The 144,179-nt window shown below is 42.9% G+C and overlaps 1 protein-coding gene across 1 annotated transcript; it reads right to left on the reverse strand.

Annotated features, from left to right (window-relative positions):
- Positions 1 to 32,233: 32,233 nt before the first annotated feature.
- Positions 32,234 to 82,151, reverse strand: LOC148035247 (serine/threonine-protein phosphatase PP-X isozyme 2). Its single transcript, XM_087680212.1, has 8 exons — positions 81,975 to 82,151; positions 77,590 to 77,742; positions 60,167 to 60,229; positions 59,943 to 60,028; positions 59,714 to 59,789; positions 59,363 to 59,628; positions 59,186 to 59,264; positions 32,234 to 32,996 (listed from the first exon to the last, which is right to left on the reverse strand). The coding sequence occupies exons 1-8, from the start codon at positions 82,113 to 82,115 to the stop codon at positions 32,946 to 32,948; spliced, it is 915 nt and encodes a 304-aa protein (XP_087536338.1). The 5' UTR covers positions 82,116 to 82,151; the 3' UTR covers positions 32,234 to 32,945.
- Positions 82,152 to 144,179: the final 62,028 nt, after the last annotated feature.

The raw sequence follows: 144,179 nt of genomic DNA on the forward strand, positions 1-144,179 counted from the left end.
ATAACAACAATAAATAAGAAAAGAAGAAATTAAACAACAACAACTACTACTACTACTACTACTACTACTACTACTACTACTACTACTACTACTACTACTACTACTACTACTACTACTACTACTACTACTACTACTACTACTACTACTACTACTACTACTACCACCACCACCACAACAATAACAAACAAGAAAAAAAGAAAAGAAGAAATAAAACAATAACAACTACTACAACTACAACTACAACTACAACTATAACAACAACAACAACAACAACTACCACTACCAGTACCACAACAAACAAGAAAAAAAGAAAAGAAGAAATAAAACAATAACAACAATAACAACTACTACTACTAAAAACAAGAAAAGAATAAATTAAAGAACTACTACTACTACTACAAACAAGAAAAGAAGAAATTAAAGAACTACTACTACTACTACTACTACTACAAACAAGAAATTAAGAAATTAAAGAACATGATCTTACCCTCTCTTTGTTTTTTGTTCATTCATTCTCCTCTCTCCCTCCCTCCCTCTCTCTTTCTCTCTTTCTCTATTATGTTTAATTTTTTTCCCTCTCTCTCTCATTCCTTCTTTCTTTTCTCTCTTCCTCTCCCTCTCTTATTTCCTCTCTTTCTCTCTCAATACACATGATTTTTAACAAAAACAAGAAAAAGAAAAGGAGAAAAAACGAAAACAAAGCAAGAGGGAACAATGCACTCATCGCAAAGGCCCAAGGATGGATTCGGTGGCTCCTCTTTGCGACGGTGGCTCCTCTTCGCCCTCCATACACTTCCTCCTCTTCTTCCCAAACGGCAGTGGCAGCAGTGAGAAGCTCTCATTCTCCCTCTTTCTCTCTTTCTCTCCCTCTCCCTCTCAAATGCAAGATGTAGTTTGCTCTCTCTTTCATTCCCTCTTTCGTTCGTTCGTGTAAAATGATGCGCTCGGGTTTCGGCCCACTTTTTTTTGCATGAGTACCATTGATATTTGCGTCGCATTTGCAACGCAAATAGTGACACTGCTAATTTTCACCAGAAATGGCCGTCGCTATACTCTTGTATCCTTGTAGTGCTACTAATGGTGCTTGGTCTTGGTTGAATGCAATACTAACTTACAAAAGGTTGGAAGAGATAGTTGCTTCAAATCATGTGCCCATTTTGACAACATTTAGGATCATTCTCCCTTCTGAAGCTTAGAAGAAATGGACCACCCACTTTCCAATTTAATGTCTCTTTTTTAGAGGATAGCTCCTTTTTCCACATGCTAGCTAGGCTACAGATCCTATTTGAATGCCAAAATGCAATCACTACGGTGATTAAGGAGTATAGGAAATGCAAAGCATCCTATAGAAAGAGAGCCTAGGAGCTAGTATATATAGCAAGATCAAATGTTCTTGCTACTTTATATCTCCAATCACATGATGGCATACTCTAGATGTGTCTAAAAGATATTGAGGAGTTCATTAGGATGCAAGAGGATGAGGCGGTCAAAGGCTACCAAAGTTTAGTTGAGAGGCAAATGGAAAGTGCTTAGTGATGGGCCCAACAAATTTGATCTTTGAAGCCTAAAAGAGAAGTAAAGAAAGGAAACCATAGTATGCATTGAAGATAAGGAGGGACATGTGGTCTATGACTATCCTTCCATAATCAAAGTATTCAAGGATCACTAATCCTCCATTGTTGGCACTAATCCCCTATATATTCCCAATTACGGAGCAAAACTCCAAGAGTTTATTTATGATGCTCTTCACCCATACTTATGAATCAAGCACTTCTATTGGATAGACCCTTTGATCTAATAGGGGTTAAGGAGGCAATGTTTAGTTTTAAGGCTGAGAAGTCCCTAGGTAGTGATGGCCTTCCAGCCAATGTTTTTCAAAAACTTTGGGGGAACTTATGGACAAGAATTGGTTGTTCTCCTCAATTGGATGATACCATTGAGTACTATGTCCCCTATCATGAATCACAATATCATCATCATCAAACTGATCTCTAAGTCCCATGATCATAGTAGCAAAGTGTCTGATTGGCGTCCTTTGACTCTTCTTAACTTCTCTTACAAGGTGTTTGCCAAAGGCCTTGCCTTGAGAGTGAAGTAGTTGTTTGCTAAGACAATCCATCCAAAATAATATAGCTTTGTACATGGAAAATGTAACCGTGAGGTTGTCTTAGACTTGATCTTTTCCATGGATTGTGTGATGAGAAATCGTGCTTGATAAATATTCAAGGAGGCTATTGCTTCCATTAACATAAATAGAGTTTTCTATTAAGAATAGGGCTGAGAGGTGAAACTAGAGAGTGTAGAAGAGAAAGAAAAGAGAAGAGAGAATGAGTGATGAGGAGAGATAAAGAGTAGAAAGATAAAAGAGAGGTGAGAGAACCCATCAAAAGCTATGAACAATAAGGTAAGATAAAGAGACTATAATTGTACTAATGAAGTGAAAAAAAATACAAGTCTTGATATTTTATATACATATGCCAGTGTGAAAAAGTGAAAATGTATTATTAATAAACCATCTACAAATAATGTATATTCCCAGCTTCTTACAATCCATCCCTTCCCAAAGGTTCTCGCCCACAAAAACAAATAAACTCATCTAAAACAGAATCAAGCCCCTAAGAAGCTTTCTCAATTGGCAAAGCTCTCCATTTAATTAGATACTTAATGATAGATTTGGAGCAAATCTTCTTCTCATCCTATCCTATGATCTCCTCAGGGATATATTATGAGACATTCTTGGTCAGTGGGAGACAACTCATCTATTATATCCACTTGGGTGCCATAAAATGGTTTGAGTTTATTGACATGAAACACATTATGAATTTTAGTGGAAGAGGGTAGTTCAAGTCTATATGTCAAGTCACCTATACACTTCAATATGTTGTATGGTCCATAAAACCTATGGGCAAATATGTTGTTGGAATCATCTTTTACTTTCAACAAAACCAACTCTCCTTGTTAGAACAGGGCATCTCTTCTTATAAGCATACATATTCAATTGTTCTTCGACATTTGTAAGATTCTCTTTGCACTACTAAAGAAGGGTTTGCATCATCTCTAATTCCTCTTTCCCATGAGGATTTATCTTCTCATTGAAAAGAACTATAGGAAGGGGCACTTTATAGCTATACAAGGCCTCAAAGGGAGAAACTCTGATACTAGTACGGGTGAGAGTTGTTGTAAAAAAACTCAACCAAGCACAACCAAGAGTCCCACGATTGTTGCACATCATTACAAGAATGACGAAGGTAGGTCTCTAACCACTTATAACCCTTTCTATTTGGCCATCATTTTGTGAATGATAGGCTATAGAAGGAGCCAACTTAGTACCCATGGAGTTAAATACCACCTACCAAAATTTACTCATGAACTTTGTATCCCTCTCATGCACAATTACCTATAGTGATCTATGTAATTTGAATACATGCTTTATGAAGTGACTAGCCACTTATGATGCAGTGAATTGCATCTTTGTGGAAATATAGTGGCCTACCTTTATGAGTCTATGCACCACATAGATGTTGTTCTATCCCTTTTAAGTTGTAGGTAAGCCAATAATAAAATCCATGGTTATAAGCATCTACTTTCCTTCAGGAATGGGCAATGGTTACAACAAATGACCTGGCTTATGAGACTGATGTCCTTATTTTGTTGGCATGGAATGCACTTCATGGCATAGTCCTTCACATCTCTCCACAATTCCTTTCAGTGAAAACTTTTACTGATTTTATCGTAGATCTTGAATACACTAAAATCTCTAGCTATTGGTAAAGAATGCATCTCGTCTATAATTTTCAACTTGAATTGAGAAGTGGAGAGAACAAAAATCCTTAGCCAAATGAGGCCATTATTAAGTTGAAAATGTGAGTTTTACTTTGTCAATCCTTACTATAGTTTCTAAAATGTATGGCTCAAATTTTCATCCAAAAGATAGGCTTTATATAGCTTTTCAACCCAGACACTATGTAGTCATGGTTGAAACGTTACATGCCCACATCCTAGAAAGAGAATGAGCCATTGCATTATCCTTTTCATGAGTGTGTGTGATGTCAAAATCATAATTTTATTTGCATTGCTTTAGGAGTAAGATTTGATTAGGGAATGAAGTACTGAAGGACACTCTTGATCCTAAACTGGTTGCCATACAAGTAATGGTACCACTTCTTAATCGCATGGAGTATAGCCAACATCTCTTGATCATACATATTCATAGCCATCTCTTTATCCATGAGCTTACGGATCTTAAAGGCAATTATACCATGCTCTTATAATAATATAGCCCATATGCCTCCACCTCCATTGGCATCACACTGTATAGTAAACTCCTTAAAGAAGTCTATGCATACTAAAATAGGAGCAGAATTGAGGAGTTCTATTTAATAGCTACTTTAGTCACATAATGCTTTATAAACCTAAAGTAAAATTATAATAGACCAAGAAATCCTCTAAGAGAAGTAGTTGTGGTAGTTGTTGGCCAATCTCTGACAAATTGCCCCTTCTTATTAGGATCAGCCTAGATCCCTTTCTCATTGACAATTTGGCTAGATCATGATCAAATATTAAAGAGCTTAATCCATTAATCTACGTACCACACATCCAAAACATGCTCATGTAAGTTTTTCAATTTATTACCTATTGATGAATATATATCCATTACTATTATTCTTTAGTGAGAGCTGAGCTCACTATACTTGCAAAATGAATGAGAAGGTTGTGGGAAATCTCTATTTACTTTTATATAAACCATGTCCACAAAAGACAAAGTGCATGTAAAATGAAGAAGGACCAATCCATAAGAGTTGTGAAAAATAGTTGAGGGTGCTCACCTTAAGTAAGGACCCTAGAACAAATTAAAACATAGATCCTTCTAGTGTGGGAACTTTGGAGCTTCCACTTTTCTTACTATCTATCCTCTTGTGCATGATTATTTGAGAGTGAGGGAGAGAGTGTGGTAGTGAGAGCTTGACTACAGTACTTGGAGAGCAAAACACATATTCTCTTCTTGCTTTTCTTCTCTTCTTTCCTTATGGCTTCCATGGCTTGGAGGATGAGAAGTAGAGTGAGAGAGAGAGAGAGAGAGAGAGAGAGAGAGAGAGAGAGAGAGAGAGAGAGAGAGAGAGAGAGAGAGAGAGAGAGAGAGATGTGTGTGTGTGTGTGTGTGTGTGTGTGCGTGCGTGTTTGTGTGCACGAAAGACCAGTTTCAGAATCTCTTCTCCATACCTTTCTTCTTCTTCTTCTTCTTCTCCTCTATCCTTTCCTCTCAATTGTTGGAGACATTATGGATTGAATTGGATATGAAGAAGTAGAGGAAAGGAATCAAGGAGCACTACATGGATTGTGAGACCACCATCAAACATTCTAAAGCATCCAAACTACAATGTAGCAAAGGCAAGTAAGTAAATCTACTACGACTCTCCAGTTATTTGGTTTTCTTACTTACATTAGTGTGAGAAGTGTGAGAAGAGAACTAGATGGCTTGGAGTTTGGAGTATGAGCCAATTAGGTGAGAGATAATTCATTTGAAAGTGTTAACCCCAGTGCAAAGAAAGAAAAAAGATAATTAAAAAGATGCAGGGCAAAGAGGAAAAAGGCAGCCCCGAGACTGAAGAAATAGGAGGAAAAAATGCCAAAAGTGCAAGGGCAGCCTTAAAAGTTCAAGGCAAGTGCAAAAGAGGAAAGGCACAATTTAAATATAAAATCGCACTCTAAATCTTTGTAAAAGAGCGCCAGGCTCCCTCCTATGCAATTTGTAAATGTAGATGGGCATGGGTGAATGAACAATGTAAATAGGAAGGGAATATGGAAAGATGACCTAGGCTAAAATGGCTAGTCATGTAAAAAAGGGATAGGAGCCCAAAAGGGATTAGGGCTTGTATGAAAGGCAAGAAGTGAATGAAGGAGCTTATTCTTGTGTGTGGCCAAAAGTAGCTCTCCTCTTATTATTATTATTATTAGCTTGCTTGAGAGAGGGAGTGTGAGGGAGTGAGGGAATGAGTGTGTGAGGGTGAGGGACTGTGGTGGTGGAGAAATTCTCCACCTTCTCCTCTCTTCTTCTTCTCTTCTCTTCTCTTCTCTTACATGTGGCTATGGATCTTGGAGCTTAGAGCTTGAGGATCGAGCTTGCTTGAGGTTGCACCTTGGATCATGGAGCTACTCGAGAGCTTGTGGGAGGAGGTAGCTTGATTGAGCATGAAGGTAAGCTCACTAAACTTGTAGGTGTGACAGCGTGTAGCACGGCTATGTGAGAGGTAGCCATTGCACTTGGCTTGAAAATGCTTGAAGTAATAAGTAGTCCGTGGGTCTTAGCAGTTGAATGAGAGCTCCCACATTTTGGTTTTGCTGTCGGGACCAACGAATTCAAGCTTTGAGTGCTTGCATGCTCCGAATCAAGCATTGAAGAAGGGTTTGCCCCAAATCGATGCTTGAGATAAGTAGGAAGCGAGGGAGTGAAGAGGTATTTAATCTCCTTTGCAAGTCAATTTTTCTAGTTTTTTGGATTTAGGTAAGTAGATTGGATTAGTGTAAGTGGTTGCTTATGATTTGGATGCTTTTAGGTGAGGCAAAAATAGGGAAAGCAAAGAAACACAAAGTAAGGTTTTTGTTGTAGTAGCAGGCCCAAAACACAGAAAAAACAAGGAAAAGAGAGCTTCAGGGCATTAAGACAACAGAGAGAAAGAAGGGGGAAGTAACAGGGCAAGAGTGAAGGGGTTTAAGAGGCCATGAAGAGGGGAAAAGATCTCATGTATGTGCATTCAGTCAAGAGAGAGCTTGAGAGAGAGAAAGAGAGAGAGAGAGAGAGAGAGAGAGAGAGAGAGAGAGAGAGAGAGAGAGAGCTATAGGGATGGAAGTCATTTTGTGCTTGGCGATTTTCACCACCACTCCTTCGAGCCCCACAAGTAAGTTTTGATTATGCCCTCGTGTTGGATGATTGCTTCCAAGATCATCGATAGAAGATTAATTAAGACATATATGAGATTTAGTAAGATTTTGATAATCCCGAAACTCGTCTTGCCATGCTCAAACAGATCCATAGTCATCCAATCATGTCATAGCTTGGATAGTTGGAGTCACTAGTTAGCTTGGACAAACCATACCAATCCGAGTCCTAGACTCAAACTCAGACAATGTTATTCGGCCTCAAACAATCACCTAGCCACTTTGGACACCCCAAAATCATATGCTTGAACACTTGCATATTTGGCCTCAGACACCTGAGCATGCATTCATTCAGACTGCTCGAAGGATGATCCAAGTCAGGCACTCGGACATTGTCCCTCAGTGAGACTACATAAAAGACAAATTCTGGCAAATTGGACCCACCTCAAGGTAGGAAAGGCTAAGCCCAATCTAGACGACACCCCCATAGGCATCCAAACACATGGAACAACTCATAGGGCCACCAGACTCATGAATCACGATCTAACAATCTAGAAAACAACCACGGCCATTAATCCTCAACCGCGTGTGTTCTGATAGAGAATTGAACTAATTGACCAAAACTGCTACCCTTGAGACCACACATTTAGGACGTCATAGAGACCATAATGAACCAAGTAGAGTGGCTTTTAAATGCATGAAAGGATCAAAAAAAGTATATGTTGCACTATGTTGTTTTCATTGAATTCACGCACTACATCAATTGAACATTTGATGTGCATCAGAAAAGCTCAGAGCTTGATTTTGCACATCGCACTTTGAGGAGCACACCACTAGAATTTGAGTGCTCGTAGCATTGAGGATTGTTTTAAATAACAAGGAATTCATGCAAAATAAGATAAGCTGAATGAACCCACTAGTAGGAGGAGACCCCAGACATTGAATAGTGGGCAAGGGCCCCAATCACCGAATACTCAAAAACTTGAATTGGCAAGTTGCCAGGGTGCAATAGTGACATGCACGATTAGGGACATAGCTCTACCTAACTTGATTGATCTAATTGATACCTTAATTTCCCAAGAAACTAACAACATGTAAGGAACCATTGCTAACCCGTAAAATGAGAGCTTGACTTGGGAGAATTCCCATTCGACATCTAGCAAATGATAACCTGGTATGACTTGCAAACTAAAATGAAGCATTACGATAGACCAACTAAAGACATTGTAATTGATCTTGAGGAAGAGCGAAAGTTGGCAAGAAGAGCACTGCAAGACATAGCTACTTACAATCAATAGCAACAAGCTCAAAAGATGAGGCAAGACATACAAATGGGCAAGGTCCAATGTGTCTTAGCACTTGCCAAAACTGAAATAGGATAGGACCAAATGCTAAGAGGGAGAGAGCACTAGAAGCCGACCTTACACTAAGCAAGCTTCTTACAAAGTGACTCTTAGACAACACGGGTGTAGAGTAGAGCAAAGCAGCCCTAGCAACTTCATTGCTAGCAAGACTAGGAATCGCCCCAAATTCTAGGAGCCAGCATACCAAGATACCTATGGTTGCTAAGGAACTCGACAAGTATCAGCCTAACAATGACCCATATAGCTTTGTGGAGCAGTTTAAGCAAGTATGCAAGGCTAACAACCTCATGGACCTTGCTTAACACACATAAGCTTTCGAACTTTGCCTAGGAGACAAAGGACAAACATGGTATGCAATGACTTCAATAACCTCAAGAATCTCTTTATCAAGAGATTCTCTAAGGCGAGATATTCTGACAACCTCATTGCTAAGTTGATGAACATCAATCAAAAGGACAGGGAGGATATCTGAGACTACATCACCCATGTGGTGTGGAGTCTCTTTAAGATTATCCTAGCCACCACAGAGCAACCTAGTGAATAAGCGGACTCCACTATGTTCATAAGTGGAATCTAAAGCAAAGAGCTTTACAAGGCCTTAGTGAGAAACTCAACCCTACAAAGGGATGTGCTAGCTAGGGTCTTTGAAGAAGCCATACGAGTGGATGTCCTACTCAAGGAGAGGATCTCAAGACCCACAACCTTAGACAACACTGCCTCTGGAACCTCAAAAAGAGCTATGACCGTTAGTGAAAGATCTAAACAGAGCACCCAAGATAAGGAAAAGAGTGTCAACTAGAGCTAGCAGGAGTTGGCGGACATGAAGCTAGAGTTGACTAGGCTAAAAGAGATGATGAGAAGGTCCACACAACCTCATGTGCAATGCATGCATTGACGAGCAAATCACCTTCTGATCGAGTGTATGGATCCTAGATCTAGACCCTGTGCCAATTGCGGTAGGTTTGGCCATGAGGCAATGCATTGCCGATTATCAAAGCGATTGCCATATTCACAGCCATACAATTAGCCTTATTACCTAGGGAATAGATCCCAACCCTTCGAAAGGGGAGCTCCACTAGCTCTCCCAGCACCCAATGATTCAAAGCCAGTTGTCCCTAAGATGGATATCAACCCCATAGGGATACCTAGACCACTTTGGACCCATCGTGACCCATCCATCGAGCAACGCTCCAATACATTACGTAGAGGAGCCGAACAAGGATGAAGCATACGTGAACCCTTACATCTCATATGACGAAGAGGGTAATCCCATCTTGATAGATGTCAAACTAGTATCGATGATGGCATTGGGCAGGGAAAGAGGCAAAGGACTAGGAGGATAGAACCAAGAACCCATTTCATGCTGGGTGGACTTGCGGTCACCCAGGACATATCTCATCTTGATGCTCCGAAAGGGAGCAAGCCAATCGAGATAAGGCCGGCCTGAGATGCCCTAAGTGTGGGATCATACACTTGTATGCCAAGTGCCCTAGGCGAAAACCTTCCACTAGTTCGGCTATTGTTCGGGGACTATTCAGAGTTGAAATACTTGATGGAGAAGCCATACTAATTCCACTAAACGTCATGACCCGAGCATATGTAAAGCAATCTAGTATTTCATTACCAAGATCTAGCAACCTCGACGCTTCAAATAGGAAAGAAAAGTTGTAGAAGAAGGAAAAAGAGGGTTGAGATGAAGATTACACTTAAGACGAACAGTGCCATCATGTTACCAAAGGGGAAGCAAGTCATGGACGTAGAAGCAAAGACGTCTACTCCTAAAATAGCAGAAAAGAAAAGTGCCAAGATTGGAGAATATCCCGATCCGAGGTGCCAATTAGAAGTGGTTGATGAGGTCAAGGAGTGGATGAGAGAAGCCCGAATGCACCTAAAGAATGTGAAACCCGTTATCAAAGATGAGATCGATGAGCTCTCTAGTGTGAGCACACTAGTCTTGCCTACTTAATTCAAATCAAGAAACACATCCACACCCCACGTAGCACCCCACGTAGCACATCCACACCCCACGTAGCACATCAAATCAAGAAACACATCCACACCCCACGTAGCACCACAGAGATCGAGCCTAGACACTGTAGGCAAGCAGATTGGCTACGATCTCATGTTCTTGGGCAATAAAGAGGAGGTTATAAGTGTCAAGATGGATACTTGAAAAACCATGCTAGTCAACCTAGACGTCATCTCCACTATCTTGAAAGGAGATTCACTGGTTAGAAACTCTTATGGGCCACTAATGAAGTATATCCCTTGCCCTAAGGACGAGTGGGATTGGATGCATGTGCTAGCCACCATCGACCTCCCATTCTTAGATGACAAAGAGGATTATAAGCAGGTTGCAAGGATAATAAGTGAGTCCCATAAAGAAGAAGAAAATAAAGCAGAACAACTCCCATCTTTTGAAGAGGAGTTATCTACCCTTCTTGAAAGGGCTAACCCTAAGGGCTCCAATGTTTGTTGCTTTTTACCTGGTGATATTAACAAAAGATCTGATATGGTATTTTTGGACTTTGATTGTGTTCAAATTCTCAAGAATAAAGTAATATAAGTAAATGACTCTATTCTTCTTGCTGGGATGAGGTATAGTATAGAAAAAATTGTTTTTACTCACTATATTTTTCTAGCAATAGACTTTCATGTTGATGCTTACTATCTTCGTTCTTTTGCCAAGTGTGTAATGCATGAGCTTCCCTTTGATATACAACAAAAGATTGAGGTTCTTGATCCATCTATCTCATACTATATGAGGAGTGAGCTTGATGCAAGTGCATTTGACCATTGGTTCAATTCAATTGACTTTGAAACTTTGGAGCTTCTTCTAATTCCATACAATGACAAGTAAGAAATTTGATATTTTGTTAAATTTTATGAGATATTTTTTTGCTAGATTATTGAAATATTTTTATTTTTTGTTCTCATTGGAGCCTAATTGGAATAGATGTGTGGAGAGACAATGTTTCCTTATCAATTCTATAAAAGGAAGCCATGGAAATGACAAGTTGTAAGTTATATAATCTAGGGTCTCCTTGATATTTTGATATTTTTTTTGCATGTACTCTAAATATTTTGATCTTTCTTTTGTAATAACTCTAAATTTTATTACATTTTTAGTACAAAGATGTAAAAAGATTGATTGAAGTGCTAGAGAAAAGGCCTCGCATGCCTTTTGACTTACTTGCAACAATGCAATATAGACAAGTTGTGGTAAGGTCTTGATTAATATGGTTGGGACATACTAAGAAAATTTATTCTAAAAACTACCATAAACAAGTTTCATAGTTTTACTTTATATTGTTGATTGCAGTGTCCTCATCAGGATGGTAGTTACTCTTTTGACTGGAGAGTAATTGTAAATGCCAGAAGATTGGTTCAGTTTATTTATCTCAATGATGATAAACTTATAAAGGTAATGTGAAATATACTAAACTTTAAGATAGAGGTTTATTGCAAAATAGTCCATTGATGATAATAATATAGTCCATTATAAAAAATAACAATGAACTAAAAATCTTTTCTTACAAATGTATGTCAGTTTACAAGGGATTGCTATACAAGTGAGCATGTTTGGTATAGAAGAGCAAAGCTCATGAAGTACATAATCTTGTATTTCTAAATATCTCACATAACAAACATGTTAAATTTGTCAAAATACAAAAGCAGTGCCTTGTATGTTTTGATTAAATTTTTTTAGCAATCTTTCTATAGTCTTCTAGATATGAGCAAATGTGGATTTGTATATTCTGCCCCTTATTTTAATTTTTTGTTTTCTAGATTTGGTTTTGTGAGTAATCAGGATGACTAAAATGAAGTTTTCTTTAGAGGAAATGGAGGAGGAGAATCTGGAAGATATGTGTGATGAAAATTTGTTTGATTTTCTTCATACAACTAGAAATTTATCTAGATTTATTTACATCAGAGATATGCTCAATGTTCCCTTTGTTTTGCAAGAGATCTTGAAGAATCTTGAAGATAAACTGAAGGATTTTAGGGAGTTTTATGATAGACATGTGGAAGACCTAGAGATTGAGGATTTGTCCATTATAGCGATGTAATGGAAGCTACCAATGCTGCTAAAACAACTTTGCAAACAAGGTTTAGCCTTATTGATGAGGAATTCAAGAAGCGGAAAGCAGATTGCCATTTTCATCAGAATTAACATCAATGTCCTCTTGTATAGAAGGATGTTGGATTTCTTGTATATCTTCAATATATGGATAGTTGTCCTACAGATACAATACAAGAGAAGAAGATAGAGGATATTGTATGCAAAGACAAAGAAGTTGAAGAGAAGAGGGAAATGTTTTAGGAGGATATTGAGAACCGGTTAGTGCAGGGATTTGATGTTGCTTTGTTTAAAAATGAGAACATTACAAAAGTGAAAGAAAAGGAGATAGAGTTGAGTGCAGAGATTGAAACAAGTCCTCTTGAATGTGTCCCAACATTTCCCACTTATCTCATCAACAAAAAGAGATATGTATTACTAAATGATATTTAATAACTTTTTTATCTTAGAGAAGATTACTACTTGGAAATCCTTGCAGCATGGGATCAAAATGATCAGAATTTTATAGGTTATGAAGAGGAATTGCTAGCAACTCTTAATGTTGAGGGAGAGAATTTTCAAGATTGCTCCGTAGCCTTGCATTCTGGAATATGAAAAGAGGGGGATACCTACAAAGGAAGAGTACTTACGAATTCAACAGAGACGTGGTATTGATAACATGGGGTATGAAGAGAAATTGAAGTCTCCATTAGAGGATAAACCAAAAAGTTCAATAAATCTACATGATGATAGATTTATATGAAGAGAAACTGAAATCTCCATTAGAGGATAAACCAAAAAGTTCAATAAATCTATATGATGATAGTCTTCTTAAAGAAGATGAAAACCCTAAGGTATGAAAGATAATTCTAAGATATCCATTGTGATTTATATTAGAGTATGTTATGCATTATAGGCAAATATTATTGGATATTTATCTATTGACATCTTATACTATTGTGATTTATTGTGCATATAGAAATTGAAGATGTAGACAACTTTCTTGGAAGAGCCAAGGTCTCAAGGCCATTGAAGCTTAGCAAAAGTCAAGGCCTTGGTCATTATATTGGAAGCTTAAATAATAATAATAATTACAATTTATCATAGTAGGTTGACAAGCTCTCCAAGCTTACCAATAATGGATTTGAAAGCTATCTCCAAGATGATTAGATCCCAAGCTTTCAATAGAGATTCAGACAATATAATTTTGGTGGAGAAGGAAGAAGCTGTAAGAGTTTTTGGCTTCAAGCTTGGATATAGTGGATCTAGGGCAGGATACTTTGGAGTACTTGGCTCTTATTTTCTCTCCCATATAGGAGATGCCAAGAATTTGAAGCTCCTTCTAGGATATAGGAAACAAGAGTTCCCGAAATGTAGAGGTCTCATCGAGTGGGATGAAACAAAAGATTCATTTAGAGGACCTAGAGAATTCCTTGAAACTAAAGACTCTTTTGCAAAATACAGTCAAACTAAAAGATGTTAAGAGTTTCTTGAAACCCATCTTTTTCCATCTCTTTGTTCAATTTGTAACCATTCTGAATATCTTTGCTTTGCACAAGAGTTTAAATATCCCTCTTTTCTTTTTTGGGTAATAGTGGATATAGTCCTTGCCAAAGATGATGTATTACATGATGTGGTTGTATCTTTGAGCTTGAATTTATACCAAATTTGTATGTAGAACCATTAAAAAACCTTTAATAAAATGTTTGCTTTGTATCTTCCACCTACATGTCTTGTGTGTCTAAAGTATTTTGTTCTTGCTTGATAATGTGATTTTTTTCATACCCACTACAAGATATAGACCTTATACCGACGTTTAAAGCGACGAAAATACAAACAACAAAATTTGCCCCCGCCGTCGCGAAAAACGTCTTTATTAACGACGTCATAGAAACGTCGCTATTGGTGTCGCTAATAGCGATGCCAATAACGACGCAACTAGTAAGTTTGCGACGCGCATAGCGACGGCAATAGTGATGCGAGTAGTAAATTTGCGACGCTAATAGCGACGGTAACAGGGATTTAAAAAATTTTGTGGCAGGGCAGTAAGCTGTCGTGCCACATATAGCACTGTGTGCTGTATGAGAGCCATACAAAATAGTTTCTGCACTACTGTATACAAAGCACTTGCAAAAAAAAAGAATGTATACTGAAATCATAAAACTGATACATGAAATAAATACATGATCGCATAAAAAGCGATTGGTACAATCATGACAGGATATCACTAATACATAGAAAATGTCTACATAGATCAGGCGACTATAAAATAAAGGTGTATGAGCTCCAAGGATCCAAGGGCGAGCTACAAATCCTCATCCCCCAAAAGCTTGTCCCGCCGCAAAGGAGCATCGAACGGACTCTGCAGAAAAAGAAACAACACATCAATCCACCATACAATAATGCATTTAAATATCTCATGGTAACTACGGACAAGAAAGATGAGTGACTTACAGGGCCGCCGCGTCTATATAATCGGTCGATCAATGCATTGAGACCGTGCCTCTCTGCATATCGAGTCTCAAGGCCTTGCGGATCGCGATTTGTAATGGAGTGCTGCAAAGAAAACAAAATGCTAACTGTTAGAAACATGATTGTCAGTACAAAGAATATTTCAAAAAAACAAACAAGCAAAACAAAAGAAAAACTTACAAAGTCCTCCAAATATGTCATGTGGCCGCCGCCACTCCCAAGATGATGGACCACTCCGGCCTTAAGTCGTGCCCTCGCCGCCTCGCGTTGCTGACTCCAATGTCCTGGAGAATCTGTAGCCTCCTCCCTAAGTCGGCGCCAGTCGTCTGCATCTAACCACTCGGGCTTTGCAGCCCCACTCTTGATTGCCTTGCGTGCGTCGGATCGTCTATGTGATATGTATGCACGCATGCAATCCATCATCCAGCCCGTAGAGAATCTATCTACTGCAGCTGGCACTGGAAACTCCTCGTGCAAGGATGCTACTATGCAGTCCTTGCTCCCCTCCGGTATGTTCTTCCAATGACCCAGGACGTTGTGCCGAAAAACTTATTGGCACAACTCTCTCATGCGAGCCATCACCCTCCTCCCCTCATCATTCATGATGATGGCTCCTGACCTACTATCGACCAGATATCCATAACCCCTAGGAGTCTGCCTAAGATGGGTACTCTCCCATCTGTGTCCATGCTCCTGGGCACATCCAGGAGACCCCTCTACATCCGGTGTACCGACGGGGGTAACCTCTCTCGGAGTGGCACCCAAAGGGGTGCCACCTCTGTTGACGGCTGCGCAAAAGCCAAAGTAACTAGAGTAGACGTCCCCATAGGTGTGACAAATCCTGGAGGTGACGCAGCTCCAGCTGAACGACGAGACGAAGACACCACATCCGTGTCTCCACAGCAGTATCCCCCTGATCCGGATGAAGTCCCTCCCTCTGGCCCAAGTCGTGAGCGTCGAGATTGTTTGCTCGAAGCCGAAGCATCCGATCGCACTGAAGCAGATCTAGCAGAGCGCCCTGATGAAGATCGAGACAGCTCCTGGTCTGCCATCTCTCTGAATCTCGCGAGCTGGTCTGGAGACATGCGTGCGAAGATGTCCTGCAACTCCTCATCGCTTATCCCTCGACTCATCCTGAAAATGTCACCTGCACAAATAAAAAATGGTGTTAGAATAATCAATTTAAATTATACAAAGCACAATAATATAAATCATTTTAAAAAAATCTCTCTTAAAATGCATATCTTATGTACCTTTATAAGAGATTGGTCAACGAATTGAGTAAGTGGATGCTCCAAGTATGAAGTATCCTATGGTCCCATGTTAATCTCCTTACATAACTCCGCATACACTGGAAGGTCGATAGACATGTCACCACAAAAGAATGAGTCCGCCTCATTCTCAAAAAATTCTTCGACTCCTGTATTTCCATCATTGTTAGCCGATGCTGACTCCAAGCTTTCGACCGCCTCCACCCCTTGTAATATGGACCCCTCTATTTGCATATTATCTTCATCTATGCTCGGAACATCGCTTTGATCATATACTCTCGTACTTCGCTGAGTTGAAGGTATAACATACCACCATCGAGGTTGTCGGGGGTTTGGATAGAAGATTACATGTTCACAAACACGTACAAAGCGAGTTCAAACCATTGTGACATAAATCATGTCGTATTACAATTAGCAAAGAAATGACTCCATGCACCTGTTCACAATGGGCCGGCAACACAAAGGTGTCGCGCAAATCCGTCCATTTTTTTTCGGAATCTATTTCGAGAAATCCCGATGGACCTCATCGAACTGTTGCTCCATCTCTGGTGCGCAGATCGGTCATTGTATGCTCGCGTAGCGAATCCCGGAAGGTCCCCAAGAACAATGAACTCTAGTTTTTGCACAAGTTACAATGTAAAAAGCATGAACGACATCCCTAAGAAGACCATAGGCTAGTGTGAGAAGAAGCTTTTCTCCCAATCTATCACTAAGTACTTGATCACTAGAGGAAACTTCTTAGAGGCTTGATTTTATTTTTGATGAGTTTCCATACTTAGGGGATGTATTAGTGGTTGATCTAGATGATGCAGTTATGGTGCAGATAAGACCTAGACAATGGTCTATTCTAGAATGGTTTTTACTTCACCTAATTTTTAGAAAAATGCTACCTAAATAGCTCTACATAAGCTCAAATTACTCTTTGATAGCTATGTTTTGACATGTGACATGCCCCATTTGGATTATTCTATCAAGCATTATGGTAGTTTTCGTATAAAAGGGGCTATTCTTCTAGCAAGTTGTCTATTCACAACATGGACTTTTTCTTGAAGATCTAAACACTCAAATCCTCTTATGAAGATATTCAAATTATGTATTTAGTAGATGCTTCTCTTTGTGTCTTCATTTCAGTCAAAAGATTTCATTTCTTCATTCATTTCCCATCATTTGTATAGCTAAAAACAAAGTAGTTTTCTGTTTTATCCATCCTTTCGAGCCATTGTAATTTTGTTTTTGTGGGAAAAAATATTTGAGAAGGGTTGGGAAGACATATTATTTGAGAGGGGTTTTATTAATAATACATTCTCACACTAGCACATGTATAAAAGGAGTTGATACATGTAATTTTTATCACTTTTGCAAATATAGCTATTGTCTCCATCTACCTTCTTATTCACACCTTTCATGGCTTCTCTCTCTTCTTTCCTATCTTTTTAGTCTTTCTCTCTCCCTGTAACTCGTTCTCTCTTCTTTATCTCTCTTTTATACTCTCCTCTCACCTCTCAGTCCTCTTCTTGACACTTATATTGTTACTTTTGACTCAAAAGTGTTTTCAAATGCTCAAGGATAAAACAAGAGAAATAAATGATTATGTTCTTCTTCCTATGTTAAGGTATAATATGCTTAGGTTTTGTAATTCTTGATAGCAATGTTCTTTTGGTAATAAATTCATTTTCATATGCTAACTATCATTTCCTTTCATAGTTACCTAATGCATGAGTTCCCTTTCCATATGGACTTGATCATTGATTGATTGCAATTGACTTTGAGACTTTCAAGCTTCTTGTGGTTTCATACCATGAGGAGTGAGTACTTTGCTATTCTATCTCATTCTATAAGTAATTTAAGAAAACTAAAGTATTAGCATACACCTACTTTTAGTTCTCATTTGTTAATTAGTTTGAAGACATGAATACTTGAAGAAAAGAGAAGAGCATGAAAACCTCAAATTTTTTGAAAATATTGTGTCCTAAGAGAAGAAATCATTGTTTAAATGAGAGCAGTGCTCCCTTCCATGCAAGTTGTAATTATATTTGTTAGCACACAGCATAGGAATGTGGATTTGAGTACATGTAAGGGGAGAAAAAAAGATATTTGGCGCCCAAAGGATGGGCAAGATGCCCAAGGGCATAGGGGAAACCTTAACCCTAGAATTTGTGTATAAAAAGGTTGAAAAATGATTTAAAATGTTATTCTTGTGTGTATCAACTTTGCATTCTTGCCTTCTTGCTTTTGTAAAGAGAGAGAGAGAGGTGACTTGAGAGCAAGTGAGTGAGAGTGAGGATGAGGGACCAAGAGGGGGAAGCCTCCATCTTTTCTTGTAACTTCTCACATCTTACCATGCTCCCCTCTAGCATGACAAAGGTTATAAAGGGTTCGAGAATCTAGGAGGTGCATCTTGGATTGTGGAGTGTGCATCAAGCATCCTTCGTCATTGAAGATATGCTTTATGCATTCAGCTACAACTAGATCTTGTGACCATGTGCAAGTGGCTAATGAGAGGTAATCCATTGATTAAGTGGTCAAGGCTCTTGAAATAATAGGAGTGTGTCCAAATCCCAAATACATTGAGTGCGTGTTGCCTAACATTTTGGTTTCGTTGCCGGGGTAAGCACATTGACCATGAAGTTGCTTGTGTGTCTTGCATAGCAGAATAGGAAATGTGTATAAGTACTAACTCACATACGCAAGTGAGGTAGAATTATCAGTTGTGGGATTTGTAACAAGATCAATGTGTGAATCTTTTGTGCGTTAAAAAAACATTGATTTATATGTTATTTATAGAAAAACCATTCTCCATAATATTTTGCATGAACCAAAACCATTGCCATGCTTAGGCACTCTTCTGAGACCTTCTCTACCTTAATATAAGTATGGAAGATTGATTGAAGCATGATATGAAACCAATCTCTAAGATGAGTGGGATTCAAGGAATAGGATAGATACATGGGTTGTCATAGGGCAGAGATATTAGCAACCTTCACCACAATCACCAATCTGGGACAGTATCTTCAAAAGGAAGCATGCTGACATTATCAAGTTTCTTGGGGGCAAGGCAAAGCCATAGAAGCCATAATCATGGACAACCTTGCAAAATCATTGACATCGAGTGCTGATTGCTGGTCATTTAGAATGTTTGCCATAATCGTCATCATCAAGACGATCAAGGACTATGAATTTCCATCGTGGTGGACACTCCATGCCTCATCATGGTTGTTGCGTCCTCTTCTCTCCTAGTGCTGGTCATCGTGGTTGCAAGGTATCTCTACTCTAATGAAGAGGTTGGTGCACCATCACGAGCATCAAGATTGCCATGCAACATGTCAAGAAGCCACGCACTATTGGTCACTTATCTAATTGGGGTATCTCTGCTACAACATAGGGCATCAAACTTGGCACCGATTGTGCACAAATTTATGGTTGCTTTGTTGTGTCTAAAAGCTTTCCTCTTCATCATCTCCTTTATGATCAACAATAGCCTGAGCATCCCCCCCCCCCCCCCCCCCACCAAAGAGGCTATCAAGAAATCAAGAAAACCTATATTGGCACCTATTTTAGGATAGCCAACACCTTGTTTGCAGCAAGCACTTTTCCCCCTTGCTAGGAACCTCCTATACTTAGCACAAAATCCAAGAGTAGTCACGTTTGCTTTTCTCGTGGATATTTCTATGAGATACAGTACTAATGATTAAATACGATGGGTTTTACATGAAGGATACTTTATTATCTATACTATAGAGAGTAAATGTAAAATTAACAACAATATCTAGTATTAAAAATTTTCATTGGATCCTATAGTTGACGTTGAAGATTAGTGAATTGGATTGAACAAAAATTCTAGTTGGAAATCTGAGCAAATGGTTGCCATGGGAATGTGATAATATTTTCACTACCAAAGTTTCTTTATGTAAAAATTGGCATGGGGTTTAGGGGCTATAATGTAGGGGGGACGTGAGGATTTTGATGTGGAGAAAGTTCAACCAATGAAGGGTGTGCTTGGATGCACATACTGTGATACACACACTTTTAAGTTTGGGAGATGCAAGTTTTCTAACTTCTTTTTGCTTCTACTTGTTCCTAAAAAATAATGCATTAAATTCAAATCTTCTATTTATGACAAGCTAAGCTTTTGTTATAAGATGCAAACTTGTAACATTGTGATTATGTGGATTTATATAAGCTCAAAGTGTTTGCAATAGAAATATTTAATCAACAATGTATTTATGCTTCTCCTTCACCTCCACTCCCAACCCTAAGCCCCCCGACTCTTGGCATTTCTTTAAGAGTTCAATGAAGTTGAACTAGAAATGCATAACTAACTCACATTGTCAACTACCCCAAATCACCACTATACAATGGGAGTGCCATCCTTGGTGTGGTTCTTAGTTTAGACCTCAATTTTTTGCACTCGATTCACCCCTTGCTCTTGTTGTGAAATTAAATATTTGATAGTCAACGGTGAAATATTCTATGATTATGGATTCAACACAACCAAGTTTCATCATCTTCATGCCTATCTTATTTTAATCTTAATCAAGTCAAATGTTAGTATTACACCATCAAGTACAATGTTAGATTTTTCTTTAATAGAAGTTTGTTAAATGATGTGGACCTTACTATGATCAATTGGCTAAGTGGTCATTAATAATTTACAATGGTCTTCCAAATAAGATCACATGGCCAATTCAATCACATGTGCTCTCCATGCCTCAAATCATAATGCAAGGGAAAACCTTGTCTTTAGGTGCATCCCTCTACTTTTGTTGTGTTATTTGGACTTTTCGAAAAACTATTTAATAATAAAATTGTAAAATTTGTATTATGAGTTTGATATAAGTAGGTTTGAATATATCCATCCCTCTCTAGTTTTCAATTGAGTAAAACTTGAGTACTTACACAATGGAATACATCACTACAATCTAAGCTTGCAAAGAATCTCACATGGTGAATTTGATAGTTATAGTGCTCATCTACTCCCATCTCTCCCTTGTGTTGCTAGCTATGTTGCATGGTTTTCTTTGTCAAATGAGTTATCATCTTTCAACTCATTTTCCAATTGATAGATTGTCTTTGCAAGAGGCCCTATTGTCATCACACTAAGTTGCTATCTTTGTATACCACCATAGAAGTAACTACTTCATAAGGTCTATGGCATTGACTCCACTACCTTGACACATCACCCTTTCGTAGTAGCCACATGCTACAAATGAGAATTCTCCGTACCTTCAGCAAATTGGATTATGACACTCACTTCATTTGCCAAGTTAGGATCTATGAACTTCAAAACTCTATTACAACAATGTATGAATATCATAAGACAAACTATTGTTATGCTTGAATATTGTTATAGATTTTTTATCTTCTAATCCTACATCCACCATGAAATGTGTGATGCTACTCAATCCCCTAGCTATATTTCTTCACTTGTGAAAAGCATGTATAGCTTACTTCAACTTAGTGTCTCAGTTTGAATGTTATTTTTGTCTGATCATAGCAAGTTTGTCCAATGCAACCCAAAATTGGATTTTGAAATTAAAATCCTACCTCCATTCTTGATATCTAAGACATCCATTGCAATATCTTCCAAGCCCCATATGTTTCTAGTTACTAAACCAAAACAATGCTTTATTCATTGTTGGAGCGGAGAGACATTTCTTCACCTTGAATCCTCTAAAGAATGGTTTGCATGGTACATTATAACTTTTCCCAAATGTCTTCTCATCCCATTTGATTTTTCTTGTTGTTGCTTGCATATCCTTATGCTAAATAATACATCCTCAACTTTGTTGCACATTGCGTAAGCTTCATGGTTGCAAGAAGACATACTTGAAAATCCCTTACATGGGCATGCAAGGTGCATATATGTACCCTCATCAAAGGTACGTGAAGAATAGGACTCCAAGAGGGATCTACTCATACTATGCTCCTCCAAACTAGTCTTAGATTGGTGCACAAGATCTCTTCATGTTCCAACCTTTACACCATCCTAAAGAAGTATTCTTATAATATAGAAAAAGAAACATTTGATTTGTATGGTCGGATGTGCCAAATGTACACTTTAGAGCCCTCATGTCACCTATAAGACACCGTCAACAATATAATTTCCAAAGCCTTCCATGTATGGCATTCCCCAAGGTTTTTCTACATATACTAGGAGTGAAATGTTAGTATGTTGAAGAAGGCCTTCAAGATGTCGCAATTTTCCAACTAGGGACCTCAAATGCATCCAATTACCACATTTCATTTTCACTCAAAACATCAGAATAATCTAGATATATAAGACATATGGATGTGCCCAAGGCTCTCACAAGCTTCTATTTATTTTAAAAAAGTTGTTTCATGATTTTTCTCTTCCTTATTCATTGTTGGGCCTCTAATATTGTTGTTCTTCATCTTCCTTATTCATTGATGGGTCTCCGATATTGTTATTGTTCTATGCCTTCATCTTCTCTAATTTCTTTTATAGCTTTTTTGTTCTCAATTTCTACTCCTTAGAACTTCCTCAAAAGCTTTACGTTTTAGAACTTTGTTGAGTACTGTGAAAAAGTGTAAAAAATATTTGCATCCATTCTCATGTACAAGCAGTATATGTTGATTTCCTAGGGTTTATGTGTAGCCAAATAATTCTACATTTACCTCACACTCATACTTGATGAGTAGGGTTAGTTATCAAGGTGAAAGCTAAATTGTGATACTTTCATAACTTGTTTGAACAACTTCTCAATGTGTGTTGCTTTATGCATCTTTGTCTCTAGGTGTTTGTGTTATTAGTCATCAACACCAAACAAATATGCATCTTGTTCTTGTTTCCTTTAATATACACAATGGAAAGAAGAGAACCATTTTCAAACATCATTAGGAGAAATGCAATAGCAACTCTACATATTATAACTAACAAGTTGCAACCATTCAAACTTATGATTTATATTGCATTTGTTTATCTAAAATCAGGTGGAACACTTTTACTTCTTAGTCAAGTGCTTACACATATTTATATATTCGTATATCTACATGCATTGCATGTAGGTATGTATCTGCATGTGCTATAAAGATATACATATGAACACATAGATATGTAAGTAAGTATGGATGTATGCATGTAAGACTTTTGGATCTAAGAGGATGTTTAGGTATATGAACAAAGAAAATTCTAAGCGCCTAACAAAGAAGTGCAAATACAAGGACATATAGGTATACAAAAAAGTGCATCTTTGACTAGTTGCTTTAAATAGCGTGCACGGTTGTTTGCAATAGTGATTTAACATTAATCAATGCTACAACCAATCTCAAGTTAAAAAATTTGCAAGCACGTTTATTATTGTCCTATTATGGATAGAACCTCTCTAGTAGGATTGCATGCTTGGTTAGGGCATAGAGGAACCATGGAGTGAGTGTCGCTTGCAAGAAAATTAATCTTGTATGTACACGACCCAAAGATGAGATGAAGATGAAAAAAGGCCTATTTACCATACATTGCATGCAAAACATAATTGAAATGTGGCAAAAAGAGCGTTCAGCATTGCATTGCACTACATGTAGGGAATGCATGCAACATAATGATAACAATTTGATTACAGTCTATTCTATATTATTGAGAGCTTTGCCAAGAGTTGGTGGGGATTATATTTATTTTCTAGCATTTCCCCTACCTAATAGAACACACACACACACACACACAAAAGAGATATATATATATATATATATATATATATATATATATATATATATATATATATATATATATATATATATATATATATATGAATTTCTTTTTTAATTAGACATATGACACAATATGATATTTTAATAGTTGGACATGCTCCAAAAACATCCACAAATGCACATACACTATAAAAAAAGAGACTGAGCTCCCTTTTTTATTCAACATTGTGGAATGGGATAATAATTTTAATGGTTAAACATGTTCATGCAATGCATACATACTCTAAAACCACACACAAATACACATAGACTATAAAAAGACATGAACAATATATGCACACATACATGTAAGCATGCACACACATACATATATGCATATATACACACATGTATGCATATATTTGAACATGCTCATACACATGTAAATATATATCAGTGAGAAAAAATGGAGAGAGAGAGAGAGAATGGACAGACACTTACACATATGGATACACACATATATGTAGACACACAAAATTTATATATTAACATATATGTGCAATGCATATAAACATATGCACACACATATATACATGTGTACATTTGCGCACATATGAGGTGAGTAAGATGAGATATAGTAGCAAGAAAAAGAAAGGAGAAAATAAAAATGATGAGAGGAAGAGAGGGGACACACATTTATGAGACCACACAAATAGACACACATGTATTAAACACACATTCAAAGAATAGGAAAAATAAGAAGTGGCAAAAAGAGTGTGTGTGTGTGTGTGTGTGTGTGTGTGTGTGTGTGTGTGTGTGTGTGTGTGTGTGTGTGTGTGTGTGTGTGTGTGTGTGTGTGTGTGTGTGTGTGTGTGTGTGTGTGTGTGTGTGTGTGTGTGTGTGTGTGTGTGTGTGTGTGTGTGTGTGTGTGTGTGTGATATTAATTATTAATTGAGAGAGAGAGAGAGAGAGAGAGAGAAGAAGAATAAGAAATTCTCAATATAGTTTATGGGCTATTAAATTTATGTGATGTTATTGGCTCAGTGTGTGAGGATATTATGCATGCCATGATAGGGTCGATATAAATAGAAATCGCAACTTAATGTGTTTGCCTTTGAGAAACTTTGAGAAATGGTCATAAGATTTCATTGGAGATATAGCTTATTGATCCCATTCATGTTGGTCTTTCACTCCATATACATTAATGAGTGCCACATCTCCATATATTGCATTTTTGTGCATTGAACATTATATTAGCCTAAGTTTTCAAAGCTTTCTAAGTTCAAATTCCATTTCTTATATCAAGCTCCCACAAACCCTCTCGCCATAGGAAATGTGCTTTCAAACCTTGACTCAAAGCACTAGCAAAACAATAGTGTGAAGCATCATGAGAATCTAGGCACAGAGCACCTAATTTCAATTATGACTCATGAAGTTTAACTTTTACATGACTATATTGAGTACTCCTAGATAGATAAAGTAATATTAAAATATATTGAGTATTTCTAAATGGATAAAATATCTCAACAACAAACAAACTATTATGGAGGTATGTTTGCATACTATGCACCATTATCTTTAGTAGAAAGAATGTCAATATCCTACGTTATTACTCTTCTTGATTTGGCAAAAGAGGGGAGCCATAAGCATTCAATTTAGAGTCAAATTTCCTCTTATAAAATCAAAATGTTGTGTATCTCTACATTCTCATGTAACAAGTAAAATCTCACTGGGCCACTTGAGATCCTCTATTTCTAACTTCATCTTGGTCAAAATCACCTCTAAGAAATACCCCTTAACTTAGTAATATGCCTTTCAACTACAATTATACAAATGGATGCTTGCCATCCTTGGCCCACTCTATTATTGCATGAAAGATAAATATTTTTCCCAAATAACTAGCTTGAGTATTCTTGCCATGGCCTTCTACGCCATGTTCATCAAGGTGATTGTGCACAATTTTCTAATATCATGCGAGTTGAAAACATAAGGACATCGAGATGCACATTGAAAACCGTCTAATGTAGGAAGATCATGTGAGCAACATTGATGTAAACTCAAATAATACAGTCACAATTGTAAAATGCAATGTCATTGAAGCAAAAAATACCATTGATATGCACCTACACCATGACCAACTCAAATGTTGAGATGGCTTAGGAACCCTAGCTTTAAACACTTGCATATTGTTCCAGCATCAAGATTGGCATAAATGTGGAGATGCCTTAAAACTCTAATGAACCAAACTTTTACTTGCCAAATCCAAAATGTAATTAGGATCCAAGATTCATTATTCTCTCAAAGAATAAGAAGCCAACACCAACACCAAAAACCGCTATTGTGGAATTGTCACATCTAGTGAAAGTTAAGTACGTATAAGCATATATCCACACAAAAAAACACAAACACACACCCCTATGTGCATGCACATATGCTCGCGCACGCATTCACATACGCGCGCACGCATGCACACACACACAATATTGATATACATGTATGACTATATTTATGTCATTCTATAGGTGCATCTCTATATTCATTTATATATCAAATAACTATACACGTGTTTATGACACTACCTACCATGATGTATTTAGTTTTATGTATGTATAACCAGGTGTCTAAAATGTGCATCCAAATATAGTATTATCAATATACATCAACACATCAACTAATCTTGCAAAGTTAAGCTTTATTAGGGTTCTCGACATTCCAAAGTTAGCATTATTTAAAGGAACAATACCATAGCAAGGATAGGGACAAGGTGTAAAAGAACTTATTTGATCTTTCATGAATTCACAAGTGCTTTTGATATTAATGTTTCTTGCTTCAGTTTCTTGTGGATTGCATTGCTATGGACAAAAAATTTTGAACTTTTATATCCCTTACCAAATTCATTTGAGCGAGAGAATAAGTCTCTATGTGTAGTGTGTAAAGCTAGATGAGTCTTGTATAGTAGTATGGTGAAGAGTTGGTAGTACCCTCTCCAAAAATGTTCAAAGACGAGGATTATGCCATCCCCTATTAACCAAAGTGCAAACCATTCTAACAAGCATCTTGCAAAATCTAAGTATTTTCCCAATCTCAGTTATGGGATGTCACATGTTTCTCTACCATCTTGTATAGGCCCTTCCTCAGCTCTTCTTGCTTTGAACATGCATGTCCTTGTGGTGTTGATGCACAGTTTTGATGCACAGTGTCTAAAAGTTGCACAAGTGCCATACAATATGTATGTTGGATGTTTGACACAATTCTTCCTAAAATCTATGAGAATGGGGACGTAATTGTAATGTATAGTATTGCATGGTTAGTCTTTGGTAAGGTCATACAATTAAATAGGCAAACCACTAAGTTGAACCATACAATTGCAATGATAATTGAAATGTATGGAAGAACTTACTTGAGCCTTGTTGGAGTGATGGGAAAGTTGCAATGCCATTATTTCTTGCTTGATGTTATTGTGAATAAACTTGTCAAAATTAATATGAAATCATGTGTGTGAAAAATAATTGATGTGTATACACATGCAATTTGTAAACCTACATCAATGGGAACTCCCAAATTGCAGTATCTAGTTATTAATGAAAGCCAAGGACAAACTTTTATATTAATTGCTTCACCTTAATTTTGTGAAGTTGACATTTGGAAAAAAAAATAGAAAAATCAATTTCACAAGGCAAAAGAGTCGTAATGGTGCACATTTCTTAATCCAACATTCTTCCCTAAGAATGACTCTATAGAATATTCAACATAAGAGCTTATACTTTACTTTTGAACTCTAAACTCCACTACACTAGGAAAGTGATATCCAATGCCTCAACTTAGCAATAAGTATGAAATCAACATGTTCTCTTGTTGGTTTCTTATATAACTTCAAAAGGTAATAGCAAACAATAGAGAACTTTATCGTTCATGTGCACGAGATCTAGCTTGCTAGTGTTGAATGCCATTGCTACCTCATTGGACACCTTCCCCTAAATGTCCAACCCAATCAAGCCTACACGTCCTTGAAATCTAGGTCCAATCAAGCCCACCCCTCCACTATTGGGCATTACCTCTATCCTTTGAACATCAACACAAAAGCTTATACTCTGCTTTTGAACTCCAGACTCCACTACACTATGGAGTTGATATCCAATGCCTCGTATCAACGATAAGTTTGAGATCAACATGTTCTCTTGTTTGTTTCTACTATAACTTCTAAAGGGAATCGCAAGCCGTGGAGAACTTTAGCTTTCATGTGCATGGTAACTAGCTTGCTAGTGTGCAATGCTATTTCCACCCCATTCAACACCTTCTCCTTAATGTCTTGCCTCATCAAGCCTACACCTCCTCCTTGATATCATGCCAAATCAAGCATGTCATGCATCCACTATGGTCACTAACTCTATCCTTTGAACATCACCTCATTTGCTACAGTTCCAAGTTGTTAAGGTGTTGAGTTGTAGCTTGGTCTAGACACAACACCTTCATAGCATCCCATATATAATGTCACCTCACTTACTATTGACACCCCACCTTCATGCAACCTCATAACTCCAAATTTGTTGGGGTGCCACCTACCACTACCATTGTTTGTGGGCCCTTTTTTTTTTGCTTATAATGTTTTTTGTCAAGCAAAACATTTCTTTTGAATTCTAGGTTTTTTTTTTTGTTTTCTATCGATACACATGGCATCACTAGGCTTCAAGCTTTTTAAATTTGCTACTATGCTAATCATGATCACCAAGCTCCAAGTTTCTTAAACTTACTAGTAGGCCAACCATGTAAAGGATTGTTTTGCAAGGGGTAGGAGATGTGCATGCGTGCATGCATGCATGTGCCCCTAGGTTAAGGTGGGGCTAAGAGAATTCTAAAGAGTAAATGATACAAGGGAGATAAAAATGTGGTAGGTGTCTTGCCACAAATGACAACAAGGCTAACATGTAATTTGAGCAATGAATATGGCAACTTCTACTTGTAGAGAGAGAGAGAGAGAGAGAGAGAGAGAGAGAGAGAGAGAGAGAGAGAGAGAGAGAGAGAGAGAGTTGTAGATGGTAACAAGGACAACAACAATGGTGCAAGAGATGTTATGTGGACAAATACTACACATTATTTATATGCTAATGTTTATCTTCTTAAATTTTATAATTTTCACCTTTTTAAATTCTTAGTGCAAGGTAAGAAGAACCATTAAGGCTATGCGTAGCATAAACAAAAAATTAAGTTATATTTGGTGTAGACAATAAAAGAGAGTGGTCAATTGTGGAGCAAAAAAAAGTAGTAATGATCACCACTATCATTACCATGTCATTTGTGAAGTTATCATTATATCAATGGAGCATATCTCATAATATCATGATGGCTCTCTCTCTCTCTCTCTCTCTCTCTCTCTCTCTCTCTCTCTCTCTCTCTCTCTCTCTCTCTCTCTCTCTCTCTCTCTCTCTCTCTCTCTCTCTCTCTCTCTCTCTCTCTCTCTCTCTCTCTCTCTCTCTCTCTCTCTCTCTCTCTCTCTCTCTCTCTCTCTCTCTCTCTCTCTCTCTCTCTCTCTCTCTTTGCGATTAAGAGAAAATTTTACTTTTATGAATGGGATTTCATGGATAGTACTTATGGAGTTTTGAATGATCAATGGAATCAAATGAATGAAATTCTCATCAAGTCCTCTTTTTAACCTCTTTTGGTCAGTGCATGGGTTGATTTCCATGATCCACTTCATAAATCTATTGAGTAAGCAGTGAAATATCTACATCTTTGAGAAAGGAACCCCTAGTATAAGGATATCCAAGTGTTTCATCCACTTATAAGTATCTTTGCATTATTTTTTGATATGCAATGGGTTCAATTCCTTTTCAAGATAGCACCTTGTCGATGTTCACACATGCTTCATCACCTGGAAAAAAAGTTGGGAAAATTCAAAGGAGGATTATGAAGTTGAATATTGAAGAGAGAGAGAATTGTTGCATTATTTACAAAAATTTCAATCGTAGAGAGGAGCAAAAAAGATTAGGCCACAAGGGAGAAAATCCTATCATCAGTTGAAGCTGTAGATGGCAAAAAGAGAACATGTGGAGCTAAACCACAATAATTGAGGCCATCATTGCCTAAAACCATTACATTGGGTGGCATAGTCGAGTTGGAACATTTGAGAAACATGCCACTATGTGGTGCTAGAGTAGCAAGTTGTTTGCATGTGGCAATTCATGGTAGCAATAGCATCATTGAATATATATTTACATCATCAAAAGCATGACTTTACAATACTTTCTCAAATTTGTGTACTAGTTTATAAACTAGAACCCTTGTATTAGGAAAAACACCCACTTTAATAATGAGGCAAGGTATGACCTTTATGTCCATAAATTTCATAGAGAAAAGTGTCAACACTCCACCACATGTTTGTACGAGACTCACATAGTTCAATACATGAAATATACACCACACTGCAATTAGTGATGATGGTGATAGTTTGTGGTCTAAACAACGAGCCTATGAAAGAAACCAAGCAATGACTAATGAAGCTTCCAATAATAAGTAGCCTAACTTACAAAGGTTACTTTCAAATATTTAGTACATTCTTAAGCAAATATCCTTTGAACTATCTATAAAATGGCCTTAATTTACTTAATGAGACTTACAAAGGTTATACTCTAGCATTTAGGATTTTCTCAAGATATATCCATTGAACCACCCATTGCTTACTATTCACATGCCTAGATTATAATAGTTAATCAACCACATTTCTAATAAGATTGTTACACAAAAAAACACATTTCTAATTAGATTGTGCCATCAAAAACCATCCACTTACTAATTAAAATAACACCCCTTAGTTGTGAGCATATATGATGTAAAATAGAAATTGCAAGGACAAGCATATCATAGTCGTATACATATGAAGAAGCATATCATAGTTGTAAAAAAAAATTGATTCAAAAATATCATAATCGTATACATATGAAGAGCACTAAAGCCTTTGCAAGATGTAAAGATTCTTCAAGCATTTGTAATTCAAGTATTAAATGCATTGACTATGATTGTGTATTAACACATTATATACTAGATGTCAAATTTTGACACTTTGGATGCTCCCTAAAAAGGAACACCAAATAATCAATTTTTCCTAATACTAGAGTTGCAAATGTCATGCATAATGGGATCTTTAAGTACAAATAAGACGAACAAAATAATGGTAATAAAACTTGAAAGGCTTTTTTGAACAAATAGTATTCCTATACACATTTTTTACAAGCATATTTTTTATGTCCCTTATAGAGTTAATAAGCAATGACTTTTGTGAAGGATGATCACTTCAAGTGGCATAGATATTTTTTGGAGAATGCATGCTTCAATATGGCTTAGATATTTCAAAAAATAATCACTTTAATGTGACTTAGATTTCAAGCCTATAAACCGTTTCTCCTTGCATGGCAAATATATGAAGACTAGCAAAATTCCTAATGCTTTCCCAAGATTGTATAGCTTATAAATTGGCAACTACTCTTACTTATGTAATCCTTGCATTATTTCTTCAAAATTTCATTCATTAGATCAAACATGAAAAGTCCCTTTTGAAAACATATTGTGACCACAGATAATCTACCTAATCATCCTCACACTAATGAAACTCAATCACTTCTAAACATTACCATATCTTTCTCTGGTGCAACTTGCATAAATTTACTTTACCCACCTAGATAGTCTTAATGGCCTACATTACTCATTTTTGAAAGAGAGTTACATTAGGCTACTTTCTAATGAACATGAAAAATAATATAGCATGAAGCTTTACAATAGAGTACAAGTCAAATTCATGTTTGGACACTAGTTAGAATGAATGGAGTGTGTTACAATACCCAAAATACCAAGAAGGCCTGTCTTGATCCTCTGGAGGGAGAGTGAGAAAACTGAGACAAGCCTCTTTGTATCAATAATACAATCAACAAAGAGTCTACAACTAGCTTTGTTTCCATAACAGCAATACCTCCACACTCCTGTTCTTATTCTTATTTTGATGTGGTGACAAAAGATGTCCACATTCGCGATGCCAACCAACACATGTTTTGATGTCCTCATGAAAAAAAAAAAAAGCTAAGATTGGTGTAAACAATCATCTCATCAACGAGCATCACAAATGTCCAACCAATACCACAAATAGGCCACATTGTGTCGCATAATGACACACTAGCCCTACAATTTGCCATACAAGTGGCTACTAGTCTTGTAATTTTCCATACAAGTAGCAACTAACTAGAAATAATTTTACAATCCAAGTCACTACCTACAAAAATGTGGATTTTCAAATGTGCATGAAAATGCACCAAACGCATATTCATCTACAGCTATCGAAAATTAGACAAGTTTGATTTCAATTTGGATTTTGAAATGTGTATGAAAACGTGCCGAAATCATATTTGGATTTTCAAATGTGCATGAAAACGTGTCGAAAATCAGACAAGTTCAATTAAATTGAAATTGCCGTCATGAGAATGGTTAGTGCGTGCATAGGAGTATTTTGTGTAAAGGATTCAATCTGATTTATTTATTTTTAAAAAAATTGGAGATGGTCATAATTATAACTTGAATTTTTCAATTTTCCAAAAAAAGTGGCAACGAGGGTCGTTTCTAGTTTGATTATCCCTTGTAAATTATTTCCCATCTACTTGTTTCTTCTTGACCTCACTAAGCACAAGTGTGAAAACATTTGGTATTATGCACTTCTGTAAAAGCGAACGACTGCCATTGGCATGTGCACTCGCACTCGTTTAGAAGCAGACACATCGCAAGGGATAACGAGCAAGCCATGCTCTCGAATTCACATCGTGTGTGTGTGTGTGTGTGAGAGAGAGAGCACCCAACACGTCTGAACCTTTCCGGGGGTCGACGAAGCGCATTCTCATCCACATCCTCTGGGAACAACACCGCCTATGATGCTCTGCTACAAACCTTAAAAATTACAATTGCATGTAATGTTTGCAAAAACTCAGCACTCGCTGTACTTGGGACCCCTACTTCATCGAACAGCCTGTCATGAGACGATAACACTGCCAGATATGCTACTCCAGAGCCGTGGCCACAAAGCACATTATCACTGCCAAAGCTTCTGATCATTTCACTCCAGGCATCTAGCACAAAAGGCCTCTAAAATATGCTTGCTTTGATGTGCTTTCTGAAGGTTACAGATAGGATTGGCTCGACACATCAGTTGAGCCTGTTAAAGTATGCCTATCCCTCTTAATCTCACATAGCGGACAAGTGCAAGAGCTCATTACACAATCAACAGTATCACAAAAAGTAATCTGGAGCAGGCTTCTTGGATGGAACACCTCTTGCTTCCTGCAAAAGAATATATTAATTATCAGGGCACAGGGAAAACATAACTGACTAAACAAATACCATTTATCTCATGTGTATGCTGGGCAGTTAAGTAAACGGGGTTCAATGCAATGGAAACTTTGATAGCACAGCCATTGTCACCTTAATGCTTGCAGATGATGTCTAGACATTAATTTTTCACATCCATCTGTGTACTACGACAACAGCATTTGCTTTCTATTAAAACAGGAAGGCAGGGGAAAGACTATTGGACACCATAAAACCGAAGGGATGAGCTAAGAGCCTACGGCTAACTGCACTAATCAGAAGGTATGCAGAGTGCACGCGCACATCTTTACATGAAAATGTATCCAGTACTCTGTGAACAATACAAACAATGGCCATAGAGATACTAGTGCTGCTACTTCATTTGGTTGTATGAATAACTTTGCCATTCACTCACACAAAACTTTCTTGCAGTAGCAGAAGAGGACAGAAACAAAGCTGCAACATGTAAGAAACGAGAATTAACAACCACAAATGAAACTATCGACAATGCTGAGACACAAAAACAACAAGACATGAATGCTACAATGGATATCTGCAGTCAGGCCAGCCAAATGCAAACAGAGGTCAATGGTTCAACAAATTCATGTTGTAACTGGGCGACTGTTGGGGCCCCTGTATGACCAAGTCCCGAACCCATACAACTGCCATTTGGCACAATCATGCAGCCCAGAGACCATAAGCTTCATATAGTCTCACCTGGTCCTGGCCAGCACAAACCACCATCTTTGCACATAGCTGTTGCATCTGTATGCTGATGAACTTGGAGAGTATCTCTGCAAGCACAAAGCATGTCTCCAGACTAATATGCATGTCCTCACCAAGTGTCCTACATCAGGAATTGGATAACCACATCCCAAAAAAATGAGACTCGTGGCACTAGAAAGACGGGGGTAGAGTCATCTTTCTTGATAAGTCACAAGCACCAGCTCATCTTGCTTCAGAACAAACAATGGACAAGGCTATGATAAGACTAGGCCGCAGTGCGCACTGTTAACAGGGAAAAGCAGTCATGACTGCATTTAATTCTAAAATGTGCACCGCACTGATCAACTTTGACACGTGCAAATTTCTGTGGTGCTTACAACTGCAATTACGACTCCTACAAGCTGCTATGACTTTAACTTTGATGTTGTATCTGCATTCAATGTAGTAAATTGTTACGTGTGACCCCTGGACACCAGTAAACAGCAAAGTAAAGCATTTCAGCAATAAGAAACAACCCTGGCTCCTCTCCAAAAGAGCAGCAGCAACAAGCTGATTCAGCAATGAACCTCTGTTGAATTAAAGTTCGTGAGATCAGTTTGAGTCAATTCAACCAGGTGAAGAGCCTAACAACATGCTGAAATATTATCAGCAGCAACAAACAAACTGGGAAGTGTTAATTTGTGCATTTGGTAGTAGCCTGTGAGTACAGTTAGCTTCTTCTTTTAATTCCTATGTGTCGTGCAAATTTAAAAAGAAAGAAAACATTGAAGAACAAAATATGGAAAGAAAGGAAGGGCAAACACCAACTACAATGGATTACTCCATGGGTGATCAAAAAATTGAATCAAAAGAGGTTGAGCTTAATTGGAAAGACCATGTTGCTAACATGAGCAACATGATTTGCAAGTGGCCTGGGTAGACAGCAAGGAGTGCAATTGGGAGTGTTCATGGAAATCTTGGACACTGTATAGTCACATTAACCACATTTGAAACAACCCATAACCTACACATGAGACAACCATGGGTGTACTCACAGCAAAGAACATAAAGAGAATGGACATCAAACTCACCTCTCAACCATTGTGTGCGGACGTGTCAACCTACAGCCCAAGATTCTAAGAATGGTGTGTCAGAGTGCAGCGGTGCAGAAGCGTAGGACTGAGAGAGAGAGAACGCAGAGAGAGGAGAGAGAAAGAGACAGTGGAAGATGAAGATCTGCTGTGTAAAGTGTGCTGAATACAAAGATATGCAGATATATACACGGGCGCAGTGCGCTGGACTGCGTGTCTCCACCTCAACGATGCAACCTGCTGTTCACCTCGAAGTCCGCTGCAGTCTGCACTGTCTCCTGTCTGAAATCTGCGAACAAAGACGGAATATGCGCGTGCCACGGGTCTGTAATCTGCGAGCAGAGAAGTGTAGGAGACTGCTGAAAACTCAGCTATTTATAGCCAGAAAAACAGGGCGTCAGAAAGAGCCTGTCGGCTACCGACTGTCTGAACAGGTTGGACTGCCACGTGGCAGTCCGACTGTGCAGTCTGACTGCACAAGCTGCACCTGGACAGGCTGTGATCTCTAACACCCCCTCTCAGAGCTTGGGCGGGGCAGAAGCCTGAGGGATCTGGAATGCCGCCGAAGTAGAGCTTGGGGAAGTGCCTTCGTAAACAAATCTGCAAGATTGTCCTCTGTCTTGCAGTACTCCACAGTGATGGTCTCATCCAGAAGCTTTTCTCTGATGAAGTGGTACTGGATCTCTATGTGCTTCGTCCGGGCATGAAAAACAGGGTTCCGTGCCAAGGCAATGCAACTCTCACTGTCACATTGCAGCAAAGTAGGACGAGTTTGGGGGCACCCAAGCTCCTCCAATAATCTCCGAAGCCACACAGCCTCACATGTGGTGGAAGACGCGGCCCGATACTCCACCTCAGTAGACGAAAGGGCTACCGTGGGCAGCTTCTTGCTACTCCATGAGATAACACCTGCACCCAAGGTAAAACAGTAACCTGTAGTAGACCGCCTGTGGTCCACATCACCGGCCCAATCCGAGTCGCTCCAACCTGCAAGTACAAGATCTGAACCATCTGTCCCTGCGGGATAATGAATCCCTAAATCAGACGTCCCCCACAAATACCGAAGTATCGTCTGAGCAGCCTGCCAATGCACCGTCTTAGATTCACTCATAAACCCTGCCAAGAGCCCAACAGCAAAACAAAGATCAACACGAGTGTTGAGAAGCCAAATCAGGGATCCAATCAACTGACAATAGCGGGAAGCATCCGCCAGAGGAGAAGCTGAATGGGAAGTGGCCTTCCAGTTCGGATCCATAGGAGTAGAAAGGGTCCGACAATCCTCCATCGCAAAAGACACCAAGAGCTCCTGAACATATCTCTGCTGAGAGATGAAGATCCCCCTCTGAGACTGATAAATCTCATGGCCCAAAAAGAAATGGAGTAGACCCAAGTCCGTCATCTCGAACGTCCGATGTAAAGCTGACTTCGTCTCTTGGACCTGCTGTGCATGATCACCTGTGACAATCAAATCATCAACATACAACACAAAAACCACACAACCATCCTCGGAAGTGTGAACATAAAGCTGCGGATCGGCCTTAGAACGCCGATATCCCAACTGAGACTAAAGAAATGAATCAATCTTCTCGTTCCATGCACGCGGAGCCTGCTTGAGGCCATACAGTGCCTTCTTCAACCTGTAGACTTTCCCATCTGAAGATCCAAAGCCAGGAGGCTGCTCAACATAGATCTCCTCCTTCAAATCACCATTGAGGAAGGTCGACTTCACATCCAACTGGTAAACAGGCCAGCCAAGGCAAGAACAGCTCTAATGGTCACCATACGAGCTGTGGTGGCAAAAGTATCATGACAATCAATCCCTGGGCGCTGTGCAAAACCTTTAGCAACAAGGCGAGCCTTGTGCTTATCCAAAGTACCATCGCTAAGGTATTTGGTCTTGAAGACCCACTTGACGCCAATCACCTTCTTATTCGGGGGGCGGGGCACGAGTGACCAAGTGCCATTCCTCTCAATAGCCTCCAACTCGGCTTCCATAGCTTTCTTCCATGGTGCGGACTGTAAAGCCTCCTTCGCGGAGGTGGGCTCTCGATCCTGCATAACACGGGTCATCAAACAATAGTTAGAGCAAACAAGCTCCGTAGAATGTGCCTGGTGCCGCCGTGACCGCCGCGGACCATCCTGCGGTCCCCGCTCCTCAGGAACCCCCTCGATCCCTGAATCACGGAGTGTGTCACGGGCCAATCGAGGAGGAGGCCGAACCTCCCCTCGTCGCTCTCCATTAGCTGAAGACTCTGGAATATCCACTGGTGGTAACTCCTCAGGGGTGACCGGTGGAACAGTAGACTCTGTGTCAGAAACAGAATCATAATTAAAAGGCACGGGCTCCAATGGAACTGTAGCAGGAGCCCAACTCTCCCCTGGATCTCCAAGAACGGGATGCTCCTCACCCGTTGGTATGGCCAGAACCTCCACAAACCGCACATCGCGACTAGTGTACACATCCCGCTTGACGGGATCATACAATCGATAGCCTTGGAACTGGGAGCTGTAGCCAACAAATACCTGTCTTCGAAAAGCTGCTTCAAATTTATCACGGTGAGCCTTGGGAATGTGAACATAGGCATCACACCCAAAGACCCTAAAGTAAGAAACATCAGGCTTAGTCCCAAAGTAAGCCTCAAAAGGGGTTATCCCATCAACGGCCGAAGTAGGGGATCGATTAAGAATGTGGACTGCAGTAGCCACAGCCTCGGCCCACAGAACCTAAGGGGTCTGTCGATGCTCCATCATGGTGTGCGCCATCTCGATCACACTGCGGTTTTTCCGTTCAAGAATGCCATTTTCTTGAGGAGTGTTGGTATTAGCAAACTCCTGGTGAATACCTTTATCAGCACAAAACCGAGCAAACTCATTAGAAACAAATTCACCGCCCTTGTCAGATCGCAGGGTCTTCAACTTCCGCCCTGATCGGTTCTCCTCAAAGAGAAGCCAATCCTTGAAGTGGGAGAAAGCTTCTGACTTCAATGCTAAGAAATAGGCCCATGTCATCCTGCTATAGTCATCTACGATCAACATGAAGTACGAGCTCCCACGCAAGGACTCGTTCCTCATAGGGCCACATAGATCCATAGATACAAGCTCCATCGGTGAAGTAGACCACCGCGAAGCTGTGTGGGGAATGGCATCCCTATGCTGCTTCCCACGAATGCAGGAGACACATGGCTGCTAGCTCACCACTATATCCGGCAACCCTCGAACAAGCTGTCCACGTGACGCTCTCCGAAGATAATCATAGTTGAGATGACCAAACCGAGCATGCCATAACTCTGACTGTGTCTGAGAGGTAAGAAAAAGAGTAGAGAGGGCGGTGGAAGACTTCAATTTATAGATGGCGTTCTCCTCATATCCGGATGATAGAACCTTCCTTGATCCACGATCAAGGACTTGCACCGAATTACTGTCAAACTCCACCAAAAGTCCAAGGGAGCAAATCTTATGAACTGACAGGAGATGATACCCTAATCCTGGTACATGCAAGACCTCTGAGGTATGGGTACTACCACGTCCATCTGGAATAAGCTGCATCTTACCCCATCCTGCAATAGACACAAAAGAGCTATCTCCAATGAGAATCTGCCCACGCGAGGGTCGCAACTAGACAACACCATCTGATGAAGGAGTCATGTGCCGGGAGACACCACTATCAACGATCCACTCTCGAGCCTGGGGAGCCGTCATCGCAACATCACAAGCATTCGGTGAAGAGTCCTCAATGACAGCTAGATGAAGAAATGCAGCTGATGAGGGTGCAACCACCGCTCCAGAATCCTTTGTGTCCTTGTTGGTGTCCTTGTCTTTGTCAGGGCAATCCTTCTTCCAATGGCCAGTCTTTCCACAAATATGACATGTGGATTCTTTGTCATTGTCCTTGTCCTTGTCCTTCTTTGACTTGTTATCCCCCTTCTTCTTCTTTTGGTCCTTCCCCTTCTTCTTCTTTTGGTCCTTCCCCTTCTTCTGAGAGGCTTGACCTGTCAACGCCTCCGACTTGGAAAAATTCTGTCCCTTTAGCTGTTCCTCTTGGTCCAAGACCATAGGAACCAACTCTTTCCAACGAAGAGTAGACTCTCGCCCCGAAGCAATAAGGGCAGAGTAGAATGTACCGAATCGTGGCGGCAACTGGGACAAGAGTGTGATCGCCATGTCTTTGGAGAAAATCGGCTTCTACGCATTCTAAACCTGCATCTGAAGCTGTCTTAGCTTGTTGATGTGCTCCCGCAGCGAAGAAGACTTGTTTACGGACAAGGTCTGCATCTGAACCTCCAAAGAAACCCGCTTCATAAGGGTCATCCGGTTGTATATCTGATCGAGCTCCAACCATATCTCCCGAGCCACCGTCAAGTGCTCGATGTGAGCTATCACAGCTGTAATACAAGATAGAAAAAAAAAAGGAACGAATCCTGGCATTCAGTTTGTCCCAGTGAGACTGAGCCTTGGCCAACTCCGCACGAGCATCGGAAGAGAGTTTGGACTCATCTCTTACCGAGAGCCAGTCGATCTCCTCCTGTACAAGCTCCGCCAAATCATAGGACTCAAGGATGGCCAACATCATGACGCGCCAAATGCGGTAGTTATCACCATCGAGCTTCTGATCTGCGGGAAGAGCCGGTAAGACAAGCACCTTCCGGTCCATAATCGTCTAGAACTCCAAGTCAATCTCTGTAGACATCTTCACCTGTAATGCCTTCACAAACGCAAAAGCAGCCCCCTCTGACTGTGAAAACTCAGCCTGCTAAGGCTCTTCCGCGTCCTGAAACTTCTTCACCCGCCGGAGGCGATGAAAAAGCAAAACCTGCACTTGAAAGCTGAAAACTCAAACTTCCTCCGCGTCAAACAGCAGCAAATCCACCACCTGGACTCCTTTCCTGCGCGCCCACGCTCGCTTCAGCCTTGTTCCGAGGCGTAGCCCTCCTGCCTGCCCTCAAACGCTGAAAACGCAAATTTGTGTCGCAATAGAAACTCCTCTTCAGGTTGGTTCTGCGCTCAGTCAGCCCTTTAACACTGCTCTGATACCATGTCAGAGTGCAGCGGTGCGGAAGAGTAGGACCGAGAGAGAGAGAACGCAGAGAGAGAAGAGAGAGAAAGAGACAGTGGAAGATGAAGATCTACTGTATAAAGTGTGCTGAATACAAAGATCTGCGGATATATAGACGGGCGCAGTGCGCTGGACTGCGTGTCTCCACCTCGACGATGCAACCTGCTGTTCACCTCGAAGTCCGCTGCAGTCTGCACTATCTCCTGTCTGAAATCTGCGAACACGGAATCTGCGCGTGCCACCGGTCTGTAATCTGCGAGCAAAGAAGTGTAGGAGACTGCTGAAAACCTCGGCTATTTATAGCCAGAAAAACAGGGCGCCAGAAAGAGCTTGTCGGCTGCATCCGACTGTCTGAACAGGTCAGACTGCCACGTGGCAGTCCGACTGCACAAGCTGCACCTGGACAGGCTGTGATCTCTAACATGGTGACCATATTAAGCTTAAAAAGGTGCATTACACATCAGACCTTCACAATCTCATTAAACAGCCCCAAAACTCAAATGCGCTCAGTTCTTCTTTCTTGCATTTTGCATTTCTATGTTAGTGCTTGAGTTCTCTATGTTTCAGTCATAGTCGTACATTGTTCACATGATACAAGGCCAATTCCTTCCTAATCATTTCAAAGGAGATATAAAAATGCAATGGGATTGGCTCTAGCAAGAAAAGATGAATCGCTTGATGACTACACAAAGAGGTTTTGGGAGCTACTTTTGAAGGTCCAACATTTCGAGAAAATCAGCAACTCTAAAAAGCTTAGGAAGTTCCAATGAGATTTACATTTTAAACTTCGTACTGCTCTTAATCATTATCATTGTTTAAGTTGTAAGGATCTCATTGACCATGCTAAGACATGGAAAATAGAGTATAATGGCAACAAATCATTTCAAAAGAATGATAAGAAGAGACTGATCATGAGGAGGAGGACAAAAACAACAGCAAAAGCATCCATCAAATCAAAAGAAGATAAAGCCCGACGCACCTCCAAATGCTCCTCCAATTCCACTCCAATCTATACCCACAAGCCAAACAACTTTCTAAAGAAGAAAAGCAACTCCTCATGAAAGAAGGGAAGTGTTTTAAATGTAGACAAACATGCCACATAGCAAAGCAATGTCCAAACAAAGGACAAAGCAAAAGCTTTTCATAACAAGTCCAAGTCGCCAATGACAATCAATGTTGTTATTGGATGCGCAAACTATTAAAAGGTTAGGGAAGTTGCAAGGTAAGCAAGCACTATTGGAGCGAATGAAAACTTCATTTCCTTGGAGTTGACTAAATAGCTTGCGTTAAAGAATGAAGAGATGGAAACTACAACTAAAGTTTGTCAGGCTCTAAATGCCAATGAAGGTGACACAACGAAGACCGTAATACCCTACATTGACAAGCTCAAATTTCAAATCCAAGGCTACAACAATGAATATATCTTCTATATTGCAAATCTTGATGGTTGTGATGTGATTCTTGATATACCTTGGAATCACAGAGTAAACTCAGCTATCTTCTCTCAAATGAAGAAGATACAGCTCATTAACAAAGGCAAGAAGTATGAGATCTATGTTGAAGTATCTAGAGACACCATCTTATGGTAAGCCATATACAAGTCTCTAGAGCAATTAAGAATTGTGCTCAATCTTGTTTACTTTATAACCATGATATGAAAGATAACATGAATGATGAGAACCAAGAGCAACTTAAAACTCAAGGGAAAGTATAAATATTATTTTTAAAAGATCTTCCTTATCAACTTCTCCCAAAAAATACTAGAAAACCACCATATTAATATTATTCCGAGCAGTTCTCCTCCTAATATAACACCGTACCATGTGAGCCTACCTCAATAAGAAGAAATCAAAAAGCAAGTTGAAGTCCTACTCAATCATGGGCTAATCAAGCCAAGTAGCTCACCATTTTTTTCGCTATTTCTTCTTGTACAAAAGGATAGCATATTTAGGATGTGCATTGAGTATTGAGCGCTCAACAAAATCATTGTGAAAATTTGATTTTCTATTCCCACGTTTGACAATATTTTGAATCATCTACGAGACTCCAAGGTTTTCAAACACATTGATCTAAAGAGTGGTTATCACCAAATCAAGGTGATACCACAAGATGTACACAAAACGACTTTCCACACTTCATTTCGTATTTATGAGTACTTGATGGTTCCTTTTGGATTAACTAATGTACCAACCATCTTCAACTGAATGATGAAGTGTATTTTTATAGATCATTGACAATATCTTGATACTTTCTTTAATGATATTCTTGTTTTTAGCAAAAATTAAAAAAAGCATTGTCAAATTGTTCTACAATTGCTTCGACAAAATAAACTATTGATAAATAATAAGAATAAATTTACATGCATAAATAAATTCTGTTGGGTATATCATCTCTCGTAAAAGGATTCAAATGGAGCTTAAAAAGATCAAGATAATTTAAAAGTAATCTGAGCTTCATGATATATATGAGATGCGATCTTAACTTGGCTTATACTTCTATTACTGCCGCTTTATCAAGCATTTTGCACATATGACTTCTCTTATTCAAGACCTTACAAAAAAAGAGCTCTTTCCAATGGAGAGAGAAAGAGAAGACAATCTTCATAAAGCTAAAAACAGCCCTTACTTTTGAACTTATTCTTATCACTCCAATTTTGATAAAACCATTTGTGGTGAATCAAATGCTTGTAATAATTGCATTGGTGCAAAGTTAAATCAAAAAGACCCTTCTATAGCCTTTGAAAGCCACCATCTAAATGATGTGGTGAAAAAATATCACATTTATGAAAATGAGCTCTTAGCTATGATTCGTGCTTCGAAAATATAAAAGCATTATCTTTTTAAAAATTAATTTCTTATTAAAAAATGATCATCAGAGCTTGAAGTATTTCAAGACTCAAAAAGCATTTGTGTAAGAAAAACATTTAGGATGAAAAAAAAAATTATCTATATTTCATTTTCAAATTATATATACTACGGAAAAATGTAATGTACTTGATACACTTTCTAGAGTGCCTCGCATTGTGACTATTACAATGGCTCATCATGAAAATTTCCAAGTGATTAAGAATATTTATGATCAAGATGTTGATTTTGAGTAATTTTGGCAAATTTACAATAAATAAATTCTCATCTAACTTATTCCATCAAAGATAGTTACCATTATAAAAATATGCTAGGGTTTGCACAGAGAAATTTTCAAAATGTACAAACATAATTAAAACATAATAACTCAATCAATAATTCAATAAACGCAAATCCTAAATGCAAAACACAAAAAACACAAGCACAAATAAAGAAGAGAGAGAGCTCTGAAATAAATGAATGAATGTTATAGATGAATGAAAGAATATACAAGATGCTCAAGGATAGAGCTATCTAACAATCGATGACTCTCATGGGAGTGAACTAAGGAAGGTGTTGATGTGTATCATCTACTAAAGACATATCCCAAGTGTTGTAACTGTCAGAGTGCAGCGATGCGGAAGCGTAGGACTGAGAGAGAGAGAACGCAGAGAGAGAAGGGAGAGAAAGAGACAGTGTACACTGAAGATCTGCTGTATAAAGAATGCTGAATACAAAGATATACACGGGCGCAGTGCGCTGGACTGCGTGTCTCCACCTCGACGATGCGACCTGCTGTCCACCTCGAAGTCTGCTGCAGTCTGCACTGTCTGCTGTCAGAAATCTGCGAACAGAGACAGAGATCTGCACGGCACCGGTCTGTAATCTGCGACAGAGAATGAATACCAGACTGCTGAAAACGTCAGCAATAAATAGGCGAAAATCTGCCTAGGATGGGGCGCCAAAATAGGGCGCAGCCTGATAAAAATCAGCTGCAGGCAGTCGGACTGCCACGTGGCAGTCCGACTGCACAGTCCGACTGTGCAGCTGGACTGTGCAGCTGCTGCCTGCTGCTGCCTGCCTGAAAACAGGCTATGATCTCTGACACCCCCTCTCAGAGCCTGGACAGGGCAGAAGCCTGAGGGATCTGGAATGTTGCCGAAGCAGAGCCTGAGGAAGCGCCTTCGTAAACAAATCCGCAAGATTATCCTCCGTCTTGCAATACTCCACAGTGATGGTCTCATCCAAAAGCTTTTCTCGGATGAAGTGGTACTGGATCTCAATGTGCTTCGTCCGGGCATGAAAAACAGGATTCCTCGCCAAGGCAATGCAACTCTCATTGTCACATCGCAGCAATGTAGGACGAGTCTGGGGGCACCCAAGCTCCTCCAACAGTCTCCGAAGCCACACAACCTCGCATGTGGTGGAAGACGCGGCCCGATACTCCGCCTCAGTAGACGAAAGGGCTACCGTGGGCTGCTTCTTGCTACTCCATGAAATAACACCTGCACCCAAAGTAAAGCAGTAACCTGTTGTAGACCGCCTGTGGTCCACGTCACCGGCCCAATCCGAGTCGCTCCAACCTGCAAGTACAAGATCTGACCCATCTGTCCCTGCGGGGTAATGAATCCCCAAATCAGACGTCCCCCTCAGATACCGAAGTATCCTCTGAGCAGCCTGCCAATGCACCATCTTAGGTTCACTCATGAACCCTGCCAAGAGCCCAACAGCAAAACATAGATCAACCCTGGTGTTGAGAAGCCAAATCAAAGACCCTATCAACTGTCGATAGCGGGAAGCATCCGCCAAAGGAGAAGCTGAGTGGGAAGTGGCCTTCCAGTTCGGATCCATAGGAGTAGAGAGGGCCCGACAATCTTCCATCTCAAAAGACACCAAGAGCTCCTGAACATATCTCTGTTGGGAGAGAAAGATCCCCCTCTGAGACTGAAAAATCTCATGTCCTAAAAAGAAATGGAGTAGCCCCAAATCCGTCATCTCGAACGTCCGATGTAAAGCTGACTTTGTCTCCTGGACCTGCTGTGCATCATCACCTGTGACAATCAAATCATCAACATATAATACAAACAGCACACAACCATCCTCGGAAGTGTGAACATACAGCTGCGGATCGGCCTTGGACCGCCGATATCCCAACTGAGTCTGAAGAAACGAATCAATCTTCTCGTTCCAAGCTCGCGGGGCCTGCTTGAGACCATACAGGGCCTTCTTCAACCTGTAGACTTTCCCATCTGAAGAACCAAAGCCAGGAGGCTGCTCAACGTAGATCTCCTCCTTCAAATCACCATTCAGGAAGGCCGACTTCACATCCAGCTGATAAACAGGCCATCTCCTATGGCCAGCCAAAGCAAGAACAGCTCTAATGGTTGCCATACGAGCTGTAGGGGCAAAGGTGTCATGACAGTCAATACCTGGGCGCTGGGCAAAACCCTTAGCAACAAGGCGAGCCTTGTGCTTATCCAAAGTACCATCACTGAGATATTTGGTCTTGAAGACCCACTTGACTCCAATCACCTTCTTCTTCGGGGGGCGTGGCACAAGTGACCAAGTGCCATTCCTCTCAATAGCCTCCAACTCAGCTTCCATAGCTTTCTTCCATGGGGCGGACTGTAAAGTCTCCTTCACGGAGGTGGGCTCTCGATCCTGCATAACGCGGGACATCAAACAATAATTGAAGCACACAAGCTCCGAAGAATGCGCCTGGTGCCTCCGTGACCGCCGCGGACCATCCTGCGGTCCCCACTCCTCAGGAACCCCCTCGATCCCTGAATCACGGAGTGTGTCACGGGCCCAGCGAGGAGGAGGCCGAACCTCCCCTCGTCGTTCTCCATCAGTAGAAGACTCTGGAATGTCCACCAGTGGTAACTCCTCAGAAGGATCCGGTGGAACAGTAGACTCTGTGTCAGAAACAGAATCATAATCAAACGGCACAGGCTCCAGTGGAACTGTAGAAGGAGCCAAACTCTCCCCTGGATCTCCAAGAACGGGATGCTCCTCACCCGTTGAAGAAGCCGGAACCTCCACAAACCGCACATCACGGCTAGTATATACATCCCGCTTGACGGAATCATAGAGTCGGTAGCCTTGGGACTGGGAGCTGTAGCCAACAAATACCTGTTTGCGGGAAGCCGCTTCGAATTTGTCACGGTGAGCTTTGGGAATGTGAACATAGGCATCACACCCAAAGACCCGAAAGTAAGAAACATCTGGCTTCGATCCAAAATACGCCTCAAATGGAGTCATCCCTTCCACGGCCAAGGTAGGAGATCGGTTAAGGATGTGGACTGCAGTAGCCACAGCCTCGGCCCACAGAACCTGAGGGGTCTGTCGGTGCTCCATCATGGTGCGCGCCATCTCGATCACACTGCGGTTCTTCCGTTCGAGAATACCATTTTCTTGTGGAGTATTCGTATTGGCAAACTCCTGGTGAATTCCTCTATCTGCACAAAACCGAGCAAATTCATTAGAGACAAATTCACCTCCCTTGTCGGATCGCAAGGTCTTCAACGTCCGGCCTGATCGGTTCTCCTCAAAGAGAAGCCAATCCTTGAAGTGCGAGAAAGCTTCTGATTTTAGTGCCAAAAAGTAGGCCCATATCATCCTGCTATAGTCATCCACGATCAGCATGAAGTACGAGCTCCCACGCAGGGACTCATTCCTCATAGGGCCACATAGATCCGTAGATACTAACTCCATCGGTGAAGTAGACCGCCGCGAAGCGGTATGGGGAATGGCATCTCTATGCTGCTTCCCCCGTATGCAGGAGACACATGGCTGTTGGCTCACCACTATATCCGGCAACCCTCGAACAAGCTGTCCCCGTGACACCTTCCGAAGATAGTCATAGTTTAGGTGACCAAACCTAGCATGCCATAATTCAGACTGTGACTGTGAGGTAAGAAGAAGAGTAGAGAGGGCAGTGGAAGACTTCAGTTTGTAAATGCCGTTCTCCTCATATCCAGATGATAGAACCTTCCTCGATTCACGATCAAGGACTCGCACTGTAGAACTGTCAAACTCCACCAGAAGACCAAGGGAGCAAATCTTATGGACTGAAAGGAGATGGTACCCCAATCCTGGTACATGCAAAACCTCTGAGGTATGGGTGCCACCTCGTCCATCCGGAATAAGCTGCATCTTACCCCGACCTGCAATAGAAACTGAAGAGCTGTCTCCAATGAGAACCTGCCCACGCGAAGGTCGCAGCTGGGCAACACCATCCGATGAAGGAGTCATGTGCCGTGAGGCACCACTATCAATAATCCACTCTCGAGATTGGGAAGCCGCCATCGCAGCATCAGAAGCATTCGGTGAAGCGTCCTCAATGACAACTAGATGTAGAAATGCAGCTGATGAGGGTGCAGCCACCGCTCCAGAATCCTTGGTTTCCTTCTTCTTGGTGTCCTTCGAGTCTTTGTCAGGGCAATCCTTCTTCCAATGGCCAGTCTTTCCACAAATATGGCATGTGGAGTCTTTGTCCTTGTCCTTCTCCTTGTCCTTCTTGGACTTGTTATCCCCCTTCTTCTTATTTTGGTCCTTCCCCTTCTTCTGAGAGGCTTGACCTGTCAACGCCTCCGTCTTGGAAGCATTCTGTCCCTTTAACTGTTCCTCTTGGTCCAAGACCATAGGAACCAACTCCTCCCACCGAAGAGTAGACTCTCGCCCTGAAGCAATAAGGGCAGAGTAAAATGTACCGAATCGTGGCGGCAACTGGGACAAGAGTGTAATCGCCATGTCTTCGGAGGAGATCGGCTTCCCCGCATTCTGAACCTGCATCTGTAGCTGCCTTAGCTTGTTAATGTGTTCCCTTAGCGAAGAAGACTTATTGACGGACAAGGTCCGCATCTGTACCTCCAAAGAAACCCTCTTCATCAGGGTCATCCGATTGTACATTTGATCAAGCTCCAGCCATATCTCACGAGCCACCGTCAAGTGCTCGATGTGAGCGATCACAGCTGTAGTGCATGATAGAAAGAGAAAGGATCGAATCCTGGCATTCAGTTTGTCCCAATGAGACTGGGCCCTGGCCAACTCCGCACGAGCATCGGAAGAGAGTTTGGACTCATCTCTTACCGAGGGCCGGTCAATATCTTCCTGTACCAACTCCGCCAAATCATAGGACTCCAGAATGGCCAACATCATAACGCGCCAAATGCGGTAGTTGTCGCCGTCGAGCTTCTGATCTGTAGGAAGAGCCGGTAGGACAGGCACTTTCCGGTCCATAATCGCCTGGAACTCCAAGTCCATCTCTGTAGACATCTTCACCTGCAATGCCTTCTCAAACGCAAAAGCAGCCCCCTCTAACTGAGTAGACTCAGCCTGCTAAGGCTCTTCAGTGTCCCGAAGCTCCTTCACCCGCCGGAGGCGATGAAAAAGCAAAACCTGCACTTTTAGGTTGAAAACTCAAACTTTCTCCGCGACAAACAGCAGTAAACAGCAGCAAATCCACCACCTGTACTCCTTTCCTGTGCGCCCACACTCGTTTCAGCCTTGTTCCAAGGCGCAGCCCTCCTGTCTGCCCTTAAACGCAAAAAACGCAAATTTGTGTCGCGATGGAAACTCCTCTTCAGGTTGATTCTGCGCTCAGTCAGCCCTCAAACACTGCTCTGATACCATGTCAGAGTGCAGCGATGCGGAAGCGTAGGACTGAGAGAGAGAGAACGCAGAGAGAGAAGGGAGAGAAAGAGACAGTGTACACTGAAGATCTGCTGTATAAAGAATGCTGAATACAAAGATATACACGGGCGCAGTGCGCTGGACTGCGTGTCTCCACCTCGACGATGCGACCTGCTGTCCACCTCGAAGTCTGCTGCAGTCTGCACTGTCTGCTGTCAGAAATCTGCGAACAGAGACAGAGATCTGCACGGCACCGGTCTGTAATCTGCGACAGAGAATGAATACCAGACTGCTGAAAACGTCAGCAATAAATAGGCGAAAATCTGCCTAGGATGGGGCGCCAAAATAGGGCGCAGCCTGATAAAAATCAGCTGCAGGCAGTCGGACTGCCACGTGGCAGTCCGACTGCACAGTCCGACTGTGCAGCTGGACTGTGCAGCTGCTGCCTGCTGCTGCCTGCCTGAAAACAGGCTATGATCTCTGACAGTAACTACCAATCGAATCAAAGGTCAATAAAGTAAAGTTTTGAAAACACAAAAACGACCTACTATAGATACAAATGCAAATTAGGTCAATGTGAAAATGGACAGGCAATAGACTGAAAACCAAAACACAACAATCTCTAGGACTGCAACTGGTAAATACAGCAATGTAACTGCCTAAAGATGATGACAACTGATCATCAATAGCAATGGGAGACTAAGCAACAGTTGTAGACCACGTAGTAGCAGTCGCTAGGAGTTACACAGCTATTGGAGAAGAATTAATAATTGAAACCTAGAAGACAAGGATGAAGCTGAATGATGAGCAACCTATCTATTTATAGATACAAAAGGATCCTTCCAAATTAGAGTTTTGCATGTGAAACACAAAAACTCTCTAGAAGTTTTAGCTCGACAACCTCCTCATAAATAATCACATTCATATTACTCTTTCTATTCGACAAAAAGTGTTTAAAGAAAGTCATGAGCCTCCTGTGTATAAGACATAAGAGGAAGGGCAACCACTTTAAGTGCAATTCAACGTTTCTTTTATTAGCCAACATTACAAAGAGATATAAATAACTTTACTGAGGTTTATTTAGCATATCGAAAATCCAAGTATAACAAGAAAAAGACTGCAAGATTATTGCAATATTTTCTAGTGTTTGATGCTCCATGGGGTTCTATCACAATGGATTTTATCTTAGCTATTCTAAGAACACCTCAAGGTTATTATATGATTTGGGTCATAATTGATAGATTCAACAAGCAATCGCAATTTATTTTATGTCATAAAATATTAAAATCCTCAAAAGTTACAAAACTTTTTATTCAACATAGTTTCAAATTACATGGTATGCTTTTCAAAAATATCTCAAACAAAGATTTCAAATACACAAGTAACATTTTGTATGCTTTATTTGAGAACTTGAAAACCACTTTAAAGTTCTTTTCATCTTTTCATCCTCAAACTAATAGCCAAACAAGTAATAAATCTCACTCTTTCGGATATATTGAAAGCTTATGTTAGTGAACATAAGTCCTAACGAAAGAAATACCTTCCATTATCGAAGTTTACTTAAAACAAGACAATGCACTCATCCATAAGGAAAGCTTCAAAATGAGATAATATAAAATAAAGTCAATTCTTTATCCAATCATTCGAACTAAAAATAAGATTTTTATTGTTGATAAGGATCAAGTTAAAACCATCATTAAAGCTACCCAAGAGTGATAGAAGAAACAAGCAAATAAACAAAGAAGGCTTTTTTTTTTTAAATCAATATGTACTAAATTTTGATAAAAGTATGGTAAAACAAGGTTCTAGTCAAATTTCATATTTTCCAAAGCTCTTCAGTAGATATTTTGGACCCTTCAAAGTAATCGACAAAATAAATATAGTTTCTTATCGACTTCAACTTACTACTAATTGAAAGATATACAATGTTTTCCATATAAGTCTGTTAAAACCTTATACAATACCAAAACACAAGGAACCCATTATTGAAGATATCCAAAAAGTCAAAGAAGCAAAAAATTTGAGTATGTATAAGTCGAATAATCCACAAATTTTAGCTATTGTTTACTTCTTTGTTTCACAAGGAGAACCACAAGAAGTTTCCTTGTGAAACCAAAATTCTTGCTAAAATTCAAAAATTTATCCACAACATATGTGTTGTGAATAGATGAAATTTTTATGAAGGATTATCCACACATTTTTCAATCATATGAATAAGCTTTTCAACTGAGAATAGCTTAATAAAAGTCTGAGAATTATCATAACACAATAGAAAAAGAATTTGTATTATTTTTATTATTTTGTACATTTAATTGTTTATTGAATTTGTTTTCTTTGCACTTACTACATATAAAGAAAAGTACATTAGAGCTAGCTATTCATGAATTGTCACAATTTATATGGACCTACGCAATGGATTAAAGAAAAGATATCTACATGACCCGATTGGATGTCTATGACCGAACTCAAGCATATCAGGGTCAGACTCGCACACAGAAAGGATTAATGCCTTGAAGTATGGGCTAGATTAGCTACTTGGATTGTGGATAGTGAAACCACACATCACATGATCCCCATTCAAGACATTTTTCTCACCCATGTCCTTACAACCAAGAATATCTAATGTAGAAATAACCCCTTTAAATTTGATACTAACACCAGCCCTATCTCACTATATTGGGGAATATCTATTATATTTCCCAACTTGGGACGAATCTTTATTCGTTCAACAACTTAACTAATTGGGATATGTAGTCTTTTTTTACTGAAACCACAATGAAGATACTTAATGCTCAGCCTAGTTTAGTGATTGCTCACAGTGAGATACAACCTAGAGGCCTCTATATAATGACCCATTTCTTCTTCCAACCGACCACCCAGAACTCTTAAGTTCCATCAATTTCATGCCCTAGCTTTTGCTTGGGAACCACGAATGAAAAGCGTCTCTGGCATTATCACTCAGAACACATTGGATATGACTCTCTTTACGAGTATTTATATCGTTAGATGATGAATGGCCTTTCACACTTGAAACTATCCATCAATTTCATTAGTTTTATTCCCTCGCTTTTGCTTGGGAATTGACAAATGAAGAGCATCTCTAGTATTATCACTTAGAACATCTTAGATATAACTCTCTTTACAAGTACTCATACCATCAAATGATGAACGATCGGTCTTCCATGCCTGAAACTATCCAAGTATTCCTATAAAGTTTGCCAACTTGGAAAACAGAACCACTCTCCATTTCCTCACAACAAACCACTCATAGAGCTAAGAGGCCTCTTAGGTTGAATCACATTGACCTTTGTGGGCCAACATCCACTACCATCATTTATGGCATATTGTTTTTTTTTTTTAGTAGATGGCTTTTCAAGATACATGTGGGTATACTTCTTAAAGCACAAATCAAATACCTTCACATATTTCTCCACATTGATACGTTTAGAGCAAAATCAAGATATAGGTACTATGAGGAATAACAATGATGGTGAGTTTATCTCCCATGAGTTCTCTGAGTTCTTACGCAAGCATTGTATCTCTTGCCAACTTACTTATACCGACTCCCCCTCTTAGAATGGATTCATAGAGTATAGAATTCAAACAGTGATAAACATGACACACACTATTATTCATAGTTGAGCTTCCTAAGCTCCTATGAACTAAGGTTGCTAACCCTTCAATGTACATCCTCAACCGATGTCTGTGGACAATCTCTCAGAAGACCCCCTTCAAGGCATTATTTAGCACTTGGCCTCTCATTTCTCACCTTAGAGAGTCTTTGGGAGTCGTGTTTACATACACTCATAATGATAAAATAGAAAAGGTCAAGCCTCAAGTTGATCTATTGATCTTCGTAAATTACTCCTCCAAGGCCAAAGCATACCGCTTCTTTGATCCCATGACAAACAAAGTCATTCCCCGAAGAGATGTAGTTTTTAATGAGAGGGATATCCTACAACCCAATGCACAAGCCTTCAAGCCGATTACTCAACCCACATTGCATGAGATAGTGTCATCCTCACCGGGTCTACTACCGACTCCTAACCCATCTATAAAGACATCAATGGTCAACCCACCAAGCCCCCCTCCCACAAACCCATTACCTCGCTCGTGTTAAGCCAAAAATGCATTAGCCTGACTTAAACTGTTAGAGTTCATAGCCTGTTTTTTAGGCAGCAGCACAGCTGGTCCAGCAGTCGGACCAGCTGCACAGTCGGACTGTGCAGTCGGACTGCCACGTGGCAGTCCGACTGCCTGCAGCCATTTTTATCAGGCTGCGCCCCATTTTTGAGCCCCGTTCTAGGTGATTTTTCGCCTATTTATTGCTGACGTTTTCAGCAGTCTGGCCACTATTCTCTGTCGCAGATTACAGACCGGTGCCGTGCAAATTTCTGTCTCTGTTCACAGATTTCAGACAGCAGACAGTGCAGACTGCAGCAGACTTCGAGGTGGACAGCAGGTCGCATCGTCGAGGTGGAGACACGCAGTCCAGCGCACTGTGCCCGTGTATATCTTTGTATTCAGCATTCTTAATACAGCAGATCTTCATTGTACACTGTCTCTTTCTCTCCCTTTTCTCTCTGCGTTCTCTCTCTCTCAGTCCTACGCTTCTGCACCGCTGCACTCTGACATGGTATCAGAGCAGTGTTTGAGGGCTGACTGAGCGCAGAATCAACCTGAAGAGGAGTTTCCATCGCGACACAAATTTGCGTTTTTTGCGTTTAAGGGCAGACAGGAGGGCTGCGCCTTGGAACAAGGCTGAAACGAGTGTGGGCGCACAGGAAAGGAGAACAGGTGGTGGATTTGCTGCTGTTTACTGCTGTTTGACGCGGAGAAAGTTTGAGTTTTCAACCTAAAAGTGCAGGTTTTGCTTTTTTCATCGCCTCCGGCGGGTGAAGAAGCTTCGGGACGCGGAAGAGCCTTAGCAGGCTGAGTTTACCCAGTCAGAGGGGGCTACTTTTGCGTTTGAGAAGGCATTGCAGGTGAAGATGTCTACAAAGATGGACTTGGAGTTCCAGGCGATTATGGACCGGAAGGTGCCTGTCTTACCGGCTCTTCCTACAGATCAGAAGCTCGACGGCGACAACTACCGCATTTGGCGCGTTATGATGTTGGCCATCCTTGAGTCCTATGATTTGGCGGAGTTGGTCCAGGAAGATATTGACCGGCCTTCGGTAAGAGATGAGTCCAAACTCTCTTCCGATGCTCGTGCGGAGTTGGCCAGGGCCCAGTCTCATTGGGACAAACTGAATGCCAGGATTCGATCCTTTCTCTTTCTATCATGCACTACAGCCGTGATCGCTCACATCGAGCACTTGACGGTGGCTCGTGAGATATGGCTGGAGCTTGATCAAATGTACAATCGGATGACCCTGATGAAGAGGGTTTCTTTGGAGGTACAGATGCGGACCTTGTCCGTCAATAAGTCTTCTTCGCTAAGGGAACACATTAACAAGCTAAGGCAGCTACAGATGCAGGTTCAGAATGCGGGGAAGCCGATCTCCTCCGAAGACATGGCGATTACACTCTTGTCCCAGTTGCCGCCACGATTCGGTACATTTTACTCTGCCCTTATTGCTTCAGGGCGAGAGTCTACTCTTCGGTGGGAGGAGTTGGTTCCTATGGTCTTGGACCAAGAGGAACAGTTAAAGGGACAGAATGCTTCCAAGACGGAGGCGTTGACAGGTCAAGCCTCTCAGAAGAAGGGGAAGGACCAAAAGAAGAAGAAGGGGGATAACAAGTCCAAGAAGGACAAGGAGAAGGACAAGGACAAAGACTCCACATGCCATATTTGTGGAAAGACTGGCCATTGGAAGAAGGATTGCCCTGACAAAGACTCGAAGGACACCAAGAAGAAGGAAACCAAGGATTCTGGAGCGGTGGCTGCACCCTCATCAGCTGCATTTCTACATCTAGTTGTCATTGAGGACGCTTCACCGAATGCTTCTGATGCTGCGATGGCGGCTTCCCAATCTCGAGAGTGGATTATTGATAGTGGTGCCTCACGGCACATGACTCCTTCATCGGATGGTGTTGCCCAGCTGCGACCTTCGCGTGGGCAGGTTCTCATTGGAGACAGCTCTTCAGTTTCTATTGCAGGTCGGGGTAAGATGCAGCTTATTCCGGATGGACGAGGTGGCACCCATACCTCAGAGGTTTTGCATGTACCAGGATTGGGGTACCATCTCCTTTCAGTCCATAAGATTTGCTCCCTTGGTCTTCTGGTGGAGTTTGACAGTTCTACAGTGCGAGTCCTTGATCGTGAATCGAGGAAGGTTCTATCATCTGGATATGAGGAGAACGGCATTTACAAACTGAAGTCTTCCACTGCCCTCTCTTCTCTTCTTCTTACCTCAGAGTCACAGTCTGAATTATGGCATGCTCGGTTTGGTCACCTGAACTATGACTATCTTCGGAAGGCGTCACATGGACAGCTTGTTCGAGGGTTGCCGGATATAGTGGTGAGCCAGCAGCCATGTGTCTCCTGCATACGGGGGAAGCAGCATAGCGATGCCATTCCCCACACCGCTTCGCGGCGGTCTACTTCACCGATGGAGTTAGTATCTACGGATCTATGTGGCCCTATGAGGAATGAGTCCCTGCGTGGGAGCTTGTACTTCATGCTGATCGTGGATGACTATAGCAGGATGACTTGGGCCTACTTTTTGGCACTAAAGTCAGAAGCTCTCTCGCACTTCAAGGATTGGCTTCTCTTTGAGGAGAACCGATCAGGCCGGAAGTTGAAGACCTTGCGATCCGACAAGGGAGGTGAATTTGTGTCTAATGAATTTGCTCGGTTTTGTGCAGATAGAGGAATTCACCAGGAGTTTGCCAATACGAATACTCCACAAGAAAATTGTATTCTCGAACGGAAGAACCACAGTGTGATCGAGATGGCGCGCACCATGATGGAGCACCGACAGACCCCCCAGGTTCTGTGGGCCGAGGCTGTGGCTACTGCAGTCCACATCCTTAATCGATCCCCTACTTCGGCCGTGGAAGGGATGACTCCATTTGAGGCTTATTTTGGGACGAAGCCAGATGTTTCTTACTTTCGGATCTTTGGGTGTGATGCCTATGTTCACATTCCCAAGGCTCACCGTGACAAATTTGAAGCGGCTTCCCGAAAACAGGTATTTATTGGCTACAGCTCCCAGTCCCAAGGCTACCGACTGTATGATCCCGTCAAGCGGGATGTATATACTAGCCGTGATGTGCGGTTTGTGGAGGTTCCGGCTTCTTCAACGGGTGAGGAGCATCCCGTTCTTGGAGATCCCGGGGAGAGTTTGGCTCCTTCTACAGTTCCACTGGAGCCTGTGCCGTTTGATTATGATTCTGTTTCTGACACAGAGTCTACTGTTCCACCGGATCCTTCTGAGGAGTTACCACCGGTGGACATTCCAGAGTCTTCTACTGATGGAGAACGACGAGGGGAGGTTCGGCCTCCTCCTCGCTGGGCCCGTGACACACTCCGTGATTCAGGGATCCAGGGGGTTCCTGAGGAGTGGGGACCGCAGGATGGTCCGCGGCGGTCACGGAGGCACCAGGCGCATTCTTCGGCGCTTGTTTGCTCCAATTATTGTTTGATGTCCCGAGTTATGCAGGATCAAGAGCCCACCTCCGTGAAGGAGGCTTTACAGTCCGCCCCATGAAAGAAAGCTATGGAAGCTGAGTTGGAGGCTATTGAGAGGAATGGCACTTGGTCACTTGTGCCACGCCCCCCGAAGAAGAAGGTGATTGGAGTCAAGTGGGTCTTCAAGACCAAATATCTCAGTGATGGTACTTTGGATAAGCACAAGGCTCGCCTTGTTGCTAAGGGTTTTGCCCAGCGCCCAGGGATTGACTGTCATGACACCTTTGCCCCTACAGCTCGTATGGCAACCATTAGAGCTGTTCTTGCTTTGGCTGGCCATAGGAGATGGCCTGTTTATCAGCTGGATGTGAAGTCGGCCTTCCTGAATGGTGATTTGAAGGAGGAGATCTACGTTGAGCAGCCTCCTGGCTTTGGTTCTTCAGATGGGAAAGTCTACAGGTTGAAGAAGGCCCTGTATGGTCTCAAGCAGGCCCCGCGAGCTTGGAACGAGAAGATTGATTCGTTCCTCCAGACTCAGTTGGGATATCGGCGGTCCAAGGCCGATCCGCAGCTGTATGTTCACACTTCCGGGGAAGGTTGTGTGCTGTTTGTATTATATCTTGATGATTTGATTGTCACAGGTGATGATGCACAGCAGGTCCAGGAGACAAAGTCAGCTTTACATCGGACGTTCGAGATGACGGATTTGGGGCTACTCCATTTCTTTTTAGGACATGAGATTTTTCAGTCTCAGAGGGGGATCTTTCTCTCCCAATAGAGATATGTACAGGAGCTCTTGGTGTCTTTTGAGATGGAAGATTGTCGGGCCCTCTCTACTCCTATGGATCCGAACTGGAAGGCCACTTCCCACTCAGCTTCTCCTTTGGCGGATGCTTCCCGCTATCGACAGTTGATAGGGTCTTTGATTTGGCTTCTCAACACCAGGGTTGATCTATGTTTTGCTGTTGGGCTCTTGGCAGGGTTCATGAGTGAACCTAAGACGGTGCATTGGCAGGCTGCTCAGAGGATACTTCGGTATCTGAGGGGGACGTCTGATTTGGGAATTCATTACCCCGCAGGGACAGATGGGTCAGATCTTGTACTTGCAGGTTGGAGCGACTCGGATTGGGCCGGTGACGTGGACCACAGGCGGTCTACAACAGGTTACTGCTTTACTTTGGGTGCAGGTGTTATTTCATGGAGTAGCAAGAAGCAGCCCACGGTAGCCCTTTCGTCTACTGAGGCGGAATATCGGGCCGCATCTTCCACCACATGCGAGGTTGTGTGGCTTCGGAGATTGTTGGAGGAGCTTGGGTGCCCCCAGACTCGTCCTACATTGCTGCGATGTGACAATGAGAGTTGCATTGCCTTGGCAAGGAATCCTGTTTTTCATGCCCGGACGAAGCACATTGAGATCCAGTACCACTTCATCCGAGAAAAGCTTCTGGATGAGACCATCACTGTGGAGTATTGCAAGACGGAGGATAATCTTGCGGATTTGTTTACGAAGGCGCTTCCTCAGGCTCTACTTCGGCAACATTCCAGATCCCTCAGGCTTCTGCCCTGTCCAGGCTCTGAGAGGGGGTGTTAGAGTTCATAGCCTGTTTTTTAGGCAGCAGCACAGCTGGTCCAGCAGTCGGACCAGCTGCACAGTCGGACTGTGCAGTCGGACTGCCACGTGGCAGTCCGACTGCCTGCAGCCATTTTTATCAGGCTGCGCCCCATTTTTGAGCCCCGTTCTAGGTGATTTTTCGCCTATTTATTGCTGACGTTTTCAGCAGTCTGGCCACTATTCTCTGTCGCAGATTACAGACCGGTGCCGTGCAGATTTCTGTCTCTGTTCACAGATTTCAGACAGCAGACAGTGCAGACTGCAGCAGACTTCGAGGTGGACAGCAGGTCGCATCGTCGAGGTGGAGACACGCAGTCCAGCGCACTGCGCCCGTGTATATCTTTGTATTCAGCATTCTTAATACAGCAGATCTTCATTGTACACTGTCTCTTTCTCTCCCTTTTCTCTCTGCGTTCTCTCTCTCTCAATCCTACGCTTCCGCACCGCTGCACTCTGACATAAACAACTCCAAAACATGCTTAACCAACGAAGAAACCTTCTTATTTTAAAATGAAACACAATCCTAGAGAGTTATTGTGTTCCATATGTAAAAACCTACTTTGGATGCCTCAAACTTTCTATAAATAGGCATGCAGCCCACCACTCTGCCTTAATCTCATTTTTGCAAATTTCACAAATCGTATATTTGCTGCCCACACCCCATTCGCGGAGGACATCGCGGTCAGAGCTTCCCCCAGCCATCTACTGTCTACAGCTGTTGATTGTATGTCACCAAATCATTTTGTTTGGAATTGTTAGCAGATGTATTAGGGTTCTAGGCCTTGATCATTTCATCCACTGCCACTTTCCACCTGTTCAGACAGCACAAAGTCCCACAAAGTCCAATTCATGCAGAGACTTTCAGATTTTAGGCACATGCCAGCCTCGTCAGCATTGCTCATCAATGGGCAGCCAATTTTCTGTAGGAACCAACTTTTGGCAGAATCAGGTCAGCATGTTTCATGTCCTCATGCCATCCACTCACGTGCCCCACTATGTACATTCATCCAGCCATCATTCTCTCACATCTCCTTCAGACAGATTCTCATTTTCAGCCATGAGTCCAATGCCTCAATGACATGTCATCCACACTTGTATTGCATTCATCGGAGTGTTTTCCTTCGTTTCTTTTGTGTTTTATCTATTCTTGCTGCTGTGCTTTTTTTGACATCCTAGTTGTACTCCCGGTTAATCATCTTGAGGAAAGAAAGGTGGATTTTCTGACTTCTGCCTGCATGAACCACTATCCAAATATGGCTTGATAGATAGTGGGTGACCATAACAGATGAAGTCTAGATTATTTGATTGTATCATGGTGGTGGCCACCCATCATGCTGTACTACTTTAAATTAAAAAAGTTCCCTTCACGAACATTGCTCACATTAAAAATATAGCCACTGCATGTGGCATATCAAGATGTGTACCACAGATTGTTTATCCCCAAGGTAGAGATCAGGGAAGAACCGTGTATGACTGACCATTAACAGAAACCCTATGTTACAAAAAGAAACACAAAGGAGGGCAGCTAGTCTGAAGAGGAAGGCAGGATCAAATTTACCTCTCTATATTTGAGATGGTAACAGACTTGTGAAAACAGTACCAACAAATTATAAACAATCACGATTCAAGAATGCTCTAAGAAGGTTACCTGTGGTGCAGCATCGAAAACTCTAAATCTCTTGTTCAAGTGTTCATCCAGCTCCAAGATCGCAGCAACATTACCACATCTGCAGAAAGATTAATGGTCAAAAAATCACGTTACAAAACGGCAGCAAGTCGTGTTAAACCAGAAAAGTATTAGCAGCACCGAAGTTGATAAACAGACCTGTAGCAATAATTTGGAGCTGACCACACAGTCACAATCTGACTATTAAACATCAATTTATATCCTTCCATAACCAACTGATGTGCACGGCATATCAACTCTATATTGTTTGTATGATTGAACTGCTTTACTATGGTTGCACCAAACAAATATCCAGCCCCTCGTGGACTGAGACCCCAGCCATCAATGGCTTCTGGGTCCGACCAAAGGAGATCACACATAGCACCATCATGCGGTACTTCCTGTTTCCTATCAATGGTCCTTATCTGCCCGTTTAAACAGTATTTCATTAGCAACTGTAGTTTGTGTAGTTTTACCTAGATCCAACAGAAATCATGTTATCAATCTAACCTGATCCAAAGTACTTATTGCAGGTGACAGACCACCATGAACATTAAAAATACGGTTTTCGATCAATGCTGAGAGACTGCAAGAGAGAAGGATTTAAAGTTAGCATATGTAACAAAGAGGAGGCCTGTAATAATCCGTAGTATAAAACACTGCTTTACAGCATGAAACAACATGGTTGTATGATATCAATTCAAACCACTTAAACAATACTTCAAAACATATAGAATACCTCAAATAATCAAATATATCAGTGCAATACCGCCAAACATTGACTGAGCCATATTTGCGAAGACATTCATCATAGAATCCATAAACCTACAAGTAATGAGCCTCCCTTAAGGAATGTGATACTGAGCAAAGGGATCTAGAATAGGTGTACAAAGAAATCATAATAACTTTAAACTCAGTGTATCTAGCTTTTTGAAATTTACCTGATTGATCAGGTAAACTCACCTGTGTAATCTGCCTGCTTTCATGATTACCCCTTATGAGTGTGATTCGGTCAGGATATCTCACCTGTGAAACACACAGAGAAAAGCACAAGTTGCAGCCATTTTCATGATCTTAGAGGGGGGAAAGGGAGCAGATGTGATGCAGAGAACACAAAAGCTACTTCAAAATGTCATTTCAGTTGCAAATACAAAATGAAATTTAAGAGTGCCAGAAACAAATTAAGAAACTCAAAATTGCAGCCTTGCCAGTTACTTAAAAGACCCACATATTAGAATGAATATGTCATTTAAAATAGGATAGCAAGATGCGTTGATTGGATAAAATTTTGCACTAATCCCTTTCTTTTCTTGAAATTTTATATCGGCTAAAACTAGCAGAAGGCAGAAAACTCACCTAAAAGAGGTAGAAAAGACAAGAAAATGCTGAGATGTTATCAGTCAATGCACCAAATGCCAAAGCCAAGACACTGAGTGCATCCAAGGCTGGGAGAAAAGTATGAAATACTCCAACTAATAAAAACGCATAAATGCTGTCAGAGTGAGTTCCACACTACCAACTGGTCAAACTGCCCTGTCAAATTGGCAAACTGCTATGTCGTCGTCCAAGGTGCCCACTGCCTTCAATCTGGTGGAAAGGAGGGCTATCCTGGTCATACTCTCACACACTAAAGCTGCATTTTCCCTTCAGGATTCAGGGTCCATCTCCCACAGAAATCATAATGAATCCGCATTACAGGCTGGAGTCTCAAATTCCTGAATAAACGCTAACATTCAATCAATCCTGAATTTTGGATCTGCAGCCCACAATGATGTGTTCATCCGAACTGGCACCTGAAGTTGTTGTAATGGTTGGGGTAGTGGGCAAGAGGGTAGGTGGGGTCGGGTAGAGTGCACCTTTTCCCTTTCCTTCAGGGACGGGTGGAGGTAAGTCTTCTGCCACTTGGGCATTGGTTCTCGAGAGGTGATACCTAGGTGGGCTCATTGTTGCTAGTTCCTCCTACTTGCACTGTTGTTCAATGGACATGTGTATAGCTTGTGCCAAGTCCTCCTCCTCTTTTCTTCTCAACTCCTCTTCTTGTTCTGCAGCTCTTTTTGACTCGGCCTTAGCTTTGAGCAGGTCTGCTTCTTCTTTTTTCTTTATCTCTTCCTCTTTCTTCTTCTTTGTTGCCTTCTTTTTAGGCGTCTCTGTCTTCCGTTTGCTGGATTGAGCTTCTTGCTCTCCCTCTTCTTCACTAATCATCCTCTCACTTGATGGTTCTTTGTCGTGACAAGGAGGTGACTTCTCAGGCATTTCATCAAATCCCTCAGAAGTTCAAACTCTAGAATCAAACACACTGGACATGGGAACTCTAAACACTGGATAAAAATGCTGTCACTTTACTAAGAATCTAGAGCTGGACACTGCTGTGCAAAGATACCCCATGGTATGTGGGGTTTTGAAAATTCACAGAGCTGTAAACTAGCTAATCAGTCATAAAAGGCGTCGTTATAATGATTATGAATCTTACAAGCTACACTAGATCATAATCATCACAGATATCTTTGAAGTTTGTCATAAGAACATGAAGAATACTAGCAATCCTCAAACGCTGCCCCCCAAGAAAGGGTTCGTTCACACAAGCCAAGAGTATCACCTAAAGGGCCAATAGCAGCAGTAAACGTCCAAAGTCAAATTTGCAAGAAAAATCCTAGCAATCCATTAACACCATCCTCCAAGAACGAGAAAGAATCCAGTCACCACCTTGCTACAAAACTGATCTAACACCAGGTCATATAGAGAGGCATCATTAAATAGAAAGGGTAGCCCAACTCTTACAAGCCTTTTGTGCCTTCATTCTCTTGGATAATTCTCTTTTAATGAGTCCTCTACTTATTGCCCCTCCACTAGAATTGGAAGAATCTTTACATTCAGTATTGTTCTCATCCTCCTCTATGTCTTTGGCAATGGTTTTGTCTTGGTCCAATGGAGCATTTTGTTGTTTGGCACCCTCTGCATCTATGGCCAAACCCTCACAGCCAACAAATTTTGCATACAAAACATATGCACTTCTTGTTGTCAGGTTTAGTATGGATTGTAAAGAAAAATACCCTAACACAGAAACATAAACAGAAACCGTACGACAAAGCACAGACTGATAAAAAGAACACAGTTAGGGTTAGGGTTAGAGTAACTCAGAGACAATGAACACAGTGAATAAATGAAATGATATGACTACTAATAATACGATGCTCATGCAGCAAACACACTATGCAGTGAATGAATACTAAACCTCGAACTCCTGCATCTCTAGGATCAGGGCAAGGATAATGAGCTGGAGAGTGTGTCGTACTCTAAATGGATCCCGAATCACAACAAGGCAGCCTCCAGATGTCGAACACTAGCAAACGCAACAGTGAGAAGCTGGATCTGATGCAGACAGCAATGAGGAGAGAGAAAGACTAAAAACGTAGGCATGACAGCTTGCAGGAGAGAGAAAGACTAAAAACAGAGCCTGCAAGAGAGAGAGACTGAAAACGCAGGCAGGACAGCCTGCAAGAGAGAAAGACTGCAACGACTGCAGACAGGAGAGAGAACTGTCAGGGCGGCAGCTGGAACCTGCAAACGCAGCAGTTTGCTGGCGTGGCAGGCTGTACGACAGCAATCCAGATGAACAGCAGTAAATCGCCAAGCAGAAACAGCAGCAATTAGCGTGTGGAGGGCTGAAAACAGGCACCAGACTGTAGGGAACAGTGATGGACAGCAAGGGCTGAGATGTCCTCCGTTACCGGGGTGTGGGCAACAAGCTGGTAACACTTGAAACCTGCAAAAACGAGATTGTGAAAGAGTGGAGGGTTGGCTGCCAATTTATAGAAAATTAGGGTTCTAGATCCTCTCCCACTTAACTTTCTCGATCCACTCCCCGTTTTAGGGTTTTGGCTAAAATAAGCCTAAAATAAGCATGTTTTGGGGCTGTTTAAGTAACTAAGTGCATTTCTTAGCACAATACCCCCTCTCAGGCCCAAAATAGGGCGAGAAAAGTAGGCCAGCCTAAATTTTGATTTACCCCAAGGCGTCCCACCCCAAAGCAGCCAGGGCATCGGACAAAAGGTGCACGTCGGCTGCCCAGTGGCCTACCAAGACTACAGAGACGATGGATATCTCACCAAGGGAGCCCAAGTGATCACCCCAAAGAGGTCAGGGCATCGGACCAAGGGTGCTCGTCGGCTACCCAAGGGCCTACCAAGGCCTATAAGGGCGGATGGAATCACCGATGAACTTTTTGTTTTCTTTTCTTTTTTTTCTTTTTTTCTTTTTGAAAAGTGTTTTGAAAATACATAAGTAATATAGGGGCAGCGGCCGATTAAGTGACAGATAGAAAAAGATAAATAGAGTTTTAAACCCAAGTAATAAGTACCTAAGGATGATAAAAGTGAGTGTATATGCCAATCATGTGTTGAATATATGAGAGGGAAAAAAAAAACGATGGGCTTAGCAAGACAAGCAAAGCAAGCAAGGGTAGGGAAACTGCCTTTAAGAGAACTGCCATGTGTTATGCTACGAATATGGTGGATCCTAGAGTCGACCACTCCAAAAGACCGAAAAGGGATAAATGCGCACAGATGCATGTTGACATGAACAGAATGCCAATACATAGGGTAATGCAAAGGGAGATGCAAGATGTCATGCTCATGCAATATGCTATGCAACGGTGCCACTGGGACAGTGCCCTCGCAGGGAAAGTGTTCACTTGTCCAAGTGCCCTTTTACAATCATGTCATCCTAATAGTGCGGATGAAGTTACAAATGCCCATAATACAATACAAAAGAATAAGTGAATGTAATGACTAAAAAAATATAAGCATCATCACTGTCACGATCAAGAGTAGGAGCCGCCCCCTCTCAAACTCGAAGGGAAAGCAAGAGGAAAGCACCCTCTCCCCGTCAAGCTAAAGAAGTAGGGAAGGGTGTACCCAAGCCGATCCTTGGTAGCAGGAACTGAAGAACCGGCTAGTTGACCGCTTTGGTCAAGATATCTGCAAAATTATATGATGAAGGCACAAACTCTAGGCGAAGAGTACCTCAACCTGCTCTCTGGAAAAGTGAAAGTGGACTTCTACATGTCATGTTCGTGGTGTGATGATCGGAGCCAATGGCACTCTAGTTGTCGCAGTAGACAACTGTGGGAGAGTCAAACTCCTCAGATAGATGGCCTTGGTGGTGCCATCGAAGAGAGTCCGGTACTCAGCCTCGGCCGTGGAAGCCACCACCGTCTCTTGCTTACGGCTAGACCAAGAAATGGGAGCCGTGCTCAAGGTAAAGAGGTAGCCGCCATGGAAAGGCCGGGTGTCAGGATCTCCTGCCCAATCAGAATCAGTGTACCCCTGCAAACATAAACCAGAACCATATATCAAGCCATAAGAAAAAACACACCGCAAATAACGCAACACACGAAGACATGCAATCCAATGTGACATCCTAGGTGCTGTGAAATACTGACTGAGTATGCTAACTGAGTAAGCTAAATCTAGCCTAGTGTGAATTAACCAAAGAATTTTTCCTACAACAGAACGATAGGTGTGTGCATCGAAGGGCTGTCCTACGGTATCCTTCGATAAGTGGACAGTAGGATCAATAGGCGTAGCCACTAGCCGTGTCTCATCCGAAGTGTACTATTCCACAAGCTGAAGTGCGTACTTCTGCTGTGACACTACATCCTCCAGAACGAACTACCTCCATTCCCAAAAAATAAGACAACAAACCAAGGTCTGTCATTTCAAATGTAGCTTTAAGCTTAGCCTTAATTTCCGCTATGGCAGCAGAATCTGAACCTGTGATCAGTAAGTCATCAACATATAGCAGGATATAGCTAACCCCCTCTAGAGTGGATCGAACATATAAGTTCGGGTCATAAGGGGTAGAATGGTATCCATGAGTCCGTAAGAACTCATCCATTCTATGGAACCAAGACCACGGCACTTGCTTCAGTCCATAAAGAGCTTCCTGCAAGCGGAATACCGTATCCCTAGGGTTCCCTGAGGGAAAGCCCGGTGGCTGCTCCACATAGACTTCCTCCCCCAGGTATCCGTTCAGGAAGGCACTCTTGACATCTATCTAATGTATCGGCCAGCCGTGGTGAGCGGCGAACGCGAGTAGCAACCAAAAGGAAGTCAACCGTGCAGTAGGGGCAAAGGTCTCTTCATAATCAATGCCGTGCTTCTGTCGAAACCCTTGCACTACAAGGCGAGCCTTGTACTTGTCTAAAGTCCCATCAGCTTTTAGCTTTATCCGAAAAATATACTTCGTCCCAATGACTTTCTTGTGGCTCGAACGATCCACCAATGCCTAAGTCTCATTTCGGTCAATACTCTCTAGCTCCCTTTCCATGGCCTCTCGCCATTGAGGATACTGAAGAGCCTCCTGTCAGGTATTCGGCTCAAAATGTGCTATGTAATCAGCTGTAAACAACGATGCAAACGATGCTTGAGGAGCAAGCCGAACAGATCTTCTAGGTCTCTCTGGAGTGGAATCCAATGGTAGGATCCCCGAATCCCGTATGGTCTGCTCGTACCAACAAGGTAATGGATCTCGGGAAGGGGGCCTGGGAGGTGAAGAAACTACAGGAATGTCAGGAGCGGGCAGTAGACCAAGCTCAGTAGGTACGATCTCTAATGATGTGAAAAAAGAAAGCGGACCAAAATCCGGTGCAAAAGACTGCACAATATCCCTCTCGTCAAAGACGACATCCCACCTAACAATCACCTTGCTTGTCCGAGAATCGAACAAACGATAGGCTTTCGCTTCAGAGAAATATCCCACAAAAATAAGGAGATCAGCTTGGAGAGTAAGCTTTCTTATCTTGTCATCAGACGTGTGTGTGTACGCACGACACCAGAAGACTCTGAAATGGGAAATAACAGGCCGAGAGCCAAAAAATGCCTCATACGGGGTCTTCTGAGGAAAAGCCACAGTCGAGCACCGGTTGAGGATGTACACCGAAGTGTTAATAGCCTTGACTCAAAGGCGCTCATGACACTCTGCTGTGAACAGCATAGAGCATGTCATTTCCATGGCTGTGCAGTTCCTACGCTCTACGACTCTATTCTGAGAGGGAGAGTTGGTAGAGATGAGCTGGCGAGAAATGCCATGCTTCTATAGAAACTCGGAAAACTCGTGGGAGATAAACTCACCACCGCTATCACACCTCGTGCACCCAATACGACGACCAGTCTAGTTATAAACCAGCAGCACCCAAATAGAAAAATATGTGAAAGCATCTGACTTATACTTGAGGAAGTACACCCATATGTATTGAGAATGATCATCCACTATCAAAAAAAAGTACAGCGCGCCGCTCAAAGCAGCAGTGGATGTCGGCCCACAAAGATCAACGTGAATCAATCTAAGAGGCTCCTCAGCTCTATGTGTAGACTGCTGAGGAAATGGGATACGGTGCTACTTCCCAAGCTGACAGGCTTTACAGACATCTCGAGCTAGCTTCAGGCGTGGAAGGCCCTCAACCAGCTCACGGCATGACAACTCATAAAGTGAGTCATAACCAAGATGCCCTAAGCGAAAATGCCAAAGACGCTCATTGTACATACGCTCCCGACATGTGGCTAAGGCCTGGAAGCTATGGAACACAGAGCCTTCGGCGGTCGGCTTGGTCAGAAAGTGTGTCATGTGGTATAGGCCATTAGGCTATGCCTCACCGCGAGCAATCACTAAACCAGTTAGAGAGTCCAAGACCTCGACTGTGGTCGCTGTAAAGAAAGCTGGTCACCCCAACCGGCAAAGCTGCTGAACAAATAACAAGTTCACCCCAAGCTGAGGGACATGATATACATTGTCCAGCGAAGCCAAATCCGAACCCTTTTCAATGGCAAAACTGACGCAAGCTTGAGCCTGAATCTTGATCGAGGAGTTATTTCCTACACGGAACCTGCTCGGCTGCAGGGGCTCGAGAACAAAAAATGTCCTCTATAGCAGTCATGTGATGTGTAGCTCCACTGTCCACAATCCAAACTGGAGCTGAAGTGCTCGGCTGTGACGTGTGGGCCTCTGCAGTAACCTCGTCGGAAGGCAGCTCACAGATGTGGACGAGACTCGCATCTGATGTCTCTATGGAGACGATATGGACCTCTACAGACCAGTCAGACAAGCCCTCTGGAGTTGAGAACGTTGTCGACTAAGATGACTGTGCGGTGGCAGTGTAAGTCTGACCTTTAAGCTGTCCCTTGCTATCACCCTGCCTCCCCTGCTAGGGGTTGCCCAACTGAGGGGCGGGGGTCTGAGACTTAGGTTTTGGTGTTGTGCCTCGTGCCTTTGATCGACACTCGTCGTCAAAATAGCCAGCCTTTTGACAATGTTGACAATACCTATTCTTTTTAGGTACATTCTGTCACCCAGGTTTGAGTTGTGACTGGGAGTTTCCTTGAGAATCCCTAGATTGATTTAGCTTTTGAGTTTGATTTTGATTTTAAGTGGAAATTTGGTTTGGTTTGCCCTTCTCTTGTTGCCCTTTCTAAGAATGAGCAAGAAGAGCCCCCTCTCAATAGGAATTCATATGAAACTGATCGAACAACCATGCGTAACACAACAGCTGACACTCAAATTCATAGAATGTAGGCATGGTAGGCTTTAAAACTATTCCTTCCACACAATTGAAGTATTTCTTGGGGAGTTTATTTAGGAACAATGTGGCCTGATCGTCAGAGGACTTGGAAGTCCCTGTAGTGGAGAATTCAGTGAGGAGATGCCGATACTCAAGTCAACTTGACTTTCAAGTCATCCTGGTCAATGATTTTGAAAAGTTGAAGCTCATGGTCAAGATTAATAATGGATCCTATCTCGAGCCACATAGCGGTCAATCAAGTCTGCCCATCGCTCTGACGCTAAGTCAAAATGCTGAAGTTGAGAATGAAACTCTGGCAATAAGCCCTGCATCAGCTCGACAATAGCGGAGGCATTCCTAGCCTTCCATGAGCGGACGACCTCATATGGAACAAATGCGGAATCGAGTTGGGATTCCAACCCCTACACTAGATCCCATAGGTTCTGTGAATCAAGGACATGTCTCATCAAATTCGACCGAGTAGTAAAGTTTGACCCGTTAAAATGAGTCTTGTCATTAAATGCATTCTTGGCAGAAGATGAGCTAGAACCATGAGGTGTCGGGTGGGTGGAGTAAGATGATGGTGGAAAAAATGGTGGAGGTGAGAGTGTCTGATAAGAGTAAGAAGAAGGGAGAAGAGGTGGGTAGGCAGAAGTAGGCTGTGAGTATCCAATGAGTGCCGATTGATGCGGAGGCACTGGAATATGAATGTTTCCATAAGGTGTCGGTGTAGGTGGAGGCACTGGGACACAGTAGCCTTGTCCAAAGTAAGACTGGGACACAGCATTATGATCAGAAGATCCACTAGGCAATGCCATGGAGGCAAACTGTGGAGACAACTAATCCACACTCGGAAGAGACTAAGTAGTATACCCAGGCTGCAATGATCCCGAAAGTGTGTATGAGGTAGGTGAAACACCACCCAGCTGAGGGAAGGATGAGGTCCTAAAGGATGTGTCTATGTTTCCATAACCCCCGGTGTGATGTGCGGTGTGACATGAGGTGTCTGAAATGAAAATGTAAATGGTGTAAATGAAAGTGATGAAGCAACGGAAGAATGTGGTGGGATGGGTGGGTTTTGAAAGTGAGGTGTACGAGGTGCAGATTTTTTTTGTTTATTTTTATCATTTAAAGATTGAAAATGAAACTGTGAAGATGATGATACACCATATAATGAAGTGAAAGAAACACTAAATTCATTCTGATTATATAAAATAGACGGAAAAGAAGGAAGGACAGAAGAAGAGTTACCTGGTTTTTTTTTATAATCCCCGCGACGTGTATTAACATACAAGAATTGGTCCTCTAGAGGACCTTTTCCGTAGTCAACAAATTGGACTCTTTCTTCCACATGATCTCTAGCAATATATTGCAAAACAAAAGAGGTAAAAGAAGAAGGCACAAAAGATGAATCAAAAGTACCTTGCATCGGAGAGGACGGAAGAGTCTGAAAAAATGGAACATACTCCGGATCTTGCTCTCCAAGAGGGGGGCCCATCCCTAATGGAGGTCTCGACAACCCTGCAACATCATCAGACTTACGCGCAACATCTGAAGAGTGAAATCCATGTATACCTTCATTTAGAAGCTTTTCTTGAAGAGCAATCCTTCGATCGAGCTTCTCAATCTTCTTTTGTCGATAGGCTATGATCAGTTTATATTCCTCAGAGATCAGCTTGCCTATCTTTTCTTCCATGTACTCGGATGTTTCTCCCACCATGTCAAAACTTTGTGGAGCAAGCTGATCGGCCCACTCTCGCTCGGTTCTCGACATAGACTGATCTGGAGACTGAATCGATGTTGATGTGTTCGAAGTCATTTGAACCTACTGTTGTTCTTGCTTCTTGCGAAGAGCTTTCAGATCAAAGGCCTAGGTTTTTCAAAGAGTACCAGGCTATGATACCATGTAAAGAAAAATACCCTAACACAAAAACATAAACAGAAACCATACGACAAAGCACAGACTGATAAAAAAAACGCAATTAGGGTTAGGGTTAGAGTAACTCAAAGACAATGAACACAGTGAATAAATGAAATGATATGACTACTAATAATACGATGCTTGTGCAGCAAAACACTATGCAATGAATGAATACTGAACCTCGAACTCCTGTATCTCTAGGATCAGGGCAGGGGTAATGAGCTAGAGAGTATGTCGTACTCCCAACGGATCCCGAATCGCAGCAAGGCAACCTCCGGATGTCGAACACCAGCAAACGCAACAGTGAGAAGCTGAATCTGATGGAGACAGCAGTGAGGAGAGAGAAATACTAAAAACGCAGACAGGACAACCTGCAAGAGAGAGAGAAAGACTAAAAACGGAGCCTGCAGAAGAGAGAGATTCAAAACGTAGGCAAGACAGCCTGCAGGAGAGAGAAAGACTGCAACGACTACAAACAGGAGAGATAAAACTGTCAAGGCGGAAGCTGGAGCCTGCAAACGCAGTAGTTTGTTGGCATGGCTGGCTGTACGACAGCAATTCAGATGAATAGCAGTCAGTTGCTAGGCAGAAACAGCAGCAATCAACGTGTGGACGGCTAGAAACAGGCGCCAGACTGTAGGGAACAGTGATGGACAGCAAGGGCTGAGATGTACTCCGTGACCGGGGTGTGGGCAGCAAGCTGGTAACACCTGAAACCTACAAAAACGAGATTGTGAAAGAGTGGAGGGCTGGCTGCCAATTTATAGAAAATTAGGGTTCTAGATCCTCTCCCACTTAACTTTCTCGATCCGCTCCCCGTTTTAGGGTTTTGGCTAAAATAAGCCTAAAATAAGCATGTTTTGGGACTGTTTAAGTGGCTAAGTGCATTTCTTAGCACAACATGGATGAGTTAAAACACACTCCTATTGGGAAGCCATTGATGACTCTTGTTGAGCTCTGCACGATAAGAAAGTACAAACTTATGATCATTCTAGCACAAAGTCTTTACCCTTGCAGTTGCTACTAGCATGTGAGGATAATATCAAATCATCAGACTACAAGAGCATTTACTCAAGTAATCAGTAGACCCGAAGTGAAATAAGATGGAGACCTCTTAATGATCTAACATTCCAATAAATCAAGGACAAAAGTGCCACCACATGGAGCAGCCAAACCTCTTCTACAACTTCTCTAGTCTTCAAATGTTTCATCTCTTCACCTTCCTGTGCATGATTGTCATTCTACCATAAGTTAAGCAAAGACTCTTCCTAGAGCTATCTAGAACAATCCAACATGCGAGCACTAGTAAGCACCATAAAACTTAACCACAACTCTTTAAGTAATGGTGAAAAAGTGGCCCTCTAAAACAATGGCCTCAATAGATTCATAATGAAGTGAATGAGAATAGAAATGACTTGTGTTGTTACCTTGGGTAAAGATAAAAGCAAAGGAAAGTGATCCTACCAAGACTTCGACTACAAATAAGTGTCAACTCATGAGTAAGTTTGTGCATGCCTGACAAGGCTGGGCAACTTGTTTATTATTTAGGCATTATTGTAGTGATTTATTTGCGGCATTTAATGCTGCCAACTGCTATTTTAGGCCTGTTTCATGCCTATTTATTGTGGGACTCCTCCTCCTCTTTAGTCATCAACATTCAGTTAGATGGACTTCCTATTGGAGAGAGGAGCTGGTCCCATTGCCCATGCAGGCAGTGACTCGCTGTTGTACGCGATTATTCCATGTTTGGTATATGGATTCCATTTTTTAGCACCTTCGTACCCCGAAACGGCGTTTCCGGGTTACCAAAATAGACTGGCCGTTTCGGACCGAAACGGAAATGGTAGACCGGCATTTCAGCATCCTGCCGTCTGTTTCATGGTACTCCAACTCCTGCCGCCGCCGCCGCCTCCTCTTCCTCCTCCTCTTCTTCTTCCTCTTCTTCTTCTTCCTCTTCCTCTCTCTTCTTCTTTTTCCTCTTCCTCTTCCTCTTCTTCCCCCCATTAGCCTTTACTGCTTCCTCTTCCTCCTCTTCTTCGTCTTCTTTATCTTCTTCGTCTTTCTCTTCCTCTTTCTCTTCCTCATCCTTATCCTCATTCTCCTCTTCTTCTTCCTCTTCTTCTTCTTCCTCTTCCTCTTCCTCCCCCCCATTAGCCTTTACTTCTTCCTCTTCCTACTCTTCTTCGTTTCCTTTCTCTTCCTCTTCCTCTTTCTCTTCCTCTTTCACCCCCCATTACCTAAAGGCTAATCATGGCGTTGGATCCATATTGGAGACATGTCACTCCAATAAAGGGATACGAGGGCTCCGACGGTGCAACTATTGTGGATTGGAGAATTCAGGGAGCGTAACATGCATGAAAGACCACTTGGCATGCGTTCCCAACAAAGACATCGGGCCTTCTTGTCCAGACTACAGTTGCCAGTTGTTCATTGATGTTGATCCTTATTACTCAGTAGTTACTGGAGTCTAGAGACTAGTACACAGTGCTCAGTGCTCACTGGACGCTGGAGTTTTAACTAATTATACACATGACATAGTTACATGTATCATTGTATCTTGATTTCACTTATTATGCATCTTGATTCTTGTTCCATTGTTCTTGATGTCAATCTCCACTGTTCTTGATGCCAATCTTCACTGCTCTATAGATCATAGATGATTTAGGAGTCATAAATTATAATTCATTTGTTGCCTTCAGTTTTGAAAATTGAGTCTTAATTGTGTTAAGCTGTCTTAAGTTTCAATCATTGAGTCTTAACCCTTCAATCTTCACTCGTGAGTCGTGACATGTGTAATGAATCATGATTTCAATCATATAATATGGACTCAAAAGTTTTATAAAATTTGGGTACATATTATTTTAGGCATTGATATATTTACATGTCCACATAATACTATATTTATTTTAGTGTACAATCCGAAACGCCGTTTTCCCGTTTCCAAAATTTGGCCGAAACTCCGAAACTCCAAAACTCCGGTTTTTTCCGTTTCCGTTTTCCCCGTTTCCGAAACTCCCCCGTACTATGCCGGGCACATCTCCGAGTTCTCTTCTTTTGCAATGTTCTTCTGTTTTCTTTCTCTTTTGTCTTGTGTTCAGCAATTTATTCCAGCACTTGTCTATGCTTCCATTGCTGCACCACTTCTGACATGGTATCAAATTGCAGGATCTAGGTTCTTGCTGCTGGTTTTTCTGTTGATTATAGGTCCTTCTTCACTTTGCTGATTAGGCAACCTGTTGCTGATCATTTTCAGCCTGATTGTGGTCAACTGCTGCCTGTGTTTTTAGCCCAGCACCTTGCATTTTCAGCCTAAGACAATGTTTCAACCTATCATTGTTAGTTAGCTGCATTAAATGATCAGCCAACCAGCATTTTTTGTTTTCTCACCCTTATCATGGCTGGGCGACTATTTTCACACGCCATTTTTGCCGTTTTTGGCACTTTTTGATTGGTTTTTCATCATTTTGCAGCAGCCGCCCTTCATTTCTAATTAGATTTTTGGTTGCATTGCATGTGAAGTCTCATTTTGTGGCATCTTTGTTGTTGATTTGGCTGTATTCTCTCTGTAGACCTTCTATCTTCCATCTTCTCTTCATATCCTCTCCATATGGCTCTTCTATGCAGATGATAAGTTACATGAACCTAACTATCTTAAATGGAATGCTATGATGAAGGCCTTGTTTGTACAAAAGCAAATTTGGTACACTATTTGTGGAGCTATTCCTTGTTCTCAATGTCCACTTCCCAAAGATTTTAATGCGGATAACCATGAGGAAGTTGTGCTTACATGGGATTCGGATAATACATGTGCCTATTCTGCTTTTCTTCAATGTATTTCTAAAGAAGTTCTACTGGTAGTTACCTCCTATAGGACCTCTCCGGAAGTATGGTCGAAGCTTCAGATGTTGTACGAGGCACGTTCTACCATGTGTACAGTGACCCTTTATGGTCTTCTTCAACATATGAAGTTTAAGTCTAAGGACACCATTCAATCATTTTTTCTCTATGTTGCACACGTACAGGACCAACTTTGACACATGCAGTTTGCCCTTCCAAAGGCACATCTCGTAGGGATGGTACTTTTCAAACTCCCCCCAGAGTTTGATGGAGTGGCAAATGCCTTGAGGGTGTAGACATCATCTACACCTGTGAGCTTCACACATATTTCCTCGATGCTACTTGAGCATGAGGCATCTTTGCGTTTACAAGGAAGGCCTCACAGAAGAAGGAGGAGAAGAAGAAGTAAGATGCTGACTCCTTCAACGAATCATCCTCTTCCTCAGACTCCAACTTTGATCCTCCAGCCAAAGAGAAGTCCAAGGCACGGAAGGGATCCAATTCTTCAAATCAAGAGAGGGGCTTGGTGGCCCCTTCCTCTGTTGCTTTCTAGTCCAAGTGACACGGTCATCCCTCACGACTCTCCAATGCCAAAGAGAAAGTGTGACAGGGTGGTGAGATGGGGCAGCCAAGCCTCATCCATACAAGTGCACAAGTTTCAAAGAGACATCCTTGACACATCGACTGAAGTCTAGCAAGTTCAAACCCTAGAGCTAGGATTTATATCAAGGTTAATGGTTGCCTCCGTACATTGTACGGATGGATCTGTACTATAAGGATCGTACCATACATACTCTTACGGAATCATATGAACCACGTGATTTTAGGCACGTTTTGGCCACCCATCCTACAGACGGAAACATGTTATCCGGAACAATTTTGACGCATTTTTGTAAGGGATGGGTGTTGGACTTGGGGCTCATTTGCACACTCTCTCAAGTCTCGCTCTCTCCTCAAGGCTCATCCCCTCCCTCTCGTCTCCAAGCATCAACTTTTCATCCCCTCCTTCAAGCACCATCTCCTCTTGTCCCCATCCGATCCCTCTTCATTATTCTTTCAAGTTCCCTTCATCCCCTCCCTCTTCAAGCATCATCTCCCAACCCCATCCCTCTTCAGGCCTCTAAAACTCTCTCTCTCTCCTCTTCCTCCATCCCCGCCCTCATCAAGTATCATCCTAATCAGAGTGATGAGTCTCAACTCTCTCCTCTCCATTAGGCCTCACCTCAACGCCTTGACATCATGACACACGAGAAGGATAAGGCCTTCACCTTGCATGCCATCCATATGGAGGACACAAAGAAGTCCAACTCCCACCATTAGACATGCAAGTATTGCAGGAAGCACTACACAAGTGGTGTGACCCAGCTTCTTCAACATCTTTCCAAGACGGGAGACAAGTTGTTGCATGAACGGCGGTCCCTCAACACATTGTGGACGAGATTCTTGCCAAGATGAAAGGGAGATCCACTTGAGGAGGAAGCGGCGCATCAACGACGGCATCTACACCTATGTCTACTCATAAGAAAGCCTCAAATGTAGGTGTATCTTTAACCAATGCGGGTGAGATCTCCACCATTGGTGGTGCCGATTCCACATCCACTTCTGGCTCCGACGTTGGCAAAAGGCAAAGATTGGAGGCTCATGTGGCACCAGAGAGGCAATCCTCTCTCTCTCAAGCTCTTGGTCATATGCTTTGATCTGTTGCCTTTCTTAGAGAAAGGCAACGACAAGCAGACATTGACATTGCACGCATGGTAATCGAGTGCAATCTTGTATTCAATGTCATGAAGCATGAGCAATGGAGAAAGATGGCAAAAACCATCGCCAAGGTGGACCCATGTGAAGGATAAAGTGGTATTACATACAATGACATAAGGACAAAGAAGATTGATGAACAGAAGGAGAGGATTGATAGAGATCTTGATCATATTCGAGCTGCATGGACAAAATACGATCACTTTATTCTCATGGACGGATGGATAGACCATAGGAAACACGGCATCATCAACATAGTCGTTTCATGTTCACTCCACACATATTTTTTGCAAGCCGTAGACATTAGCAAAAGGGAAAGCAAAACGACCGACACATTCATCTACCGCCACATTCAGCAAGCTATCATTGAGGTATACATTGTCTTTTTAAATTTGTTGCTTTCATTATCATAATTTTGAATTCATGTCCCCCCAAAGCTTTCCTTATCATAATTTTGAATTTGTGCCATCTGTGATGTGGTTGTAGGTGGGCCCGTCAACTATGGTGCAAGTTGTTACCGACAATGCATCCAATTGTCGATACATGGGCCATTTGCTCGAGCCCAAGTTTCCTTCGATAGTGTGGACTCCATGTGCAAGTCATTGTTTGGACTTGCTCATGGAGGACATTGGGACGCTCAAATGGGTGAAGAGGGTGGTGCATAAGGCTACATTAGTTGTCACCTTCTTCACAATGAAGGTAAAGATGCTTGCAATGTATCGCGAGCATAGCATGCTTGAGTTGAAGAAGCCTTCTTCAACTCGCTTTGCTTATATGTGGTTGCTGTTAGAGTGCCTTTATGAGGTGCAATCCAAGGTGGTGGTGTCCAGTCTATGGAATGAGTGGGATGAGCATGAGATAGGTGTCCAAGGCAGCCCTTCAAGAGTGAAGAAAGCACAAAAAAGTAAGTATCTGATGTAGGGCTGATAAAGATGGTGTAACCTGCTGTAAATGGCCTAAATCTATTGCAAATGAAGCCTAACAATGATGCCAAGTGAGGAGAGTTGACACTAGATGATGTAGGCTGTAAAATGCCAAGTAAAGATAGATTCAAAAGCCACGAACCATAATGTCCTTCTCGCAGGGTGTGAACGGCAATTGAGGATTAGAGAAAGGAGAGAAGAACATGGAAGAGAGTGATAGTGTCAAAAGGGATGAATGTGTGGGATAATGAATGGGTGGAGTTAGTGTCATATTTATAGGCACAGACTATCTCGAGTGGCGCCCACTAAAGTCTCTCAAGTGGTGCCTTGACTCTCATGGGAGGCACCCAAAAAGCCTTTTTGGGGCTGTAAATGGAAACCAGAAATAGAAATGGAGGGAAAATGTACTGAATGCCTTGGCTCTCAACATGAGTTGTTGAAGGTAGAGTTGGATAATGCAGCAAAAATTAAGGTGGGGTGAATCATCACTCATACAGACCCCAACTGTGAGCAGCCAACCAGACACTCATAGGTGGTGATACTGCACTGCAAGGATAGATTTGCATTTGGATGCTGATCATTAAGAAAATTGTGTGTTTCAGCTGGTTACAGCAATCCATGACCACAGAGGTGGTGTTTCAAGAAGCAGAAGACTGCATTTTGATGGTGGTAGAAGGCTGTGTGGCCGGGTGGAAATGCTGCATGGTCAGGAAAGGCAGTAAACCAGTCAGGAACAGCTGCAGTGACAGCTGGCAGCAGCATGTAAAGTGGAGCAGCAGCCATAATGATCTGCAGTAACCGGAGGGGCAGCAACAGCTGCATTTTGACTGTGGGATGGTCATAGTTGGCGGTGGTAGATGGTGATGACATGGCAACGATAGGAGGCATCGCCAACAGCTGCAACAGCCATGTGTGCTGATGACAAATCTTGTGGCTGTCATGAAGCAGGAGCAGAAACAGTAGTGACAAGGTAGCCGCTGGAGTGAAACCTGCAAATGTTGAGTAATGATGATAGATGTGGCCCTAAAGATCAATAATGAGGAATGAGATATGCTTCCCCCCTTGGCCCCTTCTATAGAATTTGAGCAGGCATTTGTCCTACCCAAACTCAAAACTTATAAAAACAATTTACATTGCCCTTTTTGGGGCTTTTTTTTAATGCAATAAATTTGGCCAATAACTTGTAATTCATTACTACTTTCTTTGGCTTAATTCAGTCTTTCTTAATGCCTCATTGTAACCAAATTACTCCAACAAATATACGAGCCACATAGCAACAAAACCATTTGAGTCCAATAAATATAAAAACAGTGGTTTGACCAAATGCAAAAGGACATGTTAACCACATACTGGTACAGTAGGCAAGAGGCATTCTAAACAGCAAAAAGACCTATACCTTCAAAGCTAACAGCAACAGAAAAGTCTCCACTGAATAATAACCTCGATCAACAAAGTCTCCCAAAAACAAGTAGTTGGTTTGAGGGCATTCCCCCCCTACTTTAAACAGCTCCTTCATGTCGTAGAATTGGCCATGTATGTCCCCACAAATCTGATCAATACACATTCCAAATTATCAACTTGCAGTGCTTGTGAACAGAAAATAGAAAAAAAGTTTGTGTTGCTATATTTAGGATATACATTATCAGTACAAGAATCAATAACTCAAACCCCAAAACATAAGAGGAAATTAATGCAGATGCCTCATATAACAAGGGCCATAGGGGCAGTAGAAGCACTCGTGTTCACTCTAGAAAAAAGTCCAAGATTTAGCAAACTAGTATCATTTCTCATAATATGCAACCAACCCAGAGACTACAGCCAGCACAGCTAAATACACTCCTCTTAAACCAAATCCCAACCATAGTCTACCTAAGTCTACTGTCCAGAGGGACCATTGGCACAGCTTATGCAACAGAGAAGATAGACAGCACATCTATGTACATTGTAAGTGTACATTCAGCGATTCCCAGCCGACGACAGGCAGACACAGATCTCAGCAGCAGGCCAGCAGGAAGGCATTGCACATGTCACACTTTCAGCAAAAAAACAAGTCTTGTATAGATTTGGTAAATTTTGCATCATTATTTTTTGTTTTTATGTGTTTTCATTTGAAATCATATGGTATGTAGATAGAATAGTGCATTAGAGCTGGCTACTAATGACTAGTCACGTGTTATGGTGGACCCACACAATGAGTTAGACCAAAGATATGGCACATTTCCACCTACATAACCCAATTAGGTGACTGTGACCAAAACTCAACCAGATCAAGGTCAAACTCAAACTCGCATGCTGAAACAATTATTGCCTTCTTGGAGTACAGGCTAGATCAAGAAAAACATGTAGCTAAAATAAATAAGATGGCACAACCATGAATGTTCTATCTAGCGGCTGGAAGTTTAAAATGCACATTTCTTGTGAGAGATGTATCAAATTGTGTTCTTAAAACATTTCTTGTGAGAGTTCTTATAACCAACTACACTAGCTGATAACACTTGAGTTGATCCTCTAACACCCCCTCTTGGATCCTGGATGGGTCACGAAATCAAGAGATCTAGAGTACAGATGGAACACAGCCTAAGAAAGGACCTTGGTCAAAAACCAAGTTGTTTTCTGCCTTACAATACTCCTCTGCAACTCTTACCATCCAATATCATCTCCCTGATGTAATGATATTGGATCTCTAAGTGCTTAGTCCATGCATAAAACACCAAGTTCCAAGTAATAGCTACGGAACTCTAGTTGTCACATAGAATGGTCAAAGCATGGCTTTGAGAACAACCAAGCTCACCTAGCAATTTGTGAAGTCAAATTGCTTTGCATGTGGTCGTACATGCCACTTGATACTCTACTTCTACAGAGGAAAGGACCATTGTGGATTGCTTCTTGCTACTCCATGAAACAACACATGACCCTAAAATGAAACAATAGCCCATCCATCTACAGTAGTCAACATCTCCAACCCGATCAAAATCAGTCCATTTATGCAGAATGAAATTTGGGTCACCTATACAAACTCTAATGAACTTAACTCTATTTGTTGAGCACATGAGGAAACACAAGATCCTCATAATTGTCTGCCAATGAGTTTTCCTATGCTCATTTGTAAACCCTACAAGAAGGCCAACCAAAAAACATGAGTCTAGCCTCATGTTAAGAAGCCAAACCACTGAACCCACCAACCTCCAATAACTAGAAGCATCTGTTTTAGCAGTCATGTTTGTCATGCCTTGTCATCTCCTACCTATGAGCCTCAGGCTGAGTTAGACGAGGACATTAGAAGCTCTGGCATGTACCTTCTACATCAAGATCTCTGCATCCTATAGCCAATTCATCTTGTTCCGAGGCTGTCCATAGCCAAATGCAACTTTTTGTGTGTGTTCGAAGGTACATACAACGATGTCTTATCACCAGTTCTTTGCCGACTCAGAGGATGAGGTCTCTATTCCTTCCTCTAAGAGATGGAGAGATCTTCCTACTAGTTCACGTGAAGAACAAAGGTCACCTAGGCCGTTTGTTCAGGAACCCTCTCCTCCCCATTCTCTCCATGTCTCAAAAAAGGCTCATTCTGCTAGCCTTCATATGCCTTCCATGACACCCTCTATACAGGTGCACGTACTCCCTTCTTTTGCCCAAAGAGAACCGGCTTGATGGTTCCAACTACTCACTTTGGTCATGTAAAGTGGAGTGTATCTTTGATACCTTCAACCTTTGGGAGTCTATATATTGATGGGATAGACGAACTAAATCTACATGGTGTGGATGCCACACTTCCTACTATAGATGAAGGTCTAGACCCATCAACAACAACTGTGGGTTGTTGCCGCCACAAGCATAGCTAGATCAATTGCCACTCGAGTAAGCCTCAATGCAAATACAGCCTCTTAACTAACCACATTCTCTAGGAGCTCCCTTGTCTTCTCCGGCATGACATTGGGCCAAAATTGCACCTCCAATCTGGTGCCGTGCAATAGATGAGGTCTTACTTTATTTGCACCGCTCATACACCAATAAGGACACAACTTGCATGACCAAGCACGCGATCTACCTCTGGCTTATAGGTGCTCAACGTTTACTTCGTCCCACCATGACCATGTGTCAAAGAGTCTACCTCTCCCTCCAACACAATGAGCAATATATACTTGATCTAAGTAGCTGTAAGTATTATTGCTTAGAAGAGATACACCGCAAGTTAGCTCGTAGGACATCCACTATAAATGATCAGCCTATGATCACTTTAGCATCCTACTTGCTGACAAATCGCAGCCTGGACTGTTTTGCCACAACTTGCACTCCAAAATAATGACACGGACAATCTTATAACCACCAATACTTGCAATATGTGCAAGTCAAACATCAATAGGCTATGTATGTATGATTTGAATAAGAAAAATTATAATCGCTTGCTATGCTAGGCTAATACAAAATTTGAATGCATTGATGTGTAGGCTGTCTTGAAGACAATTAATCTACAAGTGGTTATGATCAATCGTGATTATTATTAGTAGTGAAAATATCTGTTGCCTGTGATCGTTTAGATAAGCAACCAGTCAACTTTTAATGCAACCTTTGTCTTCCCAATATGTTTCAAATCCCTTCACAAACCATGCCCCAGATACATTTATCCCAAAGTAGTCACCCCATCTTTAAGGGATTTAACATTTATAAATACCTTTCAAACAACTTATACAAAAAAATATCTCATGTAACTAACTGAACAAAGATAGGATGGTGCAAAATGCCCGCACTCCCTTGAGGTGAATGATGGATTCAATCAAGTCGTGCCTTCTCAAAGCACTTTGCATCAGAACACAAAAAAAATCCCCCAAGGCCATACAAGTTTCTTCAAATTAAGCATGTGGCACTAAAGAAGGCTAATGTGCCCGTATACGTAATGGTCTTGTATGCATATAGACACATATACATAATGGTCTTGTATGCACATAGACATGTATGTATCATACATACTTATGTAGATCTCAAGATATTCATCATTAAACATCTACATTTTACCATATGTATAAAAATAAGTAACCATCAATGTACACGAGCAACTAAGATGCACACCATATACTTGACTCGTCTAATTACCTTGCCAATCATTATGTAGATCATTGAATGTGACAGAATTCAACTCTATATACTCTGGCAAAATATGTCCCCGCAAAGTACGTCAGCTCTGACAAGCAAAGGCAGTCTCAGTTGCAATAAAGGACTCAGTTCAGATGCAAAGGCGTTTTATTGCAACTACCAACTTCCGGTGGATCATCAATAATGTTCTGTTAATTTTTGCTAACCATGTAGAATCTTGTGTTGCATAGGAGAGAGAGGTTGATGCAAAGTTGAATGGTTGTCAATGTGCTAGAAGCGAAACAGAGGCCTATTGGACTTGCAACAAGTGACAAACCATGAACTGGCACTTGTTTGGTCTTATAAATTTGCAATCTGCAAACCATGGAAGGTGCTGTAGTTGCCATACGTGACCAAGCCATCCACGACATCACAAATCATAATGTTCTGTTCTCAACGTAATATCTGTGTTTGAGATAATAGCCTGAAAGTGATCAGTCTAACGATTGGATGGGGTTTACTAGCGTCCAAACCTTTGATAATCCTGCCAATGCCTCGATGACAGCATTTGGAACCCTTACAAGATTGCACACAGGTGCGCCTTAATCGATACCGTTTCAAATACGTACGCTATGACCTTTGGTCTCTTCCAACAGCACAAAACACAGGAAATCCTGGCAAAGGCGGGTGATCGGACGCCGGAATCCTTACCGTGACAGGGGCATCCACACGCTGGACATTACTTTCTTCGACAAGGATTTCCATGGCCTTGAGGCAGAGCGCCTTGACCTCCGACTCCTTGAGAGGCTCGCATCTCTTCAGCTGCTCGATCTGGCGATCAAGGTCGGACATGGCAACAATGCGCAAACCCTGCCACGCCACCTCTCTCTATTTTGCTTATCTTATTCCTCTGCCCGTCTTGCGCTTTGTCCTCGGGCTGAATCTGCCTCTGCGAAGGTTTGTTTGTATTGTTCTTTTGTATTCCTTCAGGACGCAGAGCTCCCCGCCTCAACCTCTTCTCTCTCTCTCTCTCTCTCACACAAAAGAGAGGTGGTGTAACCTCATTTTTCGTGTCCATATATGACATTTCCCTGCTCAACCATCACTTAAAGCTCATTATTCAATTTTTTGAGAGAGCAAATATTTCCTACCATCTATAATTTTATTTAATAGTGTTCCTTCCAGCCACTAGGGTAATGAGACCAATAAAGTTATTTCAAGCTCACATTCCTTTGTCACATCCCTTGCAAGAGGGTAAAGGGGCCAATAGATTGTCATCTAACAATCTTTCATTATAAATTTTCTTTTCCAAGTGAGTTGCAAAAATATTTTTTAATGGTCAAACTATTTATATTCTGCAGAGATCAAAGAAAAAATATTAGGACATTTTGATATTTTTATCAAGTACCCTTAGTTACCAATGAAAGGTTCATAAAAGATGGACAGTGAGGGGCCAATAGAGTGACACTCGGGATGCATTACTTTAGGGTTTTACAAAATCTAAAATATAAAAAATTTTACATGGGTCAGTTTTTTGACTTAAGTTAAGCTCATTTGTAATTTTAAAAATTTCATTTTTTATTGTTTAGTGGCTAAAAAAGCGACATCTTTCTTCTAAAATTGTCACTCAATTGGGGTGGGGTGTGTTTTCCTTTTGGAGGGTGCTACTTTATTGGCCCCTTTACTAGGGTAAAAGAATACTAACACATGTTCTTTAGACCCTATTTGTGCTTTCACTAAGCCAATTCTGCTAAACGTGGTCCATGAGTTTCTAAACGACCTCTTTTGTGTTCACATGGCATAAAAAATGCCAAACAAAGCACCAATAGATTATCAACTATACCACATAAATTTAAAACATTATATTTTTTCTTTAAACATCATGTACTTCTCAACCCGTCCCTCTTATTACTCTTCAGTTGTCACTCTCTTCCTCGCCATCTCCAATTTCCATGCTTCTTTTGACCCAGCGCGCTTCTTGATTTCTATGCTGCTCACCGCAATTGTGTTTATTCCTACAACACAAATTCATGTGACTTTGAAGCATGCTCATTGCCACACAGATTTTGGTGACTATGAAAAGTGTGTGTTGCAACGGTTACTCAATTTCATGTAATAGTTCTTCATTGTCATTACTTGAACATGAAGGCGAGTTTAACTTGCATGCTACTTATGCTTAATTAAGTTAATTTGGAATTTATTATGTTGATCCTGCACAGTAGCTAAAGAGTGAAAGGACATGGGCATGCAAAAGAAGAAGAAGAATGAAAGTGCAAGAGCAAGAGGAAAGCCCCACCACTCAAAAGACAACAAATGGATTTTCTAGAAGCATCCCATGACATTTAAAGGTTGAGAGTGTGAGGGACAAGGTGAAGCGTTCGTCTACTTCATCTCCATCTTCTTCCTCATCCCTTCCTGCTATGGTGGTGCTTGAAGTGGGTTGAAGTATAGATCAAGCTCTTAAAGTAGAAGGGGTTGCATTAGGATCATAAGACCATCTCTACTTCATATTGGATCGAGTATGATGGGATGAAGCTTGAGTGTGTCTACGGGAATTTCAAAATCGTTAGTTTACTTGCTTCCTTATGAACTTGATAGCTTGGAGATGAGAGGAGAGCAACTAGGTAAGAGCTAGCATGTTGAAGTAGGTTGAACTCCTGAAGGAATAGGAGATCTACTCATGTCCCATTGTTGAGTGTGTGGAAGGCTTGACATTATTGGTTACATTGCTAGGACATGAAACAAAACCAACCAACCAAGGCACTTGCTTCTCCACCTTGCTTAGGAATAGGAGCTTGTGAGTTAGCCCTCTAAAACAAGCATGGTTAGGTTAGGAAGATGAATAATGTGGATAATGGTCACTTGAAGGATGAAAAACTGAGTATTATGGTGTTGTGGTGTTCATTTTGTTGAAAAATACATAAGGAAAAGGATTTTTGTAATATTTAAGCATGAAGATATAGTGTCAAGCATATCAGTTTGGTGGATAGCAGATAATTGAGGCAAACTAAGCCTAGAACATAGACAGATAAGGCTAAATTTTGCCCTCTGTAAAAACCTCTTGTGGCATGTACTTGAGTCGAGCACTTGAGTGTACCCAATGGAGGGGGGGATCATGAGGCTTGAGCTTGAGCATAAAACAAGAAACAAAAGAAAGAGGAAATATCAAATCACTAGAGAGGAAAAAGGACTGCATTAAAATATCCACTTAATTAGGCACAAGCACTTTGAAGTGATTGGTGATTCACTTTGCCAATCAAGGACAGGAAGAATTTGAAAATGATAGACTTGACAACCTAACAGCTGATGCAAGTATCACTGTGTGTGCCACTCGAGTTGTTAACTACCATAAATCCCAACTTACACACAACTTGAGAGTAGATCTCTAGTCACTCGAGTGCCTGAGCATAAGCAATCAATAACATTGTTCAAGTCCCTCTCTTGCCCATACATGAACCTGATAAGCAAAGTCACCATTACATTTCTAGAATAGATTAGTGAGATAACACCGCAAACATGCTATAAGAGAAGGATATTGTGAATTACCTATAGAAAAGCCTCCATGCTGCCAACTTTGATGACTTCTATGATGGTATATCTTCATCCAACTTGAAATCATGGAAGACGGTGCAAAACATTTGCTATAAGCCATTGACGCCTCGATAATTGACCCTAACTCAAGAACCAAGCTAGATCCTATGATGCAAGTGCTAAGGAGACACCAGTTTAGAGGCATTCTACACCACTACTTGAGTTCAAGAATCCCTAAACCAATCAAAGAACTCAAGTCACCTAATATGATTGATTATACTCTAGGCATCAAATTGATTGTACCAAGGACCATTCACATGCAACACTTGAGAGAGGTCCACTGAACGTCCCACACTTGACTCAATCCGTCATTTAAGTTGAAGGGGATGCAATGGCAGCGGAGAAGGAGAAGAGGAAGATGCGAGAGAGAAGAGCACACACAATGTAGGTGATGTCCAATTGAACTGACAGCCTTATTGCACTATCATATTATATATGAATAAAGAATAGGCGGTCACAGTGTACACGGGCACGCCCAGAGGCCTTTTACCCCAACAACCTCCCACTAAAAGGCCAATGTGGTTGGGGAGTGAAAAGAAAGAAAAGAAAAAAAAAGACAAGGTCTTGAGGAATCATGATATCTCACCCAACGCCCAATTGGAAAGCGAGCTATGCAAGAAGTGTCGGGAACCTCTACAGAAGAAGAGTCAAGATTCGTCGAGTCCATGACATCCAGGAGATAAGCGATCCCACAGCTCCATACAATGAAGCAATCCAAGAATGCTTCTCATAAAGCAAGCATAACTCATCAATGCATGGCTGTAAAGCATCAGAGTCATGCATAGCATCAACATGGTGCATATAAGACAGCGGAGAGCATTCAAACTCTCCAAATTCAATCACTAAAAGAGAGCCAACATCCCGGACACTCGTCCAACAGGGTCTCAAGACTACATGTGGCCTTAGCGAAGCGAAAGACTAACATATGGCTGGCTGTCCAACTTGCCAAACTACAAGAAAACGGCTCTCATGAGCCTACAAGGGGTCTAGCAACTGATCACCAACATCCTGACCATGAATGCTATGCATAGCTATGTCATCTAGGCCAATAAGTGCCTCATTTTTAGCATGAACTACTTGTTGTAATGGCACTATAGCTGCTATAAAATCAACCCCCATAAAGCATACTGAACGCTCATTAAGAGGCCTGAGAGGTGTCTGCGTCTCATACAAGACAGCATGACAACTGCGTATGACCTGCTGGGCATCCAAATCCCATAATCTGTAGGCCTTAAAGTCACCATCTCTATAACCAAGGAGAATACATCTATGTAACATAGGCTCATGTGGCATACGTATAGATGCATGGCAGCCAAACATCCTCAAGTAATCATAGGAGGGCTACATGCCACTCCATGCCTCATGGGATGTAATAGCATCCAAGGTCAAGCATAGCGTCCTGTTAACCAAATAGACTGCCGTCATAAGGGCCTTAGCCCAAAAGCCATAAGACGACCCAGTTGTGATAAGCATAGAAGCAACCTTTGCCTGTAAGGTCAGGCACATGCCATGAGCAATTCCATAATACCATGGGTACAAGAAATCAATGCCATATTGCTGACAAGAGGTCCAAAAGCTGGGAGAGAGAGCACGATTCTCATAATCTATTTGCAAGCACCTAGACCTACTACCAACAGAATCCATAAACCTGTCAAGCATAACTGTAGCATCCTCAATCTGCACCAAGGGAAAAGCCCAAACATGGTGGTAGCATAATCAACAAAGGTCACAAAGTATGATGCTCCATCAAGTGACTAGGAAGGCGTAGGTCCATATACTGCACAATGGACAAGATCTAGAGGAGCATGCCTCGTACGATTGCCATAAGCCAAGGGGGCTCTGCAAAGATCAAGAGTACAATTAGGGCAAGCATCAAGATCTGTAAGTGACATAGGAGGCAACAATGAGTCTAAACAAGAAAAGATATCCATCTCTCTGTGGTGCATATGGTCTAGGCGATAATGCCATAACAATGTGGTATTCGGATAACTGCAACCATAGAATCTCCCACATGAGAGACATGCACTAGGTAATGAGAACCAACTCTAGAACCTCTGGCCAAAACCAAGCAACCACAACAGATCTTCCATGACCTATCCTGAAGAGAAATAGTATATCTCGCATTATGCAACTGACTGACAAAAATCAAGCTCTTACTGAGTATGGGAACATGTAAAACATCCCTGAGTATAAGAGAAGTCCCTTTAGGCAAAGCTAGGTGTATATCCCCTATACCAACAATAGCATAAAACTGCTCAAGGCCAAAATCAATACATCTCGTCAACCTCCATGTAAGAAGAGAACCATGCTCTATGAGGGGTAACATGACAAGATACCATAGAGTCCAAAAGCCAATCAAACGCATAGGCCTGATCACTGAGCAAGTAAGATGTAGGGAAACAAGATGACAAGAGTACACGCTTAACTGCATCATCATGGGTAACTGCATGTACCTCACCACTAGTAAGAGTGGTAACACCTGCTGCATCTGTTGTATCTCAGACTCTCTGCTCATGTCGAGTCCATCTTTGTCTCTACTGCTCTCTAATCCATCTAAATCATTTTCTTTGAACATGCTCAAGCTTTCCACAATGGAAGCAAACAATATCTGAAGTAGAAGAACCTGTAGAAGACGACAAGGAATCCAAGTCATCATGAATAGGGCTATGCATAGCATCCATGGAGCTCAAGCAGTCGAGGGCTATCCCAACGGAGGGAACCTACTCATAAAGACAATCATCTGCAAGTACATCAGTGGTAGAAGCATGCTGCAAAGGCTCATGAAACCTCAACAGATGGGAGGACATAAAGGCATCAACCAAGGATGCAAAAGCTCCCACATAAAGAAGAGTCATAGCCAACTGCATGACATAACCAACCACAGTACGATAAAGCATAAGACATTTGTCATAAGAGCATATAGTATTCAGCCATGAAATCTGTCCATAACCATAATGGCAAACATGACTTTGCAGTACATTAGACCACATAGTAGCATCCAAGTCAATGCAAGACCGGTAAGTGGCATAAGATCCTACAATGGTCAAGCTCCAAGAGAAGCCCAAGTATCTGTACAACAACATCCAAATAAGTGGCTCTGTAAAGTACATGATAGTAGACAAAGTGCATAGCTAGGTAAGCATTAAGAGTAACTGCTCTCTGACATGTATGGGCAAAAGCAACCCAACTAGCATAGAAGCTAGGCAACATAGAAGCAATAAAGCCATAACTGCTAAACCCAAGCACTATCAAGAAGTCCACTGATCAAAGAGTAACCCGCAAAGAACCAAGCATCAATGAGCAATGAAAGCTCAATAACCAACTGCCAAGGCAATGGAGCAAGCGTTGCTCAAACATGTATCTGCATCCAAGTAAATCCAAGATCCATAATCAGTGCATTAAGGGCCAAATAGCATCCAAGCTGTATAAGTGATAAGCCAACCAAATGCAAACTGCTCCACAAAATTCTCAAATTCAAGTCGATTCAATCCCAAACATCTACCATACTGCAGCCGAACCCAAAAGCATCCACATCAAACATCAGTCCCATAATGGGTAGCACGAGGCATAAACCTTGTCAAGTGAAATGCCAGCTGCAAAGAAAATGACAGTGAACCAAGAATTGAGCTCTACTCTTTGCTCAAGAAGAATTCAAGAGCATAAACATCAAAGTGGCATAATCCAAATACATCAACATATCATCTCAGGTAGTCAGGAGCACCCGTAGACCATAGGCACAACCAAACTAGAGGTAAAATAACCTATCAACCAAGGTAGCATAAATCCCAACCAACAACGAAGAGTCTGCATCCAAATCAAGGCTCAATATCTCTCAAATAGCATATCCGGGCATAAACCATGATGATCAAGCATCAATACATCCAACAGGACACCCTAATGTCAACAAAGAGCATTATGCATAAGCCGTCTGATGCCAGGAGGCATATTCCACGGTGGATTCCGTGAGGTTTTACGGTGGATTCCGTAAACTTAGATGACCGGGGCTCATACACAAAGTGGATTCTTTGTGCGAGAAGTTGATGGGGACGCCTGTCCTTTTCGGGCGTTTCATTAATTTAGTGTGTACATGGGTGATTCCATAGCGGGTGATTCCGCAAAATGCATATTAAATTAATAAACGTTTATGAGTTTAGAGTGCGCACTCGTAATAAATTAAGGTTAGGATTTATTTCTAACCAGTTGATTTATTTATGTAGCTGAAGACTGCTAGGTATTCACTTTTGTCGGTTTAATTGTATTATTTTACTAACGATTGTGAATGCTTCAATTGATGTGTAGAGATAGCAGCAGTGGCGGAGGAAAGCATTGGAGTCTAGCGAGTATTCGACCTATGGATTATATTTTGATAGGCACCACGCCTATATTTTGTCATGTCTATTGAGGCATTGATTATTGATTATTATTTTGTATGCGCCTATGCGCACGGATATGTTATTTCTATTTGGACATTGAGATTGGGCGTGCCAGACTCCATGGGCACCGTCCATTAGCTTTATTTCCTATTTTTGTAGAAAGCAAACTCAAAAGCTAAAAGCTTGTCATATTTTTGTAAATTGGGCTATTATTGAGCATGAAGATGGAAATATACATAAAATACATGCTTTGTGAAGCGCTCACACAAGGCATGGGGGGAGATTGAACCCAATTGGTCTCTTGCTTCTTGTCGTTCATGCTTTTACATTGTTTTTTGTGCAAAAAGGTAGAGTTCATTGTTCTTGGGGACCGTCCGGGATTCACTACGTGAGCATACTATGACCGATCTGCACACCAGTGGTATCAGAGCGGAGCTGAGATCAAGAGCTTCCAATCGCTACCCATCTCATGCGAAGGCGGAGCTCCTGGAACAATCAGGCTCTACAGTCAATCTCGTCATGAATCGTCGATACAGGCAGACTTCTGGCGATCAAGAACCCCTGTTTCTACTCTCAGATCGCGAAGGACCAGGCTGTACAGGCGGAGGACCACGCAATCATCTCCTTCACCAAAGTCGTGGATATACTGTGAGAAAACTTCATATCTCTTCTCTCTCTCAAGTTTAAGCTTGACTTAAGCTTTAGAAGAAGTTTAATCACTTCAGAAATTCATCACGAGGTATAAGAGGGGGCCCGAAAATTCCGCGACGGCATCAAATGGCTGCCCACGTCCTCATATACTGCGCTGTTTTTCCACGATTAGCCCCTCCTTCCATAAGATTAAGCTATTAAGCTTAAGCCATTAAGCTTTCATCAAATCAGACAAGACAATCAAGTTCATAAACTCTAGGTCCTGCACTTCCAAAGTCAAGTCCTGCAAGTCGACTCTAATCAAGTTCTACAAGTTCACTAAGTTCTGCAAGTCTGCAACTCTGCAAGTCAGCTAAGTCTGCAACTCTGCAAGTCAGACTAATCAACTGGAGTCAGAACTGACTAGTGCTCAAAACTCCTAGAAGGGTTGTTCCTACGCAGAAACTCCGAACTGCAAAGTTGTTCGTGGCAAAGTATTCTACCTATCCGCAGGTCCGCTGAAGTATTTTCAATGACTTGTGCCATGTTCAGGCGTGTTTTACTGCAGCAAACCCTACGCCTTTCCAATCCAATTTCTTAGTCCTAACCTACTCTAAATGCAACAAGAATCAAAAGCAAAGCATTGAAGTGATTTCTTCTACTCTCCTAATCATCAAACCATCAAAATAACCAAAATACTTACTTATTGTGAAGATTAAAAAACCCAAAACTTTCTAAGATAGGAGTGATTCTTCTTACTCTCCTTTTTCACTTTATATTCTTATTGTCCTCTCTCTCTCTCTCTCTCTCTCTCTCTCTCTCTCTCTCTCTCTCTCTCTCTCTCTCTCTCTCTCTCTCTCTCTCTCTCTCTCTATGTGTGTGTGCGCGTGTGCATGCGCGCGTGTGTCTAGAGTGGGGTCTTATAACTTAGTGTTTACTACATAAGGGATGGCTAAGTTTTGTAGGGTTTGTAGGGCAAGTGCAGAAGGGTCACGAGAGCAGGTCATGGCAGACTCTCATGACCATGACGCAGAGATGCAAATACCGAGTTTGATGCTGCACTCTATGCCTAAATCCTTATACGTCAATGCCTTCTGGGAAGGTTCCAAGATGCATGCGGTCTTACTGGTTCTAGCCCTAGGCGACACAACGAGAAAAGGAATCGTGGACATGGGAATTGGGGTTAGTGTGCTTAGTCACACGGTGCTTCAGACTTGGGGAAACCCGCCTATCGAAACTACTAGGTTTAATGTCACATTAGCAAACGGTCGGGGTGCTTAAGAATTGGCGAGTGAAGATCGTAGGTGTCCAATTCTCTGTGGACTTTATAATCATGAAAGGAGTGGACTACGATATCCTATTAGGCCAACCCTGGATGCGCAACGCTAGAGTCATCAAAAATTGGGGCAACGGCTTGATCTTCCTTGGCAATAGAACGGATGCCGTGAGAATAGAGATGGACACTTGGAAGACCTCACCAGTCGGCTTAGAGGCCATCTTTGCTATGCTCAACGGTAACGCCTAGGTTAAGGAGTCCTATGGGCCCTTGACCAAGTATATCCCATGGCCAGTGGACAAACGAGATTGGATGCACGTGCTACAATCGACCTGCCGTTCTCTAATCACGAGGCATATGAGCAAGTCATCAAAACAATCGGCAAGCCGAACGACACACTCTCCGTACATGTCTGCATGATGGCAGGAAGCCTTCGTGGGAAACCGAAGCCCGTCAACTTCCAAGTCCCAACTAACAAAAGGGAACTCCAGGAGATACTAGAATACCTAACGGACAAGCTAGCTGGCAATCCAGCTGCAAATTTCAAACCACTCCAGGATCTCTTAGATGAATCCAAGTGGCAATGGACCAGAGTGCATGACTTAAACCTCATGTATAACTAGGCCCTAGTTCTTGACCAACGACAAGAAATATACCAAGCCCTAGGAGATGACGAGTAGTCTGATGAAGAGGATTCTAATGACAAATACGAAGACTACCAATCCTTTAATGATGAAAGTAAGGGCGAGGTAGATACTATGGAATACGACACTGAAGGACAAGAAATAGAGTAAATACGAGCAGACTCCAAGCCGCAGAAAAAGAGTATCTTCAGGATGGAGCGAGGAGTCATGAGCATGGAATGTGATCGCGCCTGGTTGGAACACATAGGAGCCATAGACCTTGAGCAAGCAGGCCTAGCCCAACTAGGAACAATATCAGTACTTAGGACTGAATCACCATCTGAACTGCGCCCACCAGGGGAGACCACCTCTTCTAGCGAAGACGGAGGGTTCGACTCTGAATCGGAGGTTAGTTCAGATAGTGATCCAGAAATCCCTAGGCTACCCACAACTAGACGTACCAAGGGGGACCTACCCGTCCATCTGAGACGCAGATGATTAAGGCAGAAAAAGGCAAAATGACCCAGGGATACACAAACGAAAGGACAACGAAAACCGCAGGACCTCCCTAAACGATTTACGAAATTCAAAAAAGGGGATAGGGTAGTAGTTCTGTTAGGTGCCAAACATCAAGCACAGATGAGCGAACCAATCAAGGGACCAGCCAAGGTCAAGGAGGTGGATCTAGCCTAGGAAGAGGAAACACCCCGACTAGTCTTCATTGCCGATGACTTGACTGATGAAGAAGAAACAAGTCTTGTCGCTCTATTGCGAGGGTACATAGATGTGTTCGCCTGGTCCTTAGAAGAGCTTAAGGGGGTAGATCCGAGTGTCGTGACTCACAACATACCCATGATGCCAGACGCAATGCCGGTCAAGTACCTTATGAATCCAAAATACGCTCATGCTATCAAAGAAGAGATTGATAAGCTAATGAGAGCGGGATTCATTTACGAAATTGAGCACATAGACTGGGTATCGCCCATAGTCATCGTGATGAAGAAGAATGGAAAAATCCGAGTGTGTGTCAATTATAAGAAGGTGAATGCTGCTACCAAGAGGGACAACTATCCGTTGCCGTACACCGAGCACATGCTTGAGAGAGTGACATGCAAGGAAGCCTATAGTTTTCTGGACGGCTTCTCAGGGTACAACCAGGTGCAAGTGCATCCTGCGGGGACAGGCATAAGACTGCCTTTGCCACTGAGTGGGGCATCTTTGCTTACATAGTCATGCCCTTCGGGTTGACTAATGCCCCTGCCACTTTCCAACGCCTCATGTGCACCATCTTTAAGGACATGCTTCGCAAGGAGTTAGAAGTATTTGTCGGATGGGTAGAAGCGAGAGCAACACGAAAAAATGATGCTAGAACAATTGCTAAGTTCTTATGGGAGCAAGTGATTTCACGATTCGGCTGCCCCATCGAACTGGTCAGTGACCAAGGCATGCATTTCATCAATGAAGTGATCGCGCATCTCCTGTCCACCTTCCTCATCATCCATCACAAATCCTCGCCACACTACCCTCAGGTAAACGGCCAGGCCGAATCAATGAATAAGATTCTTATCAATGTCCTGACCAAGGTTGTCTCTGCTTCATGCAGCGACTGGGACAACAAGCTAATGGTAGCTTTATGGGCTTACCGCACAGCTTATAAAATGACTGTCGGTCAAACCCCCTTTAGGCTAACATATGGAACAGAATCGATTCTACCATTAGATTCTTCGTTCCTAGCCTGAGAATAGTGCTTCAAGAACGATGGGAAGGGAATGAGGCATGGACACAACGCCTGGTTGAACTCGAACGCCTCTCGGAGACTCGTCTTCTAGCCACCCATGCGCTAATCTATGAGAAATCCCGACGCAAGAGCTAGTTTGACCAGCACGTCAAGCAGCGCGAGTTCGAACAGGGTGACTTAGTGCTCCTCTACTCAGTTAAGGGGCATAAGTAAAAAATGAAATTTAGAGGTCTTGGACCCTTCAAAGTTCGTGTGATCAACCGAATAGGCAATGTCGAACTTGAGACCCTAGATGGTGAAGGAATAAGCTTCTTCAATGGCAGTCGTGTGAAGAAGTACTACCCTCCTACGCATCCTTTGCATGAGCCACCGATGTTAGAACCACCTATCCAAGTACGAGTAGCCACAAACACCGAAATCGACGATGAGGATGAGGAAGCCGTAGAGCCTGCATACCTCCATATCACAGTCACTGCCAACCAAACATGCGCTTTCAATGCCCTGATAGACGAGGGAGCAAACTGCAATGTCTTAATTCACGATCATTGGATCCAACTTGGCAAACCACGACTTCAACCCACCACTGCCAAATTAAGCCCATATGGAGCCCACTCATACGCACTTCTAGGCAAGTGCAAAGCCATCGTCTCTATGGAGTCTGCAACTGTACCATTGATTTTTTACGTGTTGCCAGACACTAAAGATGCGGGCACAGAGTCACTACTAGGGCAAACTTTCAAAAAGCAGGCTCACTGCAATGTTGATTACGAGTCGCAGTGCATCCATCTCGCAATAGGCAATGTTCACATTGTTATAGCTTTCAGCAAGGGCTATGCGACCTCATCCTGGGCCACAAAGCCACCAATAGAAACATATGTAATCAATCCTAAGGAGGGGGTAGTGCACGACCGCCACTCCCCGAATTTCATAAACCGCAGCCCATAGCAGCCAAAGATAAGGCCCAACAGCCTCGCCTTCAATGGATGCCTAAACAGTCGCAACAGCCGCCTAGGAGTCGACGCTCCTACCCTCATAAGACCAGAAACTCTAAACCTAGGAGGCCCAGACATAGTTACAGGAATAGACGCGTAATCAGTCAAAGATGGGTCCCCAAAACCCTCTTGCACACACAAGGCTACTATGAGGGCAATGCTTGGATATGGATACCTAAGGTCCACATAGCCAAAGGCACCACTCGTACGCCGGCCTCAAGCTTGATCATCCCAAAAATCGTAAAACCCCAAAACCACAAGTCGCAGAGCTTCCCTGACCTGCAACCATCAAGTTCATCCACGTGTGAACCCAAGAGAGTCGCCCAAGCCTATCAACCCAAGCGACAGCCACTGTCACAAGAGTCATCACCTGCCAAAGTCGATCCGACTTCCCAAATTCATCTTGAAAGCAGCAGGCCGTCACTCGAGGCTGCTGCTAACCCAGCCATAGTCCCAACGACCCAATCGCAAGCTCAAGAACACTCACAACCGCAACTTTTCGTTGCCAAAGGCTCAAGTCCTACCAAACCCCAACCACCTGCAGGCCTTAGACCCTCTTATGAGAGAAAATCCTTTTTCACACTAGCAGTTGATTTAGCTGAAGAAACAGGGGATGACATGGTGGATTGCATTAAGCGACTAGACGCCACTTTTGTATCGCTAGCTCTGAGCTACGATCGCCTAGACTTAGGCCTATTGGATGAATCCTTCACAACCGAAGTTCAAACGATGCCTTGTTCTTGGGAAACATTTGAATTCGCGTTCGCAAAAGTTGCTACCTCCGCTGTTGAATTGCTCAGCAATGAAATCTCCAAAGAGCAAGCAATCAAACAACGCCTCATCACGTTGTATGATCCAGCAAACCACTTCTGTCATCACTGACCAAGAAGTTGCAGAGCTGTCAAGACTTGCTGAGACAGGATCCTAGTTCTTAAATCATTGGTACACTCTTAGGTTGAAATGGGAAATTGAAGGATGCGAAATAATGACCAACGTTGAGCAGCGCCGCGCTATCAAAACAACAGAGTACGACCCCACTTACGTTGCGCTAACCTCGTATAGAGTGTTAACCACTCTTCGTGGTCGACCCCTGGAAGAGCACATCAAAGGACACCCTTACCTCGATCGCTTGTTGACTAAGGAAGAGTTACACATTGCTAGCCATGTCAACTCTAGTGACTTCCTAACAGATGTTCTCACATACATCACGTACGTGGGGATTTGGCCCTTTGATCTGGATCGTGAAGCTCATTTGGAATATAATCCCAATTTCTATACTTGGCTCCTTCACAAGTAACCCCTACACCTCCATGCCGAAAGCCCTTAACCTTCTAACCCTAAATCCTAGGAAGGATTCTTCTCAAGCTGGAAGGGGAGGGGGTAAGGTGAATCAAATCAGAATCAATAAATCAAATCAAAGTCAGTGAAACACATAGATATATATTATGAAAAATGGATGGGGTAGGAAAAGGGCATGAAAATTTTGAAGGGCAAAAAGTCAAAGTCTGAAAAGGAGAACCTACATTGGATCTTAATGAATTCATTCAAAAGCATAGAGTTTTTCTTTTTCAGCAAAATATTATATCGCAAGCACTAATGAAAATTGCGGTTTATGACAGGAACAAAAGATGTCGCAGCAAGACTACGCCCACCAACTCCCATTCACAGACGAGGAAAGAGAGCAATATTGCATCTACCTAGAAAACCGAGCCTTCAGCTAGCTTAAGTTTTGAACCGTTCGCAACATAGAAGTTGTGGTGGCTAGGGAGGAAGCAGCTAGGAGGGTGGTCGAACAATGTAACCTCACCAAGTAACTTGAAAAATTCTCATAGGAGCTGAACCACCTGAAGTGTGTGGAGTTTCTTAGATCATACAACCCAGACCAAGAATGCGACACAGTGACGGTGGGTAGAGGAGAAAGTGCCAAGTAGGTGCAGGTCCGTCTAGATCCAGCCTTGGTGGAGAAGGCATTGGAATTGGAGCCAAAGATGGAGAGAAAACAGAAGAGGGATGTCTATGCTATGCTAAAAATGAAAAAGGAGGAGGTGCTCACCAATGACGGCATCAGCATCCAGGACATTCCCTATGCAGAAGCTAGGCTGCAAGCAAAGCTAGTACATATGCTCTTCTCTAGCCAGTGCTACAACTCCCTGATGCATCGAATCAATTTGCATGTGTTGGAGAACATAGCGGCCCACACTCTAGATGAAGTTGACTGGAACGGGTATGTACGAAAAACTATCGACCAGGCAGCTAAAGCATTGGCTTTAGGAAGTGTGCCAGCAGGTGGAGGGTCTCTAGCCTCCAAGGCTGCAGAAAGGAAGAAAGCTTCATCCAAGGCTTCTTACATCGGGTATGGAGGTGTCTTGACTGCGCTCATCTAAGAGGCAGTAAGAGAGACGCAGAATGCAGAAGAGGGAGAAGGAGAAATGCCCGGTAGGACACCCCCTCACCAGGACAAAGAAGAATCTACCGATATAACTGAAACAGATGAAGAAAGGGAAGAACAGGAAAGCAGAAAGGTGACCAAGAAACCCAAAAAGAAGACAACTCAAAGGAAGAAAAAGGATGACGAGGGCCGCAGGAAAGAGAAAGAGGACTTAGAGAAGGCCAAGAGAGAGTCCCTTAGGGAGGCCAAGAAGAGGGAGAAGAAGAAAAAACAGGAAGAAGAAAAGGAAAAAGAGGAATTACAGAAGGCTAAGAAGGCATCAAAACAAGAGGTAGAGAAGAGAAAAAGAAAGGAAAAGGAAGAAAAATAGAAAAAGAAGGAAGAGCAGAGAAAAGCAGAAGAGGAAAGGTGAAGAAAGACTGATGAAGAAGAGGAAGAACTAAGAAGGAAGGAGGAAGAGGACTTGGCTGAAGATACACGCCGGTCCATCAAATAATAAAGCAGAGTAGATGAACTGGGGAGTTTGAGCCCACATAGAGAAGAAAGGCCTGGGTCAAGCACACAGGTGCCGGATATTGTGCCGCCCGCTGTCACTGAGGGCAAGGGCAATGCCCCAATGCACCCAATTCCTACTCTATTGGTGCCTCCCACTGAGCCAAACACCATCACCCCTAGCATCCCCACCAGTGCAGACGTATCAAATTTTGTGGCATGGATACAGTACTTCATTAACAAGGAGATAGCCCAGGGGAAGAGCACTGAGACTACGGCTACAGGGCAAAAGTAGCCCGCCACAAACACAGAGTCTAGGCAAGATCCTAAACGATAGAAGGTGGAGGCCTCAACAACACCCATCTAAACAATGATGACGCCGCCAGCTAATTACGACGACTACGTCGCCGAGCTACTCTCTCAATTGGAGAAAGCTAAGGAGGAGCGAAAGATAGCTGTGGTTGAGTTGGCAGCTGAGAAGGAATCAATAGCCACCTTCCAGCTTGACAAAATAAGGATGATAGCCATGCAGCAAAGGGAGATCACGGATCTCAAGCAGGAAATAAAGGCTAAGGATGGCAGGGAAGAGCACTGGAGGCAGCAGCTCGAGAATGAAACACAGGAGCTAGTGAAGATGCAAAGAGAACATAAGCTCCTGATAATGCAATATCAGGAGCTCATTGCAAAAACTGCTAAAGTTGAAGAGCTCATGGCTGAGCTCAATGCTAGGGATAAGAAAAGAAAGCAGGACATGGAGGAGTAGCAAGAAGAGATTGAGCGCCTAACCGATCAGTTGAACTCTGAAAAAGAAGAACAGGAGAGGCTGATCAGGGAATTGGAGGACCAAGAGCAAAGGCTCATGATACTGACCCTGAAGCAAGGGGAGAGCATGGAGGAAATGAACAAGAAAGCAGAGGAGTGGGCAGTTCATAACATGGGCAGATTCAAAGAAGATGTGATCCCGCAACCCCCCTTGCCAGCAGCTACAGGCCAAGCCATTCGTGCGGCCATCCGCATCCCTCCCACCATGCCCCGATGACCTCCCAACGCAATTCCATGCGGAGCTGGTGATCTAGGAACGGCAGGAAATCGAGAAGGACCCTTTTTCTTTCAACTTCCTTATGCCTAACAGCCTGAGAAGGGTCTTGCCAATCAAAGTAATGGAGGAGGTGATCGCGATTGGCAGCCGACTGGGCCAAAAATGGCTGGACGACAGGGCAAAGACCCCCACTCTATGGGGCACGGAGGAAGCAGAGTTTTGGCAAGACAAAGTATTCAAGGGGCCGCACACTGTAAGGGGCTACAACTGCCAACCCCTCTAGAGAAGGCGAATATGCAATATCAACATGCTCACCTGGATGGCATTTTGCAGCGCCCTGCCCTACGATAAGCACTCTGTGGGTCTTGGTAGTTTGTCGCCTCTACATTTTGGTTCCGCTACCAGGACCAACGAATTCAAGCTTAAGCACTTGCGCACTTCAAATCGAGCAATGAAGACACAATAGTCTAGACCAAGTCATGAAATGCCTTGCATTTTGATATTCTTGATGATTGTCTCCCATATTCAACTCGAATTCACAATGTTGATGGTGCTCCTCAATACATTTCTAGGGTGAACTTACCTGAAGCATGATCTAGCTCGAGTTAGAGTTGGTATTGTTGTGTGAAGTCTACATAAGTGATAGTGCAAGTGATGGCCATATTGTAATGAAGTATATGAGGGGTGGATGCCATTGCTTTTATGGGTTTTATGAAGGGTGGAAAATGCATACTAGGTAAGAGATACTAAAATTCAAAAAACTTTTAAAACTTTTTAAATATATTAATTTCACTATAGGATTGGGAGGTCCCAAACCTTTAGAAGGCTTCGGGACCTATACCATGCTCCAAGACTAGGTAAATTTGAAATAAAGTGAAGAGAATTTTCCCTTCTCTCTCTCTTTTATCTCTGAACACACACACACACACGCGCGCGCACACACACACGCACACACACAGAGTCTCTCTCTCTCTCTCTCTCTCTCTCTCTCTCTCTCTCTCGCAAGGTGGATGAGGATAGTAGTGGCATGAATAGTAGGGGACCATGCATGGCACCCTACATGTTGCCCTTTCCTCCCTTAGGGAGACACACATAATTTCTCCAAGGAAGTCTCCCTCTCTCCAGGCTAACCGTACCTCCCTCTCTATGCACTACCTCTCCATCTCTCCCCAAAAGTGTGTGTGTGTGTGTGTGTGTGGTCATGACATGGATCGATTGTAGCATATACGTTTGCTCAAATTTTACTAAAAAAGAAGTGAATTAAAATATATATATATATATATATATATATATATATATATATATATATATATATATATATATATATATATATATATATATATATATATATATATATATATATATATATATATATATATATATATATATATATATATATATATATATATATATATATATATATATAGAGAGAGAGAGAGAGAGAGAGAGAGAGAGAGAGAGAGAGAGAGAGATGCTTGAAAACTCATGTTTAAGTATTTTACCTTAACTTATAAATGTTTTATACTTGTTCTAGTTCATGAGAGAGAGAGAAAGAGAGAGAGAGAGAGGACACTTATACACACAAACAAACACAAACACACATAGAGTTAGTACGAGTCATCTTTAAGGAATGCAAGGTCTTGGTATGAGTTACCTTTAAGGAATGCAAGGGATAGGTTTGTGGTTTGAATCCTAAGATACTTTTCTTGATTGTTGCAAAATCATTATTTGGAACCTTGGCAAAGCATTAAAAAAACTCCATTTAATAGAAATGTTGCTATGGTTAAGTTTTAATCAAACTTATTAGGAGCAATTTGGGGACTATAATCATCTTTGTAACTTTCTTGAAAGCAAAGGTGGGAAAAAAATCCCAATATTTGAGGTCCCACCATTGGAAACATGGTAGGCCTTGATTTAGAAATTGTGAACATTGTTCTTAGTAGTGTATCCTCAAACATGGTAGGCCTTGATTTAGCAATTGTGAAGGTTGTTCTTAGTACTATATCCTCAAACACAATAGTCTAGACCAACTCCTGAAATGCCTTGGTTTTTGATACTCTTGATGATTCTCTCCCATATTTAACTTCAACTCACAATGTTGATGGTGCTCCTCAATACATTTCCATGGTGAAATTACCCCACAAATGACGAAACATGAACTAGAAATGGCCATATTGTGATGAAGTAATATGAGGGGTGGATGCCAATATATATATATATATATATATATATATATATATATATATATATATATATATATATATATATATATATATATATATATATATATATATATATATATATATAATGCTTTCATGGGTTTTATGAAGGGTGGCAAATAAATACTAGATAAGAGATACTATAATTCAGAAAACTTTTAAAACATCTATTATATATTAATTTTGCTATAGGTTTGGGAGGCCCCAAACCTTTAATGGCCTTTGAGACCTATAGCATGCTCCAAGCCTAGATAAAATTGAAATAAAGTGAAGATATCTTTCCATCCTCTCTCTCTCTTCTCTCTGACAAGTCTCTCTTTCTCTCTCAAGGTGGATGAGGATGGTAGTGGCACGAACGGAGGAGACCATGCATGGTGCCTTACATGTTGCCCTTCCCTCCCCCCAAGAGTCACATAGACTCTCTCCATGCTAGGCGTACCTCCCTCTCTATGCACTACCTCTCCATCTCTCCCTAAAAGTAGACTCTCTCTCTTAGTAGCCTAGTCATGATAGGGATTGATAGTAGTATGTGCCTTTGCTGTCTGTCTCGACCTGCTTCCACCAACATAAGGCATAAGGAGAACACTCTTTCTCTCTAGTCATAAGGATCTCCCTCCCTCCCTCTCTCTCTCTCTCTCTCTCTCTTTCTGTGCCCATGTCTATGAGACAATTCAAGTGGGAGGCAAGTGGTACAGTGAGGGAGTCACCAAAGGGAGAAGCAATACATAATTATATATTTTAAAGTGCTAGAATAAGATGATGGATATAGATGTGATTGGAGAGTATGTTGCAATCATAGATGCTCTCATGCAAGAAGATAGTTCAATGAAATAAGAATTATATATCGTAAAGTGCTAGAGTAAGACGATGGATATAGATGTGGTTGGAGAGTATGTTGCAATTCAAAATTGCTCTAAGAGAAGCTACCAAAGATAGATAGAAATAATGTGAGTATGTAATTTTCTTTTCTATTAACCTAACATAAACATTGACTCTGAGAGCCCCACTATGCTAATTTCATTTTCTATTGACCTAACATAAACGTTAGTTTCTGAGAGTCCCTTTTTATATGCTTTTGTGTAGGTTTCATAATCGGCAAAGTGTTTGCTTGATGTTGTACAAGGTTGAGACTATGAAAAACCTTATCAGTTGTATTGCAACCAAGGATCCTATTACATCCAAGGTTGAAACCATGGAAAAACTTATAAATTGTATCACAACCAAGGATCATACTACACCATAAGCTTTGTGCCTCTACTACTACGATCACAATCTAAACCCAAACCATGACGTTACCTAGCATCATCACCTAGCCCACGTAGGTATATAAACATAGATGTTGGTGATCTAGGAGAATACCAATAAAGTTTCCTAGTTCTAGAAAAGTAAGATGATAGCAAGGTGTCCTGTGCGGCTACAAGAGCAAGGTGTACTAGCTTTAGTTTGCTGCTACTCGAGAAAAGCATTATATTTCGCAGTCGCAGTTTTATAATCAAATAGGAGACTTTGTTATGGAATTAAGTCATTGGCCTAAGCTATGAAGTCAATTTCGTACACATTCAAGAAATAGATTTCAACCATCTATTTATCTTTATCATGTTCATGACAAGTGATATATACATGACATATATGATATATAAGCTTATCATTAACATAGAAGCTTCTTATGTTTTGATGATTTCACCTAGATAGGTTTTGGTAGTTTAATGAAATTATTTCATTGGAATATCTTTACATGAATTATTTTTTCTTTTGCTTGGGACACCATAATACATATTGCCAAGTAATTTGGATCATTTTTAACACTTGTGTCCTGAAATAGTCTAGCATACTTTACTTACCTTACCACTGTTGCACTTGAATAGTAAGCACATTCGAGTCTTCTTCATTTGCTAAGTCCATTCTTACTTGATGTAACAAGATGTTTGCTCTTACACTAAGTACTAGTAATAACATGTCATCCTATAACCAAAGCTCTAGCATTTTAGCATCATCTGATAATTTTTTAGTCAATTCCTACAATGTTTTCATTTGTATATTGGTATCTCATGTAGTAAAATATCACAACAACATTTTGACGGAGAGGCAATGATGTATTTGTAGACAATAGAATTTTATTCATCCCAACCAAGAAGTCCATGCATTTATTTGATTGTATATGAAAATTTCATATGAACATGGTGGCTTGCTACAGTAGGTTGGAAGCATCTTCAAATGTAGCTACAAATCTTTAACCTAAAATATTCATAAGTTTTTGATTCCGATATTGGCCATTTTACACTACCAAGAGCAGGGAATGGAAGAGCCTTTAGCGATCCATAACTTCTAATGCATGTCATATAGAATTTGTTGTAAGAAGACCCCTTGCTTAGAAAAGGGCCTATTTGATCTTACTTCGTAAAGCTATTCCTTGATCAAAGCATGGTATGCATAAAAAATTCCAACAATGTGGAGAATCATGGACCTAGAACTAGATGAGCTATGGCGGATGGAAATCAAACACACGATACATGATTAGAATGAGAAATTGTAACTCAAGTGAAGGTTCCAAGGTAGATTATCTTGGACTCATAAACACAATCTTGAGTGACTCAAAATGATTGTACCATACATCGAAATGAGTGTCAAGTACATGCCTTTATAGCTTTTTGGGTAGTACCACTCTATCTCACTATGCATATGGGATTTTGGACATCTCTTCCTAGAGCTTCTAGACCATACATCTTTGTCATATCTCTCATACAAAGTGACTTATGGGGAAGCATCATTTGCTATAAACTACACTTTCAATGGGTTGCCAATCCTCTAGATTTTGTGGACATATCTACAAACATACACAAAAGTGAACTTTGGCAAAAAACTCAAACACATAACCTAATATGTGAAATGTAGTTAAAGGAAAGTTACCATTGCCTTTACCTAGTATTGATAGTCCATGTTACAAGCATGCAACATGATCTTGGTCATCTCAACTATTGTTCGATTCTCCACCCTTCTACATTTCAGTGAGGGTGTAGGCACTATAAAATTGCCCTGAATATTGTATGACAAAACTCACCACTGTTAGTTTCCATCTTCTTTATCCATTCACTAGTCTTGGCCACAACCAAAGCATCCCATTCAAGAAAGTTGGCTATCTGCAAGATAATAATATTGGAACATGTGTGCTTTCATGGTGCGTAATGATGCAGTCACATAGACATTCACAAGGCTTCTCTAGTTTTGAAAATTACATGGGACCTGATTGTAGACATGAATACACATAATTGAGAACAACTATAGTTATTTGCATTACACTATATCTCTAATGTTATGTTTGGGATTAAAGAATATATGCAAATAGTTGGACATTATTACATATGTATGTAGCGCTTCTCCAATGATTTACACATTAAAAATGAAACTTAGTGTCTCCACCTTTCATATACATGACAACGAGGGTGGTTATACGTTGAGTGATGACAAATGCCCAACTCTTGCCCAAAGTGTGGGCATGTACTTTTTGAAAGTGGGTGTAGATAGGGGGCGCACTACCTTTACACACCAAAAGGACACACTTTGCAAAAAAGTAAAAAACACTAAAACATATTATTATTATTATTTAAAGGCGAAAGCATTAAGTTGAATTAAATAAATAAAAATTTATAGTGGTAGTGGGATGATTGTACATAATAGACAAAAGGGACAATGTAGAGGGCAATCCACATAGGGTGACCGAGCTAGTTTTTCCCTAATCTTAGGACCAATTACAAGAAACTTCTGGGTATAGACATAATAGGAGCCATGGAATTATTTATGTAGCAGATAGGCTCCATTGCTTTGAGGGGCCTACAGGGAGGTTTGAGCACTTAGTGAAGAAAGACTTGTGCCTTTAAATTTGGATTTTATGTCCTTTGTGGAGTTTGAATTTCCTTTAGCAGCAGGCAAATTCCTCTTCTTCATGATCCTTGCTCATCCAAGCCATTAGGTCTCAAGCTATCTCTTCATGTAGCACTCTTGTGTAGATGGAGTTCTCCATCCTAGTTTTAGCACCTCTTATGCTCTAGGATGGATTCCTTCTCCTTCTTGCTTAGCTTGTGAGGGAGCCCTTTGATTTCAATTTCAATGGTTTTCATAGCAATCCATTCAATAATGCACATTATCCACGAACAAAAATCAAAAGTTAGATTCATGGCATTTTTAACTATCTTACTTGAGAAAACTTTTCATTTCTTCTAGTGTAGATTTGCCAAAGATAGAGTCCACATATGCATGTCTAGATTAGGGGATATAAGCCATTAGCTTCCCCTAGAATTAGCTCTTTCTGATTGAAGGGATATGGGTGATATATCCAAGTGTTATTATGTAGCCATGTTAATTAGTTGTTTTTATTGTTAGGACACCCAATGAAGAGGCGATGAATTTTTTATTTTCCTTTACTACAGCAAGGGAAAAGCTCGAGGCCTATGCCCAAGATGGCTACCTTATCTTAAGTCCAAAGGCTGTTGTGGAGAAGAAGCTAAAGGAGATTGAGATAATTGATTGCAAGCAAGGGAACCAGAATTGATGGAATCTATATCCCCATTGCCTTCTATCCCACTGGATGTGCAACATTTTGTTCGGTTTCAATGTGAGAGAAAAGTTGTTAGCAAGAAGAATGGGTGGGGGGAAGAGTTTAGTTTGCATAGGCCAACACAATTTGTTAGTATTAATCTCTAGTTTGGATTCAATTATTTTGGGATTAGACTCTAACCAACAATATATCACTTGAAGATCCATATCATGAGTCTAACCTTGCCCTTAATTATAACATCTTGAATCCAACACTTGTTGTAATAGTCCCATAAATCCCCCCACATACATATATCTTTATGGTTTAACTGAGTTGCTACCGTCATAGCTTCCTCTTCTATTGGGATAACTGTGATGCTACACCAACTTGAGTCTTTTATTGCCCACACTATATCTTTGAGCTTAACATGGAATTTGAGCTAGGGTTTGTACTTATGCCATGCCTCCCAAATGCACTTTATGAGGGGGAGACTCCTTTAGGGAAGAAGAGGGTTCTTGAGAATATAATAGTGTGGATTGAAAACTTGGTTAATTTGGGTTATTTCAAGTCTCTAAAGGTGGATATATTGGAGAAGAAAAGGATGGCCCAAGGTTCTTTAGGCTATTCCCAACATCTCATCAGTCATTTAGTTGCTAGCTTGTTGGCCATTTTCTGAAGGTCCATAATACCTAGGCCTCCATGACTCTTTGGCAGTGTGCAAGTTTGATAAGCCACTTTTGGAATCTTGAATCGTGTTGATTTAATGCCCCAAAGATAGTTTCTTCCAAGGGATTCTAGTTGTTTAAGGCTTTGTCAAAGGGGGGGGGGGGGGGGGAACAACATGTAAGAAACTAGATGCATGAGGGGAATATTATATGATTGAGTATGACAGCCAGGGATGTTAAATTCATCCTAAGGTCATTCCATTTATTAAATTTACCCTAGATTTTGATCATGAACCATTTCCATCTTTGTTTCATCATGACTCCAAACCCCATCAAAATACCAAGTAGACTAATAGTTACCCTATTTAATGACAAGACATCCTTCTTTTATCAGCTAATTTGGTGGGTTACCTAGAAGGGTTTTGAATCCTATTTTATTGGATTGAGTTTGGATCAAGAGGCTAGACAGAATATCTCAAGGCATTCCTAGAAGGATGCTAGAGAGATGGAGTCATTGTTTACAATGGTGTTGGTATTATTTGCAAAGAGATTAAGGACCATTTCCTTGGCCCCAATGGGGAGGTTGATGTCATGGTAGGGACATGAAATTTTAAGATGTTTTAATCTTGTTGTATATTATATTTGATTAAGTTATTAATCAAATATGCAAGGTTGTTTAGCACATGTGATGCACATGGTAGTTATTTCATGGTAATAGGTTAAGAATCTCGAGGATGCTGTGGGTTTCAAAGGCAAAAGTTGTTATAAGTTATGCTAGTTGGGCTTTGGGGGTCAGTTGGTGTCGATTTTGACCTTAGCACAGTTGTTTGGCCAATAAGTGATATTAGTGACACTAGGGACTAGCATTAATTAATTAATTAATTAATGCTAGACTAAGGATCAACAGAGATTGGGGACCACTTCAAGTTGCAAATGGCCTAGCCAATTTTAATTATGGATGGGTACATTTAATTTTGGGTTAGGTTAGAAGGGTTGAAATTAATGTTCAGGATGATTTAATTTTCAAAATTGATTAAAAGGCTACCACTTGGCAAAAATCCCTATGCAAACTAAGAAAACGTTTTTGGGGGCTGGCGGGTCTCAGCCATTCGGTTAGTTTACAACCACAAAGAGAGAGAGAGAGAGAGAGAGAGAGAGAGAGAGAGAGAGAGAGAGAGAGAGAGAGAGAGAGAGAGAGAGAGAGAGAGAGAGAGAGAGAAGAAGTCGTTGGTCCATTTTTTCCAAAAAATATAATTGGGGCCTCAGTGTATGTAGGGGAAAGTGGGGAGACACCTTCTAGGGGCTAGCAAAAGCATTGTTGATCAAGTGACAGCATTTTGGAGGTGCTTGGCAGTAGGTGATTGCATTAAATACAAGTTGGAGAGCTAGCTAAAGAAAATCAGATTTCTCTCTCATCTTGGCTTTCTCTCACTTTCTCTAGTAGATTTTTAAAAGATCTCGGCATTTCTCAACCATTCTCAGTAGATCTCAGCCAAATTTGGTGAACATTAGGATAATTTTTGCTCTAAAGCCTAAATTTATGTAGAAATTAGGGTTTGATAACCACCTTAGGACCCATGCTAATAGGAGTAGGCATTGTACACTAAAATCAACACCTGAAATTCATGGAATTGACAGGGATTTTAGATGCTTGGTCATTTAATGTAAATTCCGGTAGCATTTGACCAATTGATGGTTCCATTTATGCAATTCATGGGTGAAAATCAAGAGGCAATTGGCCCAACTTGCTTAAAACTGATTGTATATATAGCAAGGGGATTTTGGATTAGCAAAGGAGATTGTAAAATACCAAAGGGGAACCACCTTGGGGCCAATTGGGTATCTATTGTCCTCGATTAATAAGGTAATGTGCAAACTTTAGTTTATGCTTAGTTATTGATTGTTATAATTAAGTGCTTGATTAGGTTTTACCACCCTATATGAGGAGGAAGGATGATTCCATGGTTCCATTGCCATGATTCCACTCAATCCCTTGATTTGGTGGGCCTGAGGCACCTGATTGCAAGCCAAAGCTTTGTGCTAGTACTGATTTTTGTTGTTAACTGAGAAATTACAGCAATATGTCGTTATATAGTGAGATGCAATCAAGTAGTGTTGTCACTGAGAAATTACGGCAATATGTCATTATACAGCGAGATGCAATGAAGTAGTGATGATCCCTCTTAGTATGGTCACTCACATGGGGAAGAAGAAAATGTAATGCCTAATCTTGGACAAGACTTAGACCATGGATAGCAAGCTGAAAATGTTACTGTTGGGCAAGATGCAGGGCCTTCAAGGCATAAAGAGGTTGATGACCAGCAAAGTGAAGAGGAATTTGATGACCAATTCAAGAATCGGATGAGGATAACAGCAAATCTATTTACTAAATTGGCAAAGGATCCTCAATTCACCTTATTTTTGAATGCTTTGAAGAAAGATATCAAGGGGAATATGAAAAAGTCATCTCCTACACCTTTGAGATAGGAAGGCGTGTCTAAGGAAATGCCAAAGCCTTCATTTGAAGCTCCTAAAGATGCTATGGAAGTAAAATAGTTAGTGCCTACAGGGCGAGGAATGCAAATACAAGGCCATCATGGAAGTGCCAATCCAATGGATCTTGGACATGTCGGCATGCATGCTATGATGGGGCAGTTAGGATACTTTGGTGATAGTACCATTTTTCATACTATGGTTGGACAGGGATCCAATACAGGAATGCATGGCATAAATCCCTATGGTATGTAGTAGCCAATGCATGGTGTGCAAGGCCCAATGTATTTATGGTTGGAAATATGAAAAACCATATGTATGAAAACATTGGCTTGATGCTTGGGGCACAAAGTAGCATGTTTGGTAACGCATTTGCATCTTTGAATGCTTATTGGGCTCAAGGAATAAGTGATGGTCATGCAAATTCTCTGTTTAGTGTTGGTTTTGATGTATTTAGCAAATGCACTCTTTTTGCAGTAGCCAATGTGTATGACAACTTGACACCCAAAGGAATAGCAAAAGACTATGATGAGGGTGGAAAAGCAGTGAAGTTTGAGTCCTTGAATGGTGCACAAGATAGGTTGAAAGCTTTGACTTTCATTTAGTAGTTTAATGCAGCCTATTTAGGGGGAAACTTTATCGAGTCCTTGAAGATTCAAAAGGCATCCACTTTCTTGAAGGGGAATGCATTATTGTAGTGGTGGTCCATCTTTTGATGCAAGATAGAGCATACTCAATATGGGTACAATTCAAGCAAATGTGTGCATCGAATTGGTTGAAAGTACATTTGAGGTGGACATTATGATAGCTTGGAATAAGTTAGATACTAAGGAATGTAAGATGCTAAGGAATGTAAGAATTTGGAGCAATATAATAAGAAGTTTTGGGATGTATTGTTGCTTGTCACTTGTTATCACTCCATATCCCTTCATGAGTAAGTGGAAAAATATGTTTGTGGGCTACCAATAGGAATCAAGGATTTTTACATTAAATCTTCCGTGTCTAGCATGTCTTAGCTCATAGAGATTGCTGCTATAACAGATACTTTGCTGCATGGGAAGGATTTGAGCTTCCTAGAGAGTGGGGGGAAGCCAAATAAAAGGCTGTTTAAGGTTGAGAAAAGGGGGAGATCTAAAAATCAGCCTAAAAAAGGCCAAAATAGCAAAGAAAGGGCTTAAAAACATTGGCACAACGTAGGGAATTGATGGCTACAAATAAATGCTTCATTTGTGAACAAGAGGGTCACATTGCAAGAGACTCTCCCAATAGACAACAAGCTAGAAATTTAGAAAATCAAGGGGATCCTAAGGGAAAGGAGCCCAAAGCATTAGTGGGATTGGTGCATGATGTTGTCCAATGATGATGCTACATAGTTGTGCAGAACATGGGGTAAAATTACAGATCAACATGCATTGATTTTGAGCCAATTTAATCTCTGTCGACATGGTAGCCCATCTAGGCATCAAAGAAGATGAGATGGGGACTTATGGGGGAAGTTGGAATGCATGTAAAGGCCATGCAAAGCCTGTCATACCATTCATGGGAAAGCTTCAGTTGCATATACAAGGATATGTGGACAATGAAGAGTTCTCCATTGCTCCACTTGAAGGTTGTGATGCATTGCTTGGAATGCCATGGTGTCACAGTGTGCATGCAATGATTGATTCTCATGCAAAAGAGATGACTATTCACTATAACGGAAAGACACTCACACTTGATGTAAAATTGAAAGGTGAATCTATCCCTATTGTATCTGTTAATCCCAACACAAAGAAAGCAAAAGGAAATAAAAAAGACATAGGGCAAAGGCGGAAAAAAGGTAGCCCGACTGAAGAAAGAAGAGGAGAAAAGGCCAAAAGCACAAGGGCAACCTTAAAAGTCCAAGGCAAATGCAAAAGGGAAAAGGTGCATTTTAAAATAAAAAGGCGCACCCTGAAATCTTGTAAAAGAGCGCCTGGCTCTCACCCGTGCAATTTGTAAATGTAGACGGGTGGTGTAAAGGAAGCTAGGAAGATAGAAGGACAATGGGAAAAAGGGCCTAGGCTATGGCCGGCCATGTAAAAAAGGGGAAAGGGGATGACCACCCAAAAGGGATTTAGGGTTTTGTATATAAAGTTGAAAAGTGAATGAGAAGCTCATTCTTATGTGTGGCAAAAAGTGGCTCTCTTCTTCTTCTTCTTGCTTGCTTGAGCTTGTGCTTGAGAGAGGGAGTGTGAGAGTGTGAGGGAGTGAGTGTGTGAGGGTGAGGGACCCGGAGAAGAGAAGCTCTCCATCTTCTCCTCTCTTCTTCTCTTCTCTTGTCTTGCTCGCGGCAATGGAGCGTGGAGCGTGGAGCTTGAGGATGGAGCTTGCTTGAAGCTTGCACTTGGATCGTGGAGCTACCGGAGTGCGCGGGAGATGAGGTAACTCGATCGGCATGAAGGTAAGCTCACTACACCCGTAGATATGGATGGCGCATCGGTTATGTGAGAGGTAGCCATTAGTGCTCGGCTTGGAACGCTTGAAAGAATAAGCGGTCCGAGGGTCTTGGTGGTTAAGTGAAAGCTCCCACATTTTGGTTCCGTTGCCGGGACCACAGATTCAAGCCTTGAGCGCTTGCGCGCTTCGAATCGAGCATCGAAGTAAGGGTTTTCCCCCCGAACCGGTGCTTCAGGTAGATAGGTAGGAAGCGAGGGGGTTGAAGATGGTATTTGATCTCCTTGGCAAGTAGGGTTTTTTCTTTTTTGAGATTTATGTTGTGAGATGGAGTAGTGTAGGTATTTACTTTGTGATTTGGTGCATTAGGGTAGAAAAAAACAAAGAAAAAGAAGAGGTATATATAACTCTTCCCCTCCATCCATAGCTTTGATATGGAGGTGTGTATGACAGGCCGTGACCTGAATCGTGTGATTCGGGTGATTTATTGTTGCGCCGACAAAAAACATGCCGCACTCGGCGTGTCCGAGTGACGGCGATTCTGGGCCGAGTCCCAAATTTGGCCCTCGGCCCACTTGACTCGGCCCTCGGACCGCTCAGCCATTTGGCGGCCCTCGGCCCAGCCGACTCGGCCCAAAAACTCATTTGGCCCTCGGCCCGGACAACTCGGCCCTAACATCGACTCGGCCCGTCTGAGCAATCCACTCGGCCCGCTCGACCCACTCGGCCCTCAGACATCCAGATTTGGCCCTCGGCCCACTCGGCTCTCGGCCCACACCCATTCGGCCCTCAACCCTCGGCCCACTTGGCCCTCGGCCCTCGGCCGGCCGAATTTGGGACTCGACCCAAAAACTGCAATTTTTCCAGAATTCCATTTTAGCCAGAAACTAAGTTGCCACAACCAAAATAGACTCCAGAAATCATATAGAGCTAAAGGCACATCATAGATCTATCACTAGGCTAAAATCCACAGTAAATAGTTCAAAAATTAGCTACCAGAGGTCCTCCCGATCATGCATGGTATTTACCGTAACGGCCCTTCGGGCCAGGGGGGACTGCCTCCCCCGGACCCCCGCAGAGGGGGCTTTGCCCTCTCCACACCTCCCCCAGTAGGCTGGAGAGAAAATGCACGCCGCAAAACAGGTCCTCCGGATTAGGCCCTAGTGTAGTAATGGCTCTACACAAGCATAGATCTTCACTTGCAAAGCAACAAACAGAAGCCCATACCCAAACAAAGACAAACAAAGACCTTAGAACCTCAACGGGCCAATCTAGCCATCAAGAGCAAAAAGGCCACACCACAAGAATACATGTACATTGTGTTCAAACTACGTCTAGTCAAAGCAGAATGCAACATCATCAAGCTGTCAATGCGTGGATGACTAGACATGACAATTCGGACAATAGATGTACCTTGAGCAGTGCTGCACAAACTCAAGACCTCAGTAGAGAATCCATGTCTGACTGTGCAGCTAGGGACTCAAAGGCATGTATCAGAAGGCTTGAAGTTGTAAACCAAGACCCGGAAGATGAAGACATAGTGCCACCTACTTATCTTAGGGTCAAACTCACCGCAAAAAGAGAGCATGGTGTTGATGCTCTCATTGATGAAGGAGCAGATTTCAATATCTTGACTTACGAAGCATGGACTCTACTAGGTCAACCAGAGCTCAAACCAATTGATGCAACCCTTAATCCTTACGGGGAACACCCACAAGCACTTCTAGGGAAGTGCAGAATCCTTGTAACTATTGAAACGGAAAGCTTGCCAGCCCTGTTCTATGTTTCTCCAAATAGCGAGAATTGTGGAAAGGAAATCCTCCTAGGAAGGCCCTTAAAAAAGGCAACGAAGTGTGAAGTCGACTATATAGCACAGAGGATACACCTAACACTACCAAGTGTGAGGATAATCACGACTTTTAGCAAGGATGACCTCACCAAACCTCAAGGGAAGGGCAAGGGGCATTCTGACATACCAAGCAAGCCTAGTAATGAGAGCGAGGAGTTGTTGAAAGAGTTGACACAAGCATAGGTTGAACGGAGAGAACTAGTGAGTGAGGCCATACTTGAAACAAAAAGGTTAGGAGACAAGGCCAAAGATAGGGTTTGGACTTACAAATATCGTAGAAGACCACGAAAGAAGCCCAAGCCTTATAGACGAAGGCATCGATGGAGAGCTAGCACAACGCCACAATCGATATCCAAGGCATTGCTTCGTGCTCAAGGGTATTATGCAGGCAACCGATGGATTTGGGTACCGAAACCTCCTGCTAGACCACCTCTGTCAGAAGCCCAAATTATGTCAAAAGCAAAGAGGCGTAGGAGGAAACCTAAACAAAAATCCAAGTCTTGAACCAAAAATATTGGAGTGATTGAGCCCCTCACGATTGAAATCAAGAAACCAAACATGACCTATCAAAAAGTAGATCCTCAACCTAGCGTGCTTAGCAAGCAGATATTAGAGGTAGCTATCGAGCGTGCACAAGGTTCACTAGCGCCCAAGGAGCCTTTGACTTCCCAAGAGGATAATGAGCACCCCAGGCACAACATTGATCATGATAAGGCTGATTGCTCAACAAAGCTAATGACAGAATTGTCTAACAATCACGAGCAAATTCTCTAGTCAGTGCCAAGCCCACGTAGGAGTCCCAAATCTCCTACATCCTCTTCACCTAAATGGACACGGGAAGCACTGCAACAACAGCCTTGTGCCGCTGCTCAACTTGCACAAGTGAATGCGCAAAGGGCAACAAAAGACACGACCACTTCTGATCTGCCTAAGGACTTGACACCGCAGTCTACCAATGGTAGCCAGTCCACTGAACTAGCCACCACTACTTCCAATCAGGGACCACAGCAGTCACAACCTTTGGCTGTGACAACACCCATTGCGGAACATGTCCTTAGCAATTCACCTTTGCAAGAGATGTCACAATAAACATCCTTGACACCTCCAATCCTTCCAAAGCACCTAAAGCCTAGGCTTGAGGATAAATCTCTCGAAGACTTGGCCAAAGAAATGGCGCATCTGACCAATGAACTGGAGATGAAGTGCATGGTGAAGCTTGATCACAAGCTGATAGCCATCACACATGTATACGTCCATGTGGACATCGGAAGGCCAACACCAGAGCACACAAAGCTCATAGCTGAACCATTGACTTGGTATGAGCAGTAGCATGTTTGTTTCTGCTATGCAACTATTGTTGAAGAAGTCATGAAGGACATCCCAAAAGCCACAGCTAGAGAATTGCGCTTGATACCCTCATTTTATACAGCTCTATGTGAGACAAACAAGGAAAAGCTTGAAGCAATCAAACGAAAAGGGAAAGGGCAAGGTACCTTTGCACAAAATTGGTACTCCAACCAAAGTTTGGCAGCCAAAATTGGCCACCGACTAATGACACTTGCTAAGCAAAGGAAAGCCCTTTGGACATCAATACATGATTCCACGTACGTTGCCTCGACCTCATTGAGAGTGTTGGCAATTGCCCATGATGTCCAGCTTTCTATCACTGTCCAAAAACGTCCCTTGTATGATAAAGTGCTTCTAGAAGAAGATCTACACGTGGCTAGCAGGCTAGGAGTAGGGAGCATGGTACTTGATGTCAACGCACATGTCTTCTGCCTCAGTCAAGACCTTGCAATCCTAGATCTCTATGCTTCCCATCAATACAACCCTGGCTTCTTCAATTGGTTTCTTCCAAGCCTACATTACAAAAACCCTAAACCATCTCATGGATCTATACTAGAGTCACCCAAACCTCCAAAGCAAGAGAACAACAGCTCTAAACACAATACTCACCTTGACAAGAAGCAATGGAGACAGATTCTAATAGATAAGGACAAAAATCTAGAGCAAATGCCTAACCAAGAGCAACTGTCAACGCAATCGAATGCGAGGCTGAATAGAGGAGAATTAGCTAGACAGCTAGACTCTCCAAAAAGAGAGGTAGTTGAACCCTCACAGCCTAGCAAGGCTGTTCAACCTAGTAAGGCCGTAGCAAAATCCCATGACGACATGCCACAGAAAGAGAATGCTAAGGCCCAACCAAGCACATCAACTACTGACCTAGTTTAGGATCCTGAGTCCTTAAAGGATACACCTCTAGTGCCCAAGAGAAAGAGAAGAAAACAACAAAAACAATGACAGTTGCAAGCTACTGCAGACGACAAGAAGATTGGGACCAAGAGTACTGAAGAGATGATGAACAAAGTGTCTGGTTCATCCATAGATAAACCCATTGCCATCTCTCCTAACAACGGTGAAATCTCAGACACATCCATGTGTTAAAGCAACAATTACCATCAACTATTGCTTGCGACACTCAATCCATCGGATAGAGAAACTCGCATTGATCAATCAAGAGTGGATACAACACTATCACAACAGGATGCTAAGACCACGCCGGTCACATCCGAGGAGAACCATGACACAACTACTATAAAGCCTTAGGAGAAACATGAAAACCTCGAAGGCATAAGCAATCCTGGCATTGATCAATCTTGCTCATCTAGGCTCGAGCCCCCAGCTATGCTAAAGCCTAAGGAAACCCTTAGAACTTTGCATGAGATAGCAACCAAGCAAGCCCTCATAGAACATAGAGATGTCGCAGAGTGCTTGACCGAGTGGGACACTAAACTGAAATTATTCGCACGTGTCTATGTTCATGTAGACATGGGCACATTTCCTAGGGAGCAACTTGAGGAATATTTTCCTTATCCACTATCGTGGGAAGAGCAAGAATATCTTGACAGACATTATGACAAGCTCTTACATAAATGCATGCGACTCATCTCTGACAAGGAGGCTGACGAACTACACTTAACCGTGACATTTAATGAAATGCTTTGCCAGCCAAATCTCTTAGAGATAGAGCAACTAAAGCGACAATCAGAGGGTAGAAGCCAATTTGAAAAACGTTCGTTTGAAAACCACGCTACAATGGTCGAACTTGGAGCCTAAATCATGACAGTCTCAAATGAGCGATTGGCCAAATGGTGGTCCCAAAGAGACCCGACCTATGTGGCACCAACTTCATTTTGAGTTCTAGCTACAGTTCGAGGTATGGACCTAGCTGGGACTAGCCTAGAGAGCCCTTTGATTGATAGAGTTCTCACTGAGGAGGAGCTACATGTTTCCAGTAGACTCGGACAAGGCACCATGCTACTCGATGTTGCCAAATATTTATTATTGCTAAGTAGGCTACCACAGAAGGTCGATATGTGTGCCACACTCGAGTATAATCCTGAGTTCTACAATTGGTTTTTATCCTCATGGAGTGACATGGTTTCATGAATATGTACATAAATAAACAATGTGTTTTGTGACCGTGTAAATAATACCAAAAGAAGCAAAGGCCAACACACCCCATGAGCAATGATGACCAAGTGTAGGTGATACGCATCAAGTCAAAACTAAGGGATTCAGGTTGGCGATGTCTTGTTTAGCTAGACATTTTCATTATGCTTGAAGCATGTGACTTGCATGTACTCTCACACCTTTCCAAGTGAATGCAGAATGACACAGGTCAATGTCTAGAAGTGTTTAATATCCAAGTCACCAAAAGACCACCAACCCCACAAAGAATCATTATGGAGGAAGTGACAGGAATACCAAGAAACAAAAGCCATGACGGAAACGCCACTGGATGAGAACCAAGGACACCTCTACAGAAAGCACATATTGCAACTAAGCATGGTCGAAGCATAATCATCGATTACCTCCTCCTTCTTGGCCAAACTCTATGTTCGGGCAGGAGCCACACTCTCAACAAGGGCGAACGTCTCTTCATCATCCAGGATTCAATTCGCAATATGCTCTGCCCTTGTCCATGCACAGCTCACTCCAAGTGCTACCTCAATTGTTCAATGTCTCACATGTTACAAAGACATTTGCAAAATCTCAAGTGTATCTCTTCATCTCAACAACAGTTCCTCTAGCATCAAGATTAGTGACACAATCATCTCTGTAATATCCATTCTTCATAGCCTTTGGATCCCAACATTTCTTAATCCAAATGAAAGGCTAACAGTCTCAATGTATGGCATTGATTGTATTCATTTTTTCCACCAAAAAAAGAGAAAAAAAAAGAAAGAAAGAAAAGAAAAGAAAAGAAAATGAAAAGAAGAAGAAGAAAAAAAAAGCACACGCGATCGCAGCACTGCACCTAGGGGTTCTCAAATTAGGTACGTCTAGTGACCTTGGTCAGCTGGCTCCGTCCCTAATCCCCTAGCCCTTTGTACATCCCCCACAATTTTTCAGGGCACATTTATCTCAATGCCATTACAATCAACAGTGGTAAGCAAGGCATGAAAGACAATGGAAAAGTACACCATACTTTTCAAGCACTACAAGTAGCCACTAGCTACCAAAAGCTAAGACATCAAGGAGCTCAATTATGCTACATTGCCTTAACAAGACCATAATGATGTCTCAAGCAATCTTCAAGTGTACTCCCCGTCTTCATCGACAAAATTTTCCATCAACTTAGCCCCTTGCTTCACTGACCCATTGCTATACAAGGAACCAGGTTGATAGTCTTCTAACTAAGTAATACCTAAATACGCACGTGTACTCACTTAATATTCACACTATAACCTATACACAGTTTGGGTCCTCAAGTGCAGGACAATACTCCAGGCTTGCTTAGAGTTTGACCTGTCTCCCAAACAAATCAAAATATATCTTGTGCACGATAAGAAGACTAGCACTACCCCTTAGGGAGAGACCACATGAGAGGTTTTCCAATTGCAAGTATTAAAGACTCTAACGAAAGCGCCGTCACCTCTACATTAACACTCAACTCTGAACTCTTGTCCTTTACTTCATCATGCAAGACCACCAGAGAATAATCACGAGCAGAATCCACCATGAGCATCCCAAGAACACCAACACCCGTGCCAGCTATGAGTGACCATTCCCAACAAAGAGTAGCCCTATTGCCACCTACAACAATCATATCACCAGCCAATCAAAACAGCAAAGTGCCACCAATGACCTTCATCCGCACCAACATTAGAACTCCTCCAAGGCAAGCCACAACAGTCCCTTCCACCCATATCTTCGGTGCAAGCTCCGCATGCTACCTTAGACGAAGAGTGCCATGGGACTGGCACTCGTCTAGGAGGGGGGTAATGTTAACCCCAACACAAAGAAAGCAAAAGGAAATAAAAAAGACGTAGGGCAAAGGCGGAAAAAAGGTAGCCCGACTGAAGAAAGAAGAGGAGAAAAGGCCAAAAGCGCAAGGGCAACCTTAAAAGTCCAAGGCAAATGCAAAAGAGGAAATGTGCATTTTAAAATAAAAAGGCGCACCCTGAAATCTTGTAAAAGAGCGCCGGGCTCTCACTCGTGCAATTTGTAAATGTAGACGGGTGGTGGAAAGAAAGCTAGGAAGATAGAAGGACAATGGGAAAAAGGGCCTAGGCTACGGCCGGCCATGTAAAAAAGGGGAAAGGGGATGACCACCCAAAAGGGATTTAGGGTTTTGTATATAAAGTTGAAAAGTGAATGAGAAGCTCATTCTTGTGTGTGGCAAAAAGTGGCTCTCTTCTTCTTCTTCTTCTTCTTCTTCTTCTTGCTTGCTTGCTTGAGCTTGTGCTTGAGAGAGGGAGTGTGAGAGTGTGAGGGAGTGAGTGTGTGAGGGTGAGGGACCCGGAGAAGAGAAGCTCTCCATCTTCTCCTCTCTTCTTCTCTTCTCTTGTCTTGCTCGCGGCAATGGAGCTTGGAGCGTGGAGCTTGAGAATGGAGCTTGCTTGAAGCTTGCACTTGGATCGTGGAGCTACTGGAATGTGCGGGAGAGGAGGTAACTCGATCGGCATGAAGGTAAGCTCACTACACCCGTAGATATGGATGGCGCGTCGGCTATGTGAGAGGTAGCCATTAGTGCTCTGCTTGGAACGCTTGAAACAATAAGCGGTCCGAGGGTCTTGGCGGTTGAGCGAAAGCTCCCACAGTATCTGCAACTGCCATTTCTAAAGTAATGAAAAATCATCTTTCAGTGTGCTTGGTTTTTACTAAGGATAAAGATGCTATTGAGAATGTTGGAAATATGTCTAAGTTATAGGAGAATTGCATATCATTTTTGAAAATGTATGTTGATTGCTTCTCTCAGTCACTTGTAGGGTAGCTACTACTTAAAAGGCCAAAAGATCATGATATAGATCTTATCCCTGGAAGTAGCCCACCTAATAAGCCACCTTGCAGAGTTAGTGCAACCTAGTAGGAGGAGATGGTGTGGATTAAAAAATTCTAAATAACCTCCCTCCCTGTCGTCGTCACCGAGAGGAAGAGGGACATGGTGTGGAAGATGATCACGATGATGATCACGACGGGGAAGAAGATGAAGTTGACGATAACGATGTAGATGATGGTGATGATGATGTTCCTTCCTTCCCCCCACTATTCTTTTTCCCCCACTAGTACACTGCATTGCGACAGGCCAAACCTGGCTGCCTAGTTGGAAGGAAGGCCACCATTATGACTCCCCCATAACAACCCTCCTCCTCCAATAATAACCACCTTCCACCATTATATCCCCCCCCTCCAATGGAGTCAAAAGGGGGCTTGACATACTGAGCAGCATGCTGGAGAGAGAGAGAGAGAGAGAGAGAGAGAGAGAGAGAGAGAGAGAGAGAGAGAGAGAGAGAGAGAGAGAGAGGGGGGGGGGGAAAGAGAGAGGAGGGAGAGTCAAAGAAGGAGAAGGAGAAGAAGAAAAAGGAGAGAGAGAGAGAGAGAGAGAGAGAGAGAGAGAGAGAGAGAGAGAGAGAGAGAGAGAGAGAGGGGGGAGAGAGACTTTCTAAAGGATCTCCTCCTCTTCCCCTCCTTGGAGGGTGGCCACACGTACTTATTCTTCCCCTCTTTCCTGTGAAATTATCCTCCACCCGCCGCAGCTTAATTCCCTCCCCAATTGGCCCCCGCTAATCAAGTACAAGGCACAAAAGTCTTGTGCAATTCATGTCTAAGGGAGACGAAGATCGAGAATGGCCCCCAAGCAGAGAACGTTACGTGTGGATGCCAATCCCACAACAAGCAACAAAGCCTCGGGCGAGGGCATCATTGCCAATCCAACTGCGATACCGGTCGCAAGTAATGAATTTCCAAATTAATAAGATGCTTGCTTTGATTCCCGCATGAGATACATTAGGCTCTATGCTATACCGCACTAGAATAGATCATTGAAAATGATAAATCTCATCCCAAAAATTCGAAGATGAAGTTTGCGAAGTGCTTGTATCAAGGGAAGTTAATTGCACCTAGTTGCTATGCGACGAATCCATGCATAGCATAAGAAGGATATAAGACTCTAAAGTATTACACATCGATAAGTCTCTAATTAAGTCTTTGCCTAGGACAAGATTGTTTAGGGTTCGGAAAGTTACCCTAAGGGTTATGCACATAGACTGTATATGCATAGGAAAGATTATATGAAACTTACATCGATGTTACATGAATTGATATTGCATAAAAGTCTTACATCCATCCTATGAAGGTTTTGCATAAAATAACGGCCAAGGAGTTATCTTGTGCTACCAAACCATGAGTTGATTACAACTCATACAATAATTCAGGGATTATTTTACATTGGAAGATAGTCTTGCATTGTTACAAATTTGTCTCACATTCTTTGCCTTAAAGAAAGGAAGATAAAGCCAAGTTAAATTTTTGCATCGTATCGCTCTTTGATCCCAAGGGGGAGAGCAAATATGCGATGGAAAGGTTATTGCAACTATTCTTGCAATGTTTGGACAAGAATACCATTGTTTTTGTTGATTGATCAAACAATGTCCCAAATGCTTTTGCAGTTAAATTTATTGTTGGGATGTGATTTGGATGATTATTCCAAGTGCTTGTGTTTGATGGTAAATCCATGGCAGGGGATTGTGATGACAAGTTTCCATTGGAATAAAGGAATGTTTTCTTGGAAGATGATATTAGGATGATTGCCTTGTTTGTGCTTGATGCTTAACCGGATTAATTAAGGAAAGGATATTTTGTGCGGGTGGATCATCTCCAAGATCACATCGTGCTTCAACCCAAGAAGGGAATTGCTCAATTCATGGGCCGAAGGTCGAGTGGTGGTGAAAAGGCACATGATGTTTCACTCCTAGGGCACTTGTGGGTTAGGTGGAGCTCTGGATACCCCTTGCCAGTCTGGAACGGAGTTGAAGACTACTGTGGTCCCAATATTTGTGGCATTGGATGATCATATTCTAAATAAAGGATGGAAATTTGTAGTGCCATGTGATTTAGACCAGTTACTTCTGCAGGGGAGAAGGGATACATAATTTCTCCTGTATGGGTAGGAGACAAAGATTAACTTGAAGATAAGTTAAGAAACTTGTTTCTCAAAAGGACTGATTGCCTTGTTTTCGTGTCTGTGCCGTAAATTATGTGAACTAACCCTGTTCCTTAAAAGGCTTAATTAATGAAGCTGATTTTAAATGTCACACATAAATGCGAAAGAACCTAATTAGATAACTAAAGAATGCCTACTGAGGGAAGCAGGTGGGCAGAATCCTTGACGGGTTTGTCCTACGGCAGGGTGGTCCCAGAGAACTGGGAGGCTTCTCACAAGGTTTTACCGACGTCTCGACCCTTAGAAATTGTTAGGTTAGTGTTAACCCTCAAACGAACGAAGGTGGAAAATCCGGAAAAGCTAAAGCAGAAGACAAAGACAAAGGCCAAGGCAAAGAGAAACGAAAGACAAAGACGCATAAGGAGAAGAGTCCTAAATAAGGGAGAAAGGCGCACAAGGAAGAGCACAAGTCAAAACTTTTGTAAAAGAGCGCAAGCACATCATGGTTTAATTCAAAGAGCACCGGGCTCCCACCCGTGCAATTTGTAAATGTAGATGGGCGGTGGAAAGGAATCTAGGAAGATAGAAGGACAATGGGAAAAAGGGCCTAGGCTACGGCCGGCCATGTAAAAAAGAGGAAAAGGGGATGACCGCCCAAAAGGGATTTAGGGTTTTGTATATAAAGTTGAAAAGTGAACGAGAAGCTCATTCTTGTGTGTGGCCAAAAGTAGCTCTCTTCTTCTTTTTCTTCTTGCTTGCTTGAGCTTGTGCTTGAGAGAGGGAGTGTGAGAGTGTGAGGGAGTGAGTGTATGAGGGTGAGGGACCGAGGAGGAGAAGCTCTCCATCTTCTCCTCTCTTCTTCTCTTCTCTTCTCTTCTCTTCTATTCTCTTCTCTTCTCTTCTCTTCTCTTGCTCGCGGCAATGGAGCTTGGATCGTGGAGCTTGAGGATGGAGCTTGCTTGAAGCTTGCACTTGGATCGTGGAGCTACCGGAGTGCACGGGAGAGGAGGTAACTCGAACGGCACGGAGGTAAGCTCACTACACCCTTAGATATGGATGGCGCGTCGGCTATGTGAGAGGTAGCCATTAGTGCTCGGCTTGGAACACTTGAAATAATAAGCGGTCCGTGGGTCTTGGTAGTTGAGCGAAAGCTCCCACATTTTGGTTCCGTTTGCCGGGACCAACGGATTCAAGCCTTGAGCGCTTGCGGGCTTTGAATCGAGCATCAAAGTAAGGGTTTCCCCGAACTAGTGCTTGAGATAGGTAGGAAGTGAGGGAATTGAAGATGGTATTCGATCTCCTTGGTAAGTAGGATTTTTTGCTTTTTTGAGATTTATGTGTGAGATGCAGTAGTATAGGTATTTACCTTGTGATTTGGATGCATTAGAGTAGGAGAAAACAAAGAAAAACAAAGAAAACAAGCACCAGGGTTTACTGTTGCAAAACAGGGCAAAAATCGTGCAAAAATTGGTAAAACGCTTGCTAGTGATTCCTAAGATCGGCATGTGAGTGATTGGGGGCACCAACACCATGCCCGGGAAGGGGTATAAGAGCCAAGAGGCCAAGGGAGAGCTCATTTGTGACCATTTCAGTTTGAGAGAGAGAGAGAGGGAGCCATTGCACGATCTGCTCTGATCTAGCCATTGACGAGCCTACCGCGCTAACCAGGTACATAAATCCCTTCCCCTATCATCCTAGATAGGATCTGGAGGTTTGTGCTTGGAATGGTTGTGTAAATCACAAGAATCGAGCAAGATCGGCATCGCACTATTTCCGTCGCGTCGTATTCGGCCTGTCCGAGCGGTTGCTTCTGGGCCGAGTCCCAAAATCGGCCCTCGATCCCTTACCATTCGGCCACTCGGCCCGAAACCCTAGTCGGCCCTCGGACTATCCGAGCGAACCGTCCGAGTCTCAAATTCGGCCCTCGGCCACACCCGGGATTCGGCCCTCGGCCAACTGCCGTTCGGCCCGTCCAAATTATCTTGTGCGAACCTGCCATTCGGCCCATCCGAATAAAAATCATCCGAGTCAGATCTAGAGATTCGGCCCTTGACCCCGAGCCATTCGGCCCGTTCGAGTGACCCACTCGGACCCTGCAATTCGGACTAGTTGGTCGGAGTGCAAGTTTCTGTCAAATCTGTCAGAAATTTGACCCGACCGGGCAAAAACGCAGTAGCGCAACTTGTTGAAATCCTTCGGGTGCTCAGAACTTGATTCTGGCACACGTAATAGGAAAAAATCGTAGCGACAACCGCTTAGTAGCCAGAGGTAGGCAATTGCGAGACACAGAGACTTAGACGCAAACCGCTGAGTTGTAAAACCTGATTGGCCAAAAACGAGCGCTGCAACATATTAGAAAGCCGCTGAACCTGCCAAGACGACCAGAAAATTGACCAACAAACCTATCAGGCCCAAAACAACACGAGAGTGCGTAAGATGCTTAGAAATTGGTTGCTGCACTCACCCTGAATTTCCGCACTTGAAGTATACTTAAGGAAACTGAAAGCCTGATTGAGCACAAGTGCACAGGAAAAGACACACACGTTAAGTGGCCATAAATTGAGGATTGTATTCAATAAAGAAACTCACTCAGATAAACCACTCAAGAACCCCACCAGTAGGAGAGGATCCCCGCAGAGCAGGCCCTACCCCCTCCGCACCTCCCCCAAGTAGGTTGGAGAGAAAACGCGCATCGTGACAGGTCCTCCAAATTGGACCCTAGCGTAGCAATAGCTCTACACGAGCATGGATTCTTCCTTGCAAAAGAGCAACCAAAAGCCCGTGCCTGAATAGAGACAAACAGAGACCCTAGAACCTCAATAGGCCCATCTAGCCAACAAGGGCAAAAAGGCTACACTGCAAAAACACATACATGTTGCATTCGGACTGCATCTAGTCAAAGCGGAAAGCAACAACATCAAGCTACAATAGCGAGAATGACTAGATATGACAGTCCTGACGATAGATGCTCCTTGAATAGCACTACACTGACGATCCAAGGTACCAGTGGAGAATCCACATCTGGTCGTGTAGTTGGGGGCTCAAGGGCATCTGTCAGAAGACTTAAATTTACAAGCCAGGACCCAGAAGATGAAGACATAGTACCACCTGCTTATCTTAGGGTCAAACTCACTGCGAAAAGAGAGCATACTATCGATGCTCTGATTGATGAAGGAGCAGATTTTAACATCTTGACCTATGAATTATGGACCCTACTAGGCCAACCAGAGCTCACACTGACTATGCAACTCTTAGCCCTTATGGGGGGACACCCACAAGCACTCATAGGGAAGTGCAAAATCCTTGCGACAATTGAAACGGAAAGCTTGCCTATCCTATTTTATGTTCCTCCAAATAGTGCTAGCTGCGGGAAAGAAACCCTCCTAGGAAGACCCTTCAAAAGGGTGACCAAGTGTGAGGCTGACTATGTAGCACAGAGGATACACTTGACACTATCGGGTGTGAGGATAGTCACGACCTTTAGCAACGGTGACCTCATCGAACCTCGAGGGAAAGGCAAGCAAGGTGCTAACATAACAATCAAGCTTGCTGACAAGAGCGAGGACTTGTTGGAAGAGTTAATACAAGCATAGGTCGAACAACGAGAACCAGTGAGTGAGGCCATGCCGGAAACAAGAAGGTCAGGAGACAATGCCAAGGACGGCCTTTGGACTTACAAATATCATAGAAGACCCCAAAAGAAGCCCGAGCCTTATAGACGCAGGCATCGATGGAGGGTCAGCACAACACCGCGATGGATATCCAAAGCGTTGCTACGTGCTCAAGGGTACTACGCAGGTAACCGATGGATTTGGGTACCAAAATCCCCTGCTAAACCGCGTCTATCAGCTAAAGGCCAGAGTGCATCAAAAGCAATGAAGCACAGGAGGAAATCTGAGAGAAACTCTAGGTCTCGAGGCAAGAAACCAGACATGATTGTTCGAAGGAAAGAGCCTCAGCCTAGCATGCTAAATAGACAGATGTCATATGTAGCCATTGAGCATGCACAAAAATCATTAGTGCCCAAAGAGCCTTTGATTTCCCAAGGGGAGAACACGCATCATAGGCACAACATTGCTCAAGGCAAGGTTGATCGCTCAACAAATCAAATGGCACAATCGTCTAATAACCTCGAGCAAATCATTCAGCCAATGCCAAGTCCACCTAAGAGTCCTAGATCTCCTACATCCTCTTTTTCCAAACGGACACAGGAAGCACAAGAACGGTTGTCAAGGGAAACTACTCAATTCCAATCTCTATCTCCATCTAAGCTTCCAAATGTCCAAGAGGTGGGACATGATGCCATCTGTAGCTCTTGACCCAAGGATATGCATGAGCAACCTAATGTGACTAGATCAACTCATGCTCAATCTACACAGATGAGTGCTCAAAGGGCAACAACAAACATGGCCACTTCCGATCGCTCTAGGGACTTGACACCACAATCCACCAAGGGTAGCCGGCCCACTAAACTAGCTGCTACTACTTCCAATCAGGGATCACAGCAATCACAGCCCTTGGCTGTGACAATGCCCCTTGTGGAATGTGTCCTTAGTAGCTTACCTGTGGAGGAGGTGTCACAACCAAATCCCTCGACAACTCCAGCACTTTCAAAGTGCCTAAAGCCTAGGCTGGAGGAGTTAAACACAAGGGAGTTGGCTGAAGTGCTAGACTCTCTAAAAAGGGAGGTAGTTGTGCTCTCACATCCTAGCGAGGCTATTCAGCAAGCCACGGCCATGTCCCGTAAGGACACACTAGAGAAAGAGAATGCTGAGGCCCAACCAAGCACATCAATGGTTGACCTAGTCCAGGGTCCTGAGTCGTTGAGTGATGCACCTTCATTGACCAAGAAAAAGAGGAGAAAACATCGGAAACAACAACAGCTACAGGTGGTTGTGGACCCCAAGAGCATTGAGACCAAGAGCGAGGGAGAGGTGGGGAATAAAGCATCAAGTCCATCCACCAATGAACCCATTGATGTCTCTCCTAATAGCGGTGAAACCTCAGTCACATCTGTGTGCTCTAAAAAATCAAAGCAGCCGTTGCCATCAACAGTTGCTTTCAATACTCAATCCACTGACAATAGAACTCACATCAACCAACCGAGAGTGGATACAATGTCGTCACAACAGGATGACAAATCTATACCAGTCACATCCGAGAAGAACCATAACAAAATAGCAGCAAAACCTCAGGAAAAATGCACAATCCTTGAGAGCGTAAGCAATCCTAGTGTTGACCAATCTTGCTCATCTAGGCCTGAGCCCCCAGCTATGCTAAAGCCTAAGGAAACTCTTAGAACTTTGCATGAGATAGCAACCGAGCAAGCCTTCGTTGAACATAGAAGTGTCACAGAATGCTTAACTGAGTTGGATGCTAAGCTCAAAGTGTTCGCACATGTCTACGTCCTTCAGGACATGGGCGCATTCCCTAAGGAGCAGCTCGAAGAATACTTACAATTCCCCTTATCTTGGGAAGAGCAAGAACATCTTGACGAGCACTATAACAAGCTCTTACATGAATGCATGCGACTCATCTCTGACGAGGAGGTTGATGAACTGCGCTTAACCGTCACGTTCAATGAAGTGCTCTGCCAACCGAATCTCGTAGACATAGAGCAACTAAAGCGATTGTCAGCAGGCCAGATTCAATTTGAGCAGCGTTGGTGCAAATGCCGCGTTGTAATGGCCGAACTAGGGGCTCAAATCATGACAGTCTCTGAGGAGCGATTGGCCAAATGGCGGTCTCAAAGAGACCCAACCTATGTGGCACCAACTTCCCTTCGAGTGCTAACTGACATTCAGGGTACAAACTTAGCTGGAACTAGCCTAGAGAGCCCTTTGATTGATAAGGTTCTCACTGAGGAGGAGTTACATGTTGCCAGTAGACTCGGACAAGGTTCCATGCTGCTCGATGTGGCAAAATATCTATTGGTACTGAGTAAGCTGCCACGAGTGCTGGATGCGTGTGCCACACTCCAGTACAATCCTGAGTTCTACAATTGGTTTTTATCCTCGTAAAGCGACATGGACTCATGGATATGTATATAAATAAACAATGACTTTTGTGACCTTGTGTAAACATCATCAAGACACACAAGCAATAAAAACCCAAGCCGCAGACAGAAGAATCAAGGCCAATAGGCTATGCTACGCCAGTCCCCCTTTCACCAGATCATGTCCGCCTCCGAGCAAAGAGCATGCACCCGCACTGCCACCATGAAAACCCTGGCCAACATCCCTCATGATGCAAGCAGGGCGTAGTCCCTCTCTACACGCTTTCCCTTTCCGGCCTATCCTTCCGAGGAGGAGCCCTGCCTAAACCCATGACCGCGAATCGACATAACTTAGCAGGAACCAAGATCTGCTAATGGCAAGAGGCTAAATATACATCACGGGGGCCATCCCTCTATAACAATCACTGCATGCACTACCCCTCCCCTTCTCGTCCTATGCGCTTGATGACCCAATATAATCCCTTACATATGAATGATCTTATCATGAAACAAATCCTAATCCTTCATTCGCATCTTACAGGTCCCCCTACGAGGAAAGCATGGAGAACCAAGGACAGCCAGCTTGCAAGGACGCTCTCCGCAGGCCGACGAGAACGTGCGGCATGTGCCCCTCCACCGATGCGCTACGTGCCCACCCTCAAAAGGTACGCGAAGAAGCGAGGCCCTAAGCGACACCATCCCGGACGAAGGCCGAAGAATCCCCGGGCCAAGAGTGTCGCGACTCAAAGAAATGCGCAGCATGTGGCAACGCCAGTTGCACAGACCCCCAACGCACGCTCGGGCACCAGGTGCTCACAAAGTGACAAAGCGGCCAGGGATAGGGTGGAATTTGATGAATTGTTTAAAGATATTCTGGAACTGGTAGCGGCCCGGGACTACACCATTCATGTCTCGGCCGACATGTTTCCTGCCCAACCCCACGGGAGCCCCGCACCAGCAGAGCCCCAATTGCCCGACCACCCAGACTCGCTCCACCTCATACAAATAGAGTAGCCCCATGTTGTATAAAGGCTTATTAAAAGCTACCTGGCCATAGGACTCCTTGTCTTCAAATGGTTAAGTGTTGACATGTTCCCCAATTGTACGAATTTTTCATATATGTGTTTAATGTATTTCACGTCTTTAGCAAAAGAAAAAGCTAATCAAGCGCAGGTGATAAATATCTAAGTCAACACCATAGAATTCAGATAAGTGATGTCTCCTCGCGTTGCACTGGTTTATTATAGTTGCAGCATATACCATGCATGTACTCTCATGAAGTGACGAGTGGATGCAGGATGATACAGGTCTTTGTGCGAAAGTGTTCAATGCCTGATCACCGCACGACCATCGACCCCACAAAGAGCCGTGGCAAAGCCACGCTGCCGACATCAAAAATCACCCTTGCAGACCGCCCACATTGCATGGCCCAGAGCATATTCATGGGCTACGTTCTCTTTCTGGGTCAAGCTCTATACTTGGTTCACGGCAGTCGTTACCGCAATTGTACCAACATCGCGTGTGTCACAAAGAGGGTTGCAATATCTCAAGTGTATCTCCCCATCTCAACAACTGCTTCTCTAACAACGACGCTAGGGCACAATCACCATTGTAATATCCAATTCCTGAGCCTTCGAAACTTGACATTTTCCAACCCATTGAAAGGCTGATAGCCTCAACATATTGTAATGGTTGTACTCAAGCAAGTCACTAAAAAAAAAACCACAAGAAAAAGAAAAGCAAAGAAAAGAAAAGAAAAGAATGAACCAAAAGATAATAAGCACCAACAATCACAGCCCAGCACCTAGGGGTCCTCAAATTAGGTACGTCCAGTGACCTTGGTCGACTGGCTCCGTCCCTAGTCCCCTAGCCCTTTAGCATCACCCACAATTGTTCAGGGCATATCAAGGGCCGGACATACCTTGGGACCCTGTCTCACCTATGGTTAGACCTATCACCCTGATCCACTTGCACAATTCTCTCTTGCACTCTGCCTTAGTACCATTGCAATCAGTGGTGGTAAGCACCGCGCCATTGGCCATGAAAAGTACACCGTCCTCATCAAGCAAGTCCAATAGCTTCCAGCTCTATCGAAAGTGCAGTGTCCGTGTATTCACTTATGCTACGTCGTGCAGTCACAATGCAAAGGATGTCTCATATACCTTCACGTGTACTTCTTCTCAACATGGACCACCTTGCTTCATCCACACATTGTTACGAGAAACTAGCTCCCGGTCTTCTAACTACGTAATATTTAAGTATGTACGAGCACTTACATAATATCTGCACCAAAATATAGCCACAGTTTGGGTCCTCAAGTGCAGGACAATACTCTCAGCTTGCTTAGAGTTCGACCTGTCTCCCAAACTAATCAAATATGTCTTGTGCACGATAAATGACTAGCACTATTCCTTAGGGAGAGACCACCCAAGAGGTTTTCAACTTGCAGGTATTGAAGCCTCCAACGATATTTCAATCATTCTTTAGTGACACCCAACTCTGAATGCTTATCCCTTACCATCCGACAAGCCCGCAAAGAATCGTCATGTGCAGAGTCCCCAACAAACCTACACTTGTGCTAACCATCAATGCCATCCCCAACCTAGAATAGCCCTACCACCAACTCCGACAACCCTTCCACCAGCCACCTTGGCCACCAACAGGTCCCCCAGGACCTTCTACCACACCACCACCAACACTCCTCCACGGAAACCACAGGCGTCCTTGTCACCCACGTCTTCGGTGCATGCTACAGCTTGCTACCTACGACGTGGAGTGCCATGGGACTGGCACTCGTCTAGGAGGGGGGTAATGTTAACCCTCAAACAAACAAAGGTGGAAAATCTGGAAAAGCTAAAGCAGAAGACAAAGACAAAGGCCAAGGCAAAGAGAAACGGAAGACAAAGACGCACAAGGAGAAGAGTCCTAAATAAGGGAGAAAGGTACACAAGGAAGAGCGCAAGTCAAAACTTTTGTAAAAGAGCGCAAGCGCATCATGGTTTGATTCAAAGAGCACCAGGCTCCCACCCGTGCAATTTGTAAATGTAGATGGGTGATGAAAATGAATCTAGGAAGATAGAAGGACAATGGAAAAAAGGGCCGGTCAACCATGTAAAAAAGAGGAAAAGGGGATGACCGCCCAAAAGGGATTTAGGGTTTTGTATATAAAGTTGAAAAGTGAATGAGAAGCTTATTCTTGTGTGTGGCCAAAAGTAGCTCTCTTCTTCTTCTTCTTCTTCTTTTTCTTGTTCTTGCTTGCTTGAGCTTGTGCTTTAGAGAGGGAGTGTGAGAGTGTGAGCAAGTGAGTGTGTGAGGGTGAGGGACCGAGGAGGAGAAGCTCTCCATCTTCTCCTCTCTTCTTCTCTTCTCTTCTCTTCTCCTCTCTTATTCTCCCACCCGTGCAATTTGTAAATGTAGATGGGCGGTGGAAAGGAATCTAGGAAGATAGAAGGACAATGGGAAAAAGGGCCTAGGCTACGGCTGGCCATGTAAAAAAGAGGAAAAGGGGATGACCGCCCAAAAGGGATTTAGGGTTTTGTATATAAAGTTGAAAAGTGAACGAGAAGCTCATTCTTGTGTGTGGCCAAAAGTAGCTCTCTTCTTCTTCTTCTTCTTCTTCTTCTTGTTCTTGCTTGCTTGAGCTTGTGCTTGAGAGAGGGAGTGTGAGAGTGTGAGGGAGTGAGTGTGTGAGGGTGAGGAACCGAGGAGGAGAAGCTCTCCATCTTCTCCTCTCTTCTTCTCTTCTCTTCTCTTCTCTTGTCTTGCTCGGGGCAATGGAGCTTGGAGCGTGGAGCTTGAGGATGGAGCTTGCTTGAAGCTTGCACTTGGATTGTGGAGCTACCGGAGTGTGCGGGAGAGGAGGTAACTCGAACGGCACGGAGGTAAGCTCACTACACCCTTAGATATGGATGGCGCGTCGGCTATGTGAGAGGTAGCCATTAGAGCTTCTCATCCTCGGTCTCTCACCCTCACACACTCACCCTTGAGAGTGTGAGGGAGTGAGTGTGTGAGGATGAGGGACCGAGGAGGAGAAGCTCTCCATCTTCTCCTCTCTTCTTCTCTTCTCTTCTCTTCTCTTCTCTTGCGCGTCAGCAATGGAGCTTAGAGCGTGGAGCTTGAGGATGGAGCTTGCTTGAAGCTTGCACTTGGATCGTGGAGCTACCGGAGTGCATGGGAGAGGAGGTAACTCGAACGACACGGAGGTAAGCTCGCTACACCCTTAGATATGGATGGCGCGTTGGCTATGTGAGAGGTTGAGCGAAAGCTCCCACAGTTAGAACCCGATTCATTTCGTTTTAGGGGACCGGAATGCGACTATGCCCTACGAATAGAGAGGCTGAGCAACACATCCCTCTCGTTTCCCATTCTCTTTGAACCAAGTGCAGCATGGATTTGCTTTGGCTCGGATATCTCTACATAAAGTAGGATGTCTAGGATCCGACACTAGAATGCAGTCAGGAGACCTTGACTGTTAGGGACCCAAAATTCAGGTCGATCCTAGTGGGTTCGGACGCAGAGGTTCCATTGTGAGGCAGACTCGGGAAACCCTAGGCAACAAACCCCGTGACATTCCATGGGAGTCCCAAGTGGCATCGCTTAGACTTGTCTCTCAATGGACCGCTAAAAGCGTGCTTGGACATCCGATAGGTGGGCATGTTACAAATACGATCATGGCAACCTTTGAGAAATGTGCATGAGATCCATGCCTTTTTGGGTTTATGTTCTTACTACAAGAAGTATGCACTCCGCTTTGTTGAAATTGCATCTCCATTGCATGCCTTACAAAAGAAGGATATGCCATTTAGATGCACAATAGTGGAAATTTCAACATTTGAAAAGTTGAAGGATAAGATGACTTCAGATCCTATGCTCGTGTTTCCCGATCTAAGAAAGTTATTCGTGGTTCAGTGTGATGGTTGTGGTAACAATATTGGAACTATTCTTATGCATGATGGCCATGTTGTGGCTTATGAGAACTGAATTCTTCATGGTGCAAAGAAGAATTTGTAGGTCTATGAGAAAGAGCTCTTGGTTGTAACTCATGCATTGTTTATGTGGAAATACTATTTGTTGGGGACTGATTTTACAATGTAGACAGATCATGAGACTTTGAGGTACTTTTTGATGTAGACAAAGTTTGTTTGAGAAGCATATGAGATGGATAAATTTTCTCTCTATGTTTCATTTTCAAATGGTACATATTGATGGTAAAAAGAATGTTGTGGCTGATGCATTGTCAGATAAGCCACAAATTTTAACAATCAACATGGTTTATCACACTGAGTTGGATACCATGAAAGAGTAATATATTGCTGATTCAAACTTTGCTAATATTTATGATTAGCTTTGCAATGGCTAGAGGCATGAGCACTTTGTCCTTAGAGATGGATTTCTAATGATGCATGGATGACTATGTGTTACCGTGTTCCCGTAGCACAGAGGAGCGGAAAATGGAAAAAATCGAAATAGCAAAAAAGGCGCATGATAAAAGCAGAAAAAGGCACCTTGACCGGTAGCCAGTCCTTGAAAAATTCAAATGTTCGGGCACGACCCTCAAAGAGCTTCGGTGTCGGCCCGAGGCACTAAAAGAATTAAAATACGAAAGCGCCCCCGAATCTTTGTAAAAGAGTGCCAGTCTCGCTCCTGTGCAAAGTGTACACATTAGCCAGGAATAGGATAAATTAGAATGGTGGGAAATGGGTAAAAGGGCCTAGGCTACGGCCAGCCATGTAAGAGAGGGAAAAGGGGATGACCGCCCAAAAAGGATTTAGGGCTTTGTATATAAAGTTGAAAAGTGAATGAGAATCTCATTCTTTGGTGTGTGGCAAAAAGAGTCTCCTTCTTCCTCTCTTCTTCTCTCCTTCTTGCTTGTGTGTGCTCTTGAGAGAGGGAGTGTGAGAGTGTGAGGGAGTGAGTGTGTGTGAGAGTGAGGGATCAAGAGGGTGAAGCTCTTCACCATCTCCTCTTCTCTTCTTCTCTTCTCTTCTCTTCTCTTCTCTTGTACGCGTGGCTATGGAGGATGGAGCTTGGAGATGGAGGAGGCTTGAGGATGCTTGAGATAGCATCAAGAATCGTGGAGCTACCGGAGCGCAAGAGAGAGGAGGGTAGTCGATCGGGCATCAAGGTAAGCTCACTACACTTGTAGGATCGATGGTGCGTCGGCTAGGTGAGAGATAGCCATTAAAGCTCCTTGGAATGCTTGAAACAATAAGCGGTCCGTGGGTCTTGGTGGTTGAGCGAAAGCTCCTACATTTTGGTTCCGTGCCAGGACCAACGGATTCAAGCTTGAGCACTTGCGCGCCTCACATCGAGCATTGAAGTAGGGTACTCATCCCCGAAACGAAGCTTGAGATAGGTAGGAAGTTGGGTGTTTCTAATCTTCAAAACAAGTAAGTATTTTGGGATATTTTGGTTGGTTGATGATTGGAAAGCATGGAGGATCTATTTCAGTTTTTTGCCTTCGATTTTCGTTGCATTTAGCATAAGTTAGAGTTAGGAAATCGAACCGGAAAAGGGTAGGGTTTATTGTTTCAAAATAGGGCAAAATAGGGAAAAAATCGTGCAAAATGCGCAAAATGCTCGCTAATGAGGCCTAAGATCGACAAGACAATGATTGGGGGCGTCAACGCCACATTTGGGAAGGCATATAAGAGCCAGGAGGCCAAAAGAGAGCTCATTTGTGCCATTTTAGAGAGAGAGAGAGAGAGAGAGAGAGAGAGAGCGCTAGAAAGCCCCAGCCGTGTGATTTGATCACATCACTGACGCACTTACCGACCCGTTCAGGTATATGAATCCCTTCCTCTATCCCCCTAGATAGGATCTGGAGGGTTGTGCTTGGTATGATTGGGTAAATCCCAAGAATCGAGCGAGATCGACATTGCACTGTTTCCGTCGCGCCGCGTTCGGCCCGTCCGAGCGGTCGCTTCTGGGCCGAGTCCCAGAATCGGCCCTTAGCCCCTTACCATTCGGCCACTCAGCCCGAAACCCTAGTCGGCCCTCAGACATCCGAGGCAACTGTTCGAGTCAACCCACTTGGCCGTCCGAGTCAAAGCTCTTTGCCACGTGGCACATCCGCCATTCGGCCCGTCCAAGCAACCCGTCCGAGTCCCAAATTCAGAACTCGACCACACCGGGATTCGGCCCTCGGCCAAGCACCGTTTGGTCCGTCCGAATTACCCTGTCCAAACCTGCCATTCGGCCCGTCCGAATAAAAAATCGTCCGAGTCAAATCCAGAGATTCGGCCCTTGACCTTGTGCCTCGGCCCGTCCGAGTGACCCACTCGGACCCTGCAATTCAGACCAGTTGGTCCAAGTGCAACTTTTTGTCAAACCTGTCAGAAATTTGACCCGACCCGGCAAATACGCATTAGCGCAACTTGTCGAAACCCTTCGGGTGCTCAGAACTTGATTTTGGCACATGTGATAAGAGAAATTGTAGTACACAGCCGCTTAGCGGTTAGCAGTAGACAGTTGAGGGACCCAAGGACTCGGACGCGAGCCGCTGAACCGTAAAACCTGATCGACACAAAGTGAACAAGGCAACATACAAGGAAACCCTAAACCCTGACGAAACGGCCAGAAAATGGACCTACAAGCCTATCAGGCCCAAAATGAGCGAGAGTGAGTAAGACGCCGGGGAATTGCTTGCGGCACTCACATTGAATTTTCGCACTTGAAGTACACTTAAGAAAGCTGAAAGCCTGATTGGGCACAAGTGCATGAGAAACAACACACTCATCGAGTGACCATAAATTGAGGCTTGTATTCAATAATCAAAGGAACTCACTCAGATAAATCGCTTAAGGAACCCACTAGTAGGAGAAGACCCCAAGACTTAGACAAGTGCCTGAGTGCCCTACTAGTAGGACCTGGAGAAGGCACGAAGACACGGAAAGCAACAATATAGAGAATTGGATGCTGCCGGAGCTACTTGGATTGATTAACAACGTCGTGGAGTTGGAAGCAGAAACAATGTCGGGATCAAGAGGCGAACGAGGAGAGGACCAATTAGACTTAGGAGAATTTCCAACCTCAGTCCAGGAACTGGTCCACGACTACGATCTACTCACCAGGACTGTGATCCATGGAAGACCTGTAGAGGAAGTGGTAGCTAACCTGGAAGAAGAGAGAAGAGCTATCAAGAGAGCACTAGAAGGCATAATTGCCGACAACCATGAGCAAAGGGCTAGAAGGCTGCAGTAAGACGTAGATATGTACGAGGCTAGACGAGTGCTAGACCTAGCTGGAGCGGCCAAATCCGGACCAAATGTAGAGAGGGAATGGGCAGCAGAGGCTGACATGACATTGAGCGAACTGGTAGCAAAGCGACTCTTGGATAACACATCCATTGAACAGAGCGCTACTGCCCTAGCCACCGCGCTACTATCGGGATTGGGAGTCACACAAGGGGCTAAGGGGCAGGCTAGAATCCCCATAGTAGCAAAACAACTAGCTAGATACGAACCTAGCAGTGACCCGTACAGCTTCATGGAGCAGTTCAAGCAAGTATGTGAGGCAAATGGTCTTACTGACCCTGCAGAGCGAGCTCAAGCTTTCGGCCTGTGCTTAGGCGATAAGGGGAGGACCTGGTATTCTAGTCTGGATGACGCAGAACGTACGAACTTTGCTCGCCTTAAGGGCCTATTCATCAAGAGGTTTTCGAAGGCTGAGTATTCAGATAACCTCATCGTTAGGTTGATAAATATCAGTCAAAGGGAGAAGGAGGACATTAGGGATTACATCACTCAGGTGCGTAGCCTCTACAAGAGAATCCCTGCCAATGAGCGACCTACCGAGAGGGTAGTGTCTACAGTGTTCATGAACGGGATTCGGAGCGAGGAGCTCTACAAGGCTTTGGCCAGTAACTCCACCTTGCAACGAGACATGCTAGCTAGAGTTTTCGAGGAGGCAATACGCATAGATGATCAACTCGGGGAACACAGCATGAGGATTACCAACCGAGAAAGTGCAAGCCAGAGGGACCCTGAGAGATCAATCACTTCGGGGGAAAAAGCAACTGCTAGTGTGTGCAGGATAAGGGAAAGAGTATAGACCACGACCAGGGGATGGCAGAGATGAGAATGGAGATTGCACGGTTGCAAGAGCTGGTAAGAAAGCCTGTGAGATTGCATGTACAATGTATATACTGTGGCGGCAATCACCTCCCAGTTGAGTGCCAAGATCCTAGATCTCGGCCGTGCTCAAATTGCGGTAGATTCGGGCATGATGCAGTGCATTGTAGAATGCCGAGGAGATTCCCATATGCACAGCAGTACAACCCTCCATACTTAGGTAATAGGCCACCCAATTTCTTAAGGAGGGGAGCCCAGTTAGCTCTTCTAGCACTGACTGACTCAAGATCTGCTGTGCCTAGGCTGGAGATGAACCCAACTCGTATACCCAGGCCACCAAGGCCTTTTGTAGCCCACCCATCTAGCGATGCTCCTGTTCACTTTGTGGAGGAGCCTAATGAGGAAGAAACATATGTCAACCCGTACATATCTTATGACGAGGAGGGCAACCCAGTCTTGATGGACTATCGGCCAGTGCCGGTGATGGCTTTAAGAAGAGGAAGAGGAAGAGGCAAAGGCTTTGGAGGACCTAGCCAGGATCCAATCACATGCTGGACTTGCGGCCACCCAGGCCACATTTCATCACGCTCCCCAAAACGAGAACAAGCTAACAAGGACAAAGCGGATCTCCGATGCACAGAGTGTGGAATCACACATCTGTTTCCTGACTGTCCTAGGCGAAAGCCATCAACCAGCTCTGCCAACATGCCATCGGTGCCTTTGGGGCTCTTTGGAGTGGAAACCTTTGGTAGTGAGGATACGCCCATCCCACTACATGCTATGATGCGAGCTCAAACAAAACAGGCAGGCATCTCCTTGCCAGGGCCAAGTAACCTTGACGCAACCTCAATAGGGAAGAAAAGCCGAAGGAGACAAAAAAAGAGAACCGATGCAAAGATAACTCTTAAAACCGAGGAAGCGACTACGTTAGTGATGGGAAAGAAGGTCACATACGCAGAGGCGGAGACCTCAGCTCCTAAGACAGCCGAGCTAGGGAGTGCCAAGGTAGGGGAATATCCCCACCCCAAATGGCAGCTCGAGGCTATAGCCAAGGTCAAGGAGTGGGTCAAGGACGCCCAAAAGCACCTCAAGGATGCTGAACCCATATTAGAAGATCCTATTGACGATTTCTCCAGCATGAGCACACCAGTCTCACCTTCAAAACCACAAGCTGCGAGCATACCTGCACCATTGGGAGCAACTCAGCAGCAAGGCCAGGGGGAAACTTGCCAGGGTAGACAGAACGCATGGCCTAGAAATGCTAGCCTCAGGGCCCAGCAACCTCCTCACAACCTTGTTGTCTACTCCAGTAACTCTAAGCTTGGAAGATCTGCTTAGGCAAAATCATTCCTTGTGGCATGAGTTAAAAGACTTGATCAAGGGACACACAGGACTTGCGGGTGCTGATCCGCAAGATCATGATGCAATTACACAGATCCCAAGTCTAACTCTACACTCAAATCCTAAGTCTTTGCACATCAATGCTTTTTGGGAAGGCACTGAAATGCACACAATTTTGCCCATCCTAGCCTTAGGAGATATGATGCGAAAAGGAATTGTAGACACAGGCGCAGGTGTTAGCATACTAAACCATGCAGTCTTAGAGGCATGGGGAAACCCTCCTGTAGAGATTGCCCAGTTTAACGTCACGTTAGCAAATGGAATGAAGGTAAGACCATTCGGGGTCTTAAAGAATTGGCTAGTAAAGATTGCCGGTGTGCAATTTTCGGTAAACTTCATTGTCATGAAGGGAGTGGATTACGACATACTATTAGGTCGACCTTGGATGAGGAATGCGCGTGTCATTGAGGACTGGGGCAATGGTTTGATTTTCCTAGGGAACAGAACTAGTGCAGTAAGGGTAGAAATGGACACTTGGAAGATGACCTCTGTTGACCTAAATGCCATCTCAGCTATGCTAAAAGGCGGTACTCAAACGACCAAACCCTATGGATCACTCACTAAATATATTCCTTGCCCTGAGGATGAGAGGGATTGGATGCATGTTTTGGCAACCATTGACCTACCAATCTCGAATGAGGAAGAACTATATCGGCAGGCAGCTAAAGCTGCAACCATACCAAGTGAAGAGCCAATTGTGCCACTCTGCATGATGGCAAAAAGCTCACTCAGCCCAGGCAAGCCAGCCTCATTCCATATCCCCAACAACAAACTAGAGCTTCAGGAAATCGTAGAGTATCTGACCAATAAACTGGAAGGCAACTCAGCTGCTAACTTAAAACCTCTACGTGATCTATTAGCTAAGCCAGAATGGAAATGGACCAAGGTCCACGACCTGAATTTGTTATATAACTGGGCTTTAGTTACTGATGACACGGAGACTGGAGAGGAAAGTTAGGTGATGAGGAGCAGTCAGAAGGAGGACTGTTGCTCTACGGGAGGGGAGAGTGAAGGAGAGATAGATACAATAGAGTACGACACGGAAGGAAAAGCGATAGAACAAATCAGGGCAGACTCAAGGCCTAGGAAAGGAAGGACCAGTCAGAACAAAAAAGGAGTCATGCGGATGGAGTGTGACAGATCCTGGCTAGAATGCATAGGAGCTGTGGATTACGAGCAAGCCGGAGTGGCACGACCGTGGGTAATCCCAGTGCTCAAGACGGATGCAACTATTGAACTACGACCCCCTGGGAAAACACCTTCCTCAAGTGAGGGGTGCGAGTTTAACTCAGAGTTGGAAGTCAGCACTGAGAGTGATCCCGAGATACCACAACCTTCTAAAGTCAAACGCACCAAGGGAGACTTGCTAGTCCACCTAAGGCACAGGAGGCTAAAAGAGGAGACCAGGAAGCAAGCAAAAGACTCAGAAGTAGAAAGGCAGAAGAAACCGCAGGATCTACCCAAACGGTTTACAAAATTTAAAAAGGGTGACAGAGTGGTGATTCTACCTAGGTGCAAAAAGACAAGGCCAAACTAGTGAACCGATTGAGGGACCCACCAAAGTCAAGGAAGTTAACTTGGCTGGGGAAGGTGAAAAGCCAAGACCGGTGTTCATTGCAGATGACTTGGCGGAGGATGAGGAGTCCAAACTCGTTGCGCTCTTGCAAGAGTACATTGACGTATTTGCCTGGACATTGGACGAACTTAAGGGAGTCGACCCTAGGGTTGTGACTCATAATATCCCAATGGTCCCTGATGCAGTGCCAACGAAACAACGACCTTACCCCATGAATCCCAAACATGCCCATGCAGTAAAAGAGGAGATTGATAAACTCATGAGGGAAGGATTCATATATGAGATCGAGCACACGGATTGGGTATCACCTATCGTGATTGTCATGAAGAAAAATGGAAAAATCCGAGTGTGCGTGAACTACAAGAAAGTGAATGCCGCTACGAAGAGGGATAACTATCCTTTACCTTACACCGAGCACATGCTTGAGAGGGTAGCAGGTAAAGAAGCCTACAGTTTTTTGGATGGTTTCTCGGGCTATAATCAAGTGCAAGTGCACCTGACAACAGGCACAAGACTGCCTTTGCCACGGAATGGGGTGTATTCGCCTACATTGTCATGCCTTTTGGGCTAATGAACGCACCTGCAACTTTTCAACACCTAATGTGCACTATCTTTAAGGACATGCTTAGGCACAAACTGGAAGTGTTTGTAGACGACTTATGCTTACACTCTAGTTGGGCCGAACACTTAGAGAAATTGAGAGCTGTCTTTGAAAGGTGTAGGTTGTACCACCTCTCGTTGAACCCCTTAAAGTGCCAGTTCTGGGTGAAACACGGATGCATCTTAGGGCACGTAGTGTCAAGGAACAGCATTGCCACTGACTTTTCCAAAGTCAGAGTCATTGTTGAGTTACCGCCACCCGATAACTACAAGGGAGTTCAATGCTTCTTAGGACACACTGGATATTATCAACGCTTTGTACTAAATTATGCACTAATTGCTAGACCATTGTACAAGCTGTTGATAGTGTTCGAGTGGACGGAGGAATGCCAGCGCGCATATGAGGAGTTGAAAAAGGCTCTTACGACTCCACCAATCTTACGAGCCCCAGACTGGAACATAACGTTTCATGTACACATAAACGCCTCTAAGTTCACTATTGGAGCTGTGCTATGTTAGCCTGGTGAACATAACTTAGATTACCCAGTGAGTTTTGCCAGCAGGCAGCTCACAAAGACCGAGATGAACTATTCCACGACAGAAAGGGAGGGGTTGGCCATGGTATTTGCGGTAAAGAAATTTAGGCATTACCTGTTGGCCACTCCCTTTGTCTTCTTTGTTGACCATCAGACCTTGCTATATCTTGTGAACAAGCCTTGCACTATGGGACGCATAGCTAGATGATTACTCCTTCTACTGGAGTTTGACTTCTCTGTGGTTGTACGCAAAGGAAAGCAGCATTACATGGCTGACCACATGTCCCGCATACCCACAGGAGAAGCCGCTGGACAAGGCATACCTGACGATTTACCGGATGCTCATCTCTTTAACCTGTCTAGCGAGAGAGAATTGTTTAAAGCTAATCTGACGCCGTATTGGGCCGATGACATAGTGCAAGTGCTGGAAAATGGACTACCTAAGTGACCCATTGAGAAGGCTAGGCTGAGAAGACTTATCTTGAAAATTCAACCATACCAACTGATAGCCGGCCAACTCTACAGGTTGGGACAAGACGGTTTATTGTGCAGATGCGTATGTGAGCACGAGATGCACGATGCATTGAACGAAGCACATGGCGGAATCGCTGGAGGACATTTTAGTGGAGACACAACAACCCGAAAGGTGCTACAATCCCAACTATGGTGGCCCACCCTCTTCCGCGATGCAGCTAAATTCATAAAGCACTGCGATGAGTGCCAAAGGACCAAAGTGCCTGTGCGAAAAGACAAGATGGAGTTGACCCCTGTCATAGCCCGACAACCCTTTGAAAAATGGGGCATTGATTTTATTGGACCTATCAATCTTGTGGCACAATATTCCCAAGCTCGCTACATCATAGTGGCAACCGATTATCTAACGAAGTGGGCAGAGGCACGAGCCACGAGGAAGAATGATGCTAGGACCACTGCAAAGTTCTTGTGAGAGCAGGTCATTTCACGGTTTGGCTGTCCAATCGAACTTGTAAGCGACCAAGGCATGCACTTCATTAATGAGGTGATTGCCCACCTGCTCTCTACCTTCCTAATAATTCATCGGAAGTCCTCTCCCTATTACCCTCAGGCTAATGGCCAAGCTGAATCCACAAATAAAATCTTAGTCAACGTGCTTACAAAGGTAGTGTCTACCTCAAGAAGTGACTGGGACAACAAGCTAATGGCGGCCTTGTGGGCCTATCACACAGCTTATAAAACGGCTATTGGACAGACACCTTTTAGGCTGACATACGGAACTGAAGCCATTTTACCCTTAGAATTATTCATCCCTAGGTTAAAGATAGTAGTCCAGGAGCGTTGGGAGGGAAGAGAGGCTTAGGCCAATCGCTTAGTGGAGCTAGAGCGCCTAACGGAGACCCGACTCCTCGCCACTCACTCTCTGATTTGTGAGAAGGCTCGACGAAAGATGTGGTTTGACAAGCATGTCAAACAGCGAGACTTTGAACAAGGGGAGCTTGTTTTGCTATACTCTGTAAAAGGACATAAACTGAAGATGAAGTTTTGGGGGCTAGGGCCTTTCAGAGTACGCATGATTGGTAGAACAAGGAATGTTGAGTTAGAGACACTTTAAGGCGAAGGGATAAGCTTTTTTAATGGCAGCCGCATAAAGAAGTACTATCCTCCTTCCCATCCATTACATGAGCCACCCATGCTAGAACCCCCAATGAACGTCTGCATGGCTACTATAACCAACCTTACAGATCAGGACGAAGAAGCAGTGGCACCGGCGTATCTACGAATCACAATCGCAGTAGGAGCGATATATTCTTTCGATGCCTTGATTGATGAAGGGGCCGACTACAACATCTTGACGCATGACCATTGGACACGCATTGGTCAACCGAAATTACAGCCCACTAATGCCAAACTCACCCCGTTTGGGGGTACTGCTTATTCACTCCTAGGGAAGTGCAAGGTAGTCGTTTCTATCGAGTCTGAAAGTTTACCAGCTTTCTTCCATGTGTTGCCTAACACTAAAGGAGCCGGTACTGTGTTACTATTGGGTCGTACTTTCAAGAAGCAAACGAACTGTAATGTGGATTACAACCTAAACCGCATTCATCTTGCTATAGGCAATGTGCGTATCGTGACGACTTTCAGCAAGGGCTGAAATGATTCCCCCACCATTACGAAGCCACCGGTAGAAATCCCTACAATCACGCTCCAGCCCAAGTCTAGACATAAGAAAACTACGGCCTTGTGCCAGGCTCTCGACCCTAGGCCCAAACCCACCAAGAGTGCTCACAAGGCCAAGGAGTCCAAACTTATATGGGTGCCAAAATGGCAAAGACCACATCCGGGTAGACCACCCAAACATGATCCTAAATGCCAAAATCATCAACCATCATGGCCTAAGAGGCAGTCCAGACACTATCGATGTAGACACATAACCACGTCGCGATGGATCCCCAAAGATCTCTTGCGAGCACAAGGATACTACAAGGGCAACACCTGGATTTGGGTGCCTAAAAATGGCCAGTTAAAAACCTCATCTACAAGCAATCTCACCCTAGTGAGGCAGGCTTGCACACGTGGCACCCAGGGCATAGTCAGCAAACCATTGCCCGCTGTGACTAGTAAGCCCCAGCTCATTTATCAACCAAGGCAAATACCACAAGCCTTAACCTTACCTAATCCAGAGAACTTAAAAACCCCCACGACTGTTCACTCAGAGCCCAGCACAACTCCCATGCCTCCAGAGCTTCCTACAGCACCTCAAAGTGCTTCGGAGTGCAAAGCCCAACCTGTGACACCCATGATGGAGTCACCACTATCCAATCCATTTGTACCATCCCCACCAGCAGGCCTTAAACCTTCCTACGCAGTACGACCTTTCCTCTCCTTGGCTAAAGACCTCGCCGCGACTTCTGGGGATGACTTAATAACCTGCATCAAGATGTTGGACAAAACTTTCACTACATTCGCTAGAAGTTATGAGAGGCTAGACCTAGGTCTTCTTGACAAAACACTTGCTTCGGATGTTCGTGCATTACCATGCACTTGGGAAGAATACAAACTTATGACCACCAAATTCCCCAAAATTGCTGCCAAACTGATAGCAAACGACGAAATCTCAAAGGAGCAAGCTACCCTCAAAAGACTAATCAATTCATATCGTAAGCCTCCTTGTTCTGTTCCTGAACACGAGTTGCAAGAGCTCACGCAGATGGCAAGCTCGTCCTCCCCGTTCTTGCAGCAGTGGTTTGCTCTGAGAATCCAATGGGAGAAAAAAGGTTGTTGGATAATGACCAATGCTGAGCAACGCAGGGCAGTTAAAACCATCGAATATGACTCTACTTATGCGGCACCTATCTTGTTTAGGGTTTTGGCCATCACCCGTAACCAGCATTTAGACGACCATGTGCTCACTCACCCCTACATTGACCAATTCCTCACAGAAGAGGAATTACATGTTGCCAGTCGCCTTAATACTGGAGATCTCTTTCACGATGTCTTAACCTACATCTCCCAAGTCTCCATCCAACCGTCTGCTCTTGCTTGTCATGCTCAACTGGAATACAATCCAAAATTCTACACGTGGCTTCTTCACACGTAACTCCTACCCCAACAGGCCCAAAGCCCTTCACCTTTTAACCCCCAATCCTAGGAAGGATTCTTTTCTAAGCCGAAAGAGGAGGGGGTATGTGGGTATGTGGTGAAGGTGAAAAGAATCAGATAGGAAATGAATAAAAAGGGGGTACATAAAAGTCAAGGTAGTGAAAAGCATAAGCATATAGTACAAGAAAAATGGCTTCCTAAAAAATTCATTCAAGAGTTTTTATTCTCACATAAACAACAAAGTGATATGTGGAAAATGCTAACGAAAGTTACGAATTATGGCAGGAGCAAAAAATGTCGCAGCAAGACCGTGCCCATCGACTCCTGTTCACAGACGAGGAAAGGGAGCAGTATCGCATCCATCTAGAGAACCGCGCCTTTGGCCAGCTCAAGTTCC

Source organism: Lygodium microphyllum, chromosome 6 (genome assembly GCF_053477565.2).
Source record: "Lygodium microphyllum isolate KBCC chromosome 6, Lygodium_microphyllum_v1.1.10, whole genome shotgun sequence".
Taxonomy (NCBI): Eukaryota; Viridiplantae; Streptophyta; class Polypodiopsida; order Schizaeales; family Lygodiaceae; genus Lygodium; species Lygodium microphyllum.

Coding starts and splice junctions, on each gene's coding strand:
- LOC148035247 (XM_087680212.1), bottom strand. CDS start 82,115: ATGTCCGACCTTGATCGCCAGATCGAGCAGCTGAAGAGATGCGAGCCT. Junction 59,629..59,713: donor CAATAAGTACTTTGGATCAG/GTTAGATTGATA, acceptor TTAAACGGGCAG/ATAAGGACCATTGATAGGAA. Junction 59,265..59,362: donor GCTCCAAATTATTGCTACAG/GTCTGTTTATCA, acceptor ATCTTTCTGCAG/ATGTGGTAATGTTGCTGCGA.